This window comes from Salvelinus fontinalis, chromosome 19 (assembly GCF_029448725.1).
Source record: "Salvelinus fontinalis isolate EN_2023a chromosome 19, ASM2944872v1, whole genome shotgun sequence".
Lineage (NCBI taxonomy): Eukaryota > Metazoa > Chordata > Actinopteri > Salmoniformes > Salmonidae > Salvelinus > Salvelinus fontinalis.
In genome coordinates this window covers 3051865-3185964 of record NC_074683.1, presented here as the reverse complement: position 1 = coordinate 3185964, position 134100 = coordinate 3051865, and the positions used below count along the sequence as shown (strand labels likewise).

General features: G+C 42.0%; 1 protein-coding gene across 4 annotated transcripts; it reads right to left on the bottom strand.

Annotated features, from left to right (window-relative positions):
- Nucleotides 1-16586: 16586 nt before the first annotated feature.
- LOC129816153 (anion exchange protein 3-like) lies at nt 16587-122020 on the bottom strand. 4 transcript variants are annotated; one of them, XR_008753532.1, is made up of 24 exons: nt 121850-122020; nt 100670-100889; nt 68585-68741; nt 65927-66186; nt 65145-65344; nt 58572-58783; nt 48436-48578; nt 47620-47800; nt 47357-47492; nt 41166-41346; nt 39237-39345; nt 37333-37517; nt 36915-37143; nt 36574-36789; nt 36037-36185; nt 35565-35759; nt 35282-35485; nt 34953-35042; nt 33089-33255; nt 30635-30888; nt 22676-22845; nt 21149-21322; nt 20341-20542; nt 16587-20190 (listed from the first exon to the last, which is right to left on the bottom strand). XR_008753532.1 is itself a non-coding variant. In XM_055870374.1 (23 exons), exons 2-23 carry the CDS (start codon nt 100721-100723, stop codon nt 20462-20464), a joined length of 3747 nt encoding a protein of 1248 aa, XP_055726349.1. In that variant the 5' UTR covers nt 100724-100889; nt 121850-122020; the 3' UTR covers nt 16587-20461. The 4 variants fall into 4 exon arrangements, 3 of the variants coding, with proteins under 3 accessions (XP_055726349.1, XP_055726350.1, XP_055726351.1); XM_055870374.1 differs by having other exon boundaries at nt 16587-20542; XM_055870375.1 differs by having other exon boundaries at nt 16587-20542; nt 100670-100885.
- Between the last annotated feature and the right edge of the window lie 12080 nt (nt 122021-134100).

Here is a 134100-nt window from a genome sequence, read left to right as displayed (position 1 = left end):
CAGCCATAATGTCAAGATAATTTTTGCTCTTCATGAGAGTATGTTTAAACAACAAGCAGCAGAGCAGAGAAACAGAACTTTCCAAGGGAATATTACAGCGTGTGCTGGATGTCTGACATGACCACTCCATTTCTCGCATTTCCATTTACACTCAATTAAAGCTGTCCCAAGGACCGAAATGGATCTCCCTCCCCCATATGTCCCATTGATTTATTGGTAGCGAGTAGTGGTTGTTGTGCTTATCCAGCAAGCAGGCTTCTGTAAACTTATACGGGGTATCTATGTCTCTTGGCCACCGCGGAGAGCAATGTTTGTTGACTCAAGGGGTCCAAAGATAGCATAGCCACTGTAGGAGCCTATCCTGCAGGGGCCTACGTTAGCAGATATTAATGAAGCTTATTTGTCTTAGTGGGTGCCTTCTTACTTTATAGCATATATAGTTGAAATCGGAAGATTACATACACCTTAGCCAAGTACATTTAAATTCAGAATTTCACTATTCCTGATAATTCGTCCTAGTAAAAATTCACTGTCTTAGGTCAGTTAGGATCACCACTTTATTTTAAGAATGTGAAACGTCAGAATAATAGTAGAGAGAATGATTTATGCCAGCTTTTATTTCTTTCATCACATTCCCAGTGGGCAAGAAGTTAACATACACTCAATTAGTGTGTGGTAGCATTGCCTTTAAAACTTCTTATGGCTGCATCCCGCTACCGGGATCGATATGACAACAGCCAGTGAAGGTGCAGGGCGCCAAATTGAAACAACAGAAATCTCATAATTAAAATTCCTCAAACATACATGTGTCTTATATCATTTTTAAATGTATTCTTGTTGTTAACCTGTTGGGGATGGGGGCGCTGTTTAGACTATTTATGCTAATGTGGCTAATTTTTTAAACGGCTTCCCACAAAATCCTTGATCGTACAATATGCATATTATTATTATTATTGGATAGAAAACAGTCTATAGTTTCTATAGGAGTTGAAATTTTGTCTCTAAGTGGAACAGAGCCCATTCTACAGCAATTTCCCTGACATGGAGTCAGATTTGAGAAATGTTGGCCACTTTTCTGAAGTCAGTTAAAAGGGCACTGTCGTTGCTATGACTATACGGACACTTCTTACGTCTTCCCCTGGATGCCTTTACGTGATGACGATTCCAACGGGGTCGATTGCTCGTTCACAGGCCCTACAAATGAAAAAAACCTTTAGCTAGCAAGTCTTTTCTTGCTGCGTAACGCGCGTGGAAGACACCGACCCTCTCCTGTTCCAAGCGTTAGTTTAGCCTGTTATATTTCTCCGGTCATCTTTTCACTCGTTATAGGAGTTACAAACATCATGAAGTAGTTAATTTAAAGCGTTTTATAGCAATTTATATCCGTTTAGTGCGATTTTGGGACATTTATTTTTGCAACGATGTGAAAAGTTGGGCACGCTTTTCAGTTCATCCCGAACGCAGTTGACATTTCCACATGGCAAGAGGACAGCTTTCCACCAAAAGACGATTTCTCCCAAGAAAGGATCCTTTGCCCAAGATACTGATGGAAGAACAGCTCAAGGTAGGACATTTTTATTATGATAAATCGTGTTTCTGTCGAAACATTTTAGTGGCTTAGGACGCCATGTTTTTTGACGTAGCTTCGCTTGGCGCAAACTGTATTGAAAAGTAAGGATAAATTAAAAAATGTAATAACGCAATTGTATTAAGAATTAAATTGTCTATCAATCCCTGTCCACCCTATATTTTTTAGTCACGTTTATGAGTATTTATGTATAAGAGTAGATCACTGTCTAAGTGGCGCAAGGACAAATTCTGACCAGCTGAGTTACATTTCACATTGTCTAACCATGATTTTGGTGGCTAAATATAAACATTTTCGATCAAACTGTATATGCATGTTGTAATGTGATGTTACAGGAGTGTCATCGGAAGAATTCTGAGAAGGTTAGTGAAAAAATTAATATCTTTTGGCGATGTTGACTTTTATCGCTCACTTTGGCTAGAATCAATGCTGGGCTGCTAATTGCTATGTGCTAAGCTAATATAACGATTTATTGTGTTTTCGCTGTAAGACACTTAGAAAATCTGAAATATTGTCTGTATTCACAGGATCTGTGTCTTTCGATTCGTGTATGCTGTGTATTTTTACGAAATGTTTGATGATTAGTAGTTAGGTAAACACGTTGCTCATTGTAATTATTCTAGTCCATTTGTGATGGTGGGTGCAATTGTAAACTATGAAGTCTACCTGAAATATGCACTTTTTTCTAACAAAACCTATCCCATACCATAAATATGTTATCAGACTGTCATCTAATGAGTTTTTTTGTTGGTTAGGGGCTATAAATATCTTAGTTTAGCCGAATTGGTGATGGCTACTGGTGTTGGTGGACAAATAAAAGATGGTGGATTATGCTAATGTGTTTTTAGGTAATAGATGTACATCTTTACATATTGTGTCTTCCCTGTAAAACATTTTAAAAATCGGAAATGTTGACTGGATTCACAAGATCTGTGTCTTTCATTAGCTGTATTGGACTTTAATGTGTGAAAGTTAAATATTTTAAAAATATATTTTTTTTGAATTTCGCGGCACTGGTTTTTCAGTGGGGGGGGGGGGGGGGTGCCGCTAGCGCCACGCTGATCCTAGACAGGTTAATCCCACCAAAGTGTCTGATTTCAAATATGCTTTTCAGCGAAAGCACTACAAACGATTATGTTAGGTCACCACCAAACCACAATAAGCACAGCCATTTTTCCAGCGAAAGATAGCAATCAGAAAAAGCAGAAATAGAGACAAAATTAATCACTAACCTTTGATTATCTTCATCAGATGACACTCATAGGACTTCATGTTACACAATACATGCATGTTGTGTTTGATAAAGTTCATATTTATAACAAAAAATCTGAGTTTACATTGGCGCGTTACATTCACTAGTTCCAAAAACATCAAGTGATTTTGCATAGCCACATCGTTTCAACAGAAATACTCATCATAGATGTAGATGATAATACAAGTTATACACATGGAATTATAGATATACCCCTCCTTAATGCAACCGCTGTGTCAGATTTCAAAAAAACTTTATTGCATGCTTTGCTTTTTCCGTAATCTGAGACGGAGCTCCAGAACAATGGCCAAATTAGCCACCATGTTGGGGTCAACAGAAACCAGAAAATACATGATAAATGATTCCTTACCTTTGATGAACTTCATAAGAATGCAGTCCTAGGAATCTCAGGTCCACAATAAATGCTTGATTTCTTCGATAATGTCCGTTATTTATGTCCAATTAGCTACTTTGGTTAGCGCTTTTGGTAAACAATTCCAAAGTCACAAAGCGCATCCACTATAACGTGACAAAATGTCCAAAAGTTCCGTAACAGTCAGTAGAAACATGTCAAACGATGTACTGAATCAATCTTTAGAATGTTGTTAACATACATCTTGAATAACGTTCCAACCGGAGAATTAGTTGACTTCAGAAGAGCGGTGGAACAGAGGTCCTCCTCATGTGAACGCGCATGTGAAAGCGCATGTGAAAGCATGGTCAGCTCGTGGCAGACCTGACTAATTCCTGTCTCCTTCGGCCCCCCTTCACATTAGAGTCATCAGACAAAGTTCCATTGACTGTTGACATCTAGAGGAAGCCGTAGGAAGTGATAACTCATCAATATCTCACTGTAATTTCAATGAGAGCTTGGTTGAAAATCTGCCACCTCAGAAAAGATTCATACAGGAAGTGGAACTTCTCAGGTTTTTGCCTGCCATATGAGTTCTGTTATACTCACAGACATAATTCAAACAGTTTTAGAAACTTCAGAGTGTTTTCTATCCAATACAAATAATAATATGCATATATTAGCAACTGGGACTGAGGAGCAGGCAGTTTATTATGGGCCCTTCTGTGCACCTTTCATCCAAGCTACTCAATACTGCCCCTGCAGCCATCAGAAGTTAAACTGTTTAACTTGGGTCAAACATTTCGGGTAGCCTTTCACAAGCTTCCCACAATAAGTTGGGAGAATTTTGGCCCATTCCTCCAGAAAGAGCTGGTGTAACTGAGTCAGGTTTGTAGGCCTCCTTGCTCGCACACAGTTTTTTGGTTCTGCCCACAAATTTTCTATGGGATTGAGGTCAGGGCTTTGTGATGGCCACTCCAATACCTTGACTTTATTGTCCTTAAGTCATTTTGCCACAACTTTGGAAGTATGCTTGGGGTCATTGTCCAATTGAAAGACCCATTTGCGCCCAAGCTTCAACTTCCTGACTGGTGTCTTGAGATGTTGCTTCAATATATCCACGTAATTTTCCTGCCTCATGATGCCATCTATTTTGTGAAGTGCACCAGTCGTTTTACTGTGGATATAGATACTTTTGTACCTGTTTCCTCCAGCATCTTCACAAGGACCCTTGCTGTTGTCATGGGAAAGATTTGCACTTTTCGCACCAATGTATGTTCATCTCTGGCAGACAGATCGCGTCTCCTTGCTGAGTGGTATGACGGATGTGTGGTCACATGGTGTTTATACTTGCGTACTATTGTTTGTACAGATGAACGTGGTACCTTCAGGCGTTTGGAAATTGCTCCCAAGGATGAACCAGACTTTTGGAGGTCTACAATTTTTTTCTGAGGTCTTGGCTGATTTAATTTAGATTTTCCCATGATGTCAAGCAAAGAGACACTGAGTTTGAAGGTAGTCCAAGCTGTTTAAAGGCACAGTCAACTTCTTGAATTGTCCAAGCTGTTTAAAGGCACAGTCAACTTAGTGTGTGTAAACTTGATACAGTGAATTATAAGTAAAATAATCTGTCTGTAAACATTACTTGTGTCATGCACAAAGTAGATGTCCTAACCGACAAGCCAAAACTATACTTTGTTAACAAGACATTTGTGGAGTGGTTGAAAATCGAGTTTTAATGACTCCAACCTAAGTGTATGTAAACTTCCGACTTCAACTGTATATATACTGTACAGTATATGGTCAGCGGGTTGCCTACCTGGAATGAATCATAGAGGGCAGAGGAGGAAGCTGAAAGGCTAGTTTGGATAGTCCATTAGTTACACTTGATGACTACCCTACCATGGGATTCATAATATGAGATATATATAAATATATATGAAATCTGTCAAACACTTATGAAACTAAATGTAATTTACCCATGTAAACGTTAGCTTTCACATGACAAGCAAGAGAACTCTAGCTGGGAGCCAATGATGCATTATAATTTAAGGGCTCAAATAATCATTTGAGGGCTGGGTTTACGCCATTTGTTATAATTAAGTAATTGACCGTATCTTTGTAGACAGGTATGACTCTATGGTTAAATCATGATCACAACTGAGGATAGCCACAACATTTTTGCAGGATGGCACACTGAGCGACCGGGTGAGAGGGAGAACACTAGTGTACCTTTTCCAGTTGACATACTTTTCCACACTTAAACACCCTTCCAGCGTCTGACCTGGAGGGAGCACTGGCATTTCCAGCTTACAGAATAGCCTTACCTGTCATGCCTCTGTGTGCCGCGATATGGGACCACCAGCCTGGGAGGCCTCCTCTGGGCCCGGCATGTGAGGTAATGTATGTCTGTCCATCCATTCTCTTGTCACCATGTCTGTCGTTCCCTACCCTAACACCCAGCGGCCACTGTGGATCAGACCTGGGTTCAAATAGCATTTGTTTTCTTTCAAATACTTGCGTCTGATTGAGTCTCCCTAGAGCGCAGATGGGCAGGATCTACACTTTTGGGACTATTCCGTGCATTGGTTCCACTGGGCCAGGCAAGCTCGATCAAGTAAAGTATTTCAAAAGAAAACATCATTTGAACCCAGGTTTGCCATGGATATACTGTCTTGGCTGTGGTTACTCTGTTGGCGCATTAACACTACACTTTAGCCCAGGGCTAAGAGCCACCTTAGCCCTGGGTTAAGGGATATGGTTAGCATCAACTTTTCGCGGTTAGCCCCAGAAACTTGGTGCCAAAATAGCCAGTGTACACTGCTCAAAAAAATAAAGGCAACACTTAAACAACACAATGTAACTCCAAGTCAATCACATTTCTGTGAAATAAAACTGTCCACTTAGGAAGCAACACTGATTGACAATAAATTTCACATGCTGTTGTGCAAATGGTATAAACAAAAGGTGGAAATTAAAGGCAATTAGCAAGACACCCTCAATAAAGGAGTGATTCTGCAGGTGGTGACCACAGACCACTTCTCAGTTCCTATGCTTCCTGGCTGATGTTTTGGTCACTTTTGAATGCTGGCGGTGCTCTCACTCTAGTGGTAGCATGAGACGGAGTCTACAACCCACACAAGTGGCTCAGGTAGTGCAGCTCATCCAGGATGGCACATCAATGCGAGCTGTGGCAAGAAGGTTTGCTGTGTCTGTCAACGTAGTGTCCAGAGCATGGAGGCGCTACCAGGAGACAGACCAGTACATCAGGAGACGTGGAGGAGGCCGTAGGAGGGCAACAACCCAGCAGCAGGACCGCTACCTCCGCCTTTGAGTGGGAGGAGCACTGCCAGAGCCTTGCAAAATGACCTCCAGCAGGCCACAAATGTGCATTTGAAATTTCAAATATGAAATCATGAGTTTTTTTCCATAAGGGGAGGACACAAAAGTGTGTTTGTGCTCTAATGGGACATTCCTTGTTTTCTTTTATTGTGTTTTTGACCAAATTGGGTTAAGGACTGTCACTACTGTAGTTAAATATTCAGAGAATGTCTCAGTCGTAAAAATGTTGTACCGGGAAAAACACAACATGCACTCGTACATGCATATACAGTATATGTGTGTGTGTGTGTTCATCATTGACTAAATTAGGTGGAATTTAAAAAAAGACAAGCTTTAGAAACTAAATCAAATATGGGCCTTATGTGAGGCTGGAGCTTTGTCCAGGATCCATCAGGCATCCCCCAGGCGACAATCCATTTGTTGGGTTGGGTATCAATCTGGAGGCCCAGGGATAAAGGACTCCGTCCACCCAGGAAGCCTGGGCAGGGGACGGACCTGAACTGGTACTCCAAGATGAAAGTCTCTTGCTGGATGTCTATCTGAGGGAGAACAGGTTAGAGGAGATGGATGCACTGGATGGAGAGGCTGAGCCTAGCAGGCTGGAAAGGGCACCCTCAGGGGGGAACCTGTAGCCCTTACTGCCATCTATGGCCCGTAGAGTCTCCTCCTGCTGTCTTCACCGATCCCTCACCTCAAAGTCATGGAACATAGTAAAATAGAACACTGACAGATTCTTAAGCTTACAGTGTCCATATTAGGACAGCATGAGGCTGACACTTCCCTGAGAGGTTGACACCTGATTATGACTCTGAGGCTATTCTTGTATGGATACCATATACTGTATATAGTCTTCTTATTGTTATTTTATTGTATAACTATTTCCTTTTTTTCTTTCTTTCTTTTTAACTCTGCATTGTTGGGAAAGGGCTCGTAAGTAAGCACTTCACGGTAAAGTCACCGTTTCGGCGCATGTGACAAATACAATTGTATTTTATTTGATACTAGCTAGATAAAATGTGAATAATCTGTCTCACTTCTCCGCTCACCATATCAGCGTAGCGTATGAGAACTGGGTGAATCTCAAGCTCCATCAGCAGGTCTCCCAGCAATTTCCTCCCATGGTACCTCTCCATCCTCAACCTCCTCTCAAGCTCCAGACTCCGGTTGTGGCCCAGCTCCTCTGCCTTCCTCGCCCCCACCTCACTGACCTCCTGCTGGGCCTCATGTTCTAACATCAGCCTCTCCTGTCAGAGCTTGGCCTGCAGGTCCTGGATCCTGTAGGTGGCCTTCTGTAACCTTACCTCCAGAGCTAGCACCCACTGCTCTTTCCCGGCCAAAGCCATAAGCTCCCTCCTACACTTCCTCAGTCTGGCTTGGGCCTCTCTAGCCATTCCCTCCCTTCTCCTCACAACCAGGATATGCTCATCATTCCCTTCTCATCTCTCGCCGGTAGACCTCTGGGGATATCTGGATAGCCTTCAACCCACTGCACCCTGCTATCCTACCCCTGTGTCAATGTTGGTGCAGGTCTACCCACTGGTAGGCAAGTCGGGCAGCCCTAGAGCTCTTATAGAGGATATCCGGTACAAGCCATTGAACCTTGACGAACCACTCAGCCCCATCAGCATTGGTCAGTAGACTGAACTTCTCTGCCTTGATTGGACCAGGGACAAACATCAAAGCCCATCTGCATCGGAGAACAAAGAGCTAATTGGCCACCTTGGTCAGAGACGTAGGGGGTGGGCCTTAAGAGTCAGAGGTCAAAGGGACATTCCAATCAGAAGTGGCAGTGCGCTCGTCTTGGTCAATGACGTACATGTTTTTGCAGAGAGGGACTATCACTTTCTCGCCAAAGGTCTCTTTCAAGGCGCCCAGATGTTCGACGAAAGAGAGAGGCCACGTATTGCAGTGTTTTGTGTCTGAGCCTCTGTAGCCACTGGCTACCACCACAGGCACCTCTGTAACCTCAGAGAGGAGAACCCACAGCTGCTCCAAGCTGTTGATTCATCCTGGCGTTTCATGGTCAGGGCACACAAGACTGACTGAAGAGCGTACATATTGAAGGAGTGTTTGCAGTGTTGGACATGGTCCTGGAATGAGGCACTCTCTCTCTTGAGGCAGGTGTACAGGTTATCCATGGTTTCTGCTTTCCAGTCTAGCAGCACCTATCTGAGGCAACATTTTCCATTACACCAATAAGACAAACTGTCCAAACAACACAGTTTTTCACTTTCACAAACAAGTATTTTCAGTGCGGACCCTGTGCCATCTGTATGTTTGCCCTGACACTAACGATATTATGCAGACAACTAAGTGAAATGGAAATGTTTTCATATGACCATTCCTGCACATTTCACAAGTAGCTAATTGATTATTATTATATTATGTGTTTGTTGCTTAGCAGCTCGAGATGGATGTCCATTAGCGAAATCATTGAATCATTACATTTTGCACTTAGGGAAAAAGTACATGACGGGGGTGCTGAAAGGTATTTTCACAGGACTCCTGAAAGATTCATCTGTCAAGTGGTCGTCTAGTCGAGGCAAATGAAACACCGCACAATGGCGTTCAAATTTTCCATTGCTCATTCTTGAGTTTAATTGAAAGGAGCAGAGTGAAGAGAAGGGCGCTGTTTTGACAAAAGCTAACACCCAAAACAAAACATTTGACTGATGAGATGAAAGGTTTGAGGGTGAAATTTTCCAGCTTTGCTTTAATTGCTTGTTCAATTGAAAAGAAAGTGGGGGCCTCCAAGTCTAAAGGCTTCATGAGGAATAGTGGCCATTAGGCTTAAAAAAATAAAAAAATAAAAAGTAAGTAAGTATGTGTGTGATTGTGTGTTTTAGCCTCTGTGTGTGTCTATGCCTTACCGTGGTAGGGCTGGATGCTCATCAGAACATTCTGACAGTTGTGATCTGCAATCCAGGCCTCTTGCCAATCTTCAATCCATCTCGGGAACATTCCCAGAGTGCTGCATTCCAGAAAAATTGTCCTGAGACCAGAGATGTTTTTAGAACAAGAGAGACTTCGAAAAGTTCAACCGCTCTCTCCTAGGAAACAACTACTGGCACAGCCATACAACCCTAAACAGTGCCTTTTTCAAACTTGTTTGGACACTTCAAATTGTAATTTAATTCATATCCTTCATAGTTTATGGAACAGATCACATTACCTTTTGGGACTTAAGAATAACATTGACATACATTACATACAGAGGGTACTATATTATTGTGCTAATGGCTGCCAAGCCATAAATATCTCTCCCTCACTCTGGCAACCATAGGCTTAAACATGGTGTCACTAAGCAATGCCATAGGGGTGTGATAGCTACAAGTCACTCCTATTGCACTAGCTCTGGGCCCTGTCAACATGTTGAGAGGCGAGTGTCACAGTCTGCAGAACATCTAAAAGCTTTTCTGTTTACACAGCTCTACGTCGGTTTTCAGTGTTTTAGAAGGTAAAGAAAGAGACAGACAGGCATGGACATAAACATGGGCTCATGAGTAAAGGTGGCTATTTCACATGGCAGGACTGCTCCTTTGGCTATAGTAGTTGATCAAAAACAACGAGTGTTGTCTTAAAAGTTATAGGACATGAGAATTTTTAACAAGTAGTTAAAAAGTCACAGGATGAAAAAATATATATTATTGAGAGTTTAAAAAATAAACGAGACGGTTAAGTTATAAACCTTTTTTTAAAGGCTTCTCTGGAGGATATTGACTACAGAGAGATAACCAAAAGGCTTCTTAATTACAAGTAAACTCTTTGCTTGATTGTAGGATTGGGTTGCATTTGGTACCTTCCAGTATCAGGATTGAGAAACTCTTGGGTGCGTAATAGAACTTTATCCATATCTGTCAGTGTGGTATGTGTGCCGAGAAACAGCTTGCCTAATGCTGTGTGTGCATGAAAAATATATCTCATAGTAGACAATCCAATAAAAAGGTAATGCAATGATGGTGGCGGTCGTAGCGGTAAATTGAATTAAACTGTCTACACACCGTATTTAACCTCATCCAATACTGCAGATAGATCTTGGGCCTATTTAGGCCATATAAAATGTAGTTCAAGTTTAAATCACGTCACAATTCACACAGTTTTACTCATGACACACAACAACAATACTACCCATTGTCTTGTGGCTTGCTATTAGCCTGGAGACACCGAGGGGTCAAGAGCAGGTCTGGGAGCAGATTTATGGCATGTATTACTCAGGAAATATCAGTAGGGGAGAAAACTTGACACTGTGTTACTCTCAGATAAATCTATTGCCTCTCCCTACTGTCCAATCTATTTAGGTAATATAGAACTGTAATACGATGCTTGAAACAACAACAAAAATATGGACATGAGGGGAGGGTGACTTTTTTTGTGGAACTGGGTCATCAATTTACAGCTTAACAAAACAATTGAATTGGATGCTGTCTGTATGTGTGTGCACCTCTGTGTGTCTGTATGCACTTCTGTGTGCCTACAATAGGGATGTGTTGTGGTCACTGTATGTGTGCTGTCTGTGTCTGTCTGGTGTACAGTGTGTGTCGGTTACCCCAATACACGTTGCTGGTTAGGGGTAGAGAGTGGATCACCAAGCCTGTGCCCGCTCTCCTCATCCCTTCTTCCCCCATCTAGGCCCTCCACCCCACCCCAACATTAATATACTGTACATTTTAACATACCAAAATGTAAGGCCTGCTTGTCCGTTTCACTTGGGAATAGCCGGGGCATGGGGTTTTAAGTATAGAAGCATGGGAAAGGAAGCAGCCTGAGTGGTTTAGAGCTGGGAGATTGCATAAGCACAACTCCCAGTCCCACGGACTGATAAGACCCTGAATCCCTAAAGGGGTTCTCGTTCGCTGCAGCCGTGAAACAAGGTTTCCTTGGTTAGTTGGTTTTCAGCAGCGACTCTACTTCACAGGAGAACGACTGGTCTCCAGATTTTGCGTGTGACCTTCCAGGGACAGAAGATGAATTAATCTACAGATATAAGTAAAGGTATTATCTTACCTCATTTGCACACACTGTAAATATACTTTTTCTACTGTATTATTGACTGTATTGTTGTATGTGTCAAACTGCTTTGCTTTATCTTGGCCAGGTCGCAGTTGTAAATGAGAACTTGTTCTCAACTAGCCTACCTGGTTAAATTAAGGTGAAATAAATAAATAAAAAGTGTATCCAGTGGTGTAAAGTACTTAAGTAAAAATATTTGAAAGTAATAATTAAGTATTTTGTTGTTGTAGTTGTGTATATGTACTTTAGTTTACTACACTACATTCCTAAAGAAAATATTTACCTTTTACTACCATACATTTTCTCTGACAACCAAAAGTACTCGTTACATTTCGAATGCTCAGGCAGGACAGCAATATTGTCAAATTTACGCACCTATTAATACAACACATTGTCATCCCTACTGCCTCTGATCTGGCGTATTCACTAAACACAAATAGTGTGTTTATAAATAAGTCCTGGCGTGTGCCCCTGTCTGTTCATACATTTAAAAAACTAGAAAATCGTGCCATCTGTTTGCTTAATATAAAGAATATGATATATTACTTTTTACTTTTACTTAAGTAAATCGGTTGGGTGCAGTCAATTGCTTTACTTTTTCACTAATTGTTTGGTGTTTGTGTATCTACTCACAACTCCCAGTATAACTTTTAGCTTTAAATGACAAATCCATCCTGGTTGTACCACTGTATCAGTTTTGACAGTATACGTAGACACAAACTGTATATTAGAACATTTAGATAGTACATTTGTCTGCATTCCTCTCCACATCTGTTTTCAGTGACTCCCATGTCCCAAGTGATATATTCATTCATTTAAAAAATATTCAGTAAACAGCTGGCCATTCACTTTTTACCAGCTATTTGGAGATAAAAATACAAATGTTTAGTGTCAAACAATACAAAGCACCGTGATATTTCAATCATATCAGAACATAAGCAGATGTTCTCTCTCCCTCTTCAGTCATCTATTTTTATAGAAATAAATGACACGACAAGCCATTATCCATTTGAGTCACTCTTATCTGCACCGAAAGTATGCTAGCCATTTTTTGTTAATTATTGAGGGCGAAGTGAGGTGTTAATCTGGCAAGGCAGGGCATGGATTAATAAGTCATTTTTCAAACTGCCACAAATTGAGGGAAAATGATGTGTAAAAAGCAGCTGCTGGCATGCATTTGCCAGACTGTAATGTAGTTCTCTGTAGCCTGGTTCTGGCATAAACTAGTTTTCAACCCTATTGCTAGTGTACCATGTGGTCTTAATGATGCCAGCCTGAGGCCTGAGACCTTTACTTTACATTTGCCTTGTAATCTAGAAGATCAAATGGTGGGAAGCAACATGTTGATGGTGACGATACTCAGTAGGACACACTATCTGCACACCTGATAGGTAGTTGCAGGTGCAAACATTACGTATTACCATTACTGAATTGTCATTGTTTGATTAACTATGGACAGTATCTATTTCTGACAGATGGAGAATCGACAGACTATTTTGACCTGCCTTATTGTGATCCACATGGCCTTAACACGTGAGCAACAATTACAATACTTCGCTTGACTTAATCCTCCAACCTACTTTTCAATGCCCTTCTTTTGAGCACAGTTGAATTTTTATCCTGCTACAGCAATGTGTACAGCAGTCTAGTCCTCTAATTGTCATGCTACAGCAAAAACATATAAGGCCTTTAAAAGCGGGGGAGAAAGCAGTACAGTGCCTTGCAAAAGTATTCATCCACCTTGGCGTTTTTCCAATTTTGTTGCATTACAATCTGTAATTTTAAATGGGTTTTTATTTGGATTTCATGTAATGGACATACACAAAATAGTACAAATTGGTGACGTGAAATGAAAAAAATAATATGTGTATATGTATTCACCCACTTTGCTATGAAGCCCCTAAATAAGATCTGGTGCAACCAATTACCTTCAGAAGTCCCATAATTAGTTAAATAAAGTCCACCAGTGTGCAATCTAAGTGTCACATGATCTCAGTATATATACACCTGTTCTGAAAGGCCCCAGATTCTGCAACACCACTAAGCAAGGGGCTCCACCAAGCAAGTGGCACCATGAAGACCAAGGAGCTCTCCAAACAGGTCAGGGACAAAGTTGTGGAAAGGTACAGATAAGGGTTAGGTTATAAAAGAATTTATCAGAAACTTTGAACATCCCACGGAGCACCATTAAATCCATATTAAAAAATGGAAAGAATATGGCACCACAACAAACTTGCCAAGAGAGGGCCGCCCACTAAAACTCACGGGCCAGGCAAGGAGGGCATTAATCAGAGAGGCAACAAAGAGACCAAAGATAACGCTGAAAGAGCTGCAAAGTTCCACAGCGGAGATTGGAGTATTTGTCCATAGGACCACTTTAAGGTGTACACTCCACAGAGCTGGGCTTTACGGAAGAGTGGCCAGAAAAAAACATTGCTTAAAGAAAAAAATAAGCAAACAATTTTGGTGTTCGCCAAAAGTCATGTGGGAGACTCCACAAACATATGGAAGAAGGTACTCTGGTCAGATGAGACAAAAATTTAGCTTTTTGGCCATAAAGGAAAAAGCTATGTTTGGTGCAAACACAACACCTCTCATCACCTCGAAAACACCATCCCCACAGAGAAGCATGGTGGTGGCAGTATCATCCTGTGGGGATGTTTTTCATCAGCAGGGACTGGGAAACTGGTCAGAATTGAAGGAATGGTGGATGGCGCTAAATACAGGGAAATTCTTGAAGGAAACCTGTTTCAGTCTTCCAGAGATTTGAGACTGGGACGGAAGTTCACCTTCCAGCAGGACAATGACCCTAAGCATACTGCTAAAGCAACACTCAAGTGGTTTAAGGGGAAACATTTAAATGTCGTGGAATGGCCTAGTCAAAGCCCAGACCTCAATCCAATTGAGAATCGGTGGTTTGACTTAAATATTGCTGTACACCAGCGGAACCCATCCAACTTGAAGGAGCTGGAGCAGTTTTGCCTTGAATAATGGGCAAAAATCCCAGTGGCTAGATGTGCCAAGCTTATAGAGACATACCCCAAGATACTTGCAGCTGTAATGGCTGCAAAAAGGTGGCTCTACAAAGTATTGACTTTGGAGGGTGAATAGTTATGCACGCTCAAGTTTTCATTTTTTTTGTCCTATTTCTTGTTTGTTTCACAATTTAAAAAAATGTGCATCTTCAAAGTGGTAGTCATGCTGTGTAAATCAAATGATACAAATCCCCCCCAAAAATCTATTTTAATTCCTGGTTGTAAGGCAACAAAATAGGGAAAATGCCAAGAGGGGTGAATACTTTCGCAAGCCACTGTATATCTCTGAACTCTCCTATTCCAAATAGAAGAGCTTTGTGGTCCAACAGTTGTTTCGCTGTCAGTTTTTATACCACCTAAAAATAATGGAAAACACATTGTAACTACTGCGTACTGATTCAGTAGTACTAAAAGAGACATGCGAGACTGGAATATTTCACCGCCTCTTCCCTCGCTCCGTAATGGTCTGGGATTTATATGAAACATAATGTTTTGTTGACACAGCGTTAACAGACATGAAATCACCAACCCACTGCCTATAATCTTCAGTTCTATTGAATGGTTGATGTTTTTTTCCTCTTATTTTGTAATAGATTGGGAGTTGGGATAAACGGGTCTGCTGTCACGATGTGTTTACTTTTCACCAACTCTTGTTTTTTTCTAGGGCTTAGCGAGGGAGGCTACGTTGCACAGTGCAACAGGCTGGCGTTCGACCACTACGTGCATGGTTACTGCCTCCCAAACTTCAACCAGAGCATGGAAGGTAGCAACTATCAGCACAGATGTCCCTGGCCCACCTTTAAAGGGTGCGTGTGTGTACCCCTACAACAGAGGGGTTTGGTGTACAGTCTGACCTGTCTCTAGCCTTCCTGCCTATTGTATTTTGTATTGGGGGGGAGCCCCTGAGCTCACATCCCCTGGCTGATGAGTGAGAACAGAGGAAAGGGCTAAGTATAGCCGCGCATGACCATTTTTAATGGCTATATCGGTAAAGATATACAACCTTTAGTCATGGGAAAGTCAGACTTTTCCTGTCTCCAGGGTGTTTTTTGTGTAACTTCAGGTTAGAGCTAATTCAATTTTTGGGGGTGGTAGCCTAGTGTACATGTCTAGCCACACTGCTCCACTCGTATTTCTCCGACATCACATGTTTGTTCAGAGCGAAGATGTAGCGCTAGCCCATTAATTACACTGTAATAATTCATATATTACTGTTGACATCGCCTGCAGGGCCCAAGCCCTGGAGAACTAAATGGTGTGTTAGGGTGGTGTCTCTTTAACACGGGGAACAGAACAACCGGTTACACCCTGACATTTGAGCGATTGGCTCACAGTAGTCCAGGCTGTTTAGTACATGCAACTTTTATTAGTCTGTTTTGACAGTGGCTCCGGCCCATTTCTCTCCCCTTTCTTCCTGAAGTGTGACGGTGCACTCCCCACTAAAAGGAATGGAGTGAGTGAATGCCCACTTCAGGAGAGAAATAGGGAAATGGAACATTACGTTTTTTCCCCTTTTCACCATCAGCTCCTACATCATTTTGAAGCACTGTGTGGAACAAGTGGCCACCAGTACCATGTGTGTGGAGCCTTCACTGAAGGATGACATCTTCCTAGAGGTGCACCAGATGTTCTTCTCACTCTGCTCGCGTGTGGAGGACCCGGCTTTCGCTGTCCTGATGTTGCTGATTCTGCCTTGTATCATCACCATTCTGCTCCTCCCCCTGCTGTGTGTCCACATCACCACATCCACTGGGCTCTGAGAGCCAACCCTCTTGGTGGACAAATCCTACAAATGCACACACACACAAAATACACTTTCACGTGAGACACACTAGACGTAACGAACAGTAAGTTGGATATCTGTTTAACATTCATAAACACACATTTTTGCAAAGCCATATATTGTATGTTGAATAATGGTACTTATAGTATTGTAATACATTGTTATGTTCTTAAATAAGTCTTGGATAAAAATTTGATGGATTTATTTGAAACACATAATAAAGATTTATTTGAAACACATAAATATTTATTTTCAGACAAAAAAATAACAATTTGTTTTACAGGAGTTTGAAAACCTCTTTACAATAATAACAGGCTGAAACGCTATTCAAGTATCCACATAACATAAGAATCTTTCAGTATTGCTAATGCTAAAGTAATTCATAATTTATCATAAAATTAACTCACATACTTTTTTTCTCAGACAGACAAACCCCACTTCATCAGGTATCGTTTTCAGAGCAGAAAGACTTATCTTTGTGTGTGTGTGTGTGTATGTGTGTCACGCTTCAGGCTGATTTTAACACAGGTATCGCATGTATAAACCATACTCACCTTCTTAAGAGTGACACTAAAAACATTGTCCTTCATTGAGGGATATGTCATAAGTCCTTCATTACAAGTGAGCTGCAGAAAATCCTTTAAATGCCACAAGACCGTCAATTAAAGTCAAATTCACCTACCTAACAATAAGCCCATTATCTACCTCCCCAGAGTCTGATGAACTAGTGATGAACTAGTGGATACCATTTTTATGTCTGCGTACAGTATGCAGGAAGGTAGTTTTGCGAGTCAAAGCTAACTAGCATTAGCACAATGACTGGTGCTAATGCTAACTGTTCCAGTATACTTCCAGTCATTGTGTTAATGCTAGTTAGCATTAAGTTAACTAGCTCGTAGCTTCATTGCCAAAATCTTGAACTATCCCTTTAAAGGGGACCTTCACCTTTATAACTCTATATTCATTACATGGTGCAACAATGGTAGGACAAGTTGGGAATTACCCATTAATTCAAATGAAAAAAAACTGGACATACAGTAGGATGTTGCCACAGGGTTAGCAGTGCTATCTTATTACTTATGAAGGTAGATACATAACAAAGATATACAGGTAATCTAATTGCATACATTTCTGATTGTCTACAGTACTTCTTAATGCCTTCACAAATGTCCTAGTCATCCAATCAAATGAAGAAAGAAAAGGTCCCAGACACATCAAGTGAGAGAAGGGTAAGTAACAGGGGTAAAAAATAACAACGCTATATTCGTAGATTTTGAGTGGGTGGTCTGGTCTGTGCTAGCATGGAGGTATCAGGCGACGAAACATTGTGGATTCCCAACATCTAACATGCCAGGCCTTTTTCACGGGCCTAGAACAATTTTCTTTTCATGTCCCTGCTCCAAAACTTGAGGAATCCAGACAGAGCAGAAGAAAGTGGCAACACTATACCTTTTTATTATCTTGAATAATAACCACTCTTCCAAATCTTTTTTTCCCAGTGACTGAGTGATTGTTTTACTGAGTGTAGGCCTATCCACCACAGGGCCACGGGGATCTCTGGTAGCCCTCAACACACCAGCAAACCCGTGTTCTCAAACAACAAAGACCTTTTGACTTCACATTGAGTGAGGGGGAAGCTTTCTCCCCTTGCCCTCTTCCCATTTTCATGTCTGCCGCCATGGTAACTGTGATACCCTTTGCCTTTGACATGCCAAACGCACTGCCAGTAGCTGTCTATTACTCCAAGCCCAGAGTAAAGCACGACCACTTTGGTCTGAGATTCTATTGACTTAAGTCCTTCCTTCAGAAGCCAAGTTGACGCTAGCATACCTCCAGTTTAACAGAGCAGCGGAAGAGACAGTGCAGACAAAGTAGAGACTATCAAAACAACATCCCTGGAAACTTACTATATAGGCCTATACATTCAATAAGTCTCACACGGTAGGGCTAAGTAAGTTGTCCATACACAACATTGCAATCCCAGTATCTACACTCTTAGGGAAAAAACGGTGCTAAGTAGTAGTACCATGTAGGGTTCTTCGGATTGTCCCCATGGGGGAACGCTTTGCTGAGGGTTCTACATTGAATCTTTTATATAGTGTTCGTTATAGAACCCCCTGTATATGGTTCTACCTAGAGCATGCTGGGAAATACTGTATGATATATGGTTCTATGAAGAACCCTTCTTGCCTTTCAAAGAATCCTTATTGCCATCTAAAGAATTATTAAAGAACTCTTTCCTCCAGAAACGGTTATTAGAATGTTATTAAACGTTCTAGGTAGAACCCTTTCCCTTGCAAAGAACCCTTGTCTTCCAAAAAGGGATCTTCAGATCAAAACGGTTCTTGGTAGAACCCTATCCCTCCGCAAATAACCTTTTTGGAACCCTTTTTTCTAAGAGTGTAGTGTTTGTACAACAAGAGTCAATAAGACATGTGATGTTACACTTCTCTATTAAAAAAGAAAAACAGCAGTATCATACTATACAATACATCATTTCGTCAAATTCAGCAGATGCTTCAATATTTGAAACATGGTCTCCACTTCACGTGTATCAATTTAAACCTATGGTTCTGCAGCACTGTTCATGATAACATACAAACATTCTGTGTGGGGTATAAACTTGAACCTTGGGGAAAAGAGTTCATTCCAATCACTGTACATGTTAAACACATGCCAAGTTGTATATAATCACTTCTGAACCACCTGTGTGTATAATTTTAAATATTTCCTTGAATGATTTGTGTACACAACAGGGACACAAAACCAATGATCAATGATCAATTTGCTTTCCAAAGGTTAGTTTTACCTGATGCTATAGTACCCTTCACATCCAACAGTTGCTTACAGAACATGGAAGTACACAATGACAGTGGTGCTATACATTGATTTTGATACCTGTGGCATAATTCCAGTGACTTTGACAAAGGTTTTGAATAATGTTAATAATTGCAAATTCCTCCAACTAACAGGCATTTAGAATGCATCCCTTATGTCAATATCGCTTCATATCATTTTGGCAACTAACAACAAACTAAAGTAAATAGGTAGGCTAACATTTAATTTGGTAAGGTCACAAAAATACTAAAGAAGAATTTAAACATGTTCAAGGTCAGCAGATCTCAATGTGTTTACTTGTATGCATCCACAATCATTGGATTGGGCTGTTGCGCAGAATATACCTTATAAAGTAACATCACTCCAAAACACATGTAATCCTTTGTTTCAGGGAGATCTGCATTGAGAGGGGACCAACGAATGTATCCTGTCCCTGTTATTGGACCAGGGAACTGGTGTGTCAGTGCAGGTGAATCACAAAGGTCAAAGGTGAACGTATCCTGTGAGGAGCACACAACTAAAGGGAGTGCACACAGTGAAAATAAATAAAAAGGGAATGCCGAACTTCCTGTTTGGTTAACGTCGTCATTGAATTCCACTGATAATGGCTACAGTACGAAGAAGGGTAAAAAGGCAGTTATGCTGAGGAGGCAGTGGAGTATTGGCTCCCAGTGAAACCAGTGTGGCTGTCATACAACCAGTGTTCATTCCACCTTTGCCCCAAATAAATGGGACTCCAACACTGGGAGGGAAAACCAACCTACTGGAGTACTTGGGGTTGTTGTCATTGCACTTACGCCCTTAACCTGTAGAGAGCTTGACCGTTAAAAGTAAGAGGAAGAACCCATGTCCAGGGTTTGAGTGGGGACGAGTGTTTTTGAATTATTGGTCTGTGTTTAAAAGGTGCAATGTCCATGTCACGCACTTGAGGATTCCTGACACGCACAGCAACAGTAGGGCAGTAGAGCTACTGACCTCTGAGAGAAACAACTATGTTGCAGCAGGAAAAACAGAAACAAATTATAATAGTGGGGTTATTCCGTTACATTATTTTTAGATCAAAGTACAGCAGAATTTGAATATAATATATGTATATACAGTATATATACATCAGGTTTCTCTGTTGGACGAAAATCCTACCATCATCTGAGCGTTTTCAAGACACAGCTCCCAGACGTAACAAGAAGCATGCTCGTGATTGGAAGATGGAGAGAGCCTTGGAAGATGGAGAGAGCCTATTTGGCCTACCCGTGTGACGTGTCTACACAAGCATGTGAATCTCATTATACTCGTCCCGACCATCCTCGTCAAAGTTGGGGGAGTCCTCATTGTCCCCGTCGAGCTGTAAGAGTGAGAGATGTTGGGATGTCATCAAAATCTTCATTCATAGTGTCTTGATGCTTTGGCCAATATAGTGAAACAATAATAGAATAATAGCCATTTAGCAGACATTTTAATCCAAAGCGATTTACAGTCATGCGTGCATACATTTTACATGTGGCTGGTCCCAGGAATCTAACCCACAATTCTGCCATTGTCTCTCTCTCTCTCACACACACACACACACACACACACACACACACACACACACACACACACACACACACACACACACACACACACACACACACACACACACACACACACACACACACACACACACACACTATTATCCTCTGTGGTTTGATCAAGTGCGTTCTCCAGGACCCCTGCATCCTCTTTTCATTAAGATCATGTGGTTTAGAGACTTGACTTCGAGGAGAAAAACATTTTAAAATTGTATTGTTAACTGAATTAAAGTACTGTGTAGCATGCACATTTCACAAATAAACAAAAATCCCCTTGCAAATACAGGACATCCGTGTTAATATTTGTAACGTATGACCCAATGTTGCCTGGACCATATGATTGTGCCTGAATTCAGAGAATTCCAGGAATGTCCACCTACCGCCTGAAGCTCACGCTCCTCAAAGATCCGGGAGAGGATGATGCGGCGGAGCGGCACGGTCATGATGAGGATAAAGGGGAAGGCGAGTGAGGCCACGGTCGACTTGACCACCCACAGTAGCACGATGCAGGCCAGCTGGATGATGGTGAACATGTTCATACGCCACGTCTTCACCTGTGGCCCACGCACACACACACACACACACACACACAAATGTAAATAGGGTTATACTGCTTATGCTTGTGAGAAGTCTTACAATGCATCATGCCTGCAGACTTTAAGTACAGCGTTACACATAATTGAAATAAATTGAATTCATATTTTATATTCATTTGTTTAGGAATAATGTTCTGGGCAGGACAATTAACACATACTGTTCATAGAGATGAGACAGACAGACACTGAGTGTACAAAACATTAGGAACACATTTGTCGGGGCATGGACTCTTCAAGGTGTCGAAAGCATTCCACAGGGATGCTGGCCCATGTTGACTCCAATGCTTCTCAAAATTGTGTCAATTTGTCTGGATGTCCTTTGTGTGGTGGACCATTCTTCATACACACAGGAAACTGTTGATTGTGAAAAACCCAGCAGAGTTGCAGTTCTTGACACACTCAAACCAGGGCGCGTGGCACCTACTACCATACTCCGTTCAAAGGGAAAAATATTTTGTCTTGCCCATTCAACCTCTGAATGGCACACATACACAATCCATGTCTCAATTGCCTCAAGGCTTAAAAATCCTTCTTTAACCTGTCTCCTCCCCTTCATCTACACTGATTGAAGTGGATTTAACAAGTGACATCAATAAGGGATCATAGTGTTCACCTGGATTCACCTGGTCAGTCTATGTCATGAAAAGAGCAGGTGTTCTTAATGTTTTATACCCTCAGTGTAAATACATGTTATATAACTGTCTTTGACTCTGACATAATTCAACCCCATCCTGTCACCGAGTTAAGATTTGCTACCCTACCTATGGAAATTATTATACAGCGGGGCAGCATGTAGCCTAGTGGTTAGTGTTGGGCTAGTAACCAAAAGGTTGCTGGATCAAATCCCTGAGCTGACAAGGTAAACATCTGTCATTCTGCCCCTGAACAAGGCAGTTAACCCACTGTTCCCTGATAGGCTGTCATTGTAAGTAAGAATTTGTTCTTAACTGGCTTGCCTAGTTTAATAAAGGTAAAAAAAAAATATAGAATTAGATGGATTGAGCTCCATCTAGTGGGTGGATCCCCTTCTGTCTTTCACTAACATTGACAGCCTGCACCTGACTAGACACGGATCAAAAACATACCTATTGCAATACTGACATTAGATCAATGTCTATGGTCAACTTCATCCTTTTATCATTTGATTGCAAAGTAAGTCGACACATACAATCCCACTCAAGTCTGACATCATGCACAAATAAACTCACAAACAAACATGCAAAACCAGGATACCAAAATAGTTTGGGCACAAATCTATAACAAATACAGAGGTCGAGTAGACTCTCCATCATATTCTGCTATTGGGCTCACCTTGGTCACGTATATGTGGTCGGGGTGGTGCTTGGCGGGCGTGAACATGAGTGTGATGCGCTCATAGAGCTGGATGCCGGTGATCGACGTGACGCCCATGTAGAGGAAGATCCCGAACAGCACGGCCAGTGGGATGTTACGGAGCACGTCCGTCATCACGATAGACATGCCTTAGGAAAACACAAGTCAAAGGTGAAAGGTCAAATATGTGAGATCCAGGTCGCATGGGGATCTGTAGGTTGGTTGAATTCAGATCGACTGAGCCAGTTCAGCTGTAATCTCGGTTAACCCGGAACTCAAATCTGGTTATATTTAAGTAGTCTGTCCACGAGTGATTAGTTCTGGTGTAACACCAAACAAGAACGTAAATACATGGTCTGTTACTATACCTTGCAAAAGCATTCATTCCCCTTGGCGTTGTTCCTATTTTGTTGCTTAACAACCTGTAATTTAAATAGATTTTTTATTTGGATTTCATGCAATGGACATACACAAAATAGTCCAAATTGGTGAAGTGAAATAAAAAAAAATGACTTGTTTCAAAAAATTCAAATTTAAAAAAAAAATGAGAAGTGTTGCGTGCATATATATTCAACCCCTTTGTTATGAAGCCCCTAAATAAGATCTGGTGCAAACAATTACCTTCAGAAGTCACATAATTAGTAAACCTTTGTGCAATCTAAGTGTCACATGATCTGTCACATGATCTCAATATATACACCTGTTCTGAAAGGCCCCAGGGTCTGCAACACCGCTAAGCAAGGGGCACCATTAAGACCAAGGACCTCTCCAAACAGGTCAGGGACAAAGTTGTGGAGAAGTACAGATCAGGGATGGGTTATAAAAAAATATCTGAAAGAGACTTGCAGCTGTAATTGCTGCAAAAGGTGGTTCTACAAAGTATTGACTTCGGGGGGGGGAATAGTTATGCACACTCAAGTTTTCATTTTTTTTGTGTTATATCTTGTTTGTTTCACAATAAATCAAATAAAGCAAACCCCCAAAAAATCTATTTTAATTCCAGGTTGTAAGGCAACAAAATAGGAAAAATGCCAAGGGGGGTGAATACTTTCGCAAGCCACTGCAGGTTTAACCACAGAGAAAGCTATATACACAGAAACTACACCACTGGTATTAGAATATAGTATCAACCATTGACTGTTTATTTTCCTATTTCTTAGTTTGCTGTCCATGTTTCATTTCTGAGTGCAACAGTGCAGTACACCTTACAAGATACTCTGGGATACACTAGTGACCATATCCCCAATGCATCCCGCAAAGGCGGAGGTGTTGCTAACATTTACGACAACAAATGTCAATAAAAAAAATAAAAAAATGACTGCATCTTCGTCTTTTGAGATTCTAGTCATAAAATCTATGCAGTCTACAAAACCACTTTTTATAGCTACTGTTTACAGATTACTGGCCCATATACAGCGTTCCTCACTGAGTTCCCTGAATTCCTATCGGACCTTGTAGTCATTGCAGATAATATTCACATTTGTGGTGACTTCAATATTCACATGGAAAAGTCCACAAACCCACTACAAAATGCTTTTGGAGCCTTTCTCGACTCAGTGGGTTTTGTCCAACACGTCTCCGGACCTACGCATTGCAACAGTCATACTCTGGATCTACTTTTGTCCCTTGGAATAAATATTGTGGCTCTAAACGTTTTTCCTCATAATCCTGGACTTTCGGACCAATATCTTATTATGTTTGCAATCGCAACAAATAATCTGATCAGACCCCAACCAAGGATTATCAGAAGCTGTGCTATAAATTCTCGGACAACCAAAAGATTCCTAGATGCCCTTCAAGACTCCCTCCACCTACCCAAAGACGTAGAGTAAAAAAATCTGTTAACTTCTTTGGGACTGGGGGCAGTATTGAGTAGCTTGGATGAATAAGGTGCCCAGAGTAAACTGCCTGCTACTCAGGCCCAGTTGCTAATATATGCATATAATTAATAGATGTGGATAGAACACACTCTGAAGTTTCTAAAACTGTTTGAATGATGTCTGTGAGTGTAACAGAACTCATATGGCAGGCAAAAACCTGAGAAAAAATCCAACCAGGAAGTGGGAAATCTGAGGTTTGTAGTTTTTCAACTCTTTGCCTATTGAATATACAGTGTCTATGGGGTCATATTGCACTTCCTAAGGCTGCCACTAGATGTCACAGTCTTTAGAACCTTGTTTGATGCTTCTACTGTGAAGGAGGGGGGATTGAGGGCTCTTTGAGTCAGGGGTCTGGCAGAGTGCCATGAGCTGGTCACGCGCGCTCACGTGAGAGCGACCTGTGTTCCATTGCATTTCTACAGACAAAGGAATTCTCCGTTTGGAACATTATTGAATATTTATGATAAAAACATCCTAAAGATTGATTCTATACTTCGTTTGACATGTTTCTACGAACTGTAATATGACTTTTCGTCTGAACATTTGCCTGGACCTGCCCGCGCCTCGTGAGTTTGGATTGTGTACTAAGTGCGCGAACAAAAAGGAGGTATTTGGACATAAATTATGGACTTTATCGAACAAATCAAACATTTATTGTGGAACTGGGATACCTGGGAGTGCCTTTTTGAAATCTGACACGTTGGCTGGATTCGCAACAAGTGTAGCTTTAATTTGGTGTATTGCATGTGTGATTTCATGAAAGTTAAATTTTTATAGTAATTTATTTGAATTTGGCGCTCTGCATTTTCAGCGTCCCACATTTCCCAGAGAGGTTAACCACCCAACTTAAATTTAACCTTGTCTATTACCGTTGATGCAGTCACACCTTTTAAAAACCAAAAACATTTGTCACAAGAAATTAGCTCCCTGGTATAAAGAAAATACCCGAACCCTGAAGCAAGCTTCCTCGGACAGGGCCACAGTGTCTCCTGACCCCTCCTGTCTCAGCCTCCAGTTTTTATGCTGCCATAGTTTATGTGTCGGGGGCTAGGGTCAGTCTGGTGTATCTGGAGTAATACTCCTGTCTTATCCGGTGTCCTGTGTGAATTTAAGTATGCTCTCTCTAATTCTCTCTTTTTTCTCTCTCTCTCGGAGGACCTGAGTCCTAGGACCATGCCTCAGGACTACCTGGCCTGATGACTCAGTCCACCTGGTCGTGCTGCTGCTCTAGTTTCAACTGTTCTGCCTGCGGCTATGGAACCCAGATCTGTTCACCGGACGTGCTACCTTGTCCCAGACCTGCTATTCTCAACTCTCTAGAGACAGCAGGAGCGGTAGAGATACTCTGAATGATTGGCTAAGAAAAGCCAACTGACATTTTCTCCTGAGGTGCTGACCTGTTCCACCCTCTACAACCACTGTGACTATTATTATTTGACCCTGCTGGTCATCTATGAACATTTGAACATCTTGGCCATGTTCTGTTATAATCTCCACCCGGCACAGCCAGAAGAGTACTGGCCACCCCTCATAGTCTAGTTCCTCTAGGTTTCTTCCTAGGTTCTGGCCTTCTATGGAGTTTATCCAAGCCACCAAGCTTCTACACCTGCATTGCTTGCTGTTTGTTTTTTTTGGCTGGGATTCTGGACAGGACTTTGTGACATCAGCTGATGTAAGAAGGGCTTTATAAATAAATTTGATTCCAGAAAATTGGAATGGAAATGGCGCTCCACCAAACTGGAAGACTTCCGACTATCTTGGAAATACAGTACCATGCAATATCGTAGAGCCTTCACTGCTGCACGATTAGCATATTTTTCCAACCTAATTGAGAAGAATAAAAACAATCAAAAGCATTTTTTTATACTAAAAAGCAGCATTCCCCAAGAGAGGATGGCCTTCACTTCAGCAGTGATGAATTCATGAACTTCTTTGATGAAAAGATCATGATCATTAGAAAGCAAATTACAGACTCCTCTTTGAATCTGCATATTTCCCAAAAATTCAGTTGTCCAGAGTCTGCACAGAACTGCCAGGACCTAAGATCAATGGAGACACTCAAGTTTTTTAATCCTGTATCTCTTGACACATTCACAAATATAGTCATGGCCTCTAAACCTTACAGCTGTCTAATGGATCCTATTCCAACTAAACTACTGAAAGAGCTACTTCCTGTGCTTTGGCCCTCCTATGTTGAACATAATAAACGTCTCCCTATCCTCTGGATGTGTACCAAACTCACTAAAAGTGGCAGTAATAAAGACTCTCCTGAAAAAGCCAAACCCCCCCAATCCTCTCAAAAATGTTAGAAAAAGCTACTGCCGTCCTGAAGACAAATAATGTATACGAAACGCTCCAGTCTGTTTTGAGACTGCATTCGTGAAAGTGGTAAATTACCTTTTAATGGCGTCAGACCAAGGCTCTGCATCTGTCCTTGTGCTCCTAGACCTTAGTTCCGCTTTTGACACCATCGGGCACAACATTCTTTTGGAGAGATTGGAAACCCTAATTGGTCTACACCAGGTATTCCCAAAATGGGGTAATGCCGTCGGAGGTACGCCAAATAAAAAAATATATATTTTTGTGGAGGACTTAATTCTTCCTGCTGCCGAGGATATGGTTGGGACAATGCTGAGGTAAAAGGCCAACAAAAACTATACAGACAATATCTTCATCAAACAACACTGTTTCACAACGCATCAGTGACATGGCAGGAGATGTTTTGAAACAATTACTGCTTTGCATATAAGCCAGTGAATGCTATGCATTACACCTGGATGAGTCAACAGACGTGGTGGGCCTGGCACAGCTCCTGGTATATGTCCGTTACATTTATGTGGGGTCAATTAAGGAAGACATCCTCTTCTGCAAACCACTGGAAACCAGGACAACAAGAGAGGATATTTTTTAAGTACTGGACAGCTTTGTGACATAAAATGGACTTTGGTGGTCAATATGTGTTGGTACTGATGGCACAAAAGCCATGACAGGGAGAAATAGTGGAGTGGTAATGCGCATGCAAGCAGTTGCTCCCGATGCAACTTGGGTACACTGCAGCATCCACCGAGAGGCTCTTGCTGCCAAGGGAATGCTTGACAGCTTGAAATACGTTTTGGACACTACAGTGAAAATCGTTCACTTTGCTAAAGCAAGGCCTGTGAACTCTCGTGTATTTTCTGCACTACGCAATGATATGGGCAGCGACCATGTAACGCTTTTACAACATACTGTGCTGGTTATCAAGAGGCAAAGTATTGACACTGTTTTTATTTATTTATTAAGAGACGAGCTTAAAGTTTTCTAATCATTTTCACTTGTCTGACCGCTTGCATGATGACGTGTTTCTCACACAACTGGCCTATCTGGGTGAGGTTTTTTCTCACCTGAATGATCTGAACTAGGATTACAGGGACTCTCTGCAACTATATTCAATGTGCGGAACAAAATTGAGGCTATGATTAAGAAGTTGGAGCTCTTCTCTGTCTGCATTAACAAGGACCACACACAGGTCTTTCCATCTTTGTATGTTTTTTTGTGTGTAAATGAACTCAAGCTTCCGGCCAATGTCAAATGTGATATAGCGAAGCATCTGAGTGAGTTGTGTTCACAATTACGCAGGTACTTTCCAAACTTGGATGACACAAACAACTGGATTCGTTATCCCTTTCATGTCCTGCCTCCAGTCCACTTACCGATATCTGAACAAGAGAGCCTCATCGAAATTGCAACAAGCTGTTCTGTGAAAAATTTAACTGAATCAGAAGCCACTGCCAGATTTCTGGATTGGACTGCGCTCAGAGTATCCTGCCTTGGCAAATCACGTTGTTAAGAAACTGAGGCCCTTTGCAACCACATACCTATGTGAGACCGGATTCTCGGCCCTCACTAGCATGAAAACTAAATACAGGCACAGACTGTGTGTGGAAAAAGACTGAGACTCTCCAATACAACTCAACATTGCAGAGTTATGTGTCTCATTAACCCGTGGTGAGTTATTCACCATTTTTTATATGTAAGATGTCTAAGTAAAGAGCAAAATTATTGATTATTACTATATTATTATTTGTGGCCTGGTCCCTAAGAGCGCTTTGTCACTTCCTGCGAGCCAGGTTGTGACAAACTCACACTCATTTTTTATGTTTAATAAATGTATCGTATAGTGTGTGTGTGGCAGGCTTACAATGATGGCAAAAAACAGCTGGAGGCTGGGCTTTCTCCTATAGAGCTACATGTTAATTGAATGGTCTGCCTATCCATGTGAGAGACACAGACTTGGTCTCGACCATTATGTCTTTACTGAAGACTCATCTCTTCAGTAGGTCCTATGATTGAGTTTAGTCTGACCAAGGGGTGCGAAGGTGAACGGCAATGTTCTGGAGTGACGAACCGCCCTTGCTGTCTCTGCCTGGCCGGCTCCCCTTTCTCCACTGGGATTCTCTCCCTCTGACCCTATTAGGGGCTAAGTCACTGGCTTACTAGTGGTTTTCCATGCCGTCCCTAGGAGGAGTGTGTCATGTCGTGCAACGCTTTTTCGCTATACTCGACTTGAGTGGGTTGAGTCACTGACGTGATCATCCTGTCTGGTTTTGCAGCCCCTCTGGCTTGTGCGGTGGAGAAGATCTTAGTGATCCACCTCTGGCCTGCTCGCCTCCCTACCACTGAGGAAGTACAGTTCCCGCTCAGCCCAGTCAAAACTGTTCGCTGCTCTGGCACCCCAATGGTGGAACAAACTCCCTCACGACGCCAGGACAGCGGAGTCAATCACCACCTTCCGGAGACACCTGAAACCCCACCTCTTCAAGGAATACCTAGGATAGGATAAAGCAATCCTTCTGCCCCCCCCCCCCCTTAAAAGATTTAGATGCACTATTGTAAAGTGGCTGTTCCACTGGATGTCATTAGGTGAATGCACCAATTTGTAAGTCGCTCTGGATAAGAGCGTCTGCTAAATGACTTAAATGTAAATGTAAATGTAGTGGGCTATACTCAGCCTTGTCTCAGGGTAGTAAGTTGGTGGTCTATTGATATTCCTCTAGTGGTGTGGGACTGTGCTTTGGCTAAGTGGGTAGGGTTATATCCTGCCTGGTTGGACCTGTCTGGGGGTATCGTCGGACAGGGCCACAGTGTGTGCCCCCCCCCCCCCCCCCCCCCCGTCTTAGCCTTCAGTATCTAATAGTCTATGTGCTGGGAGGCAAGGGTCAGTCTGTCCTACCTCGTGAATTTTTCCTGTCTTATCTGGTGTCCTGTGTGAACTTAAGTATGCTCTCTCTAATTCTCACATCTCTCTATCTGTCTCTCTGTCAGAGGACCTGAGCCCTAGGACCATGCCTCAGGACTACCTGGCCTGATGACTCATGGCTGTCCCCAGTCCACCTGGTTGTGCTGCTGATCCAGTTTTTGCTGTTTTGCCTGTGGCTATGGAACCCTAACCTGTTCACCAAACGTGCTACCTTGTGGTGCTGCTGCTCCAATTTCAACTGTTCTGCCTGCGACTATGGAATTCTGACCTGTTCACCGGACGTGCTATCTTGTCCCAGACCTGCTATTTTCGACCCTCTCTCTCTCTTTCCCCCCCACCCCTCTCTCTCTACCGCACCTGCTGTCTCGACCTCTGAATGCTTGGCTATGAAAAGCCAACTGACATTTAGTTCTGAGGTGCTGACCTGTTGCACCCTCTACAACCACTGTGATTATTATTTGACCCTACTGGTCATTTATGAACATCTTGAAAAACGATCTGGCCTTAATGGCCATGTACTCTTATAATTTCCACCCGGCACAGCCAGAAGAGCCACCCCTCATTGCCTGGTTCCTCTCTAGGTTTCTTCCTAGGTTCCTGCCTTCATAGGGAGTTTTTCATTGCCACGGTGCCCCTACATTTGCATTGCTTGCTGTTTGAGGTTTGAGGCTGGGTTTCTGTATAAACACTTTGTGACATCTGCTGATGTAAAAAGGGCTTTATAAGCACATTTTAATAGAATTTTATCAATGACACCTTCCTTCACATCACACCAGGGCCTACATCCAATCCTTTCCAGAAAAACAGCATCCTCCTCACCCACGAGCACGGCAACTACCAGGCCCGTCACCCGCTGCTCCTTCACCTCCTGGATCATAGGCTTCTCGCCAGGCGCCGTGGCCTTGCTCATGACAGTAAGGGCGTTGACATGCGTGACAGAGCGCACAGTGGTGGCTGTGAGCCAGGGCAGGCCTAACAGAGGGCACATGGCGCCCAGCGTGACAATGAGCAGCAGGTCCAGGTGGAAGCCCGATCCCTTGACCAGGCGACGCTCCTTCTTGCTGACGATTAGTCTAGGATGGAAGGATGGGGGGAGAGTAAAGAGAGGGGGGGTAAGGCAGGTGTAAATCACACACACCTGTACACATACATTCACACATGCATCCACATGCATGTTTACACATATATGCATAAACACATATGTGCAAATTCACATGTATGTTCACACACACAAGTAAACACCCAGCACATATATGCAGCTCAGGTCACCACATGTAGAAACAAGCACTATTTTCATGTTCTTATTTGTTTAGTATTGTGCCTGTGATATAAAGTCAGTGATCTTCAGTCTACTCCAATGTGATTGGTAAATGCCAGAGAAGGAACAGATGTCAGTTGGTTAATCATTAAGGCCTGCAGCCAATTGATAGTTGACATTGTTGAACTTGCAGTACCTCCAACTCTGTTTATAGATTTGCTCCACAACATCATCCTACCTATAACTGATTTCTCGATAGCAACCCCTACACTGATATCACCATAGTTACCCAACTAGCACGTATGAGACAACATATATCCTCATCGCCCAGACGGCATCCCTAGCCGTGTCCTCAGAGCATGCGCAGACCAGCTGGCTGGTGTGTTTACGGACGTATTCAATCTCACCCTATCCCAGTCTGCTGTCCCCACATGCTTCAAGATGGCCACCATTGGTTCTGTAACTGAACTAAATTACTATCGCCCCGTAGCACCGACTTCTGTCATCATGAAGTGCTTTGAGAAGCTGGTCAAGGATCATATCACCTCCACCTTACCTGTCACCCTAGAACCACTCCAATGTGTCCACAGACGTAACACTGTCATAACACTGCACACTGCCCTATCCCATATGGTCAAGAGGAATACCTATGTAAGAATGCTGTTCATTGACTATAGCTCAGCATTCAACACCATAGTACCCTCCAAGCTCATCATTAAGCTAGAGGCTCTGGGTCTCAACCCCGCCCTGTGAAATTAGGTCCTGGACTTCCTAACGGGCTGCCCCCAGGTGGTGAAGGTAGGAAACAACATCTCTACTTCGCTGATCCTCAACACTGGGGCCCCACAAGGGTGTGTGCTCAGCCCCCTCCTGTACTCCCAGTTCACTCATGACTGCGTGGCCATGCACGCCTCCAACTCAATCCTCAAGTTTGCAGATGACACACTAGTAGTAGGTTTGATTACCAACAATGACGAGACAGCCTACAAGGAGGAGGTTAGAGCACAAGGAGTGTGGTGTCAGCAAAACAACCTCTCACTCAACGTCAACAAAACAAAGGAGATGATCATGGACTTCAGGAAACTTCAGAGGGAGCACCCACCTATCCACATCGACGGGACAGCAGTGGAGAAGGTGGACAGTTTTAAGTTCTTCGGCGTACACATCACTGACAAACTGAAATGGTCCAACCACACAGACAGTGTGGTGAAGGTACAACAGTGCCTTTTCAACTTCAGGAGGTTGAAGAAATTTGGCTTGGCACCTAAAACCCTCACAAACCTTTACAGATGCACAATTGACAGCATCTTGTCGGGCTGCATCACCGCCTGGTACGGCAACTGCACCGCCCACAACCGCAAGGCTCTCCAGAGGGTGGTGCGGTCTGCACAACGCATCCACCAGGGGCAAACTACCTGCACTCCAGGACACCTACAGCACCTGATGTTACAGGAAGGCCAAAAAGATCATCAAGGATAACAACCACCCGAGCCACTGCCTGTTCACCCCTTTACCATCAAGAAGGCGAGGTCAGTACAGGTGCATCAAAGCTGGGACCGAGAGACTGAAAAACAGCCATCACTAACACAGAGGCTGCTGCCTACATACAGACTTGAAATCATTGGCCACTTTAATAAATGGATCACTAGTCACTTTAATAATGTTTACATATCTTGCATTACTCATCTTATTTGTATATACTGTATTTTATACCATCTATTGCATCTTACCTATGCCACTCTGTCTTTGCTCATCCATTTATATATATTCTTCTTCCTTTACTTAGATCAGTGTGTATTAGGTAGTTGTTGTGGAACTGTTAGATTACATGTTAGTCGGAACAAGAAGGACAAGCATTTCGCTACACTCACAATAACATCTGCTAATCATGTGTACGTGACCAATAACATTTTATTTTATCTAGACTAACAAATGTGACTGGCATAACCATGGTAATTGACCCTCTCTTCACTTCTAAAGTGACACATGTTACCATAGCAACAGGCAGCACTTACGAGGTGATCTGTGTCTCCATGAAGATGAGGATGAAGACAAGGAGGGCGGGCACCACCGAAGCCCCCATCATCCACAAGGGAAAGGGCTTCTTGTCACCGAATGGACTGATCAACCAGCCCCGCTTGTCAGGAGACGTGACCGAGAAACCAGACGGTACATTCAGCTTCTGTAAAATCACAGGCAACAGAAACAAGAAAAAAAAATGTTAACGAGTAAGAACAGGACAGTTTGTTGTGAGCGACTTTGTTTAAATGTTCAATGTGTATCAGGGATGTAGTTATCAGGGATGTAGTGGAGCCTTTAGATATGTGACTCGTTTCAGGAAACTAGGCGTATGTCGCGCGTCACTACTTCACAGGTGAGCCATTTGAACGTAAACTTTTTTGGGGGCAGAAATGCCTTCTGGAACATGCAAACTTTCATGTGCATTAATAATGAACTTATAAGCCATTTGTAAATATGAATACAATTGTTAAATTATGAGCCTAATTGGTTTAGCCAGGGAAAAAGTCAGCAACCTTCCTGCTAGCCATGATTGGCTGAGATAATGAGTGGGATGGACATCCTGAGAGATGTTTTCGGATTGGTCTGCCAAGTAGCGCGCTTCTGTCTATAACACGAGCTGGTCAGTATGTGTAGGTAATCCTTTCTAACCCTGCATTTTTGAAAGATATCACGTAGTAGAACTGCATAAGGGTTGCTCTCCACTTTCTGTCTGGAGGACCGAGTTTTGAAAATCAGTGGAAATAGACTATGATAGGTAAGGAGACGGAGAAAATTCTGACGTTTGATTGCAAATATGTAGACGGAGTCGAAAAGAGAACACACTGGTGTGTAAAAAACCTGCCTCCAGATTATATCTTCAAACTAAGGGAAACCATGGCATCCGTGACAGAGATGGTGAAGCGTCCATCTATGTATATGGTAAGATAGTCTATGTAGCTACATTTTCAGATAATTTACATTTTCAGATTTTCTAATTTTGTCAGTAAGTCATTTTCATTTCAAGTTAAAGTCTATGTTAGCTAGCCAGCTAACGTTAGCTGGCTGTCTAACGTTACATGTATGATCGGTGTAGAAATATTATTCATATCTCAGAGCCATTTACATTGCTAATAATAGCCTAATGTTAGCTAGCTAACATTGATCCTGGTTGGTTAGCTACCTGCAGATTCATGCAGGGTAGTAACGTTATGAGTTGGGATTGTGGTTCATTGTTTAGCTAGCAGGCTACATGTCTAAACAAAATACTCCAGTATGCAAGTAACCATTTAAATAGAATGTTCATGATGTCACTGTGACAACTGTCGATAGACATAGCTGGTAAATTCGCTCTGCCTATCTACTAGGGCAGAACGCTCGAATCAACCCTTCACCTGGGCCAGAGCGTCCAGTGTGCGATCTGAACGCTCCGAGAGCAAAACGCTTTGAATTTACAAATAGACGATCTGACAGCACTATGAGTTTACGAACGCACTCCAGATTAAATTTACGAACAGACCCGTAGTATAAACCAGCCTTTAGTCTTGAAATCTTTGGTTGTTTAGTACATGGCCTCACATAGATGGGTGGGGCTAAAGCTTAAGAGGGTGTGAACGATGCCGAATGGGTGTAGACAAAGAAGAGCTCTCCAGTATGTGTACCAAAACATTCAAGGGCCATTTTATCAACTTTCAAAGCAGAATTACTTTCCCATTGTTCCTCAACTGCAGTGTATGCTATACCATTTTATAGCTCTAATTTATAAATCTCAAATTTTATCCAATGTAAAAAACACAATTTCAAATTTTGCAACTTAAGACCGAATCAGGCCGGTCGGTCACATATACAGATGTAGGTGTTGGCAACGGCAGTTATGGTTACCTGGGTGTACGTGTCGGGGATGGAGTAACTCAACAGTACAGAGAAGAGGATGGAGATGGGGATGCCAAAGTCTCCGATGATTCTTCTGGCCTGGGGGGGGATCACATGATAAAACAGAACACTCTCCAGATCATAGGGTCACTAGTATAGATTATACTGTATACTGTCGGTGTAAAATAGGAAGCCTATATTCATTCTGCATTTTGTGATAACATTGTTATTGTTATTAGTAAGGGAGAAACACTTGGACCAAAACCTATACGTTTGATTGAAATGAGCCCAGAGGAAACAAATGAGGGGTTTCTGAGAAAATGGCTGCCATAGGTTACCTTCCCGCCCAGGAAGCGACTATTGCGCAATTTCCTGAGGAAGAAGGCCACAAAGAAGGTGCCAAGCATAAGGACGAGAGACAGCAAGGCTGTGTTGGGTTGGTTTAGGACCGGGCCCCCGGGGTCTGTGGGGTTGATGAAGTCCATACCGGGCAGGCTGAGAGCAGGCGGGTAGCTTCTCATCAAAGGATGCTCCTGGAATACCTGGAAGAAGGAAAAAGGCTAAATACCACATCTGATGTATCAGACTGTCCTCATGTAAAACATTGCCCAATGGTTTTACCTTGATGAGCTTCGAGAAGGTCTCATAGATGAAGATGAGTGAGATGAGGAAGGCGAAGATCTCCTGGGTGAAGGGTGAGATGTATTTGACCAAGAAGCTGCCCTCTGCCGCTACTATCAACAGCACTATAAAGACGAGCCAGAAGCCGATCCACACACGGCCAGTCAGGTACTCAAAGCCCTGGGCCTGGCAGAACTGAGGGTGGAAGAGGGAGGGAGAGACGAAGAGATAGGGAGGAAGGGAGAAAGAGAGGTAGAAAGGGAGTGAGAATGGAAGAGTGAAAGAGATATTTAATATTCTCCAAACCGGGGCAAATGGGGTTTCAAATGGGCTGTGCAACATGAAGTAGCCTATTAGATACACATATCTAACACTCTTAAGACCTCTTTTTAAAATGCTTTTAATAATCATGATTTTCGGATGATTTCTTGTCCACCATCGCCCTGCTGTAAATGTGTTTATTTTCAGGCACCTTGTAGAAAGCCTCCTCAAACACCAGCAGCGGACCTGAGAATCCAATGATGAGCAGGGGCTGTCCGGCCAACAGCGAGAACAGCACCCCCAGGGTCGCCGTGGAGATGATAAGCTCAGACACTCCCATCATGCCCTCTGTTTTCTCTCCTGTTAATTGGAAAGGTGGAAGGATATTGACTGAGCTGTAGTTTTTAAACTTCCTTTATGTATCTTCTCATTCAGTAACAGCTACTCTCTAGTTAATGAGAACACTATTGAATATTGTACAATATTAGTGAACTAATCAGTATCTAAAACCTACAGTGACATCTAGAGGTACAAGTAAATTGTGAAAAACAGCTAGCTATGTTGTCGCAAACGTTTTTGGCAATGGGGTGTTATATCAAGCTAGCTGGTTATTTAGTTAGCTAGCACTTTATGGAGTACACATCCTGTTAGGACAGCTAGCAAACATTTCATTGTTTGTTCTGAAAAGTCGTTGAATCACATTCTTGAGGTAGAAGGAAAACAAATATGTGCCGCAAAGCTCTCTTACCCAGCAGTCCTCCGAAGGTGATGGTGGGCGAGAGGGCTGCGAAGTAGATGAAGATGATGGCGGCAATGCACTGTGAGTCCAAGGCATCCTTGATGTCACTGGCGTAGCGTGGGTAGCGTCGCCTGATGTCATGGATGAGGCCTCCGAAGGGGACGCCCGACCGCTTCATGGGGTCCACCTCCTGGTCCTCCTCTTCCTGCTCGTCCTGGCTCACCTCTGCAGTGCAGTGAAACAGGCAGACAAACGGTTACACATACAGTAAGCCTGTGTTTTTCAATATACTCCTGGGGAACTCCAAAGGGCTGCAAACAAAATACAGAAATAAATACAATTATGATCACCTTTGGTCTCCTGGTCTGTCCCGGGGGTGGCATGGGTCAGGCCCTTCTTAATGTTCTCTCTCTCCTTCCTCTTGCGCAGCATCTGCTTCTGGAAGGAGGCTACCGTCTTTAGCAGGTCCTTGCCCTCCACGTCCGACGGGGGGATAACGATGCTGCAGTCCAGGAACTCATTGATGCCGTTCAGCAGGTCCTGCCGGTCGTCCGCGAAGTAAGCCACCTCGTGGAAGTTCTGGGGATGTTTTGAAGAGATGAGCAATGGTCTACAAGACCTCACTGACCCAGACTAAGCCTCAATTTTTTCCAGGACTTTTAATCTGTCTGGGAAACCAGACTTAAATGTTTGTACTATTTGTACCATTTACAGCTGAGAGGAATTGTGGGAAAAGTTCTGTGTCATGTTTTTTTCCAGGTCAGCTACCTTGTCAGACATCAGGGTGGAGAAGGAACGTCCGATCTCGTGATAGTCCATGTTGGACTGAGCGGGGCCGAGCAGGGCAAAGAGGAAACGGACTGGCACCGGCACCTCCAGGACCGACTCCAGCAGCACCGCCTCACTCAGCCTGATGAAGGCCATGGCCGGCTGCTCCAAGAACTCCACACACCCTGAGGAATGACACACAGTTGAGGATCTTTGGAAACAATGCTAATGCTAATAGGTAAGGGGTAATTGGTGAGGGCTAAGGAAGGCAAGCTAGGCTAATAATGCAGCCAATGGGTGTTTCCAGGGCAAGCCATTTTGCCTGAAAAATTGCACCACACATCTGCTATTACTGTCAGTGGAGAGGTGAGTTGTGCCAATTAGAAATTAAATCTGGTACACCGCCTTAAGGCTGACATGTGAACGTACAGAGCAATACACAGGCAAATGTAGCCCTGAAAATAAATGTACAGTACATCCAAATGCATGTTTCACACACACATACAGTACCAGTAAAACGTTTGTACACACCTATTCATTCAAGGGTTTTCCTTCATGTTTTACTATTTTCTACATTGTAGAATAATAGTGAAGACATCAAAACTATGAAATAATACATATGGAATCATGTATTAACCAAAAAAGTGTTAAAGAAATCAAAATATATTTGAGATTCTTCAAAGTAGCCACCCTTTGCCTTGATGACAGCTTTGCACACTTTTGGCATTCTCTCAACCAGCTTCACATGGAATGCTTTTCCAACAGTCTTGAAGGAGTTCCCACATATGCTGAGCACTTGTTGACTGCTTTTCCTCCCACTAAGCTCAAACCAGATGGGATGGCGTATCTCTGCAGAATGCTTTAGTAGTCATGCTGGTTAAGTGTGCCTTGAATTCTAAATAAATCACTGACACTGTCAACAGCAAAGCACCCCCACACCATCACACCTCCTCCTCCATGCTTCACAGTGGGAACCACACACGCAGAAATCATCAGTTCACCTACTCTGCATCTCACAAAAACACGGTGGTTGGAACCAAAAATCTCACATTTGGACTCCTCAGACCAAAGGACAGACTTCCACCGGTCCAATATCCATTGCTCATGTTTCTTGGCCCAAGCAGGTATCTTCTTATTATTGGTGTCCTTTAGTAGTGGTTTCTTTGCAGCAATTCGACCATGAGGGCCTGATTCACGCAGTCTCTTCTGAACAGTTGATGTTGAGATGTGTCTGTTTCTCGAACTCCGTGAAGCATTTATTTGGGCTGTAATTTCCGAGGTGACCTTATTCTCTGTAGCAGAGGTAACTCTGTGTCTTCCTTTTCTGCGGCAGTCCTCATGAGAGCCAGTTTCATCATAACGCTTGATGTTTTTTGCGACTGCACTTGAAGAAACTTTTAAAGTTCTTGACATTTTCCGGATTGACTGACCTTAATTTCTTAAAGTAATGATGTATTGTCGTTTCTCTTTGCTTATTTGAGCTGTTCTTACCATAATATGGACTTTTAACAAATAGGCCTATCTTCTGTATACCACCCACCCCTACCTTGTCACAACACAACCAATTGGCTCAAATGCATTAAGAAGGAAAGAAATTACACAAATTAAGTTTTAACAAGGTACACCTGTTAATTGAAATACATTACAGGTGACTACCTCATGAAACTGGTTGAGATAATGCCAAGAGTATACAAAGCTGTCATCAAGGCAAAGGGTGGCTACTATGAAGAATATAAAATATATATTTTTAGTTACTACATGATTCCATATCTGTTATTTAATTGTTTTGATGTCTTCACTATTATTCTACAATGTATAAAATAGTAAAAATAATGAAAAACCCTGTAATAAGTAGGTGTGTCCAAACTTTTGACTGGTACTGTATATATACTCCTTGGGCTTACCCACTAAGACCACGGTTGCTTCGGCGTCCTTGGGAATCTTGGCTAAGAGTTTTGTGTGTTTGGTAACCTGATGGTCGTGAGCCGTCGGCAGGGGGGGGTGATGTGATTTCTGAAGTCACAAACCAGAGAAATGTTAACAGGTGAAGCGTAAACATAAGGATGTATTTCATGCTAAGTCTGTGTAAGGCCTGTGCTAAACAAAAGCTTTGCCAGACAGTCACAGAACATCCACAGGCTCTCTCCTTGGCATTAGTTGATCCAAACCCTACATTTTACAGACTGTTAGGAACTTCGAACAGTCGTACAGTGTCTATCTGACATTCATCTGCAGACACAAATCAACACAACGCCAGTGACAAAAGTACAAAATGGTAAAATCACTTTCAAATATTTTAATACGACTGGAGTTTCAGATTTTTATGAGCTGTTTTAAATTTGCCAAAGTTTCAAGCCATGGGGAACATTAAAGTTTCACAGTTAATGCATCAAGAAGTTTTAACAAGGAGCACCTGTAAGCTGACTAAGAACATCATTCATCTCATGTGGGTGGAGTGGCTAATGGGAATTTTTTTGTTGTCTCTGATTCCAAGCAATATCTGTGTTTTTCTGTTTCCCACTGTGGCTGCATTACTGAACTCGACGCATATCTCAGATTTGTTTGTACACTCTAATATACACTGAGTGTACAAAACATTAGGAACGCCTTCCTAATTTTGAGTTGCACCCCTTTTGCCCTCAGAACAGCCTCAATTCATCAGAGCATGGACTCTATATAGTGTCCAAAGCACTCCACAGGGATGCTGGCCTATGTTGACTCCACAGTTGTGGCAAGTTTCCTGGATTTCCTTTGGGTGGTGGACCATGTGTTATACACAATGGAAACTGCTGAGTGTGAAAAACCACACATACACAATCCATGTCTCAGTTGTCTCAAGCATTACAAATCCTTCTTTAACCTGTCTCCTTCCCTTCATCTACACTGATTGAAGTGGATTTAACAAGTTACATCAAAAAGGGATCATAGATTTCACCTGGATTCACCTGGTCAGTCTGTCATGGAAATAGTAGGTGTTCCTAATGTTTTGTACACTCAGTGTGTGTGATATACAGTACTATACAATGGAGAAAAAAATTGAATATGACATACAGTATTGTATTTCCATTTCAAGGTGGAATTTTAGCAATATCTCTGTGCCTCAGAACTTGAAATCATCTACTCAGACCATTCTTTGTTTGTTTTCAATGGAATTGGACAAGGCCATTGAGCCAAGAAGAGGTGTATATGTCCATCTGAATAAATATTCAGGCTTGTAACTAAGACACAAAGACGCAGACACAAATATCCAAAAGGCTAACAGTATCGGACCAAAAGCTTTAAAGGCCCAGCGCACTCTTAAAATTGGATTTTCCTATTTTATATATACTGTACTTCCACACTATGAGGTTGTAATAATAATGTGAAATTGTGAAAATGATGATAATATCCTGTTAGTGTAAGAGCTGAAACGACCGCCTGAAATTTCAGCCTGTTTTGGTGGGATGGAGTTTTAGCCTGCCTGGTAACATCACCAGGCAGTAAATGAGTTAATAGCCTAATAAGAGAATTCCAAACCGCTGCAAATAACAGCTGCTTGTTTTCAGTTTTCCACTCTCCACTCATACCACTCCCAGACAGTCCTAGAGAAATGTTGCTTGAAAAATGGCTCTTTGCTGAGAAGCTATTCTTGTTTCTTTTTGAATTATTATTATTTATTTTTTTAATCACAGTAAGGTACTTAATTTTTACCCAAAAATCATTTGATATTGAGATAAAAAATGGTTGTATTGGGCCTTTAAACATACATCTCCACTCCAGCCTATAGATGTGCACAAGACTAAACAAAAAAACAACACTTTGCCCACGCCACTCATAAACAAGCTCACAAACACCTCTTTGTCATGGTCTGGTGCTTTGTTGTCATGGTGGTGGTGGTGGACCGCTGCGTGGTCTTCGGCCACAAGGGGCAGCGCAGTGTTGGGAACGTGGTTGTGGTTGCGGTGGAAGCTGCCTTGAAGGCTGTTACTAGAGTGGTTGCGATGGAAGAGGCCCTCCTTTTCGTCGTTGGGGTGGCTGGAAGCAGGAGATACAGGAGGTTGTATTACAGTAGGGAGTTGCCATGCAATAAGACTGGAACTTCATGCAGGTTGCTATACAATATAAAGTGGTTATTATGCACTGCGATGTTAGAATGTATTGCGTCCATTCAAGAAGTGGATGATAGTTATTAATTGGAGTCAGTATCAAAATAAACAAATCCTCCATATCCTCTACATACTGTCTAACGACTCTTATTAAGGATATGTTATGAAGACTCTTATTAAGGATATGTTATGAAGACTCTTATTAAGGATATGTTATGAAGACTCTTATTAAGGATATGTTATGAAGACTCTTATTAAGGATATGTTATAAAGACTCTTATTAAGGATATGCTATGAAGACTCTTATTAAGGATATGTTATGAAGACTCTTATTAAGGATATGTTATGAAGACTGTCTTTTTTATTGACTCAACCTAATCAAGTGGGTGACACACTGGTGGTTTTCTATGTATTCCATGGAACACATTGGATTGTGTTAGGTGTGCTCCTCTTAACAAGACAGCAATGTGTGTGTGTGTGTGTGTGTGCTTGCTTGCGTGTGTGTGACCAGGCCCCTCACAGCACACAGACAGTTTAATCACACTCACACTCCGGTCCAGAGGTGACATCACCTCCATCATTAGGTCCGTTTGGTCTTGTTACCCGTCTCCCGAGTTGGACACAATAGTTCAACAAAACAAAAGAACAAGGTGTGCCACCACACAGAATTGTGCTCAAGCAGCGCCCAGAGAATCTTTAAACGGGACTGAGTAAGCGATGAGCTAAATTCTACAGCCACCTTGATGTATTTCTTTCCACATCATAAATTCCTATCTTGGACTGGCTCAGCCAATTAGAAGGCTTTTCCCATGGAAAGCAGCTGGTGACATGGTGGAAAATGTTGCCGAAAGGTTGCAACTGACGGGGTGTGTGCAACGAGGCCTGGTGGCGGAGTGTTGATGACCGTCTGTTGTGTGTGTGTGTGTGTGAGAGAGAGAGAGAGCGAGAGGAAGGGAGAGAGACATAGTTTAATATATTCAACCAAATGTGTGTGTGTGTGTGTGTGTGTGTGTGTGTGTGTGTGTGTGTGTGTGTGAGAGAGAGAGAGAGAGAGCGAGAGGAAGGGAGAGAGACATAGTTTAATATATTCAACCAAATGTGTGTGTGTGTGTGTGTGTGTGTGTGTGTGTGTGTGTGTGTGTGTGTGTGTATGTGTGTGTGTGTGTGTGAGAGAGAGAGAGAGAGAGAGCGAGAGGAAGGGAGAGAGACATAGTTTAATATGTTCAACCAAATGTGTGTGTGTGTGTGTGTGTGTGTGTGTGTGTGTGTGTGTGTGTGTGTGTGTGTGTGTGTGAGAGAGAGAGCGAGAGGAAGGGAGAGAGACATAGTTTAATATATTCAACCAAATGTGTTTGTCTGTGTGTGTGTGTGTGTGTGTGTGCGTGCGGTGCACTTGTAGTGAATCTGTCTAAATGGTTGACAATGGTTCAATCTGGCCTAGAGTTCGCTCTATGGTTGGCGAAAGACTGCCAGGTGACTTGTCACTGACCCCTGGTGTAACATGGCTTACAGGGAGGTTGGCACTTGGCACCATAAGAGACAGACTAGGCAGGTTCCATTTCTGGGATGAAGCCACAACCCATGTTTTGACAACAATGTCTGGGATAAATATAACTGCAAGTACATTTGTTCTCAAGCTTCACTGTCAAAATGAAAAAACAAGTTTGTTTTCCATAAGAGACCATACTGACACTATTTTCATAATGTCCTTTCTGACTCTGAAATGTGTAGATGGTGACCTGTACCAATTTAAACATCAAAGAGCATAGTAGCAACAGGTATAAAAGAACACACTAATATAACACAACAATCGATCAACTTCAGACACCACAATAGGCCTAGTAGCCATTACTTGATCCCATCATCCAAAAGGCATACATACCATTTAGATAAAAATGGATGATCGCTTGAAGCAAACCCAGGAACACACCACAACATTAGTAAGAAAACCATGGCTGTTGAGTCTCTGCAAACCATTAATGTTCCACCACAGAGTACCTCAAGACACCATGCAAGGTGACTACTGTTATGGTCAAACATGGTACCATTCCGTCCTCTTCTTTACTGGAGGGCTTGTGTCGGGAGCTGGGACCAAGCTGGGCCTAGGGACCAAACTGGGCCTAGGGACCAAACTGGGCCTAGGAAAACTGAATCTGAGTACAGAAACAGATAACACACAAATTTGAAAAGTGCGTGTGCATGCTTGTGTGTGTGTTTATGCATGCGTATGTTGGAATGAGGCCACATAGGCCTGTGTCCCAACTTAAGGCGACTTCCTGGGTTGTATTCAACTATTGCAAGCTACCACATTGAAGGCAACAAAATACACATAGGAAAAGTCCTCCTCTATCCTTTATTCATGTACTCATACTGCTCATCCCTCAGCCTTAAATTCAAATTGACTGCTGACATTCATCAAGTATTTTCTCCCTATATATAAGGCTTGTTGAACTCTATCATGTGCCGCCAATGCAGCAGCACTGTTGGGGCAAATGTGCTGTGGCGGTAAAGAACACATGGTGATGCACTGTAGATAAATAGATAGATAAACCAACAAAAGAGCTTACCAAGAAACACTTCAAAAGGACTAATTGGAGACTGGATAGATAAAGCAATGGAGGCTGGAGGGGCAGAGGGTGAATGGGGCGGTTGCCGTTTGGGTGATACTCTTCAGTATTTTCATCTAGGACCGAAATGATTTAAATTGTTTGTGATGATTTAAAACAGTGAGATCCTTTATTTAACCAGGGAAGTCTCATTGAGATTGACATCTGTGTCAAGTGAGATTTAAAAAAATGTTTTAATTGGGCTATGTAGGGTACTAATCACTGCTATTTACTATTGATCTCCCACTACATATTCTATCATTTGGTTGTAGGTCCAACATCCCTAACTGTAATCACTATATGCATCCCAAATGGCACCTTATGTCTTAAATAGTTCACAACTTTTGACCAGAAGCAGAGCCCATTGTGCACTAGGTAGGGCTGGGCTCTCCAACCCTGTTCCTGGAGAGCTACCCTCCTGTAGAGTTTCGCTCCAACTCCAGTTGTAACTAACCTGATTCATCTTATTAACCAGCAGATTATTAGAATCATGTGACCTATATTAGGGTTGGAGGTGACCTAGATTTGGGTTGGATCCACCGTCCTGACCCTACAGGACAGTAGCTCTCCAGGAACAGGGTTAGAAAGCCCTGCCATATGGAATATGGTGCCATTTGGGACAGAGTCATGGTCTTTCATTCTCTGTATGAGATCTGATGGAGACTTAGGGATGATGATAAACAAACTTGAGGTCATATATTGTATACAGTGCATACGGAAATTCATGATTCAACCTTCCAGTCACATTTCATAGGCCTCTAGGAGAGTAACTACCAGCAACATAAACTATGTGCAGTGTAGAGGTCGACCGATTCATCGGAATGGCCGATTAATTAGGGCCGATTTCAAGTTTTCCTAACAATCGGTAATGTGTATTTTTGGACACCGATTGTGGGCGATTCTTTTTTTTAATCACCTTTATTTAAACTAGGCAAGTCAGTTAAGAACACATTCTTATTTTCAATGACGGCTGAGGAACGGTGGGTTAACTGCCCTGTTCAGGGACAGAACGGCAGATTTTTACCTTGTCAGCACGGGGATTCGTTTTTGCAACCTTCCGGTTACTAGTCCAACGCTCTAACCACCTGCCTTACATTGCACTCCACGAGGAGCCTGCGTGGCAGGCTGACTACCTGTTACGCGAGGGCAGCAAGATGCCAAGGTAAGTTGCTAGCGAGCATTAAACTTATCTTACAAAAAACAATCAATCTTAACATAATCACAAGTTAACTACACATGGTTGATGATATTACTAGTTTATCTAGCGTGTCCTGCGTTGCATATAATCGATGCGGTGCCTGTTAATTTCTCATCGAATCACAGCCTACTTCGCCAAACTGTTGATGATTTAACAAGCGCATTCGCGAAAAAAGCACCAATGTGTACCTAACCATAAACATCAATGCCTTTCTTTAAAATCAATACACAAGTATATATTTTTAAACCTGCATATTTAGTTAATTTTGCCTGCTAACATGAATTTCTTATAACTAGGATAATTGTGTCACTTCTCTTGCGTTCCGTGCAAGCAGTCAGGGTATATGCAGCAGTTTGGGCCGCCTAGCTCGTTGCGAACTGTGTGAAGTCCATTTATTCCGAACAAAGACCGTAATTAATTTGCCAGAATTGTACATAATTATGACATAACATTGAAGGTTGTACAATGTAACAGCAATATTTAGACTTAGGGATGCCATCCGTTAGATAAAATATGGAACGGTTCCGTATTTCACTGAAAGAATAAACGTTTTGTTATCGAAATGATAGTTTCGACCATATTAATGACCAAAGGCTCGTATTTCTGTGTGTTATTATGTTATAATTAAGTCTATGATTTGATATTTGATAGAGCAGTCTGAGCGATGGTAGGCAACAGCAGGCACGTAAGCATTCATTCAAACAGCACTTTCGTGCGTTTGCCAGCAGCTCTTCAAGCATTGAGCTGTTTATGACTTCAAGCCTATCAACCCCCGAGATTAGGCTGGTGTAACCGATGTGAAATGGCTAGCTAGTTAGCGGGGTGCGCGCTAATAGCATTTCAAACGTCACTCGCTCTGAGACTTTGAGTAGTTGTTCCCCTTGCTCTGCAAGGGCCGCAGCTTTTGTGGAGTGATGGGTAACGATGCTTCGAGGGTGGCTGTTGTCAATGTGTTCCTGGTTCGAGCCCAGGTAGGGGAGAGGAGAGGGACGGAAGCTATACTGTTACACTAGCAATACTAAAGTGCCTATAAGAACATCCAATAGTCAAAGGAATATGAAATACAAATTGTATAGGGAGAAATAGTCCTATAATTCCTATAATAACTACAACCTAAAACTTCTTACCTGGGAATATTGAAGACTCATGTTAAAAGGAACCACCAGCTTTCATATGTTCTCATGTTCTGAGCAAGGAACTTAAACGTTAGCTTTTTTACATGGCACATATTGCACTTTTACTTTCTTCTCCAACACTTTGTTTTTGCATTATTTAAACCAAATTGAACATGTTTCATTATTTATTTGAGGCTAAATTGATTTTATTGATGTATTATATTAAGTAAAAATAAGTGTTCATTTAGTATTGTTGTAATTGTCATTATTACAAATAAATAAATTGTCCATTTAATTGGTATCGGCTTTTTTGGTCCTCCAATAATCGGTATTGAAAAATCATAATCGGTCGACCTCTAGTACAGTGCATTCAGAAAGTATTCAGACCCCTTGACTTTTTCAACATTTAGGTACGCTACAGCCTTATTCTAAAATAGATTTAAAAAATATATATAATTATCATCAATCTACACACAATATCACATAATGACAAAGCAAAAACAGGTTTTTAGAAATGTTTGCAAATGTAAAATCATATTTACATAAGTATTCAGACCCTTTACTCAGTACTTTGTTGAATCACCTTTGGAAGCGATTACAGCCTTGAGTCTTCTTGGGTATGACGATACCTGTATTCGGAGAGTTTCTCCCATTCTTCTCTGCAGATCCTCTCAAGCTCTGTCAGGTCGGATGGGGAGCGATGCTGCACAGCTATTTTCAGGTCTCTCCAGAGGTGTGAGCTCAATTTCGAGTCTCATAGCAAAGGGTCTGAATACTTACACAAATAAGGAATTTCCGGGGGGGGGGGGGGGGTTATACATTTGCAAAATAATCTAAAAACCGGTTTTCACGTTGTCATTATTGGGTATTCTGTTGAGAAAAAAATAATATTTAATCAATTTTAGAAAAAAAAAGTGAAGGGGTCTGACTTCTTTCCGAATGCACTGTATAAGAGGATGTGGCGTCTTATTTTATGTGGGATAGCCCTCTGAGCTAAAGCCTGGGCAGCTGACCACTCACTGGTGTTTGAGCAGCAGGGCGCGGAGCACGTTGGCACGGTCCTCCGCTCTGATCTGGTCTGAGATGATCATGGTCTCCACCACCAGGTGAGCAATCCCAGGCAAGGTGGTCTGCTCCAGGTCCAAAAGGACGGCACCTTTTGTGGGATGGCAGGGGGAGAGTGAATGGCACAGATTTACTATCTATTGTAGTGGAATTTCAAAGTTTTATCAATAGTATATTTGTGACTGCTTGTGTGTTTGTGTGTGTGGTGAGGGCGTCACCATGTGTGATGGTCCTGCGGAGCTCCAGCAGGCTACGGAAGGAAAGCGAAGCCACGTGGGGTTTCCCCCAGCGGTCTGTCTCCTCTTCCACGTCCTCCTCAAACTTGATCCAACGGGCCGTCTCCTTCCAGCGCATTTCCTGGTTCTTATCCACTATCAGCTCATTGAGTTCCACAAACACCTATAGAGACCAAACAGACACCTAGTTCTCCATCACTTCACATATGGCTCATCTACTCTTTTTCTTTTCTTTTTTGTTCAAGAACTGAGAAAAAAGTTGAAAATCTATTGGATCTATTGAATGGAAAAATGTCAAATTCAATTATATTAAAGTCTATGAAGTAAAGCAGAATGTTTTCTTATTAGGTCTAAGGAAAAAGTTGTATTTTGGTCTAATTGACATATGTGCTTTGCACTGTAGGAGACTTAATTAAATGTTTCTACAAGGAATGTTCTTGGAGCACACAGCAAGCTAATAGAGTCGATGTTAGCTCCAACCTTCCTGGAACATTAAAGGGACCAAAGAGACAGCGATCACTCCTTTGCCAGACTATGACATCATACGAATGGGATACAAGGGAGCTACTAAGATAACACTTTGATAGAAATAGTACACAAAGTTCGAAAATACGTTCCAAAGGTCAATGATTAGATTATACAGTCTCAAAATATATCTTCTGAGTGTTATGACTGAGGGCTTAGGCCTACAGTATGTCGTGACAACAATTAGTAGGAAGATCATATATTTTCACTGATTTAATATTTCCAATTAGTCAATTAATCAATCAACTGGTGCCGTGGAGTCTGATCTCTCACCTCATGGGTCTTCTTGTCAGCCGTCCTTTTCTTCTTCACGCTGGACAGTTGAGAAGAGCTGTTGGTGGTCTGGAGGAGCTGGCATCGAGATGACTTCTTCACCAGGTGACGCCTCACTCCAGGGTTGTCCTCGAATCGGTGACCTTAAAGCACAACAACAGGAGAAATGATTAATGACACTGGGAGGTCAGCTGCAGAAAAGGTGAACTGTGTTCACTCGAAGGCGTAGTATCGTACACACTCAGGTTGTATGAGGCATGTGTTTTTATTTGTCTGCACAACACAACCGTTGTGCGGTGTCACATTTTGTTTTTGCAAATATCACAACTGTTATGTCAAATGTGTTATACAACCTGTGTTGTACTGTACTAGGCAAAAGACTGGCTGAGTACTGTCTCTATGGGGGAGCTATGTCTTATGACAGAGCATAATAAATCAATCTGATTATAGATGTTTATTAAAAGCGTAATAAGCAGTTGAAACAATAACAAAGCGCACTCTGTTTCAGTAAAAAGCTGCGGGATAGGGCTGGAGAAATGTAACCACTCTCAAATTCATGTTTTGAGGCTTTAGTGTTAATTTACATTTACTTTAGCTTACAAACATTGGACCAAAACAAGCTTATATTTTGGGTTCTGACAGGGTACTTCAATGGGTAAATATCATGATTGTCGATTACCCCTTTAAAGTTTCCACGGGAAATAAAGAGCAAATAGAAAACACGGCACACAATAGGTACATGGGGTAACAGAGGAGCTAGGCAAACAGACGGCTCCTTATTGTGGGTGGTTTTTCGCCCACCACAGAACTTTAGAGAATAAAAAAGCCTGATTCAATTTTAAGCTCTTCAGACCACAAACCATATTTTATTGAATTTTGCGTAATTGATGCTGTCTACTCCTTAGGAGCGGGGCCTGGCAATGTGGGTGGAACGAGGAAGAGGATGCTCTAAGGACAAGGGTGTGTGTGTGTGTGTGGGGGGGGGGGGGGGGGGGGGGTAGATGCTAGTTACACTGCCAATCAAAGGGCTGGTTCTGCAGACACTCTGGGGAGAAGGCCTGGCCAAACCACCTCTAGGCCTCAGCTGCTTTGTGTTGTGTTGTAGTCACACCCACCACAGAGTGTGCCATAAACAAAGTCTAGGAAACAGGTTGTTCCCTCTCTCATCCTCCATCCCTCTGACCTCAAGTTCCTCCCTCCATCCTTCTATTCTTTCATTCTTCTTTCTGTGGTGTTGTTCAGACAATATAATCAACATAACAAACGCTCTATGCTAACAGGTTTGGGAGGGATCCCAGGGGTAACTTGGTATTGAAGTGGAAGAGACACCCTTTGGCTGGACTCGCTCTGAGCTTTGCTAACTAAGTAAAAGTTATTCTGCTACTCGTAAAGTGCGCAGCAAATTCCCCAGTGTTGAATGAACTCATATAGACACAGAACAGTGTTGAACTAATACACTGCTTAGTAAAGCTTTATTTGCATATTTCCCAGAGTGCCTTCCCTTTCAAGTGAATTGTAGAGTTACCACCCATGACTGTATTTGTTAGTGACTGAGACACGGTTGTTGCATTCATTACTGTTCAGTCCTATGAACTTTACCAAGTGCAATCCTAAGTGAATGTTGTCATTAACATTATATTTTATTGCAATCTATTTCATAAGGCCTTATTTTGAGACCCTACACTCTAAACATAATAATGAACTCTGTAAGTGTTGAATTAACACTTATTGGAGGAAAATAACCCCTTGATGATGGTGTTAACACTTTTCCAGTGCAAATTTGTGGGGTATCCCCAACATGGAATTTGAACCCGGGTCCAACAACTGTCAACCCAACATCTTAGCCATTGCGTCAAAAGATCTGAACCTCTTGATGAGGTCTATAGGTGTTGGGTTAAGGTCGCTACAATATGCATGTAACTTTTGTATGTACATGTGAATTCAAGTCATCATAACTTCCCAAAGTATTGCCTGTGATCTTGAGTAGCTTCTGAATGCCCCGTTTGTAGACCCTATCTGCACTCTGTGCCCCTCTAATACCCACTCTATGCCCCCTCCTATGCCCTACATAACCCCACTTCTCTCTCTCTGTGCCCTATTTGTGCCAATGAGTATGCCCTCGACAACCCCACTTTTCTCCCTCTCTGCCCCCTTTGTTTTCGATTCTACAATTACCAGTCTGGATGGAAAAGATTTGATACAGATTAACACAGTTGTGAACATAGTGTATGCCCTCGGTAACCCCAATTATTTGCCATAGTAAGCGACCAGTGTCTGTCTCTCCAATGTCCTCTGTAGCACCCCATGAAGCTTCACCCTCTGTAAATCCTCTATTGCCCCTTAGTGTGGAACTCATGTTATTCTGTATTCCCCCACTGCTCTCTCTGTAGCCCCTCTTTTAGTGAGTAGTGTGTATATGTGGTTTATACATCTTGTATATCGTCAATTCCTGGCGGCAGCGTGACTTTCCCAATTAGGACAATTGAGATATTGATCAATCAACATCATCTTTCAGCTGCAACACAGTCGACCACAAGCTTCCTCCAGTAGCAAGGTTTGCAATTTGAAGTGGTTGTGAAGGATCAATAGGTGACTCTTCTATGGGCCCATTAGTAACCCTTGTCCCTTCTCTTTTGTATCTCTGGGAATGCTCTGTAGCTAGTTATATCCCTTAGGTAAACCACTTGTGGCCCCTATATGAACCCAGTAGAAGGTGTAATGTATATTCAGTATGTATTATCTATACACAGGGGCAGAGAGCCATCACCAAAGTCAAGCAAAGAAACCAGATGATGAACCAGAAAACAGATGACACCTGTCCCTGTTCTCCCTCTTTCACTCTCTGATGAGCTCTTTGGGTCCATTCTGGTCGTCATTGGACACCAGTGCCACACTGTCCTTGCGACCAGCACCGAGATAACCCTCACAGCACTACTGCAGAAGTGTCCAAATCCAATGCCAGTCATAAAAACAACAGTATAGTTTGTCAATGGGATTTCTTTCCGCTCCAGTAAAGGAGGGGCCCAGGACCGAACGGGGGCCACATGATCAATAGTTTAGCAGGGGACAGCGAGGGATAGAGAGGGTTCCAATTCACACATGACCCAAGACTTGAGTAAGCTTTGATTTACCCACTGCCAGGCCAACCAAGCATTGGCAGAAATTAGCTTGTATTTATCGCTCCATACAATTAATATGTTGGTTACAAGGCGGTCCTTATTTAAATTAGGTAAGAGAATATCATGTTACCATTGCTGAATTAAAATGAGAATGATGGTGATAATAATCCCACCTCCTGAATCCAAGTGTTTCAAATGGGGGAGGGGACCAGTAACTTTACGATCAAAGTTCAAGCAACAGTCATTTTTTATACTTTGGTCATGGTTTCATCCAAATATCATCACATTTCATGAAAAACATGATTTTCACTCTTCATGACCTTTAACACCCTGCTTGGTGAAAACTCTTATTTTGCAGAGAGCCTTGCCTTTCAAGTGAATAGTAGAGTTACCACCCATGACTGCATTTGATAGTGACAGAGACATGGTTGTTGCATTCAGACAGTTTCAAAATCTTCACAGAGTGAGATCCTGAGCGAGTATGTTATTAATAAAACACAATATGTATTTCATAAGGCCTTATTTAGAGGGCTGACACTCTAAACATAACAAATAACGCTGTAAGTGTTGAATTGACGCTTATTGGTTTAACATAACCTTTTTATTTGGTGTTAATAACCAGAGTTGAAAAAAAGCCACACCCATCATTATCATATTTCCCAGGATGCTCTATTGCAGGTTGAGTTTCACAACTGTTTGTTTCAATATCTATGTTTTGATTGATTTATTACTTCTCAAATATAAATTATAAATATTTTCTAAACTAATCCAATTATGTTACTTGGACTTATTGCACCCATTACTGAAATGGTTGTTAGATGCTTTAGGTAGTCTCATATTGCAATCTTCCTGACCGTGGCAGACATTCTGAATGCAGGTTGCGGGTGATAAAACGTTCCAAACATTGGTTATGAACACGCTGGCTGGATTTCAATAGGAATTACACATATATGTGTCAGGTTCTGTAAATAACCCAACATGTTGTGTTGTTCAGATTACCCAAACATTGGTTAATTTAACCATCAATTGGGTTTTCATTAATTGTATTAATTAACTATAAAATAATTAAATGCCTATGATAACATATTCACTTAGGATCTCACTCGGTGAAAATGGATGAATGCAACAAGCACAAAGCAGTGTGTTAAATCAACACTGTTCAGTGTCTACCCGGGTTCACACTTTCAGTGTTAATTTAACAATTTGTTGTAAAGTGTTGTCCATTCTTCCATGGCCACACACTGCTTCCCTTGGGGGGTGGGAGCCCTGGTACTTACGGATGTGCTCCAAGGGTTCTGGGTTCTCAGGGGACCCAATGTGGTCATGGATGGACTCCAGCAGGTCATAGTCATCGAAATCAAAAACAAACTCCTCAAAGTCCTCCAAGCCCACCATGTTGAACTTAGAGGCGCGGCACACAACCTCTGTTCCCTCGCTATGCCGGAGGAGCACAGGGGGACACTGGGGTGAGGTGTCCAATGTCCCTGGTCAGTGAACGTTGGTGGTTGCCTTGGTGTTGGTCCCTTCTGAATAGGGGTGTTTGTCTCCAATAACCTCCGAAGAGGGGGCTGGTGGTCCCTTGTTCTCTTGCCCCACTGGGTCTGTTATCTCCTGGGTCGGCACCGGTGTCTGTGGTGCCTCCTTCCCACCCTGCTCCAGGTGGGTGCCCTGCTCATCCAGAGTTTTGGCGATTTCTCGCCTGCCGTCTCTCGCCGAGGGATTGGTGTTAGCTGTCAGCCAAGCCTGGGCGTCTTCTGTGTTATTCGTCAGAAACAGGAGCTGGAGCACAAGCAAAGCTGGAGTAGTGGCTGCTGGTTACCAAAACGCTATGTCCACTCTGCAGACTACTATGAGCTCAGGTGGAGGTTTTGAATGTTTCTTGGCAGGCATTTTCTCGCTGGCTGCCACAGAGTTGATTCTATAGGTCCTATTCTGGACTAGCTGTTGTCGCTGGAAATCCACTCGACCAAGTAAGGATAACCTATGGAGTACGAAGAATGGAAATGAGGAAAAAAGTGTTGGAGAAAAAGTCAGACAAAAAAAGACTAAAAACAGATATTTATCTTCTCAGCGTACTCCTAATTTGCCCCAATCGTCCTCAAAAGCGGAAGAGAAATGTCACACTGATGCTATCCTCCCATCGGCGCAGACGGAGGTGTAAGTGGTGTCGGTAGTAGAGTTAGTGGTACAGCCTCAGGCAGCGCAGGCTTGAGCAGGCAGAAGTGTAAAGCTCTGAAGGCCCCCCCGTGCTGTTCCCACAGCAAGAGTAACAGGGGGCTCGAGCTGTCATTCCAAAAGGAAATACTGACACAAACTGATCCACTTTTTTTCAGACCTCTCTCTAATCTATTGGGCCAATTCACCCGTTTCCGTGACGCTGGCTGTCCATTGATCCTGGGATGGACACTTGGCTGGGGCGGGGCATGCTGGTGGGGTGAGGGAAGAGCAGAGTCAAGGCTGAATCAGAGGCTCAAGAGGAAAACATTGACGTGATGGCTCTCTTCTTCTCTCAGAAAACATCCACACATCAGAGAAAATCATAATTCCGTAACAGACACAGAGGCACAGTCACATACAGACAAACAGTAGGCATACTGCTGTTACACAGCATGGTACTCTGCTTTGGAGCAATAGCAATAGTCTCCAGCACAGGTCTCCATGGAAACTGTGATTATTTCTAATAGTCTGCCACTCTCCGCCCACAACGGGTACCTGAGCTGAACACTGACCTTTCCTCAAACCTGTGTTTACAGTGTGTGCGTGCGTGCGTGCGTGAACATGTGTTTCACTTGCTTAGAGGCATTTTGAACATAAGCACCAGTTGGTGAAGCTTCAAAAGAATCCTGCTCTGTGACATTGTCAAGCATAGTCACTAGTAATCCACAACTATGCTCTCTAGCATTACCAAGCAGGGTCACTGGTAACCCACATCAGCCATGTTACTCTCAGTGAATGAACTAGTACACTCTCACTCAGTGGGGCAATGGAACTCACAGTGCCATGGGCAAGATAGGCCAAATCTCTGTGAACATTTCAAATGGTTATCATGAAAGCTATAGCACTAGATTCAAATGCAGTGCTACAGTACATCCTCTATGTTTTAAAGTTATGTCCTGTTAAACTATGCTAGGGCTTTCCATACATAATGCAAGTTAACAATCATCAAACATCAAACTATCATTGTAAACCACAAATATACTGCTGTGAGCTGTGACTGAATGACAATATGGACTCGTCGGAGTGGAAAGTGACGGGGAGGAGGTGGAACGGATATGAGTTATAGGATATATGTGCTATAGCCTGACATCTTACTGTCCTATCGCCTACATCTGATAGCCTGTCTGTTTCATAGTGGGTGCCCTGTTTCTTATTCTATTTCCATCTGGTCTGAGCATCTGGTCAATGCTTCCCTTGCTGGGTGGGTAAAAGCAGGAAGGGACTGGGGCAGGGTTGCTGTCAAGGAGAATCAGCAACTGATCTCTTCTGTTAATTATTGCCCAGGGATCGTGGAATGGGCCAGGGAGTGCTACCCATTTATTTGTCATAAAAATAAAGAGAGTCGCTCACCCTATATATACAGTACCAGTCAAAAGTTTGGACACACCTACTCATTCAAGTTTTTTTTTTAACGTTTTACTATTTTCTACATTGTAGAATAATAGTGAAGACATCAAAAGTATTAAATAACACATATGGAATCATGTCGTAACCAAAAAAGTGTATATATTTTATATTTGAGATTCTTCAAAGTAGCCACTCTTTGCCTTGATGACAGCTTTGCACACTCTTGGCATTCTCTCAACCAGCTTCATGAGGTAGTCACCTGGAACAGATTTCAATTAACAGGTGTGCCTTGTTAAAAATGTATTTGTGGAATTTCTTTCCTTCTTAATGCGTTTGAGCCAATCAGTTGTGTTGTGACAAGGTAGGGAGGGTATACAGAAGGTAGCCCTATTTCGTAAAATACCAAGTCCATATTATAGCAAGAACAGCTCAAATAACCAAAGAGAAACGACAGTCCATCATTACTTTAAGACATCAGGTTAGCCAAGGTCAGTCAATATGGAAAATATCAAGAACTTTGAAGGTTTCTTCAAGTGCAGTCGCAAAAACCATCAAGCGCTATGATGAAACTGGCTCTCATGAGTACCACCACAGGAAAGGAAGACACAGAGTTACCGCTGCTGCAGAGGATACGTTCATTAGAGTTACCAGCCTCAGAAATTGCAGCCCAAATAAATGCTTCATGGAGTTCAAGTAACAGACACATCAACATCAACCGTTCAGAGGAGACTGTGTGAATCAGGCCTTCATGGTCAAATTGCTGCAAAGAAAGCACTACTAAAAGGTGTGATGGTGCTTTGCTGGTGACACTGTCTTAGATTTATTTAGAATTCCAGGCACATAACCAGCATGGCTACCAAAGCACTCTGCAGCGATACGCCATCCCATCTGGTTTACGCTTAGTGGGACTATAATTTGTTTTTCAACAGAACAATGACCCAACACACCTCCAGGTTGTGTAAGGGCTATTTGACCAAGAAGGAGAGTGACGGTGCTGCATCAGATGACCTGGCCTCCCCAATCACCCGACCTCAACCCAATTGAGATGGTTTGGGATGAGTTGGACCACAGAGTGAAAGAAAAGCAGCCAACAAGTGCACAGCATACGTGGGAACTCCTTCAAGACGGTTAGAAAAGCATTCCAGGTGAAACTGGTTGACAGAGTGCGCAAAGCTGTCATCAAGTTAAAGGGTGGCTACTTTGAAGAATCTAAAATATATTTTGATTTGTTTAACACTTTTTGGGTTACTACATTATTCCATATGTGTCATTTCAAAGTTTTGGTGTCTTCACTATTATTCTACAATGTAGAAAATAGTAAAAAATAAAGAAAAACCCTTGAATGAGTAGGTGTGTCCAAACTTTGACTGGTACTGTATATAAACAACATACCTTAAATAGAATAACACACAGATAATATTATTAGACAGATGTGTAATATATTTTTAAATCAATAATGCCCTACAATTGCATTTTTATCTACACTTTTTCCCTTCAGGTACATGCTCTACGGCAGGGTTCCCCCACTGGCTCCCAAGTTATTTTAATTTTGGAAATATATTCCAAAATATTCCCACGCATAATAGTATACAAATGTAAACAAGGTTTGAAATGATTATGTTTAAGTCGAATATTATATCTATTTGGGATTCTTGCGGTGAATTTGCAGTCAACAAATGATTTGTAATTATGTTCCGGCCCCCTGACCTTCCATTTAAGGGAAAATCTGCCCACAGCTGAATCTAGTTGATGAACCCTGATCTACAATAATACAGTACCTCTCTCTCTCTCTGGAATGCAGAACTGAGAGACAGCTGCAAAAACAGATCACGTGACTCGTGACATTGCTGGATGCAGGCCTCAGTCTGCTCCGTTGTCAGCGAATGCATGATTCACAAATCTGCGAACTGTGGATAAATGAATTGTCTTATTGAAAGCGTATGTCCGAATGAGCTATTTTGTATCAGTTTTAAGTCAGGGAATTTTCCACCTAAAATATTTGTGTTATTTTATATCATTATTTTATGTCACCAACTACCACAACAGCAGAGATGGATAACAACTGCATATGAGAGCCCTCGTGGGGGAAACGTCACGATATGCCCTTATATGGAGTTTGACGTTACTGATAAAAAAAAGTAGAAGTATTGAGGATACTGAAAGCTGCAATATGTAACTTTTTGGGAAACCCAACAAAATCCACATAGAAATGTGAGTTATAGATCTGTCATTCTCATTGAAAGCAAGTTTAAGAAAAGGTAGATCTGTTCTATGTGAGCTATTGGTCTGGAGCCCCAACCCATTCCCAGCATCAACACAGACTGGTGGTACAGTTGTGGCAATTGCGCTCCAATGCCTACAAATGAGGAATGTTTGTGCTGGAGAGAATTCTAATATGTGACTACAATTGTTACAGACATGGAGTTAACTTATTGATGATGAGGAGCAGTTAGTTTGCTTTTGCGATCACAGGGATTTTGCTGCCAACAAAAACTCTGGTGTCCTGGAAACATTTTCTGTATTCCAAAAAGGAATTGGAGACACAAACCTGTTCCTGCTTTGCCAAATGGACAGTTATCCAACTGGTAAGTAGCTAAACTTTACTTTAATGAATGATCACTTATCATAAACTTCTATGAGCGGACCATTAGTTGGTTTATGTTTTCACATTAGCCCAAACCACTATATAGCATTTGTTTATTTCTCACAATGTTTTGGGGATATTCTATTTGGCAATATAAGGTGACACAATGTCTATTATCTCCTCAATCCCCCTTGTCATAAATACAGTGCATTCGGAAAGCATTCAGACCCCTTGACTTTTTCCACATTTTGTTACATTACGTTACAACAGAATGGGCTGTTTTTAACCCAGCATTTTATTTTTGTGTACTGTGGCATTAGTACATCATGCTGTATGTGGGGTAAGTGATTTATGATTGATATTTTATCCCTGTACTTTTATCCCTTCAATCTTCCCCCGCAGAACAACTGGGAAGGCAACTGCAGCATGGAGCAAACTGTTTTTGTGAGGTATGAAGAATGCTGACTGGGTTTTGTCCTCCCTGTCCGTCAAGGTGCCGATTGTGGAACCGAGAGTTTGGGTAAAATGTATTTACTAAGTTCCAAGTCGCAAGGTATGGTCTAGGTTAATTTGAACCAGCACAAACAAAAAAATGTATGCCTTTCAGAAAACAGGGGCTATGCCATGCATGGGTGGTCAACCCGCCTCCAGGAGCTGGGTGTGCAGGCTTTTGCTCCAGCCCTACATAAATACACCTGATTCAGCTAATCAAGGTACCGAGAAGCAGCTGATTAGTAGAATCAGGTGTGTCTGATTAGGGCTGCTGGGGGTCAGCTCTCCAGCCCGATGGTTGGCTAGAGTGGTTGACCAGTGGGGGACTGGTCAATTCTCTCTGTTTATGTGTGTGTGTGTGTGTTTGTGTGTCTTACTTTTCATGTCGTCCAGATCAGCGCTAGCCAGCATCTCAGCCTCAGCGTCGTCAGTGGGCACTTTCTGGTACACGGCTGTTTCCATGGTCGTCATACTGCCGATGCAGATGCGCTCCCGCAGGTCGTAACTGGTCCTCGGTGCAGGGTGGAGGGGATTCCTCCTGAACCAACCGCAGGTGGTCACACTAGGGGGGTCCACAGAGGGGGGGCACCTGGGGAGGGGAGTGCTGTTCAGTTGAGTATGTGTGAAAATCCATCGTAGAGATTCTTCCAACATTTGCTTTAGAAGTATGTCAGGTAAATATCTGTAATCCATTGCATCAACTATCATGAAGGACAAACAGCCTTACATAGTGGTGCTTTTTATCCCAAACTATTAGAACTCAAGTATCTACTTTCTACTTTTTCTTCTTCAAAAATGAACATGAGCTGAGCCTATACAAACAAACATACTGACTGGCACACACACACAGTATGAATAATCTGGGAGCGGTCAGATTGTTGGATGTAGTGTGGTCCATCTTCCAACAGAGGGTGCCAGAACACAGCATAGCAGCACAATATCTTCACCACAACACTGGCTTCCTCACAGGTTGAGTCGTTGGCTGCTTTCACTCAGGCAACGATGGCATAACAGTACATGACATTGTTACTACGTTTCTTGTTAAGTGCAGAAATAATAATAAATCAGTGAGATTAACTGCCCTGCAGAGGGGAGAGACAATAGCCGGTTTGTGTTCATTAGGCTCCAAACGGAAGAAAACGAATTTACAATAAAAAATACTGATGTTTCTTTTCTGTTGCAAAATGTTTTGCTACGTTGTGCCCTAATGAATATGATCCTGGGCTCCACACAGTTCCACCTCCCAGGATGCTTCCATACATTATTCAAACCATTACCAAATAATTCATATTATCGTAGCTGTATGTGTTTATGAGCAAGATGCGTTTACTCATACAGTACAGATCATATCTAGGGTACGTGCCCCACCGAGACATGATTGTGACAGGCACACTTTGGCCAGTTGAGACACATACAGTGAGTGCCTTTCAAAACTATTCAGACCCCTTGGATTTTTTCACAGTTTCTTGTGTTGCAAAGTGGTATTAAATTATTTTTTATCAACAATTTACAGAAAATACTCTAATGTCAAAGTGGAAGAAAAACGCAAAAAATAAAATACAAATATATATATTTTTTAAATGTAATAAAATATATTAGTTGCATAATTATTAAATTCCCTGGGTCCATACATATTAGAAACACCTTTGGCAGCAAGTCTGTGTGAGTCTACTTGTGTAACTCTCAAAGAGCTTTGCACACCTATATTGTGCAATATTTGCCTATTATGCTTTTCAAAATTAGTCAAGGTCTATCAAGATGGTTTATACAGCAATTTTCAAGTCTTGCCATACGTTGTCAAGCAGATTTAAGTCAAAACTGTAACTTGGCCTCTGTCTTCTTGGTAAGCAACTCCAGTGTATATTTGTCCTTGTGTTGTAGGTTATTTATCCTTCTGAAAGGTAAATTAATCCCAGTGTCTGGTTTAAAGCAGATTGAAGCAGGTTTTGCTCTAGGATTTTGTCTGTGCTGAGCCCCATCCTGAAAACTCTCCAGTATTCGCTGATGACAAGCATACCCATTTCATGATGCAGCCACCACCATGCTTGAAAATAAGGAGGCAGTGTCTCAGTAGTGTGTTGGATTTGCCCCAAACATAGGGCTTTGAATATAGGACAAAACATTTATTCCATTTGTATATTTGTGTTCTTTGTTTCATTTAATTTAGGTCATAATTGTGGAGTCACTACAATGCTGTTGATCCATCCTCAGTTCTCTCCCATCACAGCCATTGAACTCTGTAGCTGCCCTACAATCACCAATGGCCTCATTGTAACATCCCTGAGCAGTTAAATTCCTGTCCTGCAGCTCAGTTCAGAATGACGACAATATCGTTGAGGTGTCTTGTTGGTTTAATACATAATGCACAGCATAATTATTAACTAAACCATGAAGATTAAAGATATTCATGTCAGATTTGTTATTGTTAGCCATCAAACAATCACTGCCCTTTTTATGAGGCATTTGAAAAGCTCCCTGGTCTTTGTAGTTGAATCTGTGCTTGAAATTAAATGCTTGACTGAGGGACCTTACAAATGCTTGACTGAGGGACCTTCAATGCTGCAGAAATGTTTTGGTACCCTAGCCCCAGATCTGTGCCTCGACCTAATCCTGTCTCGGGGGTGTACAGACAATTCCTTCGACCTCATGGCTTGGTTTTTGCTCTGACATGCACTGTCAACTGTGGGACCTTATATAGACAGGTGTGTGCCATTCCAAATAATTTCCAATCAATTGAATTTATCACAGATGGACTCCAATCAAGTTGTAGAAACATCTCAAGGTTGATCAATGGAAACAGGATGCACCTGAGCTCAATTTCGTGTCTCATAGCAAAGGGTATGACTATTTATGCAAATAAGGTATTTCTGATTGTTATTTGTAATAAATTTGCAAACATTTCTAGAAATCTGTTTTCGCTTTGTCACTATGGGGTATTGTGTGTAGATTGATGAGGATAATTTTTATTGCATCCATTTTAGAACAAGGCTGTAACATAACGTGTAACTTTTTATGTGAGTTGTTAAGCCACATTTTACTCCTGAACTAATTTATGCTTGCCAAATCAAAGGGGCTGAATACTTATGCAACGCCTATATTTTTTATATAAAATAATATACATACTTTTCTTCCACTTTGACATTACAGAATATTCTGTGTATATTGTTGACAAAAAAATGACAATTAAATCCATTTTAATCCCCCTTTGTAACAGAATAAAATGTGAAGCTCTGCGGCCAGCTAGCTCCGCCCTCAACTTCCGAACTTGTATCCGTGCTGCTGTGCTGCTTGTTACTACTTGGCTATCTGCCAAACTTTTCAGTTTATACTTTTAATACACTCAGCAACGTCTTCATTTTACTTTTTCACCCCTGATGCTTTATTTGGACATGGTTCTACAGGACCTCCACCAGCTGAATAAGCTAAGTAGTAACATTAACATCAGCGCTATGCCATCCAATTGCAGTCGCTGTACTCATAATATACACAGTAACTATTGCCTTATGGTGAGAATAGACGTGCTGCTAGCACAGCTTCAGATGCAATCGTTAGGCAAGGGGAATTTAAGTGTAGGAAAGGATGAAACAGTGTTTGTGCCACCAGTAAGTAAAGATAGTAGTAGACATCCCCCTGCACAGTTCCTGCAGCTGAACACATTTCTCAAGGCTTCTGCAAAGAAATGGTGTTGGCGTGCTCAACCGGTGTTGCTCACTCAGCCGACAAACTTTCAATTGGTTCTCCATATTAAGCAACAAGTCTGAGTCAGAGGCTGCACATTCTCAGGTCTCTCCTCCACCCATTACGGGGTCTGAGCCGCCGAAGCCTCCCACCACTCACTCTGACAAATTGAAAACCCTAGTCATTGGCAATATCCAGCCATAAACTGTTTACCAGGGGGCAGGGCTACCGACGTAAAGGCTAATCTGAAGATGGTGCTGGCTAAGGCTAAAACTGGCAAGTGTAGAGAATATAGCGATATTGCTCTCCACGTCACCAAGCTCAACATAGCTTCAGCGTGTAAATTAGCTAGAAAGATGTGTCCGCATCGAGTAATTGTCTCTGGCCCCCTCCCAGTTAGGGGGAGTGATGAGCTCTACAGCAGTCTCACAACTCAATCGCTAGTTGAAAACTGTTTTCTGCCCCTCCCAAAAGATAGAATTTGTAGATAATTGGCCCTTTTTCTGGGACTCACCCACAAACAGGACCAAGCCTGGCCTGATGAGGAGTGACAGACTCCATCCTAGATGGAGGGGTGCTCTCATCTTATCTATCAACATAGACCGGGCTCTAACTCCTCTCGCTCCCCAATGAGATAGGGTGCAGGCCAGGCTGTTAGCCAGCCTGCCAGCTTAGGGAGTCTGCCACTAGCACAGTCAGTGTAGTCAGCTTAGCTATCCCCATTGAGACTGTGTCTGTGCCTCAATCTAGGTTGAGCAAAACTAAACATGGCGATGTTCGCCTTACCAATCTCATTGGAATAAAGACCTCCTCCATTCCTGTCATTATTGAAAGAGATTGTGATATCTCACATCTCAAAATTTTGGCTACATAATGTTAGATCCCTCACTTCCAAGGCAGTCACAGTCAATTAACTAATATTGATGTGATTGGCCTGACTGAAACATGTCTCAAGCCTGATGAATTTACTGTGTTAAATGAGGCCTCTCCTCCCTGTTACACTAGTGACCATATCCCCCGTGCATCCTGCAAAGGCGGAGGTGTTGTTAACATTTACGACAGCAAAAAAAAATCAAAAAATGTAAAAGACTGCGTTTTCATCTTTTGAGAATCTAGTCATGAAATCTATGCAGCCTACTCAATCACTTTTTATAGCTACTGTTTACAGGCCTCCTGGGCCGTATACAACGTTCCTCACTGAGTTCCCTGGAATCCTATTGGACCTTGTGTGGTCATGGCAGAAAATATTCACATTTTTGATGACTTTAATATTCATATTGAAAAGTCCACAGAAAAGACTTTCGGGCCCATCATCAACTCTGTGGGTTTTGTCCAACATGTCTCCGGACACTGGATCTAGTTTTGTCCCGTGGACTGGCTGACTTTTTCCTCATAATCCTGGACTATCGGATCACCATCTTATTACGTTTGCAATCGTAACAAATAATCTGCAAAGGATCAACCAAGGATCATCAAAAGATTCCTAGATGCCATTCCTGTCACGACTTCTGCCGAAGTCGAAGCCTCTGCTTGTTCGGGCTGTGCTCGGAGGTCGACGTCACCGGTCTTCTAGCCATCATTGATCCATTTTTCATTTTCCATTGGTTTTGTCTTGTCTTCCTACACACCTGGTTTCAATCCCATTCATTACCTGTTGTGCATGTAACCCTCTGTTTCCCCTCATGTCTTTGTCAGAGATTGTTTTATGTTCAGTATTCGTGTTTTTGTATTTGGTGCGCGACGGGTCCTCATACCCATTTTGTTTCATTGTATTTTCATGGTTTAGGAGTTATGTGTTTTAAGTTATTAAACTACTCCATTTCACCAAGTTTTGATTCTCCTGTGCCTGACTTCCCTGCCACCTATACACATAACTGTGACAATTCCAGACTCCCTCCACCTACCCAAGGATGTCGGAGTACAAAAATCGGTTAACCACCTAACTGAGGATCTAAATTGAACTTTGAGTAATACTCTAGATGCAGTCGCACCCCTAAAAACAAAAAACATTTGCCACAAGAAATTTTCTCCCTGGTATACAGAAAATACCTGACCCTGAAGCAATCTTTTAGAAAATTGGAACGAAAATGGCACTCCACCAAATTGGAAGTCTTCCGACTAGCTTGGAAAGACAGAACCGTGCAATATCGAAGAGCCCTCACTGCTGCTCGATCATTCTATTTTTCCAACCTAATTGAGGAGAATAAGAACAATCCAAAATGTATTTTTGATACTGTTGCAAAGCCAACTTAAAAGCAGCATTCAACAAGAGAGGATGGCTTGTACTTTAGTAGTGATGAATTCATGAACTTCTTCAATGAACTTCGTTATCATTAGAAACTTCATTGCGGACTCCTCTTTGAATCTGTGTATTTCTCCAAAGTTCAGTTGTCCTGAGTCTGCACAGAAGTGCCAGGACCCAGGATCAATGGAGACACTCAAGTTTTTTAACCCTGTATCTCATGACACATTAATGAAAATAGTCATGGTCTCTAAACCCTCAAGCTGCATACTGGACTCTATTCCAACTAAACTACTGAAAGAGCTACTTCCTGTGCTTGGCCCTCCTATGTTTAGTCCTGATGTACTGACCTGTTGCACTGTCTACAACCACTGTGATTATTATTTGACTCTGCGGGTAATCTATGAACTTTTGAACATCTTGAAGAACAATCTGGCCTTTACGGCCATGTACCTCCACCCGGCACAGCCAGAAGAGGTCTGGCCACCACCCAAAGCATGGTTCCTGCCTTTCTAGGGAGTTTTTCCTAGCCACAGTGGTTCTACATCTGCATTGCTTGCTGTTTGGGGTTTTAGGCTGGGTTTCTGTATAGCACTTTGTGACATCTGCTGATGTAAAAAGGGCTTTAAAAATATGTTGATTGACTGAAGAAATCCAAGGGGTCTGAATACTTTTGCAAGGCACTGTAAATGCTTTGATGTTTTTAGATGTTCACTTAAAAACAGAAATCTACTGGAATCGGGCATAATGAGCATTGACTGTTTGAAGTGTACAAAATGAATAGCATTGTAGGACGAGCATTGTTTGATGAGATCTTTAAAGATCTTAAAATGTTGAGTACGTACGTCTGTCACACAAAACAAATATTGTAGGCACTGTACTATTTTAGTGCACTTCAGTTTTGCGTTTTCTAAATGTAAAATGTATTATGCATATAATCTAGCTAGTAACACCCTAGTTTCACCTCGTACTAATTGTTTCACACCACAGCCAATATACTGTCTATTGTCTTGCTAGCTACTGGGCCCACCTGTTGTTGGACTCTTCATCACCTTCCTCATCCTCCGGTTGCTCCCGAACCTCCTGTTGCTGCTCCTCCTCCTCCACCACCACCTCCTCTGCCGTGGCCAGTGTGGCCTTCTCTGGCGGGGGATGTTGTTGTTCGCTCTCCATGTGGAAGGAAGTGAAAGGGAGAGCCGGTTCCAAATCCTCCTCACTCCCCAAGCTAAACTGAGAGGAGACGTAGTTGGTTACAGTGGTCCTAGTACAAGGAATCCCTAACAGCTTCATCTGAAAGTTCAATCTAAAGGCCAGTTGATTGAGTTTAAGTGCCTGGACCGTGAGTGTCAGTTCAAGTCAGGTGCTGTCCTGTCCCAGTCAGGCGAACAAGGTGGCGAACATAGGACTCCAAACTCTCCCTCTCTCTCTCACTCTAGGGCACCTGTTAGACTAGTACTTGGCAGATCTTCATCTTTCCTGTGTCAGCTACTGCCCGCTTTTTATTAAAGGTCTCATATTACACAGTAGACCAAAATTCCCAGCAAACTTCACACATCACATGTTGAGCGTGACGGACCTTTTTCTCTGGAGTGTCTTTGAAATTAATATACTGAATGAATATATATAACAGATTAATATACTAGACTTCTACTTGCAACACTCAAAACAATGTAAGGCACTGTATAAAGAATAAAGGATACATAACTATAACACACAGCAAATTATCCAGTGTTAAATCAACACTGGGGAATTTGCTGTGCAGGCATTCTGATTGGCCGTCAGACATTATCCCAACTTTCTTTGTTAAATTACCTGTGGTTGGTTGTCAGGCTGCTCAGTGGGCGTGGCCTCTTGGTCCCGCCCTTCTGTCTCAGACTCCGCCTCCTCCTCCTCATCTACCTCATGGATGGTGGGCGTGACCTCCGAGGGCGGAATGGAGGTCTTTTTTTTCTTTCGTTTCTTCTTGCGCCGGCGGTCACTGTCCGTGCTGAGCACCCGCTTGCGTAGGCGCTGGGGCGGGGGCAGGTGGGTGGATAGGGGGTGGTGGGTGTGGTGAAAGGTGTGCCGATGATCTGTGAAAGGGAAAGTAGGAGTTTAAGTGAGAATAATGGCAAAGCATGCCGGCATAGTGCCTTGTATTTGTAAGAAGTGTTATGAACATGTACAGCCCCTTTATAACATCTTACAGGTTGTTTTCAATAAAACATCACTATATGGTGTAGAGTGTTCGATTTTCCTGCTGTGGGGCAAGCAGACACAGAGCTCCGCTAAAACCATTGACAACTGCGTGCCGTTTAACCTCTACCGAGTACCTAACCCGGATTCGGGAGCACCCCCCACCCCCCCCACACTGAATAGCATCGCTAGCATAGCGTCACAATTAAATAGTAGCATCTAAATATCATTAAATCACAAGTCCAAGACACCCAATGAAAGACACAGATCTTGTGAATAAAGCCACCATTTCAGATTTTTTAAATGTTTTACAGGGAAGACACAATATGTAAATCTATTAGCTAAACACGTTAGCAAAAGACACCATTTTTTTACTCCAACAGTTTTTTCCTGCGTCAGTAGGTCACTAATTCGACTAAATGAAAATATATATAGCCACTAACCAATAAACATATTCATAAGATGACAGTCTGATAACATATTTATGGTATAGCATAGTTTTTTTTTTTTAAATGTGCATTTTTCAGGTATAAATCACAGTTCTACATTGCAGCTGCAATCTGATATAGTGCTGATGCAGCCAGAACAATTACAGAGACCAACGTCATATAACTAATTACTTGTCTCAAAACATTTCAGAAAAAATACACAGCGTACAGATATTGAAAGCCCAACATCTGGTGAATCCAAACAATATTTCAGATTTATTAAATGTTTTATAGCGAAAACAAAATGTAGCGCTAAATTAGCAAAGCCACGCCAGCCAGAACCAGCTGGGCGCGCCCGACCAGTTCACATGCACGACAGATATATGAAATAACATCGTAAATTGGGTCTTACTATTGCTGATCTTTCATCAGAATGTTGATAAAGGTGTCCTTAGTCCTGATGAGTCGTTCAATCCATTCACAATGGCAACTTTCCCTCTTCATTTAGCATAGGTACTGGTCGACTAGCACGGTTCTGTCCAAAGTTAAAAAACTCACAGAACGGAACACGGCAAAACTCCCGAAAAAATTCAAATAATCTGATTAAACTATATTGAAAAAACATACATTAAGATGATATGGTCACATGTATCAAACAAACTTCGAGACGGAGATAGTTTTCATCCGTAACGGCAGCATAACAAAAGACAATTGCACCTCTAAAACGCGCGTTTCAGAGAACCGGAAGTTGTCGGTCACGCTAAAGAAATAGGTCTTATTTCACGTCAGTACAAGATAAACAAAAAATTTCTCCTCTGACGTCTTCATGACACCCAGAGGAAGACGAATGAAGTGTGTTTCGGGTCATAGGTGGCGTGACCATATATAGGCAGAGCGTTGAAGCGAGCATACACATCTTGCAATCTTCTTCTTGCTCAGGGAAAGTGCTGTCAAATGACTTATGTTTCACTCAGAGACAAAATTGAAACGGTTTTAGAAACCATGGCTTGTTTTCTATCCAATAGTATTAATTATATGCATATAGTAACAGCAATAATTGAATAAGAGGCAGTTTAATCTGTAGAGGAAATTATGCTAATGCGAAAACAGCACCCCCTGTATTCTCAAGAAGTTAAGGGATTATTAAATACATGTTAACTATTTGGTTGTAATGTCATCACCTCATGAAGAGCAAAGTCAGACCTACAGATTTCAGATTATTCCATGCAAAACAATTGCTCACATTTTGCTCTATTATCAGTTATACAGCAAGTAACTGCATGCTTATGTGTCGGCGTATGCTCCTAGGGCGTATTTGCCGTGGTACTGTTAGTTGATGTTGACTTTGCAAGCTACATGTAGAAACGTTGTACAGTTGGCTGAACATTTAATGTTAAGTAGACCTAATGTACTGTTTTTCTCCAACTAGCGCAGTTAAGTAACATCATCCCCTTATCAACATTGTTTTTTTAAGAGTGTTCAATTACGATTGCTGCTGACAGGCATGATATAGGCTACACTGATTGATGGACCATGTCAAGTTGGCTAGCTAGCTATTAACAGATCACTACAATATGGCAAGTTAACAAGCGTACTTTCAGTGGATAAGCTACACTATATCCAAATATTGTTTCATTTGCTTGCCATCTATAGTGGTGATGACAGTAGTCCAACTGACAACTTTAATAGGATGAGGACTTGCCAATATCAAGCTCTTTCCAAAAGCATTATACCGACAGGCTTAAGGAACCCCAACACTGATTTATGTTAGCAAAAACTGTTAAAAGCAGACATCCTGGGAACTTTTTCCCTGTGTTCTACAAAAGCATACCAGTATAGAAGTCTACAGATTGGTGAAAGGGCTTACACTCAAAATCCTTTTCGTTGTAGTTGCGGCCCATTTTTTCTCCGCTGCTGAACACGGACTCAGTGATGATGTCCCCGAACCTCTCCACTGATAATGCCTTCTCCCAGTCCTCCTCCTCTTCTTCCTGCTCCTCTGTGGAACCTTCCTCATCCTCCTCCTGTAGGAGAGAGAGAGAGAGAGAGAGAGAGAGAGAGAGAGAAAAATAGGGGAGTTTGTGTATATGTGGTCAATGTCACAAATTCTGCAGTTAACCAGTGGTTTATAGTCAAGCTACATCAATCAAGTTCCTACGTATGTAATTACTCCAATGTATTACAATAGTTACCTAAATAAACCAACTTTCAGTGTGTCAGTGAGTAGTCACAGATAGTGCAATCCATTCACCATATGTGTGTATGTGTGTAAGGTAAGTGATAGGAGAGGTAAAGGTCTGTAACAGTAGCATGACCAACTGTACCAGATAAGAGAAACCAAAATACGTTGACAGACAGTATCAGTGTCCACTCCTTAGTACTATGTATACACAAGGGGACCTGTCATTAGCCAATCTACTCACGTGCAGCGGATCGATGCAGCAGAGCGCTGAGAGAGGGTGAGGCTAGCCTAATGCAGTGCTGGCCACTCTACTAACACTTTTTCATTGTTGTCATGTTGTGTTGCTAGCATGCTGTCTTGTCATGTGCTGCTGCCATGTTTATGTTGTCGTCTTAGGTCTCTCTTTATGTAGTGTTGTTGTCTCATGTCGTGATGTGTGTTTTGTCCTATATTTTTATTCAATTTATTTTTAAAGCCCCCGTCCCCGCAGGAGACCTTTTGCGTTTGGTAGGCCATCATTGTAAATAAGAAATTGTTCTTAAAACTGACTTGCCTAGTTAAATAAAGGTCAAATAAAAACTGTAATAACACACTACAGTCGCTAATAGGCTTACAAAAAAAGAAGACACCTGTACCGTGTCAGATATAGATTAAAATTTTTTAGATTACATTTTGAGTTTGCATCCCAATATTACATTTTATCACAGAAGACTGAAATCTAACAAAACTGTTTTACATAGAAACACCAGGTTTTCGGCGTTTAAAAAATAAATGTTTATTAATTATGAAAATATTAAAAATATTAATACCATTCCACTCGAGGACACTAGGTAATTTGACTGCCGGAAAGGGCCAAACTAACACACTGCTTTGTGTAGAGCCTTACTTCCCAGAGTGCTTTGCCTTTAAATGAATTGTAGAGTTACCACCCATGACTGAATTTGTTAGTGACAAAGACAAGCTTGTTGCATTCATCCAATTTCAGTCCTGTGGAGTTCACCAAGTGAGCTCTTGAGTGAATATGTTTTCATTCAAATATACTTTTTTTAAACGTCATAAAGAGTCAAAATCATGTATTTCCTGAAATTGAATGGTGTTTGAAGGAAACCCGATCAAAGTATGAAAAATGAGTGTTTCTTCTACATTGATAAAGTTTGATCATAAAGTTACTGGTCCATGTCAAACACTTTGATTCATTATTAAGGTGACACCTTAACTCTCATTTTAATACACCAATGGTAACATGATATTCCCTTACCTAATTAAAAGTTCTGCCTTTTAACCAATATCGGTGAAGGTGTGTTTGCAGTGGGGCGTGGTTTATATAGCTAGATAGCTACTCTACTGGTGCCAACATTTGACTGCAAGGTGTCAGCAAATATAATTAAAAGTTGACCCTATTCATCTATGGCAAAGATACATATGTGTTTCCCCTTTCATCTATGTCTGGTGCAAGCTAGTTACTGGCTAGCTGTGTCTTCAGACAGCATGGAACAAAAGGGGGGAGGGTCATTAAAAACTCAGATGCAGTCAACACATCCGTCAGTGCTGCTTTGAACCGTATAACAAGAGATGTAGGAAACAAAGGATGTATCACTGATGCAATTTCAATGTTGTTTGAGTTGCACTGTGCATCACCAAATTTGCTCGAGATCATTTTACTGCAACGCTGCCCACTGCATCCAAGTTGCTTGACATAGGCGTTTGAAAGAGCCGCCAGTGAAGGCGAGCTCATGAATATAAGCTCCCTGCCCACTCAGCATGTCATTTCAAACGTCCTGGTAGTTAGCCATGAGAGAAAAAGTACTGTTCAGAATGACTGTTCAGGACCTTTAACACAATACAATATAGCTGTGTTCAAATACTCATACTAACAGCACTACCCCTACTATTTCAGATATACATTCAGGATGTAGTATGATTATTGGTCATAGTATAGATATAGTTAGTATGCCAAAGGTTCCCGGTTGTCGTACTACATACGACAAAATATGAGGTATACAAGCAGTGGACACAATGTCCATGCTTATGGGCCAATAAGGCAATTCTTCTGAAAATGGGCGTGGCTTCACAAAATGTTCAGATTTAAAGAAAATGCCAGAAATTATGCAGCCGAAGAGCGGATACAAATTCATTGCTTTAACTAATTATGACAAATGTTAAGAAATGTTGAGCAATGTGAAAAAGTACCCTCACGAAAAAAGATTGCAGTCAAGTGCAGTATAACTGTAGTATGCCGCAAATACTGCATCCAAAATAACACAGGTTCTTTTACTGAAGTAATTTTGCAGTGTGACTGCAGTTAGAGTGCAAGATAACTGCAGTACACTATAGTTATTCTGCAATTACTGCATCCAAAATACCACAGTGGACTGCAGTTACTGCACGTTTACTGCCGTTTCAAAACTGCAATCTTTTTTGTAAGAGTAATGACTTTTCAAATAAGTTATGTCATGTTGGCTGACAATTTGTTAGCTATGCTAGCCTTATGAACCACATAGAATATCATTACAGCAGTTGCTTGTATGTACCGGTATGTTAGCTATCTACCTGAAGGTAGTTGGCTACTAATACATCAAACTTGCTTGTATATTAGCATAACTAACTAACTACCCAATGTTTATTGACTTGATTATTCACGCAATTCTTAGTTTAGCTAAGTGGTATAGTTGTTTTTTGTTCTCAATGGACATTGTTAGTGAAGTCGTAAGTTATGCTAATTATCTTCTTTGGGACAGGGGGGCAGTATTGAGTAGCTTGGATAAAAAGGTGCCCAGAGGAAACTGCCTGCTACTCAGTCCTAAAAGCTAGAATATGCATATAATTAGTAGATTTGGATAGAAAACACTCTGACGTTTCTAAAACTGTTTGAATGATGTATGTGAGTATAACAGAACTCATATGGCAGGCAAAAACCTGAGAAAAAATCTAAACAGGAAGTGGGAAATCTGAGGTTTGAAAAACTACAACTCTTTGCCTATCCAAGATACAGTGTAAATTTGGTCAGATTGCACTTCCTAAGGCTTCCACTAGATTGTCAACAGTCTTTAGAACCTTGTTTGATGCTTCTACTGTGAGGGAGGGGGGAATAGGAGCTGAATGAGTCAGAGGTCTGCCAGAGTGGCATGAGCTGATCATGCGCGCTCAAGTGAGAGTTAGCTGCGTTCCATCGCATTTCTACAGACAAAGGAATTCTCCGGTTGAAACATAATTGAAATTGTATGTTAAAAACATCCTAAAGATTGATTGTATACTTTGTTTGACATGTTTCTACGAACTGTAATATGACTTTTTGTCTGAACTTTCGCCTGGACTTGTCCGCACCCCGTGAGTTAGGATTGTGTACTAAACGCGCGGACAAAAAGGAGGTATTTGGACATAAATGATGGACTTTATCGAACAAATCAAACATTTATTGTGGAACTGGGATTCCTGGGAGTGCCTTCTGATGAAGATCATCAAAGGTAAGTGAATATTTATAATGCTATTTCTGATTTCTGTTGACTCCACAACATGGCGGATATCTGTATGGCTTGTTTTGTTGTCTGAGCACTGTACTCAGATTATTGCATGGGGTGCTTTTTCCGTAAAGTTTTTTTGAAATCTGACACAGCGGTTGCATTAAGGAGAAGTGGATCTAAAATTCCATGCATAACACTTGTCTCTTTTAGCAATGTATATTATGAGTATTTCTGTAAATTAATGTGGCTCTCTGCAAAATCACCGGATGTTTTGGAACTACTGAACATAACTCGCCAATGTAAACTGCGATTTTTCAAATAAATTACAAAATACAACTATTTTCTGCCCAGGTCTGCATGTGACGATAGCTCAGATGCACATCGTCACAGGGGGCTTCTAGAGATGAGGTAGCCTCACCCTTTAGCTCCCATTGGCCTCCAGAAGCTTTCATCTGGGCTTTGAAGTTAAGACAAGAAGGGGTGGGGGTTGTATGTTGAGGTGAGAAGGACCAACAGGTGCCTGTTCGGGAGGACAAAACTGACAGGTACACTGTGTTGTTACTTGTTATAAGCATACATGAGCATTGGCCACCTGTTTTACAGTTGCACCAATACCACAACCATAATTTCTACACAGCAAGTGTTCTGTATAAAACTATATTTCGATTCAAACACATCTGACAATGCACATAACTGCCCTGGTTTAAAAAACATAATTAATATTTCATATGCTGTGGCTAGGAAAATCCAGCACAAAGAAGATCATTAAAATATTTAGAAGGTGCTGGTGATAAGTGGAGTGACGCTGTGTGTGTGTGTGTGTGTGTGTGTGTGTGTCTTTCATCTAGACTCCATCTTTGACCTTACAGTAATACAGACGACACTACCTGTGAAGTCAGATGATATATCATTCTCCCCATCACAGACAAGTGGTTGGCCATTTGCCTGAGCCCAGTCCTCTGTGCGCACTCGCTCGCTCGCTCACTTGTGCATGCATTTGTGTTGGTCAGTTTCTGGGCATTTGTAATCATGACAATGTCAGTCACTATGTCACTCTTGTCGCCTCCTATTTCCTTTGCATAATCTATGCTGACATAGTCCATGCCTGGATGCCATCCATCAAAATCTGTACTGATGCTTATGATGTATTTTTGCTACAAGCTAATGTCCAAAAAACAACTGGAGACACCCTACTACAAGAACTGAGTAAAGTGGTGATCTCCTGGCTAAAAGCCTTTGCACAGAAGAGAGCGAGAGAGAGGCGGAGAGCCATGGTGGATGCCCTGTCCTCCCAAGGGGCCAAGAGGTTTATGTCAACTAAGTAAGTTAAGTCACAGGCTAATCATCTCATATCATGTGAGTTGTTTTATGTTAGGAAGTTACTCTCAGGCTATGAATGCCTTCAAGCTGCATTATGAAACGAGGGAGGTAATGTATGACATGTTTAGTACTGTATATTCAGATGAGTAGAATACAGTATTCAATCAGTATTCACTGTACTGTCAAGCTCACTGTCACAGCTAAAAATGGAATTCACATTAGTGGAAACAGCGCCACTGTTCCCACCAGCCCCTCTGTTTTTGTTTTGTTGACGAAACTGACTAATAAGGAGCGTCCAAATGGAGGTGAGCAGCTAGTAAAAGAATGTGCAGTACATATTCTGCTGTTCTATCATACATGCAATGATGTCAGAGGGAAAGAACTGTGTTCGTTGTTTGCTATAAGTTATTTGTTGTTGTAATATTCAAAACGGACATGGCAGTATCACCATAAAGGATTCCAGCTTTAATGTCTCTCTGTAAAACACAGCGTATTTGATGGAGAGAGAAATGCTATTGTATTTCATATTCTGCTGTACTAACTGTATCCATGACTGTAACTAAATACTTGCACTCTCTTGGAATCAAGGTTTTGTCATACAAATGGCACAAAAAAAGTCAGATTGTTGTGCTTCACTTTTCTGTTTGATTATTAAGGTTTTATCATGTTCAAACAACATTTGTCGAGTTGAGACAAGTGTCTTTATACACCTACTGTACAGGCACACAAATATTTGTTCCAAATCTCCACTTCAACTGAGAAAAGGACACAGGTAAAGAAGCAAAAGCACGATTTGAAGCATATTGCTTTTGGCAACTACCTAAGCATCACATTGTACTCCCAACACAAGCATATTGTCCTGAACAGTGTTTGTCTCTCGTCTTTTCGTCCTGCACATTGTATCTGGCTATTGTGTGAATGGTAATTGCCTTGTTGCTACATGTGGGCTTGAAAGAGTGCAGTAAAAAGGTTATGGATTGCATTTACATTTGTGACACTGGCGAGACAAACAAAGGACGGTGCTAGGAATTCAGGATTGGACTACAGATGTGTTTGTTCTCTCTTCACCAGGGCTCTGAGTAAACTGCTGATAGAGTTAGAAATGTCACAAGCAGCAGGCTCTGCCAGGTAGCAGGTACAGTGGTTGCTCCACTAAAAGTTTTGTGATTATGCTGTGGTACTTAGAGGTAATTTGTGGTTTAGTACGGTACCCTGTGTCACTACTTCATTGCTCCAGACCAAGGCAAGGGGGAGTTAGAGCACTGATTATACTTTTGGGTCCCAAGGCGCTACTGTGTCTCTGTAGTACTGTAGCCTACTCCCGACCAGTCACGTTGTACAGCGCCTTAGTGGCGCAGCGTTCTAAGACAATGCATCGCAGTGCAAGCTGTGTTGCTACAGATGCTGTTTCAATACCCGTGCCGGTCTTGACTGGGAGACCCATGAGATGACTGTAGGTTTTTGGTTTCTCTCCCTCTAAAAACAGAAATAAATAATTATAAATAACAAACTGGCTTTACTTACAAATTAGTAATAATGTCTCACCCCATGTTCAAGAAATGCCTTTTTCCTCGCTCATTTTACGTTATTTGAAAACGAAATCATCTCCAAATTATTGTTATTTTTGGAAGCAAAGCAATTATTATTATTATTAATTTAGAATTATATAAAAGCCCCTTGGATATTCTCACAGATATATTATTAACCCTGTTATTATTAGCAGGACAATATATATTGGTCATGGCACCCGAGTGGCGCACAATGGGATTGCCTTGCAGTTCTCCAGCTGTATCCACTGAAATAGCGGTGGGCGTGCAAGGTTCAAGTCATGAGGGCAGGGGGCATGGGATGGGGGTTGGAGGAAGGGGGAGGGTGGACCCAAACCCGGTCCACTGGGTAGCACAGAGCAACAATTTAAGGAGCATTGCACTAATAATGGCGCTGAAACATTCCCGCTGTTCTTAGTGCCAGTCTTCACGTTCAAACTAAAACTATTTAACAAATAATGGCGTGAAAAATTCCCCTTAGATATGATTTCGGAGGGCAGATATTATTTAATATTAAAGCATTAGACCTCTCACTAAAGGCGTCACTGAAAAGTTATACTTAAATCCGAACTGGATTTACTGAAAAATTACATAAAAAGCACACACTTGGAAATCCCAAACTCTAAAAGTAATTGGAAAGATAAGATACAAATTATTTGTGACATTGTGGTTACAATAAAGAACGTAAACAAATTATGTGACATTTTGAAAACAGGGTTTCAAACACTTGTAGCCCGATTAGCAAGACAATAGACTCTTTATTGCCCGGCTACTGTAGGTGTGACACCTTTTCAGTACCCTTCGCACTGCCACAAACTTCACCTTTAACACAGTTACCATTCAAAAACAAGCTGTTTATCTAAAAATAAAAGATGACATTGCGACCAAAGAGAACAGACAAAATGGATATCGTTTTCATCAAGCCAGCTTCTTTCTATGGTGCTACCTGTTCCAGGGTTAGGACCATAACCACGACAGGATCAACAAAACTAAAGGTAGTTTGGTTTCAGTGTATTTTCTTTAAAGAAATGTATATAGCCTATCAATGTGTAGGCATACTGTGTAATGAATAATTGAATAATTATCATACTGTGATAATGAAATAAAGGTTAGTAAATCAAAAATATTGTACTAAAAACATGAATGTGTTTTTGCAGGGCATACAACCATGCTGGCAACCATCCGTGGAGATCAGAGGACAAAGGGCTGGACGACAGGCCGCACCGGAAAAATGCATGGTTGCCAAGAAAGCGGTTAATTTTGCTAGATTATTAAAACGTATATGCAGCATTTGTGTGTTGGAGTCACTTTTAATTCTTAATTGATCTACCGGTTCCATCAAAGGCCACTGTAATCGATGGGGGGTCAGGGCGGTACCATTCTGCTCATCTGATGAAGGTGCACATGGATCAAATTCCAACTTTGAAGACCGAAATTGAGTCATTGAAGGCAGACCATCAGAAAACGAAACATTATCTGAGGGCAGAGATACAGGCGACAGCTGATGCATTGGTCCAGAGCCAGGCGGCATTGGTGGAGAGTCAGGCATAGAAAGACGCGTTGAAGAGGGTGAGGAATGAGATGGAGTCACAATCCATGCCAGGCACACCTGTGAACTCTGGAACTCCACCTCCGACAGGCAGAGTCAACATACCTGGCGGGTTCATCAGGTCGTCGGTTCACCCTGACATTTATATTCCTCTTCTGACAACAGAACTTGACCAACTACTCACCAGGCACAGCAAGGGCCGTCCGGACCGTTATGCTGTTCAGCTATTCCAATGATGTGTAACCGAAGAGAAATACCATGAGTGGGCATAGAATACCAACTGGGATGGATCCTGAGGCAAATGTGGCTTACCAGTGAATCTCCGGGTGTTCATCATTAATACTGTGTTTCAGAAGTTTCTGTTCAGGACTGATGCAACCCGAAAACGCATTAAAGACAGAGTTAATGAGTACTTGAGGTCACTGAGAAAGTCTGGACATGGCCTGCTCTCCCTTGTGTAAGGAATTAGGCACTTTCCCATGTTTACTACAGTATGTACTGTAGGGTATGTTTACTTGTCAGACTGCACAATAGCCTAAATCTTCAAAATGCTTTATTACCCAAATGTAAAAGCATGTCGGATAAAGCATATACTGTACAGTACTGTATTTCTTCATCAGCATCTTTATGCTTTCGTGATGATAAAAATACTCTTTCAAAATGGATCCATAACGAATTACTATGGGAATAAATATCACTGAATTACAGAAATATTGGAACAAAGTTGTCTAATGAAAGTCAACAAATTGTTGCTTACTGGAAAATACTCTTTCAAACACACACGGTCACGTAGTACAGTGCCATTATGGCAATTAACAAGTAGCTGGACAATAGACTTGCCCAGAAGGAGGGTAGGAGGATAATTATATTGTCAAATGTATTTCTTAGTTAGGTTGGCTGTATCACAATCGGACGTGATTAGTTGCAATATCAGTTTGATCCACCAGAAAAGACAAAACAAATAATACAACAAAAAGTATTATTATTATTATGTATCACATCTGACCGTGAAATGGGAGTCCCATAGGGCGGTACACAATTGGCACAGCGTTTCTCTCCCTCTAAAAACAGAAATAAATGTTTTGGCCTTTACAAATATTATTTTGTCTTTTATTCAGGTTACAATCGCTCACTTTAGTTTTTTTTTAAATGAAATAACCTCCAAAATATCGTTATACATTAAGTTGGCACAGTCGTATAGCTCGGCACCTACATAATGCTGAGTGACTCACTCATTCATGGCTTTGGAACAAAATAAATAAGTACCAACATTCTTTCTGAAAGTCTTTAATAAATAAATGTTTTGGTTATCCTGACCTGGACACCATGTTCAGTATTATAATAGCCCCTCCCGAGTGGCGCAGCTGTCAAAGACGCTGCATCACAGTGCAAAATGCGTTGCAACAGATGGAGGTTTGACACCTGTGCCGGCCTCCACCCATGAGGCGGCTTTTGGTTATAATTTAGAATCCTCCAAACCTCTATATGTAATTATTGGCGGAGATTCACGTCATATTTTTTAATACACTGTAGGTCTACCGTAGTCGACATGAGTCTCACTAGTGTTGAGTAATGTGCTGTTAAAAGTGGTGTAAGTATTATTTATTTAAAGAGCAAATTGAAGTTTGAAGCAATAGCCTACAACTATTTTATCACCGTTTCGCGCTGCTCTGAGACAAGCATGGGGACTAGTCTTGATAAATCAATGAGATTTTAATTTTCACTTATTCTCCATTTGGGTATTGTTTAGACTACAATTATACAATTAGGGTGTAGAAATATTATGCTCTTAGTGTAACCTTTATTTAACTAGACAAGTCAGTTGGGAACAAATTCTTATTTACAAGGACAGCCTACTCCTTCTTCCGTCAGGGAATTGAACCCGGTCTCCCACGTGCCAGCAAGACACAGGGATTCTTTAGCTACATAGCCCAGTACTGTAGCCTACTCCCGACCGTCACGTTGTACAGCGCCATATTTTCCGTTCCATCCTAACGGAAACCCAGAGGATTTTTCATTTTTGGGGGGGAATAGAAACACCATAATATTAATCAAATAAATTTAGCAAAATTTCTTAAAATAAGTCCCATATACTATGTTCTTACAAAAAAGGTTTAAAAATCTCTAGGACAGCCACTGTTGAAGGCTATCAAATGCTTCTCAAATATGCCCTCTAGTGGTCAAACTAGCACTAACTAGCATTAATGGTAACAGTGGTTGGTAACAGTGCCATATAATTAATGGTAACAGTGGCATAGAATTCTGTGGCACCATGCAAGCTGTGCTGCAGTACGCTGCAACTTTTAAAGGACGGACCACTGTAGGACACTATGGGCAGCAGCTAGCAGAATTCTCCATTCCCAAAGCTGCAGGCCTTTAGGTGAAACATGTTCTTCCATCCAGCACCAGTTAACAATGATCCATATTGGGCACACATTTACGATGTCCATCTAATCCAAGTTTGTTTTCACAATGCCCCCTGTCCCTGCATGTTCTAGCGTAGGCGTAGTTGCGTTTCTCTACACAAACCTAACTCTACCCATGTACTTCTCTCTCATGCCTACACAGGCTATGCCATCCCACAGGCTTCCTGGAACTCCCACCTTGAAAGAGAAGGGTTACACAGGTATGCAAACCTCTTTAGCGCTGTGAATAGTTTGGAAGTGACCACACACCAAATTATACAAGGACCTGGGAGTCCGATTTGAATGGATTCCTTTGGGCTCCAGAGGTCCCGCCCCCCTATCTCCCCTTGTTACTGCAGCTGACATAGTGCTGAAGCTGGCTGGTGGCTGCTTGGATGACATCACCATGGTAACCCAGTCCCAGGTGCCCCCTGGGGATAGGGCTTGCCTACATGTGGTTTATGTTAACCCAACTGTCGCTGTCCCCCACCCAGCCCACCTCACCCTACCCCAGTGGGGATCAGATGTGCCATCGCTCTAGCTGAGGTGAACGTTGGAAGAGCAGACAAACTAAACGAGACAGGGCTCCACCTTAGCTTGATATTTATTGTGTGTGTGTGTGTGTGTGTGTGTGTGTGTGTGTGTGTGTGTGTGAGTGAGTGAGTGAGATAACTGATCCTCTCAGCTGCAATAGTAACAATTCTAAGCATATTGTAGTAGAAAAATGATTTTCTGCCATACATGGTGACTCATCAGTATCCACTTACTAGAGCTCTTTCTGTGAGACTGCAGAGACTCCTTATACATTGAATCTAACATACACACACACACACTATTAGCCCCTGTATGAGTCATCACTGCTAAACCCATTTCATCAGACTGAATATCATCCAATGATTCTGCAGCAGAGAATACTAAAAGAAGAGGGGGATATGCTCAGCATTTTCACCTTGAGGATATACATAGATGGTGTTTGAGGGAAAATAACCTAGCCCTAAACTGATGTTTTGTTTATCTGATAGTTAAAGGCAGAGTTAAAGGCACCCCAGCTAGAACATTCTGAGAATCATATGTTTCTTAGAGCTTGGTGAGAGTGTGGTTGTCCTGGTTATTTTGCATACAACCTTCCTGTCACGTTCTGACCTTAGTTCTTTTGTTATTTCTTTGTTTTAGTATGGTCAGGGCGTGAGTTGGGTGGGTTATCTGTGTTCGTTGTTCTATGTTGGTTTTTGCGTTTGGCCTGGTATGATTATCAATCAGAGGCAGGTGTCGTTAGTTGTCTCTGATTGAGAATCATACTTAGTTAGCCGTTTTCCACCTGTGTTTCGTGGGTGTTTATTTTCTGTCTTTGTGTATGTCACCAGACAGGACTGTTTCGTTTCGTGTCTCGTTTATCGTTAGTTTTGTTAGAGTTTCGTTTTCATTAAAAGGCATAATGAATACTTACCACGCTGCACCTTGGTCCTCTGATCCTTCCTACTACTCCTCCTCAGAAGAGGAGGAAGATGAGCGTTACACTTCCCACACATTTCTGGGAATGGTGCAGGATAGTTGCTTGGCTTTGGAACATTCTAACGGAAGCCGTAGGAAGTGAAAACTCATCCATATCTTGCTGTAATTTCATTGGGAGCTTGGTTGAAAATCTAGCAGCCTCAGAAAAAATCCAAACAGGAAGTGGAACTTCTCAGGTTTTTGCCTGCCATATGAGTTCTGTTATACTCACAGACATAATTCAAACAGTTTTAGAAACTTCAGAGTGTTTTCTATCCAATACTAATAATACTATGCCTATATTAGCAACTATGACTGAGGAGCAGGCCGTTTACTCTGGGCACTTCTGTGCACCTTTCATCCAAGCTACTCAATACTGCGCCTGCAGCTATAAGAAGTTAAACCTATGTAAAATATGTTTTGTTTTCTGAATTTTTTAAAATGAGTATTTCTGTATTTGGCGCCCAGCAGTTTCACTGGCTGTTGAAGAGGTGGGACGCTACTGTCTCACATGCCCAAGAGAGGTTAATGTTGAGGAATATTTCACTTTCTCTTTCATTGGAGTAATAACATGAATTTGTGCATGAAGCATGAGTTTTTCTATCAGCTGGACGACGGTGTCCCTTTTTGGTCAGTATCAGCAGATAAAAGGGAGAGCGGAGGGATGTTGAGAGGCCGACCCCCAGTCTGCTGCTCTCTCCCTCCACTGAGACAAACCATCAGATGCAGGCACCAGCAGCCCAGTAAAACTAAAATAAAAAGCTAATTGTTTAAATGTAAGCTCACTCGCTCACTCAGCTGTGCCTCACAAGTACTACAACAACTTATCTATTACCGGTGTTATTATTTTGCATACTTCAAATATACAAATTGTCCAAACAACAATGCATTGGCAGGGCAATTCAAGCAAAGCCAATAATATGCTGTGATGTATTGGGTCTATAGCACAAACCTCATTGCTACAGTACTGTTTTTAATAGATTAATGTTGCATATACTTTCGTTTTTTAAAGTATGTAACAAAAAAATCTGTGTAGTAGATCTCGGCTTACATTTTGAGAAAGTGATCTTGCCTCAGAAAAGGTTGGTGACCACTGAGCTAGGCCATGCTGGTCAGATCAGATCCACCAGCATCTGATCAGCGCTGACCAACATAGACCAGAATGGACCAGCTTGAAATGTATGCTGGTCTATGCTGTTTTTACAGCAGGCTATTCCTAGATGGATCTTTTGTGACTGCTGCAAAATGTCAAAGTGAAAAAACAAACTAATGACTGGTTTGTCATGAGAAGAGGCGGGTTTAGCATTTAAACTACGTCATACTGCCCAGAGAGAGAGGGAAAAGGAGACAAGACAAAGAGCGTGAGAGAGAGATGACTGCTCAGAAAGAGAGAGAAAAGACAAAAAAGGATTTAGAGAGAGAAAGGCAGAGGTGAAATGGCATTGATTATTGTTTATAGCAGATGTGTCTATGAAAGGGCACATATTGAATTAACTCTCTCACAGCCAATCAAAGGAGATGTGGCACTGACAGGGAGAAGCTAAGCTCTGGATGCTAACTGATAGATGAACGAAGAGACAAAGCCTTCGATAGCCAGCCTAGAGTGCATGGAAAATGCCACACACACACATACTCGGGCAGGATTAAAAATTAGTGTGTTTCTGTAAGCTTCCAATTAAATGCTGCCAAACACTGTTGTACAGCAAGTGTATCTATCTCTACATGCAAACACATCTAAATACAGTACATCCACAGTATAATCTACAGGGGCCATACAAGTGTAAGGAAACATAGCATGAGTGCCTCACCCTGCAGCTAAGCAGCTCAGTGGCCGACTTCACTGGCAGTTTGTTACCTCTGATCTCTCAGCAGTGATAACAGCTGGCAGGAGCAACATCTGCGCTTATTTCCCACCCATCGATCTGTCAACTTGTTCTACCTGGGAAGTGGCACATACCATCTAGCATACAGTGCATTATCCTTAAGAGGATCTGTCAGGGCCAGAGGCTAGAGGTTAATTCTGATGCAGCATGACGGATACTGACTGGAGAGCTTAAGATGTAAACCTCTGATGTCCAGAAGGCAAGCTAGTAGACTAGTATTTACCCACAGTATTTTCCCACTTGCTTACCTTCAAGGCCCACTGATATTTATAGCTATTTTTGATCAGTTAAAATTAATACACATATGTATTTCATTTTTTAATGAAGGAGTGTTCCAGCTAGTACATTTGGTACCTTGAAAGTTGTGGGACTGTACATTTTCGGTTTCCCATTGGTTCTAGGAATGAAGCCATACGTTTCCTGACTGGAAAAACGGCAAGTCTTTTAAATGTTCTGAGAATGGAAGTGAACATTTTCCCTGTTCTGGAAATGTACATCTTTAGGCTGCAGGGAGGTTCTGAGAATTCTTTGGGGAAATTCTAGGTTATTTTAAGGTAACTAAATAACGTTCTGAGAACATAGCGTTCTGAGAATATTTTTGAATAACTTCCTTAAAACTTTTACTTAATGTTTCAACAGGACGTTTAATAACACTGCTATTTTAGTTTGGGTTAATTGTTTTGAGTTCCAAACACAGATAGGACACATGGAAATTAATTTGCTTTGGCATTACTCATGCACACACAATTTTTTACTGTGTAATTGTAACGGCTGATTTCCTCCTCTTCGATCGGACCAAAATGCAGCGCGGCTAGTGTTCAACATGATTTAATAAAGAAGAGACGATAACGTGAACACTATACAAAATACAAAATAACAAATGTGAAAACCGAGACAGTCCTATCTGGTGCAGAACACAAAGACAGAAAACAACCACCCACAATCCCCAACACAAAACAAGCCACCTATATATGATTCTCAATCAGGGACAACGATTGACAGCTGCCTCTGATTGAGAACCATATTAGGCTGAACACAGAAACAGACAAACTAGACACACAACATAGAATGCCCACCCAGCTCACGTCCTGACCAACACTAAACAAGCAAAACACACAAGAACTATGGTCAGGATGTGACAGTAATGTTTTTTTAACAAAAAGACATGTTCTATTCAAACGTATCATATTTTAAAGGAAACAAGCACTCATTAGGATCATGTGTGGCCAATTAGTGGGCACGACCAGCACACCCGAACACACTTAACAAGATAGAAGATAGAGATCTGTTGAAGCTGAGAACAGAATGTATCGGTCTTTAAATAATATTCTTAGAACATTCTTTGAATATTACTAATATTTGCTTGTGGTTTTAATGGAAGGTTTCTTAATTTTCTAGAACCTGGAGGAAACGAGTAGAAAACTTTATGTTGAAGTACTGCAATTCCCACAGAAGAATGTTGTTTTCAACAACCTCGTAACTATTTGAGAGCATTACCAAAATGTAAATAAAATGTAACCATGTTTGAACTTTTAGGAAACATTCTGTTAAAGTCCATATTGGATTTCAATATATGGCAAATAGAAATCAAATCAAACTTAATTTGTCACATGTGCCTAATACAACAAGCGTAGAGCTTACTGTAAAATGCTTACTTACAAGCCCTTAAAGTACATTTGGTTCCTTGAAAGTTGTGGGAATCTTTTAAGCTCTTGATTCTCTCCAGACCTGACTGCCCTTGACCAGAACAAAAACATCCTGTGGCGTTCTGCATTAGCATCGAACAGCTGTCGTGATATGCAACTTTACAGGGAAGTTAGGAACAAATATACACAGTTAGGAAAGCTAAGGCTAGATTTTTCAAGCAGAAATTTGCATCCTGTAGCACAAACTCAAAAAAGTTCTGGGACACTGTAAAGTCCATGGAGAATAAGAGCACCTCCTCCCAGCTGTCCACTGCACTGAGGCTAGGAAAGACTGTTACCACTAAAAATCCACTATAATTGGGAATTTCAACAAGCATTTTTCTACGACTGGCCATACTTTCCACCTGGCTACCCCTACACCGGTCAACAGCCCTGCGCTCACCACAGCAACTCGCCCAAACCTCCCCCACTTCTCCTTCACACAAATCCAGATAGCTGATATTCTGAAAGAGCTGCAAAATCTGGACCACTACAAATCAGCCGGGCTAGACAATCTGGACTCTCTCTTTATAAAATTATCTGCAGAAATTGTTGCAACCCCTGTTACTAGCCTGTTCAAACGCTTTCGTATCGTCTGAGATTCCCATAGAATGGAAAGCTGCCGCGGTCATCCCCCTCTTCAAAGGGGAGACACTCTAGACCCAAACTGCTACAGACCTATATCCATTCTACCCTGCCTTCTAAGGTCTTCGAAAGCCAAGTTAACAAAAAGATTACCGATCATTTCGAATCCCACCGTACCTTCTACACTGTGCAATCTGGTTGCAGAGCTGGTCATGGGTGCACCTCAGCCACGTTCAAGGTCCTAAATGATATCATAACCGCCATCGATATGAGACATTACTGTGCAGCCGTATTCATGACATGGCTAAGGCTTTCGACTCTGTCAATCACAACAATCTTATTGGCAGAATCAACAGACTTGGTTTCTAAAATTATTGCCTCGCCTGGTTCACCAACTACTTCTCTGATAGAGTTCAGTATGTCAAATCGGAGGGCCTGTTGTCCGGACCTCTGGCAGTCTCTATGGGGTTGCCACAGGGTTCAGTTCTCGGGCCGACTCTCTTCTCTGTATACATCAATGATGTCACTCTTGCTGCTGGTGATTCTTTGATCCACGTCTACGCAGACGACACCATTCTGTATACCTCTGGCCCTTCTTTGGACACTGTGTTAACCTGTTGAGGACAGAGGGCGCTGTTTTCACTTTGGGGGAAAATCGTGCCCAATTTAAACGGCCTCGTACTCAATTCTTGCTCGTACAATATGCATATTATTATTACTATTGGATAGAAAACACTCTCTAGTTTCTAAAACCGTTTGAATTATATCTGTGAGTAAAACAGAACTCATTTTGCAGCAAACTTCCTGACAGGAAGTGGAAAATCTGAAATCGATGCTCTGTTCTAGGGCCTGCCTATAAATGTCCTTGATATTTATTAGTATACATGCACTTCATACGTCTTCCACTAGATGTCGACAGGCAGTGAGAGAAGAAATGGAGTGTATAACTTGATCTGGGGTCGAATAAAAGCTCTTGGCATGACGTGTCATCAGTTTCCTGTTTTCTGGAGCGCGCGAGAAGGGAACTGGTATTGCCTTCTGAAAAGCTGTCGTTATAGACGACTAATATCTCCGGCTTTGATTTTATTTGATAAATGTGACAATATCATCGTAAAGTATGTTTTATTAGATTATTGAAATTTATTCGGGACGTTAGGAGTGTTGCGTTGTGTGCCTTTGTTCAGGAAGGAGAGCTTCGTGCTACTTTGCTAGCTTTCCGTGCTAATTGACTGGAGAAGAGGACATTCTAAAACCAAACAACGATTGTTCCCGACAAAGGACCCCTTGTAAAACATTCTGATGGAAGATCATCAAAAGTAGGACCCATTTTATGATGCTATTTCATATATCTGTCGAACATGTGAAATAGTAGTTTGCGCCCAGATTTTGGGCACTCTCTCGCTATAACTAAGCTGGATGTCGTAATGAAGTTATTTTTAGAATTCTAACATGCCGATTGCATTAAGAACTAGTGTATCTATCATTTCCTATACAACATGTATTTTCTAGTAACGTTTATGAATAGTTATTTGGTCAGAATAGTTGAGTGTCATAAAAATATCCGCACATTCTGGGAAAAAGATGCTACGTTAGCACAATGTATAACCACTGATTTCAGCTCTAAATATGCACATTTTCGAACAAAACATAAGTGTATGTATAACCTGATGTTATAGGACTGGCATCTGATGAAGGTTTATGAAGATTAGTGAAAATTAATATCTTTTGCTGGTTTATTCGCTATCGCTAACGTGCCTATTGCTATCGCTAACGTGCCTTGATGAATGAATGCGGTAGTGTGGTAGGCTATTGTAGTAAGCTAATATAATGCTATATTGTGTTTTCGCTGTAAAACACTTAACAAATCGGAATATTGGCTGGATTCACAAGATGTTTGTCTTTCATTTGCTGGACACCATCGATTTTTCAGAAATGTTTTATGATGAGTATTTAGTTTTTGACGTTGGTGTCTGTAATTACTCTGGCTGCTTCGGTGCTATTTCTGACGGTAGCTGTGATGGTAGCTGCAATGTAAAACTGACTTATACCTCAAAATATGCACATTTTTCGAACAAAACATAGATTTATTGTATAACATGTTATAAGACTGTCATCTGATGAAGTTGTTTCTTGGTTAGTTTGGTTGGTTCTTGGTTAGTTAGGTTGGCTTTGTGCATGCTACCTGTACTGTGAAAAATGTCTGTCCTTTTTTGTATTTGGTGGTGAGCTAACATAAATATATGTGGTGTTTTCGCTGTAAAACATATTAAAAATTGGACATGTTGACTGGATTCACAAGATGTGTATCTTTCATTTGCTGTATTGGACTTGTTAATGTGTGAAAGTTAAATATTTCTCAAAAATATTTTTTGAATTTCGCGCTCTGCCTTTTCAGTGGAATGTGGGAGGAGTTCCGCTAGCGGAACCCCGGTGCCAGACAGGTTAACTAACCTCCAGATGAGCTTCAATGCCATACAACTCTCCTTCCTTGGCCTCCAACTGCTCTTAAATGAAAGTAAAACTAAATGCATGCACTTCAACCAATCACTGCCCGCACCTGCCCACCCGTCCAGCATCACTACTCTGGACGGTTCTGACTTAGGTATTTGTAGATGTCCACATATTCTAGGTGTCTGGTTAGACTGTAAACTCTCCTTCCAGACTCACATTAAACATCTCCAATCCAAAGTTTCATCTAGAATTGGCTTCCTATTTCGCAACAAAGTATCCTTCACTCATGCTGCCAAACATACCCTCGTAAAACTGACCATCCTACCGATCCTAGACTTTGGCGATGTCATTTACAAAATAACCTCCAACACTCTACTCAACAAATTGGATGCAGTCTACCACAGTACCATCCGTTTTGTCACCAAAGCCCCATATACAACCCACCACTGCCATCTGTGCACTCTCGTTGGCTGGCCCTCGCATCATACTTGTCGCCAAACCCACTGGCTCCAGGTCATCTACAAGTCTCTGCTAGGTAAAGCCCAACCTTATCTCAGCTCACTGGTCAACATAGCAGCACCCACCCGTAGCATGCGCTCCAGCAGGTATATCTCACTGGTCACCCCCAAAGCCAATTCTTCCTTCGGCCACCTCTCCTTCCAGTTCTCTGCAGAAATGACTGGAACGAACTGCAAAAATGACTAAAGCTAGAGAGTCTTACCTCCCTCACTAGATTTAAGCACCAGCTGTCAGAGCAACTCACGATCACTGCACCTGTACAGAGCTCATCTGCAAACAGCCCATCCAATCTACCTCATCTTCATACTGTATTTATTTATTTATCTTGTTCCTTTGCACCCCAGTATATCTACTTGCACATTCATCTTCTGCACATTCTGCTATATTGTAATTACTTCGCCACCATGGCCTATTTTTTGCCTGACCTCTCTTATCCTACCTCATTTGCATATGCTGTACATAGATTTTTCTACTGTATTATTGATTGTATGTTTGTTTATTCCATGTAGAACTCTGTGTTGTTGTATGTGTCGAACTGTTTTGCTTTATCTTGGCCAGGTCACAGTTGCAAATGAGAACGTGTTCTCAACTAGCCTACCTGGTTAAATAAAGGTGAAATAAAACGACTATGTACAGATAATAAACACAGAGCAGCAGCAGTGTAATAGTGGGGGGGGGGCAATGCTTTGCTTTAGCCTGGGTAGCCATTTGATTAGATGTTCAGGAGTCTTATGGCTTGGTGGTAGAAAATGTTTAGAAGCCTCTTGGACATAGACTTCCGGCAAGGGCTCCGGTACCGCTTGCCGTGTGGTAGCAAAAAGAACAATCTATGACTAGGCTGGCTGGAGTATTTGACAATTTTTAGGGCCTTCCTCTGACACCACCTGGTATAGAGGTCCTGGATGGCAAGAAGCTTGGCCCAGTACACACTACCATATATAGTGCCTTGCGGTCGGAGGCCGAGCAGTTGCTATACCAGGCAGTGATGCAACCAGTCAGGAAGCTCTCAATGGTGCAGCTGTAGAACCTTTTGAGGATCTGTGAACCCATGTCAAATCTTTTCAGCCTCCTGAGAGGGAATAGGTTTTGTCGTGCCCTCTTCACGACTGTCTTGGTGTGCTTGGCCCATGATATTTTGTAGGTGATGTGGACACCACGGAACTTGAAGCTCTCAACCTGCTCCACTACAGCCCCGTCGATGAGAATTGGGGCGTGCTCGGTCATCCTATTCCTGTAGTTCACAATCATCTCCTTTGTCTTGATCACGTTGAGAGAAAGATTGTTGTCCTGGCACAACACAGCCAGGTCACTAACCTCCTCCCTATAGGCTGTATCATCGTTGTCGGTGATCAGGCCTACCACTGTTGTGTCATCAGCAAACGTAACGATGGTGTTGGAGTCGTGCCTGGCCATGCAGTCATGAGTAAACACGGAGTTCAGGAGGGGACTGAGCATGCAACCCTGAGGGGCCCCCGTATTGAGGATCAGTATGGCGGATGTGTTGTTACCTACCCTTACCACCTGGGGGCAGCCCATCAGGAAGTCCAGGATCCAGTTGCAAAGGGAGGAGTTTAGTCCCAGGGTCCTTAGCTTAGAGATGAGCTTTGTGGGCACTATGGTGTTGAACGATGAGCTGTAGTCAATGATTAGCATTCTCACATACATGTTCCCATTGTTCTGGTGTCAAAGGGCAGTGTGGAGTGCAATAGAGATTGCATCAGCTGAGGATCTGTTGGGGCAGTATGCAAATTGGAGTGGGTCTAGGGTTTCTGGGATAATGGTGTTGATGTGAGCCATGACCAGCCTTTCAGAGCACTTCATGGCTACATATGTGAGTGCTACGGGTCGGTAGTCGTTTAGGAAGGTTACCTTAGTGTTCTTGGGCACAGGGACTATGGTGGTCTGCTTAAAACATGTTGATATTACAGACTCAGACAGGTAGAGGTTGAAAATGTTAGTGAAGGCACCTGCCAGTTGGTCAGCACATGCTTTGAGTGCACGTCCTGACAATCCATCTGGCCCTGTGGCTTTGTGAATGTTGACCTGTTTACAGTGGAGGCTGTTGAATCTGCAGACGTGTTGCTGTGCGTTTTGCTGCCAACTTTACTTTACTTTGCTAGCTGACAACTTTACGTTTTTTGTTTTGTTTTTGTTTTTAATTACCGTTTATATTTTTAGTTTTTCCATCGCAACTTTTTTCCCCTCGTTCAACTTTTTCACTCCGGACGCTTTATCTGGACATGGTTCGTCAACACCTTCAACAGCCGAAGCTAAGTAGTAACATTAACATGATGTCTTCTAATTGCAGTCGGTGTACTCATAATATACAGGAGAACGATCGCCTTACGGCGAGAATAGCTGTGCTGCAAGCCCAGCTTCAGACGCAATCGTTAGGCAAGGGTAATTTCAGTGTAGGAAAGGAAGAAACAGCGTCTGTGCCACCAGTAAGTACAGATAGTAACGTTAGTATAAATCCCCCCGCACAGTCCCCGCAGCCGGACAACTTTCTCATGGCTTCTGGAGGGAAATGCTGTTGGAATGCTCAACCGGTGTCGCTCATTCAGCCGACAGAATCTTTCAACCGGTTTTCCCCATTATGTAGCGAGTCGGAGTCTGAGTCTGAGTCTTCTCTTGTCTCTACTCCTCCCGTTACGGGGTCTGAGACGCCGAAGGCTCCCACCATTAGCTCTGACAAATTGAAAACCCTAGTCATTGGCGACTCCATTACCCGCAGTATTAGACTTAAAACGAATCACCCAGCGATCATACACTGTTTACCAGGGGGCAGGGCTACCGACGTTAAGGCTAATCTAAAGATGGTGCTGGCTAAAGCTAAATCTGGCGAGTGTAGAGAGTATAGAGATATTGTTATCCACGTCGGCACCAACGATGTTAGGATGAAACAGTCAGAGGTCACCAAGTGCAACATAGCTTCAGCGTGTAAATCAGCTAGAAAGATGTGTCGGCATCGAGTAATTGTCTCTGGCCCCCTCCCAGTTAGGGGGAGTGACGAGCTCTACAGCAGAGTCTCAGCACTCAATCGCTGGTTGAAAACTGTTTTCTGCCCCTCCCAAAAGATAGAATTTGTAGATAATTGGCCCTCTTTCTGGGACTCACCCACAAACAGGACCAAGCCTGACCTGCTGAGGAGTGACGGACTCCATCCTAGCTGGAGGGGTGCTCTCATCTTATCTACCAACATAGATAGGGCTCTAACTCCTTTAGCCCCACAATAAAATAGGGTGCAGGCCAGGCAGCAGGCTGTTAGCCAACCTGCCAGCTTAGTGGAGTCTGCCAATAGCACAGTCAGTGTAGTCAGCTCAGCCATACCCATTGAGACTGTGTCTGTGCCTCGACCTAGGTTGGGCAAAACAAAACATGGCGGTGTTCGCCTTAGCAATCTTATTAGGATAAAGACCTCCTCCATTCCTGCCATTATTGAAAGAGATCGTGATACCTCACATCTCAAAATAGGGTTACTTAATGTTAGATCCCTCACTTCAAAGGCAGTCATAGTCAATGAACTAATCACTGATCATAATCTTGATGTGATTGGCCTGACTGAAACATGGCTTAAGCCTGATGAATTTACTGTGTTAAATGGGGCCTCACCTCCTGGTTACACTAGTGACCATATCCCCCGTGCATCCCGCAAAGTCACTAAAAGTAACATTTACGATAGCAAATTTCAATTTACAAAAAAAAATATGGCGTTTTAATCTTTTGAGCTTCTAGTCATGAAATCTATGCAGCCTACTCAATCACTTTTTATAGCTACTGTTTACAGGCCTCCTGGGCCATATACAGCGTTCCTCTCTGAGTTTCCTGAATTCCTATCAGACCTTGTAGTCATAGCAGATCATATTCTAATTTTTGGTGATTTTAATACTCACATGGAGAAGTCCACAGACCCACTCCAAAAGTCTTTTGGAGCCATCATCGACTCAGTGGGTTTTGTCCAACATGTCTCTGGACCTACTCACTGCCACAGTCATACTCTGGACCTAGTTTTGTCCCATGGAATAAATGTTGTAGATCTTAATGTTTTTCCACATAATCCTGGACTATCGGACCACCATTTTATTACGTTTGCAATCGCAACAAATAATCCGCTCAGACCCCAACCAAGGAGCATCAAAAGTCGTGCTATAAATTCTCAGACAACACAAAAATTCCTTGATGCCCTTCCAGACTCCTTCTGCCTACCCAAGGACGTCAGAGGACAAAAATCAGTTAACCACTTAACTGAGGAACTCAATTTAACCTTGCGCAATACCCCTAGATGCAGTTGCACCCCTAAAAACGAAAAACATTTGTCATAAGAAACTAGCTCCCTGGTATACAGAAAATACCCGAGCTTGGAAGCAAGCTTCCAGGAAATTGGAACGGAAATGGCGCCACACAAAACTGGAAGTCTTCCGACTAGCTTGGAAAGACAGTACCGTGCGGTACCGAAGAGCCCTCACTGCTGCTCGATCATCCTACTTTTCCAACTTAATCGAGGAAAATAAGAACAATCCAAAATTTCTTTTTGATACTGTTGCAAAGCTAACTAAAAAGCAGCATTCCCCAAGAGAGGATGGCTTTCACTTCAGCAGTAATAAATTCATGAACTTCTTTGAGGAAAAGATCATGACCATTAGATAGCAAATTACGGACTCCTCTTTGAATCCGCGTATTCCTCCAGGGCTTAGCTGTCCTGGATCTGCACAGCTCTGCGAGGGCCTGGGATCGGGAGAGACACTTAAGTGTTTTAGTACTATATCTCTTGACACAATGATGAAAATAATCATGGCCTCTAAACCTTCAAGCTGCATACTGGATCCTATTCCTACTAAACTGCTGAAGGAGCTGCTTCCTGTGCTTGGCCCTCCTATGTTGAACATAATAAACAGCTCTCTATCCACCGGATGTGTACCAAACTCACTAAAAGTGGCAGTGATAAAGCCTCTCTTGAAAAAGCCAAACCTTGACCCGGAAAATATAAAAAAACTATCGGCCTATATCGAATCTTCCATTCCTCTCAAAAATTTTAGAAAAAGCTGTTGCGCAGCAACTCACTGCCTTTCTGAAGACAAACAATGTATACGAAATGCTTCAGTCTGGTTTTAGACCCCATCATAGCACTGAGACTGCACTTGTGAAGGTGGTAAATGACCTTTTAATGGCGTCAGACCGAGGCTCTGCATCTGTCCTCGTGCTACTAGACCTTAGTGCTGCCTTTGACACCATCGATCACCACATTCTTTTGGAGAGACTGGAAACCCAAATTGGTCTAAACGGACAAGTTCTGGCCTGGTTTAGATCTTACCTGTCGGAAAGATATCAGTTTGTCTCTGTGAATGGTCTGTCCTCTGACAAATCAACTGTACATTTCGGTGTTCCTCAAGGTTCCGTTTTAGGACCACTATTGTTTTCACTATATATTTTACCTATTGGGGATGTTATTCGAAAACATAATGTTAACTTTCACTGCTATGCGGATGACACACAGCTGTACATTTCAATGAAACATGGTGAAGCCCCAAAATTGCCCTCGCTAGAAGCCTGTGTTTCAGACATAAGGAAGTGGATGGCTGAAAACGTTCTACTTTTAAACTCGGACAAAACAGAGATGCTTGTTCTAGGTCCCAAGAAACAAAGAGATCTTCTGTTAAATCTGACAATTCATCTTGATGGTTGTAAAGTCGTCTCAAATAAAACTGTGAAGGACCTCGGCGTTACTCTTGACCCTGATCTCTCTTTTGACGAACATATCAAGACTGTTTCAAGGACAGCTTTTTTCCATCTACGTAACATTGCAAAAATCAGACATTTTCTGTCCAAAAATGATGCAGAAAAATTAATCCATGCATTTGTTACTTCTAGGTTAGACTACTGCAATGCTCTACTTTCCGGCTACCCGGATAAAGCACTAAATAAACTTCAGTAAGTGCTAAATACGGCTGCTAGAATCCTGACTAGAACCAAGAAATTTGATCATATTACTCCAGTGCTAGCTTCCCTACACTGGCTTCCTGTTAAGGCAAGGGCTGATTTCAAGGTTTTATTGTTAACCTATAAAGCGTTACATGGGCTTGCTCCTACCTATCTTTCCGAGTTGGTCCTGCCGTACATACCAATACGTACGCTACGGTCACAAGACGCAGGCCTCCTAATTGTCCCTAGAATTTCTAAGCAAACAGCGGGAGGCAGGGCTTTCTCCAATAGATCTCCATTTTTATGGAACAGTCTGCCTACCCATGTGAGAGACGCAGACTCGGTCTCAACCTTTAAGTCTTTACTGAAGACCGCATGTCATGACATCCGCATGTCATCCGCATGTCATGGTTGAGCATATCCCTCTAGTGGTGTGGGGGCTGTGCTTTGGCAGAGTGGGTGGGGTTATATCCTTCCTGTTTGGCCCTGTCCGGGGGTTTCTTCGGATGGGGCCACAGTGTCTCCTGACCGCTCCTGTCTCAGCCTCCAGTATTTATGCTGCAGTAGTTTGTGTCGGGGGGCTAGGGTCAGTTGGTTATACCTGGAGTACTTCTCCTGTCTTATCCAGTGTCCTGTGTGAATTTAAGTATGCTCTCTCGAATTCTCTCGTTCTCTCTTTCTCTCTGAGAACCTGAGCCCTAGGACCATACGTCAGGACTACCGGGCATGCTGACACCTTGCTGTCCCCAGTCCGCCCGGCCTTGCTGCTATTCCAGTTTCAACTGTTCTGCCTGCGGTTATGGAACCCCTACCTGTCCCAGACCTGCTGTTTTCAACTCTTAATGATCGGCTATGAAAAGCCAACTGAGATTTATTCCTGATTATTATTTGACCATGCTTGTCATTTATGAACATTTTGAAAATCTTGGCTCTCTCTAATTTTCTCCTTCTCTCTTTCTTTCTCTCGGAGGACCTGGGCCCTAGGACCATGCGTCGGGACTGCCGCCCGTGGTGACTCCTTGCTGTCCCCAGTCCGCCTGGCCTTGCTGCTATTCCAGTTTCAGCTGTTCTGCCTGCGGTTATGGAACCGCCACCTGTCCCAGACCTGTTGTTTTTCAACTCTTAATGATCAGCTATGAAAAGCCAACTGAAAATTATTCATGATTATTATTTGACCATGCTTGTCACTTATGAACATTTTTGAACATCTTGGCATAGTTCTGTTATAATCTCCACCCGGCACAGCCAGAAGAGGACTGGCCACCCCTCATAGCCTGGTTCCTCTCTAGGTTTCTCCCTAGGTTTTGGCCTTTCTAGGGAGTTTTTCCTAGCCACCGTGCTTCTACACCTGCATTACTAGCTGTTTGGGGTTTTAGGCTGGGTTTCTGTACAGCACTTCGAGATATTAGCTGATGTACGAAGGGCTATATAAAATAAAATTGATTGATTGATTTAAAGATCTTGTTCACATCGGCTACGGAGAGCACGTTCCCAGTCGTCCAGAACAGCTGATGCTCTCACGCATGTTACAGTGTTACTTGCCTTGAAGCGAGCATAGAAGTAATTTAGCTCGTCTGGTAGGCTAGTGTCACTGGGCAGCTCGTGGCTGTGCTTCCCTTCGAAGTCTAATAGTGTGGAAGCCCTGCCACATCCGACGAGCGTTGAATCGTTCTACACCGGCTCCAATCTTAGTCTTGTATTGACGTTTTTACTATTTGATGGTTCGTCGGAGGGCATAACGGGATTTCTTGTAAGCTTCCGGGTTAGAGTCCCGCTCCTTGAAAGCGGAAGCTCTACCCTTTAGCTCAGTGCGGATGTTGCCTGTATTCCATGGCTTCTAGTTGGGGTATGTACATACGGTCACTGTGGGGACGATGTCATCGATGCACTTGTTGATAAAGCCAGTGACTGATGTGGTGTACTCCTCAATGCCATCGGAAGAATCCCGGAATATATTCCAGTCTGTGCTAGCGAAACAGTCCTCTAGCTTAGCATTGCTTCATTTTACCACTTTCTTATTGACCGAGTCACTGGTGCTTCCTCCTTTAGTTTTTGTTTGTAAGCAGGAATCAGGGGAATAGATTTATGGTCAGATTTGCCAAATGGAGCGCGAGGGAGAGCTTTGTACGTGTTTCTGTGTGGGGAGTAAAGGTGGTCTAGAGTTTTTTTCCCTCTGGTTGCACGTTTAACATGCTGGTAGAATTTCGGTAAAACTGATGAGTTTTCCTGCATTAAAGGCCCCCGCCACTAGGAGCGCCACCTCTGGGTGAGCGTTTTTCTGTTTACTTATGGCCGTATACAGCTCATTGAGTGCGGTCTTAGTTACACCATCGGTTTGTGGTGGTATGTAGACAGCTACGAAAAATACAGATAAACTCTCTTGGTAAATAGTGTGGCCTACAGCTTATCATGAGATACTCTACCTCAGGCGAGCAAAACCTCGACACTTCCATTTCATGCACCAACTGTTTTTTACAAATATACATAGACCGCCACCCCTTGTCTTACCAAAGGCCGCTGTTCTATCCTGCCGAAAAAGCTGAAAACATGCCAGCTATATGTTATTCATGTCATCATTCAGCCATGACTCAGTGAAACATAAGATATTACCGTTTTTAAATGTCCCGTTGGTAGAATATACGTGATCGTAGTTCGTCTATTTTTTTTATCGATTGATTGTACGTTGGCTAATAGTACCGATAGTAAAGGTAGATTACCCTCTCGGCGACGGATCTTTACAAGGCACCTGGATATTCGTCCACGATACCTTTGTCTCTTTCTCCTGCGAATTACGGGGATGAGGGCCTTGTCGGGCATCTGAAGTAGATCCTTCCCGTCCGACTCATTGAAGAAAAAGTGTTCCTCCAGTATGGGGTGAGTAATCTCTGTCCTGATAATAAAAAAAGCTATTTTCGGTCATAAGACATGGTGGCAGAAAGATTATGTACAAAATAACGCGAAAAAACATACACAATAGCACAATTGGTTACGGGATCGTAAAACGGCAGCCATCTCCTTCGACGCCATCTGAATACTTTACATAAGTATTCCGACCCTTTACTCAGTACATTGTTTAAGCACCTTTGTCAGCGACTACAGCCTCGAGTCTTCTTGGGTATGATACTACAAGATGGCACACCTGTGGGTGCAAAAACAATTTGTGCATCTCTAATAATTTGATATCAATGAGATGGGCACATGTAGTACAGTGGTTCATCCTGTAAATGTTGCATCATACTGCAGTACACCTTGCGGGTTGCCACAAAATTCTATGGCACATTATTTAATTGTCAGCCACTGCTGCCATTAATGCTAGTTTGACCACCAGAGGGTATCTTTGAGAAGCATTTGATAGTCTTCATTATTGGCTGTACTAGAGAATTTCAAACTTTTTTTGTAAGAACATAGTAAATGGGATTAATTTGATTAATATTAAGGTGTTTCTATTTAAAGAAAAAATGAAAAAACGAAACCCTCAGGGTTTCCATTAGGAAAATATGGTGCTGTACAACATGATTATCGGGAGTAGGCTACACTACTAAGAGCATTCCCACACCCTAATTGTAGTCTAACCAATACCCAAACGGAGATTCAGTGAAACTAAAAATCTAATTGATTTATCAAGAACAGTCCCCATGCTTGTCTCAGAGCAGCACAAAACGGTGCTGAAATAGTTGACACACGCGGGTAGGCTATTGCTTCTAACTTCAATTTGCTTTTTAAATAAATAATACCTACACCACTTTTAACAGCATATTACTCAACACTAATCAGACTCTTGTCACCTATGGTAGGCCTACAGTATATCCAAAAATGTTTTTTTCAATGACGTGACTCTCTGCCAATAATTACATTTAGAGGATTGGAGGATTCTAAATAAATATCTAAGGGGCATTTTTCGTTAGGGCAAATCTGATCTGTGAGAATATCTAAGGGGCTTTTATATAATTCTAAATTAATAATAATAATAAATCGCTTTGTTTAAAAATAATATTTTAGAGATTATTTTGTTTTCAAATAACCTAAAGTGAGCAAGAAAAAGCCCATTCTTGAACATGGGATGAGATATTCTCACAAATCTGTAAATAAAGGCAGTTTGTTATTTAGAATTATTTATTTCTGTTTTCAGAGGGAGAGAAACCAAAAGCCCACCGTCGCCTCTTGGGTCTCCCAGTCGCGGCCGGCACAGGTATCAAACCAGCATCTGTAGCAATGCAGTTTGCACAGCGATGCAGTGTCTTAGACTGCTGCGCCACTCGGGAGGCCCCTTCCACAAAGTTTTTAATGCTGATCAATTGCTTTGCACAAAATATCTATTATCCTGCTAATAGCCCATAATGGCGTTGTACAATGTGACCAGTCGGGAGTAGGCTACAGTACTACAATAAGAGCAAAAAAATCCAAACATTTCCACACCCTAATTGTAGTCTAAGTTTCTCTTACAATAAAAACCTTAGTGTAACAACAGTTTTACTAAGTAATACTGACGAGTAGAAACAAAAACAGGTGTATTTTTTCGGGTGCGCGTGCAGGACAGAGCAATTCTTATACTATTGTTCTAAATTGAATCACCTTCTTCATCCTCAACATTCAGTTTATTTAAATTCAAGTCGTGCACAATTATCAGATTCTATTTGGTTTATGTCGCCCATTCATTGTGGGACCCAAAAGCATAATCAGTGCTCTAACTACCACTTGCGCTGGTCTGGAGCAATGTAGCAGTGACGCAGGGTACCGTACTAATCCACAAATTACCTCTAAATCATGCGGTATAACCTCAAAACGTTCAGTAGAGCAACAATTGTAGTTACAGTTGACTCATATCTGTCTCAATAATTAGTGATGGTTACAGTGGCTTGCGAAAGTGTTCAACCACTTGGCATTTTTCCTATTTTGTTGCCTTAGTACCTGGAATTAAAATAGATTTTTGGGGGATTCGTATCATTTGATTTACACAACATGCCTACCACTTTGAAGATGCAATATATGTTTTATTGTGACACAAACAAGAAATAAGACAACACCTGAAAACTTGAGCGTACATAACTATTCACATCCCACCCAAAGTCAATACTTTGTAGAGCCACCTGTCACGTTCGTCATAACGATGAGACCAAGGCGCAGCGTGATTGGAATACATTCTTCCTTTATAATCAAACGAAGAACACTTAAACAAACTAACAAAACAACGTGAAGCTATAAACAACTAGTGTTGACATGCAACTACACATAGACAACTACCCACAAATACAGGTGGGAAAAGGCTACCTAAGTATGGTTCTCAATCAGAGACAACGATGGACAGCTGCATCTGATTGAGAACCACACCCGGCCAAACACACAGAAATTCAAATCATAGAAAAAGGAACATAGAATGCCCACCCAAATCACACCCTGACCAAACCAAAATAGAGAAATAAAAATCTCTCTACGGTCAGGGCGTGACACCACTTTTTGCAACAAATTACAGCTGCAAGTCTCCTTTGGTAAGTCTGTATAAGCTTGACACATCTAGCCACTGGGATTTATGCCCATTACTCAAGGCAAAACTGCTCCAGCCCCCTCAAGTTGGATGGGTTCCACTGGTGTACCGCAATCTTTAAGTCATACCACAGATTCTCAATTGGATTGAGGTCTGGGCTTTGACTAGGCCATTCCAAGACATTTAAATGTTTCCCCTTAAACCACTCGAGTGTTGCTTTAACAGTATGCTTAGGGTCATTGTCCTGCTGGAAGGTGAACTTCCATCCCAGTCTCAAATCTCTGGAAGACAAACAGGTTTCCCTCAAGAATGTCCCTGTGTTTAGCGCCATCCATCATTCCTTCAATTCGGACCAGTTTGCCAGTCCCTGCCGGTGAAAAACATCCCCACAGCATGATGCTGCCACCACCATGCGTCACTGTGGGTATGGTGTTCTCGGGGTGATGAGAAGTGTTGGGTTTGCGCCAGACATAGCGTTTTCCTTGATGGCAAAAAGCTACATTTTAGTCTCGTCTGACCAGAGTACCTTCTTCCATATGTTTGGGGAGTCTCCTACATTCCTTTTGGCGAACACCAAAGGTGTTTGCTTATTTTTTTCTTTAAGCAACAACTTTTTTCTGGCCACTCTTCTGTTAAGCCCAGTTCTGTGGAGTGTACACCTTAAAGTGGTCCTATGGACAGATACTCCAAGCTCCGCTGTGGAGCTTTGCAGCTCATTCAGGGTTACCTTTGGTATCTTTGTTGCCTCTCTGATTAATGCCCTCCTTGCTTGGTCCGTGAGTTTTGGTGGGCAGCTATCTCTTGGCAGGCTTGTTGTGGTGCCTTATTCTTTCAATTTTTTAATAATGGATTTAATGGTCCTACGTGGGATGTTCAAAGTTTCTGATATTTTTTTATAACCCAACCCTGATCTGTACTTCTCCACAACTTTGTCCCTGACCTGTCTGGAGAGCTCCTTGGTCTTCATGATGCCGCTTACTTGGTGGCACCCCTTGCTTAGTGGTGTTGGAGACTCTGGGGCCTTTCAGAACAGGTGTATATATACTGAGATCATGTGACAGATCATGTGACACTTAGATTGCACACAGATGGACTTTATTTAACTAATTATGTGACTTCTGAAGGTAATTGGTTGCACCAGATCATATTTAGGGGCTTCATAGCAAAGGGGGTGAATACATATTCACGACCACTTTTCAGTTAAAAAACAAAATAATTTTTTGTAACTTTATTTTATTTTATTTCACTTTCTGTATGTCCATTACATGAAATACAAATAAAAATTCAATTTCAATTTCAGCCTGTAATGCAACAAAATAGGAAAAAAGCCATGGCGGATGAATACTTTTGCAAGGCAGTTTTTTTTTGCACGTTTTTTGCAAGGTATATGTAACCTATATTGAGCTGCGTAAGTAATGTCCTCCTGAAGGAAAATAAACATCATAAATAAATCAATGAATCAATCAATCTTACCTGATGCAGGTTGATCAACACATCCTTCTCATGGGCATGGCCTCCTGCAGCCATGGGGTCCGGAGTCCGGGGACCGGCGGAGTGGAAGTGGGGGGCTATGTGTGGTTAGGGAGGGACAGGGGGGTGGGTGGAGGTGGGAGGAGAGTAGCTAGAGCTTGGGGATCAGCCCTTCTCTTTCACACTGGGGGTTTCAGGAAGCCTGTGGAGTGGCATAACCTGTCTAGGCAAGAGAGAGAAGAACAGGGGGACAGTTAGGTGATAAGGGAACCTTGTTTCGCCTGGTAACAGTCACACTGACATACACACATGCACAAACACCAACCCTAGCTTCAGTTGCAGACCTAACCCTAGCTCTAGCTGCAACCCTAACCCTAGCTCCAGACACAACCCTAACACCGATCCTGCCACAACCCTAACCCTAGCTCCAGACACAACCCTAACACCGATCCTGCCACAACCCTAACCCTAGCTCCGGACACAACCCTATGTCATCCAGGCAGGCGGATCTTTGGTTGGGGGAAAGATTGTTTTCAGCCCCCTTGCCCTCTCTCCCACTGCCCTGGCCTGGGTAATTACGGCTCTACTGTTCATGGTATGTTTACACAGCTGAGAAACACCTGTTGCTTCTTCCCAAGCAGAAATCAGTCAGCCGCGGCTATTTTGGCAACATCAGGATTATTAGGTGATCCCAAGGTGCCCTAGGCAAGCGTCGTTACATTGATAGCAGTTTTCCACTTGCACTTTAGTTTATTGTATAACGTAAACAAACATTAAAATAAATGTCTGCCTATTAATATGCTAGCTATATAGCGTAGCTGTTTTTGGGCTTGCACAAGACGATTCCTTGGCAACGTGCTAAGACTTGTGACGCAAGTCGGCCTATAGGGATCATGCTTGCGTCAATATAGTTGAGTCAAGTATAGCAGACGGCTGTTGTAGATTTACGAAATGAATGTAGTACTTCCCAGATCATCGTCCTTCAAACTGCCCCTTCAGGTGACTACCTCCAAAAACAAGTTACTACTGCTGACATGAAGGTTTGACAGAGGTAACGGGCAGAGAGAGAGTGAGATGGTGAATAATATACATTTTGATCTGAATTGAAGATCTAGAGAACATTTCAATTAATCCTTTTTTTATTAATATACAATTCCTTTGCAAGCCTATTAGCTAGTCTGCCGCCAATAACATTGTTAAAATCTCATGGGTTTTTTGTTTACATCTGGTTGTGATGGTTGTATAGTTCCAACAGTGATTTGTAGTTGTGGATTGATACATTTACTTTAATCAACCTCTGTTATTCTTGTGTGTATTAGTAGAAACAACATGCTCCAGTCACAGAGCTTTGTTTCTGTAGAGTATTGTTTATAAGGTCAAACAGTTGCAGACAGTTATTTTGATCTGCTGCGTTTGTAATACCACTCTGTGCCGTGTCAATACCAAGATGAGAGTGGGTTTCCGCCACAGATAAGTTATAAGCACTCCTATTGGTCTTTCCATTTGTTTTTGAATTACAATTGTGATTAGACACAATCTAATAAATTATTGTGAAGTTACACTATTTGTAACTACCTTGTAAACAGTACATGTTAGGGACACCAAAGGACATTGCAACAGTTAAAAGGACACCAAAGCCTGGTATCTCTATTTATCACCAGTGATAAGAGAGGAGTGTCATTAGGCACATTCCTAAAGGGCCAAGGCTGTGGAGGCATTAATCGTCGTGCCATCCTTTCAGGTTGAGAGGGCTGCACAATTCACATGGCCAATGGCCTTACCTAAAGTTGCACTGACAAGCAGGCTGTCAGTGAGATTGTTTGTTGGGCTTATAAGAGAATAGACATATAGACACGTGGTCTGGGGCATTGGTCTCAGAGGAAAGAGAGGATAGAGAGACAGTTGGTGTTGGGCATGTCTTTGGGGATGGCAGGATGCCACTGTAATTAATCAGGAGTGATGGCATGGAGGGGGGCTGGATTGGGATAATCAGAAGCAGATACTTGTACTGACCACTATTCTGAGAGGGCCTGACCTGCTGTATTTCTGCGGTCTGTGTGTTTGGTTATTTTGTGTATACAATGTCTATTTTAATCATTCTGTGGAATAGAATAGCTGAGTAAAGAACTGTCAATGTTGTTCTTCCTATTTAGCTTTAACTTAAATCATATACTGCATGTGCCAACTCCTTAGGGTTGTGGCAGGATCGGTGTTAGGGTTGTGTCCGGAGCTAGGGTTAGGTGCCTGGATGACATCCAGGATCAAGACCAAAAAAATCTGGTCCAGACGCCTTGTTATGTATTTTTATGGCCAGTGCCAGTCGCGTTCGAGCTGGCTAGGATTGGTCGCTCAGAGAATAACTCGATACAACGAACAGTGTCACCAGTGAACAGTATGGTACTTACTGTGGGACACTAGAACTGAGGCTCCCCAATGGTTAGAAAAATGTCACATATACTGTATGTGCCACATAAAATTGATAAACAACAATATGGTGAAAATTCCACAACAGCCTATAAGAGGGCAAGGTGGAACTATTTACATTGTTTATTATTTGTAGGGTTGCAAAGCTACCAGTAGTAATTTACCAAAGTTAGAAGAATCTTAAGTAAAATATGGCAATCTATGGTAAGTTTGGTAATTTATACTTTTAAAACTTTATTCATATATAGCATTCATTTTCTATATCTGTATCCATATTGTCCATTAGTTTCTAGTGGAAACACCATATTGTTCAAGAGAAAATTGCCTAATTTATGAGGAGAAAAAAGCATCTCAATGGCATTATTTTCAACTAACTCTTCAACTCTTCCAACCATTGACTTTTTCACAACTGCAACCAGTTTGGTGGCAAATATTTACAACAAAGACATATGAGAATAAATAAGTGCTTGTAAAACATTTTATATATAAATAATATTTCATGCTGAAACCCTCATATAAACACCAATGGTATTCATTAAGTTGATGGTTTATATTTAGGATAATGTTTTACAGCTTTGTCATTCACATTTTTATTTCTAAATCTTATTTGATTATTTTATATATTTTACTTGTGATAAGGCCACTCAGAGGGCCAGAGATAGTTTCTGATACTGGTGATAAACTGAAGTACCCAAAAGAACACTATATGTAATGTGATCCAATACACAAAAAAAACTTGAAAGTAACAAAAATTATGGAAGTTAAAGATAACAAGTTTACAGTAATATATCCTCCCTTTGCAACCCTACATACAGTGCCTTCAGAAAGTATTCTTGACTTTTCCATATTTTGTTAGATTACAGCCTTATTCCAAAATGGATTACATAGTTTTTATCCTCATTAATATAAACACAATACCCCATAATGACAAAGCAAAAACAGGTTTTAAGACTGTTTTGCTTACTTTACATAAGTATGCAGACCCTTTACTCTGTACTTTGTTGAAGCACCTTTGGCAGCGATTACAGCCACGACTTCTTGGGTATGACGCTACAAGCTTGGCACACCTGGGGAGTTTCTTCCATTCTTCTCTGCAGATCCTCTCCAGCTCTGTCAGGCTGGATGGGGAGCATTGCTGCACAGCTATTTTCAGGTCTCTCCAGAGATGTTTGATAGGGTTCTAGTCTGGGCTGTGGCTGGACCACTCAAGGACATTCAGAGACTTGTCCCGAAGCCACTCCTGCGTTGTCTTGGCTGTGTGCTTATGGTCGTTGTCTTGTTGGAAGGTGAACCTTTGCACCTGTCTGAGGTCCTGAGTGCTCTGGAGCAGGTTTTCATCAAGGACCTCCCTGTACTTTGCTCCGTTCATCTTTCCCTGATCCTGATCCTGACTAGTCTCAGTCCCTGCCGCTGAAAAACATTCCCACAGCATGATGCTGTCCCCACAATGCTGCACTGTAAGGATAGTGCCAGGTTTCCTTCAGATGTGACACTTGGCATTCAGGCCAAAGAGTTTAATCTTGGTTTCATCAGACCAGAGAATCTTGTTTCTCATGGTCTGAGAGTCTTTAGGTGCCTTTTGGCAAACTCCAAGCGGGCTGTCATGTGCCTTTTACTAAGGAGTGGCTTCTGTCTGGCCACTCTACCATAAAGGCCTGATTGGTGGAGTGCTGCAGAGTTGGTTGTCGTTCTGGAAGGTTCTCCCATCTCCACAGAGGAACTCTAGAGCTCTGTCAGAGTGACCATCCGGACCAAAACCCCTCTCCACCCAAATTCGCTCAGTTTGGCCAGACGGACAGCTCTAAGAAGAGTCTTGGTGGTTACAAACTTCATCCAGTTAACCCACCGCAGGCAGTTAACCCACCGTTCCTAGGCAGTCATTGAAAATAAGAATGTGTTATTAACTGATTTGCCTAGTTAATTAAAGATTAAATAAAGGTGTAAAAAAATGAATAATAAAAAAATAGGCCAAATCGGTGTCCAAAAATACCGATTTCCGATTGTTATGAAAACTTGAAATTGGCCCTAATTAATCGGCCATTCCGATTCATCGGTCGACCTCTAAGTAGAACTGCATAAGTGTTGCTCTCCACTTTCTGGAGGACCGAGTTTTGAAATCAGTGGAATTAGAGTATGATAGCTAAGGAGATTAAGAAAATTCTGCCGTTTGATTGCAAATATGCAGACAGGGTCGAAAAGAGAACACACAGAAGGATGATGTATAAAACACCTGTCTCCGGATTACATCTTTAAACTAAGGGCAATCATGGCATCCGTGACGGGTAAGATAGTCTAGCTAGCTACATTTTCAGATATTACACGTTTTTAATTTAGTCAGAAAGTCATTTTCATTTCAAGTTAAAGTGTACTGTTAGCTAGCTAACATTAGCTGGCTGGCTCGCTAGCTAACATTATGTGTATGATCTGTGTAGTAATATTATTCATATCTCAGAGCCATTTGCATTGCTAGTTATAGCTTAATGTTAGCTAGCTAACATTGAACATGGTTGGTTAGCTACCTGCAGATTCATGCAGAGTAGTAATGTTATGAGTTGGGATTATGGTTCATTGTTTAGCTAGCTAGCTACATGTCTAAACAAAAGACTCCACTATGCAAGTAACCATTTCAATAGAATGTTCATGATGTCACTGCGACAACGGTCGATAGACGTAGCTGGAAGCAGAATAACTGACGAATTTACAAAACCTCAACACCTGTTGAGTATGGCCGGTGTCAGTAAAAGTTGGCTAAAAAGCATAGTTAAATTGTTGCCAGCAGCACAATTTCAGTCACCAACGCTCTGGATAACATAAAAACAGCCTAACCAGCTCTACTAGGGCAAGTAAAATGGTCAGAGTGAGTTGTTCTCTCATTTGTGTCTGAAAGTAGCTGACCAACATTAGCCAGTTAGCTTGGGTGCTTGACTGCTGTTAGGTCAGAACGCTCAGATCAACCCTACTCCTCGGCCAGAGCGCCCAGTGTGCGCTCTGAATGCTCCAAGAGCAAATCACTGAATTTACAAAATTGAGTTTACATACGCCCAGAGCCCACTCTGGCTCTCCAGATTAAATGTACGGACACACCCGTAGTATAAAACAGCCTTTAGGCTTGAAATCTTTGGTTGTTTAGCCTCACATGTGAATCCTTAAACACGACTAGAATCCACTACACAACCGGATTCTTGCCGTAAGCTCAGGACCTTTGCATCAGATCATCGCTGCTAGCGAGCTGCTACCGAGTGGCTAACGCCCTTGTCCCAAAGCTAGCACCAGTTAGCCACGAGCCAGGCGCATCTCCCGGCTAGCAAGCAAAATTACCCCAGCTACAATACCTCTTTTTCCAACGGCCTGGACCCTTTGTCAACACGGATCCCCGCTGTTCCATCACGACTGGTCTGCCGATGTAATTCCATCCGCTGTGCCCTCAACCGGCCCCTGCCGGACGTTGGAGGAGCCCCAGCCTGCTAACTTTTTTGAACGCCGTGTCTCCCGCTTGCTAGCGTAGTAACGACTACCTAGCGGCTTCCCTGTTTCATCTATTGCTGTTCACTGGACCCTATGATCTCTTGGCTACATAGCTGATGCCTGCTGGACTGTGCATTAATCCCGCTACTCCATTTTGTTAATCTGTCAGCCCCAGCCTCGAACTCAGGCCCTGTGTGTAGTTAACTGACCCTCTCTGCCCATTATTTGCCATTTTACCTGTTGTTAATGTCTTAGCTGATTAGCTGTTGTTGTCTTACCCGTTGTTGTCTTAGCTAGCTCTCCCAATCAACACCTGTGATTGCTTTATGCGTCGCTATATGCCTCTCGCTAATGTCAATATGCCTTATATACTGTTTAGGATAGTCATCACTGTGGAACCCCTAGTCCCATGCCTCAGATACCACTTTTGTCCCACCTCCCACACATGCGGTGATCTCACCCAGCATAACTAGTCTCATTTGATGACTTCTGTAACCGTAAAAGCCTTGGTTTCATGCATGTTAACATCAGAAGCCTCTTCCCTAAGTTTATTTTACTCACTGCTTCAGCACACTCTGCCAACCCTGATGTCCTTGTTGTGTCTGAATCCTGGCTTAGGAAGGCCACCAAAAATTATGCGATTTCCATCCCCAACTACAACATTTTCCGTAAAGATAGAACTGCCAAAGTGGAAGGAGTTGCAATCTACTGCAGAGATAGCCCATAAAGTTCTGTCATACTTTCCAGGTCTATGACCAAACAGTTCGAGCTTCTAATTTTAAAAATGAATCTCTCCAGAAATAAGTCTCTCACTGTTGCCGCCTGTTATAGACCCCCCTCAGCTCTGGACACCATATGTGAATTAATGGCCCCCATCTATCTTCACGGTTCGTTCCGTTAGGTGACCTACACTGGGATATGCTTAACACCCCGACAGTCCTACAATCTAAACTACATGCCCTCAATCTCACACAAACTTTCAAGGAACCTACCAAGTTCAACCATAAATCTGTAAACATGGGCACTCTCATAGATATTATCCTGACCAACTTGCCCTCCAAATACACCTCTGCTCTTTTCAATCAGGATCTCAGCGATCACTTCCTCATTGCCTGCATCCGCTATGGGTCCGCAGTCAAACGACCACCCCTCATCACTGTCAAACGCTCCCTAAAACACTTCTGCGAGCAGGCTTTTCTAATCGACCTGGCCCGGGTATCCTGGAAGGATATTGACCTCATCCCGTCAGTAGAGGATGCCTGGTCATTCTATAAAAGTAATTTCATCACCATCTTAATTAAGCATGCCCCTTTCAAAAAATGTAGAACTAAGAACAGATATAGCCATTGGTTCACTTAGACCTGACTGCCCTCGATCAGCACAAAAACATCCTGTGGCGTACTGCACTAGCATCGAATAGTCCCCGCGATATGCAACTTTTCAGGGAAGTCAGGAACCAATACACGCAGTCAGTTAGGAAAGCAAAGGCTAGCTTTTTCAAACAAATTTTAATCCTGTAGCTCTAACTCCAAAACGTTTTATAACACTGTAAAGTCAATGGAGAATAAGAGCACCTCCTCCCAGCTGCCCACTGCACTGAGGCTAGGAAACACTGTCACCACCGATAAATCCACGATAATCGAGAATTTCAATAAGCATTTCTCTATGCTGGCCATGCTTTCCTCCTGGATACCCCAACCCCGGCCAACAGCTCCGCACCCCCCACAGCTACTTGCCCAAGTATCTCCTTCACCCAAATCCAGATAGCAGATGTTCTGAAAGAGCTGCAAAACCTGGACCTGTACAAATCAGCTGGGCTAGACAATCTGGACCCTCTCTTTCTAAAATTCTCAGCTCACAGGTCACCATAACAACACCCACCCGTAGCACGCGCTCCAGCAGGTATATCTCACTGGTCATTCCCAAAGCCAACACCTCCTTTGGACGCCTTTCCTTCCAGTTCTCTGATGCCAATGACTGGAACGATGTACAAAAATCGCTGAAGTTGGAGACTTATCTCCCTCACTAACTTTAAGCATCAGCTATCTGAGCAGCTTACTGATCGCTGCAGCTGTACACAGCTCATCCAATCTACCTACCTCATCCCCATATGGTTTTTATTGACTTTTTTGCTCTTTTGCACACCAGTATGTCTACTTGCACATCATCATCCACACATCTATCACTTCAGTGTTAATTTGCTAAGTATTAATTACTTCGCTACTATGGCCTATTTATTGCCTTACCTTCTGACACCATTTGCACACACCGTAAAGACTTTTTCTATTGTGTTATTGACTGTACTTTTGTTTATTCCATGTGTAACTCTGTGTTGTTGTTTGTGTTGTACTGCTTTGCTTTATCTTGGCCAGGTCACAGTTGTAAATGAGAACTTGTTCTCAACTGGCATACCTGGTTAAATTAAGGTGAAATAAAAATAAAAAATTAAATAAAGCGATGGGTGCTTAAAGCTTAAGAGGGTGTGGGTGTAGACAACAAAGAGCTCTCCAGTAGGTGTACCAAAACATTAAAGGGCCATTTTCTCAAAAGCGGGATAACTTTCCCATTGTTCCTCAACTGTAGTGTATGATATACAATTTTCTAGCTCTGAGTCTCTAGTTTTATCCAATGTAAAAAACAACATTTCTAATTTTGCTATATAAGACCGAATCGAGACGGTCAGTCACATATTTTACAAGTATAGTGGTGGCTGCTTCATGTTCGTTTTTTCAGGATTAAAAATAAACAGAATGGAGCTAAGCACAGGCAAATTCCTGAGTTCAATTCCTGGTTCAGTCTGCTACTTTCAGCAGGACATTAACCTAAAACACAAGGTCAAATCTACACTTGAGGTGCTTATCAAGAAAACAGTGAATGTTCCTGAGTGGCTGATTTCTGACTTAAATGTACTTGGAAATCTATGGCAATACCTGAAAATGATCAACAACCAATTTGAAAGAGCTTGAATATTTTTTAAAGTATAATGGGCAAATGTTGCACAATCCAGGTGTGGAAAGCTCTTTGATACTTACCCAGAAAGACTCACAGCTGTAATCGCTGCCGAAGGTGCTCCTACAAAGTATTTATTCAAGAGTATGAATACTCAGGCTATGTAAATTAGATATTTCTGTATTTCATTTTCAATAAATTTGCTATAAAAACATATTTTCACTTTGTCATTATTGGGTATTGTGTGTAGATCGTTGAGAAAAACATATATTTAATCAATTTTGAATTCAGGGGGTATGGCCTTTCTGAAGGCCACAATACCAACAAGCCTATCAAAGGGCCAGCCTACTGTATTGGTGTAGCTAGCTACTAGTTCCAGCCTCAGTTCCAGCCTCCAACTCTAGATGCCCTTGAGATTCCCCAGTGTCTGTGAAAGTGGGCCACTGCACTCGGAGCCCGAAAAAGTATATAGTTACGCTAATACTGTAATTGAAAGGCATGTGTGTGCATGATCCGTCTGTTGCAGTAAGCAGTTAAAAAATCCAATCATGATGAATAGCCTGGCCATAGATATTAGCCCGCCCATGAAGAATCCCCCTTTACGTTTTAGTGCTGAAGCTCTCTGAATGTGACACGGCTCTAAGAATGCCAGTCTTGAGCACGACTAGTTTTACTGCCCCCTTGTGCCCTTAATAGAGATGTCTCGAGGTCTGCACAATAAATACTAAGGTTCCTACCTTCCTTTCTCTCTGGTATGCCAGGGTGTCTTCCTGGATTAGCAGCCAGTGGAGTGTGTCGCCACCCTGGCCACAGCTAACCTCCACATAGGAAGGAACCTCTCCCCAGTCAACCACCTTAACCTCTCGACAGACCGGTATCAAATGACAAGCCCGTCACATTACAGTATCTGTCTGACTAACAGCAGGGTCTACACTCTAGGGGCGGGGTTTATGACTGAGTGTCCGTGGGGGGGGGGGGGGGAGCAGTTATGTAGAGGGATGCATGATGAAGTGTGTGTGTCTTTCAGTGGTGTAAAGTACTACAGTACTAAAGTACTTCAGTATTTATTTTTTAGGTATCTGTACTTTACTTTACTATTCATATTTTTGACTGCTTTTACTTTAACTTCACTACAATACATTCCTAAAGAAAATAATGTACTTTTTACTCCATACATTTTCCCTGACACTCAAAAGTATTCGTTACATTTTCATTGCTTAGCAGGACAGACACTTATCAAGATATCATCACTGATCATCCCTACTGCCTCTGATCTGGAGGACTCACTAAACACACATCCTTTGTTTGTAAATTATGTCTGCATGTTGTAGTGTGCCCCAGGCTAAATTTAAAAAATACCAGAAAATTGTGCCGTCTGATTCGCTTATTATTAACTGTTTATACTTTACTTTTGATACTGTACTTAAGTATATTTTTTTCAATTATTTACTTTTGTTACTTATGTTTATTTAAAACCAAATACTTTTAGACTTTTACTCAAGTAATATTTTTCTGAGTGACTTTCACTTTTACTTCATTTTCTTTTAAGGTATCTTAACTTTTACTCAGGTATGACAATTGGGTACTTTTTCCACCACTAGTGTGTCTCAACATGTTTATATGCCTGGCATCTGAGGAATGCCTCCATCCATAGAGAAAGCAATGTACTCTTTGGCAAACAAAACCACAAACTACTGTAAAATGTATTGCACACCCTCTCCCCTCATCAAATTAACTCAAAATAATGTTTACGACCACAAATAACAATAACTGTAGCAACCTTGTGTTTATAAACGTGGATATCGACTTTGCAATGCAGGGCTACGGGCCTGAAGTTTGAGGGTTTGAGACCTGGCTGTGTGGTGCCAGGACAACAACCTCTCCCTCAATGTGAGCAAGACAAAAGAGATGATGGTGGACTACAGGAAAAAGAGGGCCAAACATGCCCCAATTCACATAGACGGGGCAGTAGTGGAGCGGGTCGAGAGTTTCAACTTCCTTGGTGTCCAAATCACCAACAAACTATCATGTTCCAAACACGTGTCGTGAAGAGGGCATGACAACGCCTTTTCCCCCTCAGGAGACTGAAAAGATTTGGCGTAGGTCCCCAGATCCTCAAAAAGATCTACAGCTGCACCACCGTGAGCATCCTGACCGGTTGCATCACCGCCTGGTATGGCAACTGCTCGGCACCGTAAGGCGTTACAGATGGTAGTGAGTACAGCCCAATATACAAGGCGGTGTTAGAGGAAGGCACAAAAAATTGTCAAAAACTCCAATCACCCAAGTCATAGACAGTTCTCTCTGCTACCGCACGGAAAGCTGTACCGAAGTGCCAAGTCTAGGTCCAAAAGGCTCCTTAACAGCTTCTACCTCCAAGCCATAAGACTGTTGAACAATTAATCAAATGGCCACCTGGACTATTTGCATTGACACCCCATCCCCCTTTGTTTTTACACTGCTGCTACTCACTGTTTATTTTCTCTACATAGTCACTTTACCCCTACCTACATGTTCGAATGTACCTTGTACATGTACCTCGACTAACCTGTATCCCCGCACGTTGACTCGGTACCGCTACCTCCTGTATATAGCCTAATTATTAAAACAAACAAAAAATCATATATTTTTTCCGTTTATTATTTCGGAAATATTTTCTTAACTCTCTTTTCTTAAAACTGCATTGTTGGCTAAGGGCTTGTAAGTAAGCATTTCACAGTAAGGTGTTGTACACCTACACCTGTTGTATTCGGCGTATATTGAACATTTTTACAGCTTTGAATGATTTTATGTGTGGTATGATTGCTAGTTAGCCTACTACAGACCTGGACAAACGATCCACCTACCACTATTGTTAATAGGGGAGCTTTTTAGCTGCGTGTCTCATGTCTTCACTGTTCTTTCATGCACAATGATGCACCTGGCCTCTCCGGTGCCTATCAGATATTGCTATTTGGAAAGTACCAAAACCCCTTGATATAAAGGATGCACATGCAAGCAGATGAGGAAATTTGGCTAGGACGGAAGAAATTATACAGTAAAACCTACAAAAGAGTGAATGTGAACCAGGGAAAAAATGCACTACCCTCCCCAAAGCAAATCCTCCCCCATGCCACCAACATGAAGGATTGGAATTGAGAGACAGCCTGAGCTAATTTCAGCATGTTAGAACAGGCACCCCTCCCTCAGTCTATAATCTGTGTCAAATCCTTGGCCCTAGGAAAATCAATATATCTACTAACAAGCTTTAATAGGCACAAATTGATTCCATGTTAGACTTCGATTGATTGTAGGCAGTGCATACGGCAGATTTATCCGATTAATAGGCCGAGGGTGTTAGGGAGGAAACATTTCAAGGTAGTGTGGATGGGATTTGTGTGCTACGCAAGCGTGACAGACAGTCGGTAAGCATGAAACATGCATGAATCTGCACCACATTTGCCATGGGGTTATCATAGTCTGGAGAATATTATTCATTATGATCTGAAATACCAAACTGATCCTAGATAAGTATTACCACTCTGAAACGTTTTATGAATACAGGTTCTGGTTGAAAAGTCTTAAAGTTGTCATTACTTTGTGACAATGGCCACTGTAAGTAAGTGACAAGGTTTATACAAAGTTTGCCTCTGCCCACTCTAGGCAAGCTGTAAGCCATCCTATTTGTTGATGTATGGATCTATATTTAGAGACTACTGGGTTGCTGCAGACACACTAGGATGATTCACATTAGGGTTGCACGATATGGCAAAAAATATTTTGGTTGCAATTTTACTGCTGATTATAGGTCAAAACACCTGGGTAAACTGTTAGAATCATAGAAATGTAATTATCGGTCACGCCTAGTCCTGCTCCCCATCATTACGCACACCTTGATTATCTTCCCTTTATTTAGCCCTCAGTCATCAGGCAGTATTGGTTTGTTTTCATGTTCAGTACGGTATTCCTGTTTTGTTCATCTGCCTTGTCTTATTATTAACTTTTTATGGCTGCAGGGGCAGTATTGAGTAGCTTGGATGAAAAGGTGCCCATTGTAAACGGCCAGCTCCTCAGTCTCAGTTGCTAATATATGCATATTATTATTAGTATTGGATAGAAAACACTCTAAAGTGTCCAAAACTGTCAAAATATTGTCTGTGAGTATAACAGAACTGATATTGCAGGTGAAACCCTAAGGAAAATCCAAACAGGAAGTGGTTTCTATTTTGAAAACTCCATGTCCCATAGCCTCCCTTTGCTGGATTTAAAGGGATATGAACCAGATTCCTTTTCCTATCGCTTCCTCAAGGTGTCAGTCTTCAGATATAGTTTCAGGCTTTTATTTTGAAAAATGAGCCAGAACGATAACATCTCGTCAAGTGGTCACATGAGTTTTGCTCACGCAACAGAGTTTGGACAGCCATTGTTTTTCCCTCTCCTACTGTGAAAGACATTTGCGGTTGATATATTATCGATTATATATTTTAAAAACAACCTGAGGATTGATTATAAAAAACGTTTGACATGTTTCTGTGGACATTATGGAAACTATTTGGAATTTTCGTCTGCGTTGTCGTGACCGCTCTATCCTGTGGATTTCTGAACATAACGCGCCAAACAAACGGAGGTATTTTGGATATAAAACTAAACTCTATGGAACAAAAGGAACATTTGTTGTCTAACTGGGAGTCTCGTGAGTGAAAACATCCGAAGATCAAAGGTAAACGATTAATTTGATTGCTTTTCTGATTTTCGTGACCGAGCTACTTGATGCTAAGTGTACTTAATGTTTTGTCGAGCGATCGATAAACTTACACAAACGCTTGGATTGCTTTCGCTGTAAAGCATAATATCAAAATCTGACACGACAGGTGGATTAACAAAAGGCTAAACTGTGTTTTCCTATATTGCACCACAGAAAGCACTGAGCTAGGCTGAAACACCTGCATTTTAGAGCTGCCTTACTCAAGAAAACAAAATAGAGATCATGTATATGTGGCGTTATTAACTCAATGATATATATTTTTTTACATTGTTTGCAAACTGATATGTGACATGTATTCATTGAAAAATAATATGTAAAACAGGCAAGCCCCCAGTCAAATTATTTGTCTTCTGTGTCAATGTATGCAGAACGAATCTCGAGCATGAGGAACTGCCTGCCTTAGTGACAGTGGGTGGGGCTTGGTGTGTGTGGGATTGGGAAGCGGCAAAAAGAGGAGAGACGAGAGAGAACTCCATCAACTCCAGCAATAAATCAAAAGGTTTTTTTTTAAGTTGAAAAAGTGAAAAAGTGCCGTTCCAAAATAGCACAGCTATTGCTATTTCGATAAAAACTAGATTAATCTTGCAACCCTAGGCCTCACCCAGCTAGAACATTTGGTTCATTGGAAGTTGTGTGAAAACTACGTTTTTGGTTTCCCATTGGTCCTGGGAACGAAGCCTGACCGGTAAAACAAAAAGTTATTTATACATTCTGAGAACGGAAGTGAAAATGTTGCCTGTTTTGGTAACGTACGTCTTTTGGTTGCAGGGAGGTTCTGAGAACATTTTACTATGGTTCATTGAAAGTTTTCCTGGGAGGTTTTATTAACGTTCTGAGAATTTTTTTCAATAACACTGTCAGCTTAGGCTAATTGTTTTAAACTCCAAGCACAGATAGGACACATGGAAATGTATTTGAATTGATCACGCAAACACATTTAACTTTTTGGGATGGCATCAGTGCAATTTGAACCTACATTCTTTGGTGGTTTATCCATGGAATTAGTCCACTGGGCCACCAGGATGGAGCTGGCATGCCATTTTTTTAAACTCATACAATGCTGTTCATTTTAGTCTATTCAAACAGACCCCATTTCAAAGGAAACAAGCACTCATTAAGAACAGGTGTGGCCAATTATTGGGTGCGGCAAACACACCTGAACATACTTAACAAGATAGCGGTTAGTAAGACTTAACCATGTTTGACCTTTTAGGTAACTTTTAAGGTAACAAAATACCAAGAAAATATTATTTTCTTTGTCAAGTTGCTTGAATGGTCCAAAGCCAAGCAACTTTCCAGCATCATTCCCAGAAAGTTATAGGAAGGTTGTATGCAAAATAACCATCGGACAACCACGCTCTCACCAAGCTCTACGAAACAATTGGTTAATTTACCTGAGAAGTCTAGTAACCCATTTGAAATCACTGACTGCACTTCAGAGATTATGAATGTGACCCGGGCTGGGCAAAATGCCATATGGCCAGGAATTAAAACCAATTGCTCAAATTCTGCTTTCCTCACAATATAGGCTTAGCTGGTTGGAAGGTAAGACTCTGATACATAAAATATGTGTGCTTATTTTCTCCTGTAACAACATGCTGTGAAGAAATCATTAAAGGTTTCCAGCACAACATGTATCTTTTACTGTAGACAGGGACGTAGAGGAGGGTAAACGTAAATGCCGTTTAGCAGACATTTGTATTTGTGAAATAGCATTTACTCACCATTTGATTTAGTTAATTATCGTTTACCCACTCATTATTGCGTTCCCAGCGTTGATAAATGCTCAGAACGCTAATATTAATATTTTTATTAATATTGTATTTTTACTTTTTACCCCTTTTTTGTGATATCCAATTGTTAGTTACAGTCTTGACACATCGCCGCAACTCCCATATGGACTCGGGAGAGGCGAAGGTGGAGAGCCATGCATCCTCTGAAACACGACGACCCCCCCCCCGGAAGACAGCCGCACCAACGTGTCGGAGAAAAAAACAGTTAAACTGGTGACCATGTCAGCGTGTATGCAGTCAGCCCACCACAGGAGTCACTAGAGCACAATGGAACAAGGACGGCCAAGCCCTCCCTTAACCCGGACAACGCTGGGCCAATTGCACCTCAAGCACTGTGATGCAGTGCCTTAGGCCACTCGGGAGGCAGAATGCTAACATTCTTGATCATGATTCAGGTATGCTCATTATGTTCGCCTGCTCTTCCCAGATTTGCCTTCTTAGCAGCGCATTCATTCACCACTCTGTCCAATGGCAAACGCACAGACCGAGACATGAAATTACCTACCAACGCTGGCATGTGACAAGTAGAGAGAGACACGGCTGACAGTGGCCTTGCGCGATGCCGGACGTAAGGCAATTTTTTAAACAACCCTCAACTCCTGCCATCCCTCGACATCCACCCCCCCAAAAAAACAGAGTCTCTGAGAATGAGCATCCAAAATAGTTGCTTAATTTTCAGTCAGATGGCTAGCTACTGTAACTCAAGGGCTCTGGCTACTGTTAGCTAGATAGCTAAATAACTAGCTGGCTATAAGGATGAAGTTACAAGCTGACGTTAAACGGAGACTGACCTCAGAAGGAGCAGTTGACTGAATTTAAGCTAGCTATAACTTAACAAAATATAGGCTACTATAAGTTCACATAACAAAATAACTTTGCTTTACACAGAGTAGTTTGACAGTGGTGAGGCAGGATACAATGCAGGAGGCAAAGGAGACAAACAGAAAGAGGAAGACAACATTTTAGAATTAACTAAGGGTCATTCTCCCTTTTGTACTTTAGCAGTTTACAGTACAGACAACTGAATTAAAGTGCAGCTCACATGAGTTACTAAGAACACAAATGTTATTTAAAAGATAACACATTTCAATATAAACATATCCACATCCTATTTTTCTGGATGTTTCTTGTGTCCAGTCCAAATTAAATATTTTGTGACGGATGAGCTGATGTGCATTTTGTGTCATTTTAAAAGACATGCTTCAGAACTTTGCCAACTACAAAGCATTTCTTAAATCTCCCACTTTGGGCTGGATGTGTCAATGTGTAGTTCATACATGCCTAATCTATAAGCAGAATTACTGTCTTGACTAAATTAGCCATGAAATCCCTAGTTTGAAAGTGACTGTTTATTTGGAAGCTGTCTGCACCATTTTCCCTACATTTCCCCCATGTGGGCCATTCCCCTAACAATTTGAGTTCAAGCAATGAGCTTCAGCCCCTCACCATATGAGTGACAGCTAGAAAGAGGCACATCAAGCACACACAACAGAGCAAGTGAGCGAGAGCAATGACGAGGTGCACATATCTTCACATATGTGACGTAGTACGCCATTTTCAGGGACCACTTTTGTCTTGAGTGTTACTTTCAGAACTACTGGCTAAAAAGTATACAAACTACAGAATATTTAACTACAGAAATATACATTAGGCCTTTCCTATAGACCTGCGTAAAAAGGAAACCAAACAATACAGTTCTAAAAATGTATATGTTTTGGTTTATTTCGGTGGTTATTCGGCTTATCTCAATCGGTCACTGGGTTGATACCCATTTTTTTACCACTACATTACTGACAGTAGATGTGTGTATTTAAGCAATATAAGACCTTATTTCCTAAATATTATTCTATAATTGTGATACTGTTTAAACTGCATTAATTTTTAATTATAAGCATACTGAATTGAAATTGAGACCTCATAATACAGACGCCATGTGGGTTTTCAACAACAGGACACTACCCATCTCCCATTCTGCAAAATCAATAGGCTTCTAGGATTAAGTCATGCACTTGGTATGTCAATTTAGCCTCTGCTATCCTAGCCTGGTCTCAAAGACTAGATGTAACATAGTAAACGTTGATCTGCCACACTCATATGTTACGTTTGGTATGGTTACATAAAACAGAAGGTTACTTAAGACAAAAACGAAAGGAGAGTGGTTGGTCAGGGGGATGGGTAGGCGTACAACGCAAAAAAATGTTTGAATCTCATCATGGAGCACTTTAGCAACTAGTTACTAGTTTTTACCCAGTTATCACATTATGTTCTGAGAGTCAAATGTTTCTTAGAGCTTGGTGAGAGCGCGGTTGACAATGGTTATTTTGCATACAGTGCATTCGTATACAGGTCCCTTTATTTTCTCAACAAAAATAACATGTTTCAGCCTAATTCTAAAATGATTTAAATAAAAATGCTCCTTATCAATCAACACACAATACCCCATAATGACAAAGCAAAAACAGGTTTTTATATATTTTTTGCACATTTGCAAAAATAAATAAATAAATGAAATATCACATTTACGTAAGCATACAAACCCTTTACTCAGTACTTTGTTGAAGCACCTGTGGCAGCGATAACAGCCTTGTGTTTTCTTGGGTATGATGCTACAAGCTTGGCACACCTATATTTGGGGAGTTTCTCCCATTCTTCTCTGCAGAGCCTCTGTGTCTCTTGGGTGTGATTTTCAGTACTTCAGCATAATGTTTTCTACAGGTTTCCTCATGGTTCTATTTAAAGTCATGTTTTTAGAACATTAACAAAACTTTTACTTCTGTTCTCAAAGTTTTAAAAAGTGTTCAGTTTTACCATCAGAAAACGTATGGCTTCCTTCCCAGAACCAATGGGAAACCAACAATGTACACTACCGTTCAAAAGTTTGGGGTCACTTAGAAATGTCCTTGTTTTTGAAAGAAAAGCAATTTTTTGTCCATTAAAATAACATCAAATTGATCAGAAATACAGTGTATACATTGTTAATGTTGTAAATGACTATTGTAGCTGAAAATGGCTGATTTGTAATGGAATATCTACATAGGCGTACAGAGGCCCATTATCAGCAACCATCACTCCTGTGTTCCAATGGCACGTTGTGTTAGCTAATCCAAGATGATCATTTAAAAAGGCTAATTGATCATTAGAAAACCCTTTTGCAATTATGTTAGCACAGCTGAAAACTGTTGTTCTGATTAAAGAAGAAATAAAACTGGCCTTCTTTAGACTAGTTGAGTATCTGGAGCATAAGCATTTGTGGGTTTGATTACAGGCTCAAAATTGCCAGAAACAAATAACTTTCTTCTGAAACTTGTCAGTCTATTCTTGTTCTGAGAAATTAAGGCTATTCCATGTCAAAAACTGAAGATCTCGTACAACACTGTGTACTACTTCCTTTTCAGAACATCACAAACTGTCTCTAACCAAAATAAAAAGAGGAGTGGGAGGCCCCGGTGCACAACTGATTAAGAGGACAAGTACATTAGTGTCTAGTTTGAGAAACAGACGGCCACACAACTCAACTGGCAGCTTCATTAAATAGTACCTTACAAAACACCAGTCTCAACCTCAACAGTTGTCACGGTCGTCAAAGGGAGAGAGAGAGGACCAAGGCGCAGCGCGTGAAAAATACATCTTCTTTTTATTATAAGAAGGAAAAAAACGAAACAACAAAACAGATGACCGTGAAGCTATACAAACATAAGTGCTGACACTAAACACTTAGACATAGACAATTCCCCACAAAACAGCTAAAGCCTATGGTTGCCTTAAATATGGCTCCCAATCAGAGACAACAATAACCAGCTGTCTCTAATTGAGACCCAATTCAGGCAACCATAGACTTTCCTAGATACCTACACTGAACACTAAACCATCTACTCTACTAAACCCCCTAAAACATACAACACCCTAGACAATACAAAAACACACAACTTCCCCATGTCACACCCTGACCTAACTAAAATAATAATGAAAACAAAGATAACTAAGGCCAGGGTGTGACAACAGTGAAGAGGCGACTCCGGGATACTGACCTTCTAGGCAGAGTTGCAAAGAAAAAGCCATATCTCAGACTGGCCAATAAAAAGAAAAGATTAAGATGGGCAAAAGACACCAACATTGGACAGAGGAAGATTGGAAAAAAGTGTTATGGACAGACAAATTTAAGTTTGAGGTGTTCGGATCACAAAGAAAAACATTCGTGAGATGCAGAAAAAATAAAAAGATGCTGGAGGAGTGCTTGAAGCCATCTGTCAAGCATGGTGGAGGCAATGTGATGGTCTGGGGGTGCTTTGGTGGTGGTAAAGTGGGAGATTTGTACAGGGTAAAAGGGATCTTTAAGAAGGAAGGCTATCACTGCATTTTGCAACGCCATGCCATACCCTGTGGAAGGCCCTTAATTGGAGTCAATTTCCTCCTACAACAGGACAATGACCCAAAGCACAGCTCCAAACTATACAATAACTATTTAGGGAAGAAGCAGTCAGCTGGTATTCTGTCTATAATGGAGTGGCCAGCACAGTCACCGGATCTCAATCCTATTGAGCTGTTGTGGGAGCAGCTTGACCGCATGGTACGTAAGAAGTGCCCATCAAGCCAATCCAACTTGTGGGAGGTGCTTCAAGAAGCATGGGGTAAAATCTCTTCATCTTACCCTCAACAAATTGACAACTAGGATGCCAAAAGTCTGCAAGGCTGTAATTGCTGCAAATGGAGGATACTTTGACGAAAGCAAGTTTGAAGAACACAATTATTATTTCAATAAAAAAAACATTATTTATAACCTTGTCAAAGTCTTGCCACCCTTCCTCTAACCATAACCTTAAACCTTTTAACCTAATACTTAATCCTAACTCTAACCTTAACCCCTAGCCACCTAGCCACTAGCTATTGTTAGCCACAACAAATTGGAATTTGTAACATACTGTCATACGTATTTCAAATTCGTAACGTATTTGTACAAAGATCATTTCGTTACCATATCATATGAATTGTAAATCGTAACATATGCGAAATGGATGATGGACATCCATGCATTTTTTAGAATACGAAACGTAACATATCACACTAAATGGAAAGAGATAGATTACCATTCACTGTGTTGTCCAGGTTGACAATTCTAACATTAATTTCATGGTTTACCATGAGACGAAATAGAAGAGTGAAGGGTGCATTGAATGAATAGTTAGTGCATTGGGGGAATAATTAATGCATTTGGTATTGACTGAAATACCACCGTACACGTTTACACCATCACTGCAAGTAAAACACTACTACCCTAACCTACTTTCAAGTCATTTGTGAATTCGCTCAATAATAAAGATGATAGGATGCGCTTTCATCCAACAATTTAGTCCTTTGTTCTATGCGAACGAATATCATATTGGCTACATATTGACTCAGTGGCCTAAGTAGGCTAAGCACAATTGAAAACTATTGACACATATAAAGCCATCAAATTCAGCGCAACGCCGCCTCCGCAGCAACCCATATTTCAGCTACATCGATACCGTGAGCATCTTGCGATACACAGCGCTACCACGCGTCCTATATGGAAAACCTGCATGGACCCTTTGATGTGCATTTGCAAGGTTGAATTTGAACGCTGCATGTTATCAAGTCCTTTGTCTCTGCTTTATATTCAACGCAAATAGGCTACTTTGTTGACTGGATAATATGGTTAATGGCAGCTTGAAAGAGGAGACTTCAGAGGCTAAAACGGCTCGAGCTCTTTATTGTGCTGTCCGAATAACATTGCAACATTGTATGATATTATTGGTCAGAACCTTTTTCCTATCTGGATTAAACTCTTACCTGTGCGTTTGGAGAGCTGTCTAGGTGGAATTGGTAGCAAAGGCTTGCAATCAAAATGCGCAGCAGTCGCGATGATGCTTCATAGTGGAAACGCGCTGCGATACAGCCAGCTGCGTGATGCTTCAACCACGTGATGCAGTGAAGCAACCTCACTCAAGCATCCAGATGTTGCCTGGCTACACAGACTCCTTGCTCCAGCTAACGCTACACCACGCCCACCGTTTTTAGTTATTTCTTTGCAATGAGTCTCTGAGTCTGATCTTCACTAGTTACCACAGCCACAAATTCATAATTATTATTAACCTTTAACTCTAAATTAAGCAACAACCAATGCGTCTGGATCTGAGTACTTCCCTGACCCTTCACCTAATGCAAAAACATTCGGGGTCCTTTGACTGGTACAAAAACTGATGGGTTGAGCCAGAACACACATGGGTAAAGCCCAGTTTCAAAATTCGTCATTGGCTTTGATACTCTGATTGGTTAGAGACGATCCGATCGCTGACGACTTTGTTTTGTACAATGCCCATCACCACAAATGACGTCAGGCTAACCCAGATGAGCATCCACCACAGAATAGCCTACGGTGGTAGGCTAGTAGTAGCCTTGTAGAGATTGACTGTAGCCCACAATGCTGCCTATTTACATAGATTTACTGTACATGCCTTCTTTCGATTAGACATATTTTCAATAGCACATTGGTGATACTTTCTCAAGCAGTTAAGTGTTTAGTCATCAGTTTAAGGTCTGTTATGTAACAACTGGGATGTAGGAAGCAATAGGAGTTTTCTTTATTGCATCTTAATCATGTAGCAGACATGCTTAGCCAGAGCATTAAGGTTGAAGTTGATGTGGGCACTTTTTCAAGGGCACATCAACAAATTTTCCACTTACTTAGCCCTGGGACTCAAACCAGCAATCATTTGGTTACTGGCCCAACACTCTTAACCTCTAGGTTACCTGCTGTCCTGAAGGGTTTCTCTGCTTTGATTTGAGAACCAAATATCTTACATCCAGGCAAGACATGAATCAGAGGAGGTTGGTGGGAGGAGCTACATGAGGACAGGCTCATTGTAATGGCTGTAATGGAGTTATTGGAACGGAGTCAAACATGTGGTTTCCATATGCATGATGTGTTTGACTCCATGTACTCCATTTCAGCCATTACAGTGAGCCCGTCTTCCTATAGTTCCTCCCGCCAGCCTCCTCTGATGTGAATGGTTAATTTCAGTTGACTCAGAACTAAAATGTTGTGTAATTTAGTTTTGGTTTGTGAAGTCTCCACCCTCGCAAAAGAAAACTCTCAGTCAAAGCCCCGATCTTAGTGATGTAAACCCAAACACCGGACCTACTGCTGCTCGTCATCCTACCCTCTAAGATAAATGGGTTCCAAAAGGGTTATTCGGCTGTCTCCATAGGAGAACCTTTTTGGTTCCAGGTAGAACTCTTTTGGGCTCCATGTAGAACCCTCTGTGTAAAGGGTTCTACATGGAACTCAAAAGGGTTTTACCTGGAACCAAAAGGGTTCTTTCTACCTGGAACCCAAAACAGCCGAAGAACCCTTTTAAGTTCTAGATAGCACCTTTTTTCTAAGAGTGTATTCTATCCCATCACGACAGATTATTCTATTTATGTGCAGAATTTGCCCATGAGAGATTAGTTAATGGTTAAAATGTAGGGTTTTGGGTGGGATTCAAACCCTTTGTTCTGTGCCCTCGAGGCAGAGCTGCCCTCAGAACAAGATTTAATAAGAAAAACTCTCCACTGAACAATATGTTTTCACACATTTGAGCAGTTTTCACAAATGTATTGTAGATTTCACAACTCATTATCACCCTGCAGGCCTCCCCGAGAAGTGACATGTGAATAGACCCTGGTTTAAACTCTGTGAGAAGAGTAGAATAGGCTTCTTCAAGAAGTGTAATGTTGATAGACCCTGGTTTAAACTCTTTTTGTACGACCAAAGCTGGTTACACCAATATATGATCCGTTTTCACAAATAACTCTTTGAAGTTACTCTTTCAATTTGATTGGGTTCAAATTCCAATGTTTGGCATATAACGTTTCTAAATACCATTTTAAGATACATCACTTTCTTCAGATGCCCACACTCAAGCATCCATGATAAATTCTGCACTCTGTGACACTTTTCCAGGAAATAAATACAGGCCACATGAAGCATGTACAAAATAATGACATTTTGTCTACAAAATTTACTAACAAGAAATACACTACATGACCAAAGGTATGTGGACACCTCGTCAACATCTCATTCCAAAATCACCTCGCTTTGTGCATGGGGGCACTTTCATGCTGAAACAGGAAAGGGCCTTCTCAAAACTGTTGCAGCAAAGTTGGAAGCACAGAATCATCTATAAAGTCATTGCATGCTGTAGCGTTAAGATTTCCCTCCACTGGAACTAAGGGGCGTAGCCCAAACCATGATTAACAGCCTCAGACCATTATTCCTTCTCAACCAAACTTTACAGTTGGCACTATGCATTGGGGCAGGTAGCTTTCTCCTGGCATCCGCCAAACCTAGATTCGAACGTCGGACTGCCAGATGGTGAAGAGTGATTCATCACTCCAAAGAACGCGTTTCCACTGCTCCAGAGTCCAGTGGCGGCCAGCTTTACACCACTCCAACTTACGCTTGGCATTGCACATGGTAATCTTAGGCTTGTGTGCGGCTGCTCGGCCATGGAAACCCATTTCATGAAGCTCCCGACTAACAGTTATTGTGCTGACCTTGCTTCCAGAGGCAGTTTGGAACTCGGTAGTGAGTGTTCCAACCGAGGACAGACAATTTTTATGCGCTTCAGCACTCAGCGGTCCCATTCTGTAAGCTTGTGTGGCCAACCATTTCACGGCTGAGCCGTTGTCGCTCCTAGACGTTTCCACTTCACAATAACAGCATTTACAGTTGACCTTGGCAGCTCTAGCAGGCCAGACATTTGACAAACTGACTTGTTAGGAGAGGTGGCATCCACGTTGAAAGTTACTGAGCTCTTCAGTAAGGTCATTCTACTGCCAATGCTTGTCTATGGAGATTGCATGGCTGTGTGCTTGATTATATACACCTGTCAGCAACAAGTGTGGCTGAAATAGCCGGATCCACTAATTTGAAGAGGTGTCCACATACCTTTGTATGTGGACCTTGAATTTAAAAAAACATACATTTTACCTTTATTTAACTAGGCAAGTCAATTAAGAACAAACTCTAATTTCCAATGACTGCCTAGGAACAGTGGGAACTGCCTTGTTCAGGGGCAGAACAACAGATTTTTACCTTGTCAGCTGGGTGATTCGATCTTGCAACCTTCCAGTTAGTAGTCCAACACTCTAACCAATAGGCTACCTAACTGAATATCAATATCAACCTATTCAGTCCCAATATAGGCATACTACCATCATGTCACATAAATCACAGGGCACCAACAAGTAGTAGAGCAACATAACTATCACTGGAGAGTTTGTACGAAGAGATGGGATTTAAAGGGTGTATAGGGTAAGGCAAGCTGTCTTTAAGAGTTAGCAATAAACACTCTGCTCGCTAGGTGGGGTACTGATACCAGATATAAAAAGTAGTTCAGTCATTTCGAAATTCAGAGGCAATGCCTCATAATTTCCAACATTCTATAACATGGTTAACTAGTCACTGAAAGTAACACTGAACAACATTCTTTCAATACTGAACTAATGTGAAATGAACAACCACAACTAGGCAAAAGCAAACAAGATGGGGTTGTTTGAAAAGTGTTATGCCAACATTAGATGATGAAGGGAGTACATTTCCCTCATTATCAATGAGCTGTCAATTGATGTTCTTCCATTTGCCGACAGCAAATTGTGATCCCGCATCCTGGAATGTCAATGCCTGGATGACGGCATGATGACGGCCTACTTATAAACAGGAGGGAAAAAACATAAGTGTGATAGGAGAAATCTGGAAAACAGATTATCTGAAGTTGCTGTGTGTCACTGCTACAAACAGAGCCCAGATGGAGGAGCAGGCTAGGAGAATAGTCTCTACCAGGGTTGTGTTCAGTAGGGCACACCATAAAATACACCATCACAAAACGCTTATGAACAGAAAACAAAAAGTTATTTTTCTATTGGATGAGTTCAGGTGGTTTCACTGGATTTAAAACAGTTTTCTCCCTTTTGGACACAACCCAGGGCAAGTGTGTAAATGAAATGCATAAAAAACAATATTGTATCTTTTTTATTCATATTTTTATAAAGTTAATAAAAGTGAGGTATAGAAGCGAGATGTTCATGTTGAACTTCATTCTAGTTGCCCTGTCGAAAAGAAAACAGAAGAGAGGTCTCCTATTACAAACTTTATTACTGACTGCCCTATCCCTATGAATGTGGTTTTAAACATGAATCCACAAGACTTCTGAATAAATGTTGACACTTCATCCCCCTGTCTTGCCACGACGCGAACTAAGTGAAGCTGTGACGTGGGCTGTGTTCGAGCTAAAAGTTCCTAGCAGTGTCAGACAATGCAGGGGTGGGGATTGGGGACTAGCCTTGGAAGAATCCTATTGATATTCATCAAGTGCCTTACATGGAAGATACAGTAAGTATATCAAGTTGAGATTAGCCTTAATAGTTCGGACATTAAACACATAATACATGCTGTCGATAAGTTATGCATAAAAAAAATGTATGGCTTGGCTATTATTTTAAAATGTTCCTCAGCCTGAAATGCCTCAATGCACAACTGAACGAATGCCAAACGTATACACAACTGAATCAAGTCTGAGTTTCATTTCTCAGGAGTGTAACCAATGTATTCCTCAGTAGTCCTGAGGGCTGTAACTATCCCTTGTCTCCCAGTCTTCCATATAGGGACCTTCAAACATGACCCCAGAGTGTCTTTGTGTCCTTTATGAAATGCATCTATTGTGCAATGAATACTACATCATAAAATTAGCTGAAGCAGTATCTTCTAATACTGAATACTGAGGCTTCAGTGTAAGAATGTCTCTGCTGCTTCCTAGGAGAATTGTGAAAAGACAATATACAGTTCAGTATGTCCCAGTTTTTGTGTGTCGGTCATGCTTGGATCTTTAGTTTATGTAGTTTCAAGATGTAGATATTCGTTTTCAGATGTCGTACAGGTAAAACACATTTTTACCAGAAATTATAGATTTCAAAACAAACAGATGTCAAGCCAGTGGGCAAACTCAGACATGTTCAAAACAAAAGTGTTGTAAAGGCTGTCGCTTTCCTCATCCTCGGATGAGGTGAGGAGAGAAGGATCTTCTGACCAAAATGCGGGTTCAAGGAAATATGCCATCTTTATTATAAATTAAATAGCCACGAAACAAAACAAAACACTTTCAAAACTACAAAATAACAAAACGACGTAGAACGGAACCTGAACATAAACTCACATCACAAACGTAAACTCACGGACAGGAACGTTACATCGAAACACACGAACAGCCAAACAGTCCCGTAAGTGAAAACACATCGACAACGACGAAAGACATCACAGGAGACAATCACCCACCAACAAACAGTGAGAATGCCCTACCTAAATATGACTCTTGATTAGAGGAAAACGCAAACCACCTGCCTCTAATCAAGAGCCATACCAGGCAAACCAAAACCAACATAGAAACAGAAAACATAGAATGCCCACCCAACCTCACGTCCTGACCAACTAACACACATAACAACTAACATAAATAGGTCAGGAACGTGACAGTACCCCCCCCACAAGGTGCGAACTCCGGACGCACCAGCACAAGGACTAGGGGAGGGTCTGGGTGGGCATCTAACCACGGTGGTGGCTCAGGCTCCGGGCGCGGTTCCCACCCCACCATAATCCATCCTAGCTTCCTCCCTCCAAAAATGTCCACCCTCTTTTCTCCCCCACAAAATCCTCTTAATAACATACCCAATAAGGACAACACCGGGACAGAGAGATAAATCAATACAGAGGGATAGATAAGAATATAGAGGTAGATAAAGATAGAGAGGGAGATCAGGATAGAGGGGCAACTCCGGACTGAAAGGCAGCTCCGGACAGAGAGACAGCTCTGGACTGATGGGCAGTTCTGGGTATCTAGCCTTTTTAGGCTGAAGGGCAGCTCATGGCTGACTGACGACTCTCGACGCTCATGGCTGGCTGACGGCTCTCGACGCTCATGGCAGGCTGACGGCTCTCGACGCTCATGGCAGGCTGACGGCTCTCGACGCTCATGGCAGGCTGACGGCTCTCGACGCTCATGGCAGGCTGACGGCTCTCGACGCTCATGGCAGGCTGACGGCTCTCGACGCTCATGGCTCTCTGACGGCTCTGGCTGCTCATGGCTCTCTGACGGCTCTGGCTGCTCATGGCTCTCTGACGGCTCTGGCTGCTCATGGCTCGCTGGCGGCTCTGGCAGATCCTGTCTGGTTGGCGGCTCTGGCAGATCCTGTCTGGTTGGCGGCTCTGGCAGATCCTGTCTGGTTGGCGGCTCTGGCAGATCCTGTCTGGTTGGCGGCTCTGGCAGATCCTGTCTGGTTGGCGGCTCTGGCAGATCCTGTCTGGTTGGCGGCTCTGGCAGATCCTGTCTGGTTGGCGGCTCTGGCAGATCCTGTCTGGCTGACGGCTCTAGCGGCTCCTGTCTGGCTGACGGCTCTAGCGGCTCCTGTCTGGCGGATGGCTCTGTAGGCTCATGGCAGACGGGCGGCTTTGCAGGCTCATGGCAGACGGGCGGCTTTGCAGGCTCATGGCAGACGGATGGCTCAGACGGCGCTGGGGAGACGGATGGCTCAGATGGCGCTGGGGAGACGGATGGCTCAGATGGCGCTGGGGAGACGGATGGCTCAGATGGCGCTGGGGAGACGGATGGCTCAGATGGCGCTGGGGAGACGGATGGCTCAGATGGCGCTGGGGAGACGGATGGCTCTGGCCGGATACGGTGCACTGTAGACCTGGTGCGTGGTGCCGGAACTGGAGGCACCGTGCTAATGACAAGCACCTTCCTACTAGTGCGGGGAGCAGGGACAGGGCACACTGTACTCTCAAAGCCTACTCTATCCCTGATGCGAGGTACCGGCACTGGTGACGCCGGGCTGAGGACAAGCACATCAGGATTAGTAGGGGGAGAAGATACAGTTTGTACAGGGCTCTGGAGACGCACTGGTAGCTTAGTGCGTGGGGCCGGAACTGGAGGCACCGGGCTAGATACACGCACTACAGGGAGAGTGCGTGGAGGAGGAACAGGGCTCAGGATACGTACTGGTAGCCTAGTGCGTAGTGTAGACACTGTAGGTACTAGGCTGGGGCGGGGAGGTGGTGCCGGAAATACCGGACCGTGGAGACGTACTGGCACTCTTGAGCATTGAGCCTGCCCAACCTTACCTGGTTGAATGCTCCCGGTTGCCCGACCAGTGCGGGGAGGTGGAATAACCCGCACCGGCCTATGTAGGCGAACCGGAGAAACCATGCGTAAGGCAGGTGCCATGTATGCCGGCCCGAGGAGACGCACTGGAGACCAGACGCGTTGAGCCGGCCTCATGACACCTGGCTCAATACCCAATCTAGCCCTACCAGTGCGGGGAGGTGGAATAACCCGCACTGGGCTATGCACTCGTACAGGAGACACCGTGCGCTCTACTGCGTAACACGGCGCCTGCCCGTACTCCCGCTCTCCACGGTAAGCCTGGGAAGTGGGCGCAGGTCTCCTACCTGCCCTTGGCCCACTACCTCCTAGCCCCCCCCCAAGAAATTTTTGGGAATTACTTACGGGCTTTTTTGGCTTCCGTGCCAGACGCGTTCCCTCATAGCTCCGGTTCCTCTCTCCGGTAGCCTCCGCTCTCCTAAGTGCCTCCAGCTGTTCCCATGGGAGGCGATCTCTACCAGCTAGGATCTCCTCCCATGTGTAGACACCTTTTCCATCCAAAACATCGTCCCATGTCCATTGCTCCTTTCTCTCCTGTCCCTTACTCCGTTTAATTTTCCCTTGCCGCTTGGTCTTAGCGGGGTGGGTGATTCTGTAAAGGCTGTCGCTTTCCTCATCCTCGGATGAGGTGAGGAGAGAAGGATCTTCTGACCAAAATGCGGGTTCAAGGAAATATGCCATCTTTATTATAAATTAAATAGCCACGAAACAAAACAAAACACTTTCAAAACTACAAAATAACAAAACGACGTAGAACGGAACCTGAACATAAACTCACATCACAAACGTAAACTCACGGACAGGAACGTTACATCGAAACACACGAACAGCCAAACAGTCCCGTAAGTGAAAACACATCGACAACGACGAAAGACATCACAGGAGACAATCACCCACCAACAAACAGTGAGAATGCCCTACCTAAATATGACTCTTGATTAGAGGAAAACGCAAACCACCTGCCTCTAATCAAGAGCCATACCAGGCAAACCAAAACCAACATAGAAACAGAAAACATAGAATGCCCACCCAACCTCACGTCCTGACCAACTAACACACATAACAACTAACATAAATAGGTCAGGAACGTGACAAGTGTTCATTGTTTGAAAGGTAGAAACACATTTTTAAAAACGCTGTTTTTAATCAAGATATAATCCAAAAATGATTATGTTTGTGAGTGATTTTTTGTGGAGGATAATGCAGCAGATGTCTTTGCTGGAGCATAGCATACAGCGTGGCCAAGGCAGACATTTTGAAGGGAAGTTGGAAGAAGAAAGGCAGCAAATATGCAAATAATGAAAACATTCCTATTGGGATCCAAGTTACGACAACTAAATATTTGAAAGGAACATTTCTGGGGCAGAAGATGAACAAACTGAAAGCAAAATTAAAACTTAGCCAAACCAAGGTATCCTTCCAAGAAAACTCCATTTGAAAATTGCTCAATCATATCATAATTCCAACAGTGCCTTGTGCAGTGATTGAGACTTGTTAACAAAATAATCAAAAGAAACAAATACTGAAAAAGTTCCATAACAATAGGGACAGACCAGAAAAGACAGAGGACAGGCTGCACAAAGCAGAGAGCTCAACAGCAGAAGAACAACAAACACGACATCTGACTTTACAAACAACATCGGTATAGCCTCCACTTCCATAAAGGCTCCAAAGAGATAACCTGGAGTCAGGGGTAGATGAAACATAGTAAATGTAAATCTGTCTCACTCCATTTAGTATGATATGTTATGTTTCGTATGGTTTGTATTAATTTGTGAATGCCCATCATCTATTTTGTATCATACGTTACGAATTGCAATTTGTACAAAATGTTACGCATTTGCAATACATATATGTTACGAATTCCAATTTTCCAATTTGTTGTGGCTAACATTAGCAAGGGGGCTAGGTGGCTAGTTTTAGCTAGGCTAGGGGTTAGGGGTTAGGGTTAGGGTTAAAGTTAAAGTTAAAGTTAAGGTTAGGGGTTAAGGTTAGGATTAGAGGAGGGGTTAACTAACATGCTAAGAGGTTGCAAAGTAGCTAAAAAGTATTAGGTCAAATTGCTAATTAGCTAAAATTCTAAAGTTGTCTGTGATGTGACTCGAAAAATCAACCTTTGGGTTGCTAGGCTATCGTGTTATACACCTACCCATCCTCTCCGGCCAACCTCCCTTCTTTCGTTTTTGGCTTAACCTGTTTGGGCTGCAGGGGCAGTATTGAGTAGCCGGATGAAAGGTGCCCATTTCAAACGGCCTCGTACTCAATTCTTGCTCGTACAATATGCATATTATTATTACTATTGGATAGAAAACACTCTCTAGTTTCTAAAACCGTTTGAATTATATCTGTGAGTAAAACAGAACTCCTTTTGCAGCAAACTTTCTGACAGGAAGTGGAAAATCTGAAATCGATGCTCTCTTCTAGGGCCTGCCTATTAAAGTCTAGATGCACTAGATGTCTAGATGTATTAGTTTAGATGCACTTCATACGTCTTCCACTAGATGTCGACAGGCAGTGAGAGAAGAAATGGAGTGTGTAACTTGATCTGGGCTCGAATAAATGCTCTTTGTATGACGTGTCACCAGTTTCCTGTTTTCTGGAGAGCGCGTGAAGGGACCTGGATTTGCCTTCTGATAAGCTGTCGTTATGGACGACTAATATCTCCGGCTTTGATTTTATTTGATACATGTGACAATATCATCGTAAAGTATGTTTTTTCAATATAGTTTAATCAGATTATTGAAAAAAAATTGTGAGTTTTGCCGTGTTCCGTTCTCTGAGTTTGTTGACGATGGAGAGATTCGCGCCACTTGGCAAGTGTGCTTGCTAAATCGAGAGGGAAAAAGGCCGTTCTAAATCCAAACAACGATTGTTCCCGACAAAGAACCCCTTGTACAACATTCTGATGAAAGATCATCAAAAGTAGGACCCATTTTATGATGCTATTTCATATATCTGTCGAACATGTTGTACTAGTCGTTTGCGCCCAGATTTTGGGTACTCTCTCGCTATACGTAAGCTGGATGTCGTAATGAAGTTATTTTTAGAATTCTAACATGGCGATTGCATTAAGAACTAGTGTTTCTATCATTTCCTATACAACATGTATTTTTTAGTTATGTTTATGAATAGTTATTTGGTCAGAATATGTGTATCAGAAAAAGTGTCAGAAAAATATCCGGACGTTATGGGAAAAAGATGCTACGTTAGCACAATGTATAACCACTGATTTCAGCTCTAAATATGCACATTTTCGAACAAAACATAAGTGTATGTATAACCTGATGTTATAGGACTGTCATCTGATGAAGCTTATCAAGGTTAGTCAAAAATTATATATCTTTTGCTGGTTTGTTACGATCGCTAACTTTTGCTACTGGGGAATGGCTTGTGTTTCTGCCTATTGTGGTAAGCTAATATATCGCTATATTGTGTTTTCGCTGTAAAACACTTAAGAGATCGGAAATATTGGCTGGATTCACAAGATGCTTGTCTTTCATTTGCTGTACACTATGTATTTTTCAGAAATGTTTTATGATGAGTATTTAGGTATTTGACGTTGGTGTCTGTAATTATTATGGCTGCTTTCTATGCAATTTCTGATTGTAGCTGCAATGTAAACTATGATTTATACCCGAAATATGCACATTTTTCGAACAAAACATAAATTTATTGTTTAACATGTTATAAGACTGTCATCTGATGAAGTTGTTTGTCGGTTAGTTTGCTTGGTTCTTGGTTAGTTAGGTTGGCTTTGTGCATGCTACCTGTGCTGTGAAAAATGTCTGTCCTTTTTTGTATTTGGTGGTGAGCTTACATAAATATACGTGCATTTTTCGCTGTAAAACATTTTAAAAATCGGGACATGTTGGCTGGATTCACAAGATGTGTACCTTTCATTTGCTGTATTGGACTTGTTAATGTGTGAAAGTTAAATATTTCTAAAAAATATCTTTTAAATTTCGCGCCCTGCACTTGAAGTGGCTGTTGTCATATTGTGCCCGGCTTCGGGCTTGCAGCCATAATTAAGGAGCTTTCTGTCTTATGTAACCATACCAAACCTAACATGTCATACTAATTTGAATGTCACAGATTTGCATTTACTATGTTACGCCTTTGAGGCCAGGTTAAAGGAGTCGATACTTTCAGGAGTCCTTGTTACACTCTGGAACAACAGAATGTTCCCTATTCTGTTTTGTTCTTGCCTAAGCTTCCTAGAATTTTGAAGACTGGCTCTGGTCATTGAATCGTGACAGCCATGAAAGAAAACTACATTTTAATAATTTGAACCTTGGGATGACTTTTCAGTGGTTTTGTTCTACATGGGGGGCATATTGGGACAAAAAGGTGTCGGCAACTTTACAAGTGTATTGTTGTGCCTTCAGAAAGTATTCACACCCTTGACTTTTTTCACATTTTGCTGTGTTACAAAGTGGGATTAAAATGATTTTAATTGTAATTTTTTATCAACAATCTACACAAAATTCTAACATTTGTAAAAAGTTAATGAAAACTAATACACTAACATAACTTGAATAGATAAATATTCAACCCCCTGAGTCAATGCATGCTAGAATCACCTTTGGAAGCGGTTCCAACTGTAAGTCTTTCTGGGTAAGTCTCTAAGAGCTTTGCACACCTGGATTGTACAATATTTGCACATTACTCTTTTTAAATTCTTCAATATCTGTCAAGTTGACTGATCTATTTTGTAATCAAAGTTCGAGCTTTGAAATATAATATGGTCTGAGAAGAACAATAACGGCAGGCCAGGCATACAGCTAATATGATGTGATAATGTATTAGGCCTGCTGCACAAACCTAATTTTTACATAACTGTTTTTC

Coding starts and splice junctions, on each gene's coding strand:
- LOC129816153 (XM_055870374.1), bottom strand. CDS start 100,723: ATGGCTGCAGGAGGCCATGCCCATGAGAAGGATGTGTTGATCAACCTG. Junction 37,144..37,332: donor CCACCCTGATGTCTGACAAG/GTAGCTGACCTG, acceptor AAACATCCCCAG/AACTTCCACGAGGTGGCTTA. Junction 36,186..36,573: donor CACCTTCGGAGGACTGCTGG/GTAAGAGAGCTT, acceptor TCCAATTAACAG/GAGAGAAAACAGAGGGCATG.